Source organism: Crinia signifera, chromosome 1, assembly GCF_055691185.1.
Source record: "Crinia signifera chromosome 1, ASM5569118v1, whole genome shotgun sequence".
In the NCBI taxonomy this organism is placed as follows: Eukaryota; Metazoa; Chordata; class Amphibia; order Anura; family Myobatrachidae; genus Crinia; species Crinia signifera.
Window position 1 is genome coordinate 57,540,448 of NC_139217.1, and position 116,729 is coordinate 57,657,176.

At 43.2% G+C, this 116,729-nt stretch overlaps 1 protein-coding gene across 1 annotated transcript; it reads left to right on the forward strand.

Moving 5' to 3' along the window:
* The first annotated feature begins 5,798 nt into the window (after positions 1-5,798).
* On the forward strand, positions 5,799-111,380 carry STX18 (syntaxin 18). Its single transcript, XM_083156412.1, has 11 exons — positions 5,799-6,026; positions 61,921-61,988; positions 77,682-77,794; positions 82,461-82,538; positions 82,632-82,698; positions 88,747-88,865; positions 89,492-89,577; positions 97,771-97,829; positions 104,378-104,447; positions 107,929-108,009; positions 110,983-111,380. The coding sequence occupies exons 1-11, from the start codon at positions 5,877-5,879 to the stop codon at positions 111,076-111,078; spliced, it is 987 nt and encodes a 328-aa protein (XP_083012538.1). The 5' UTR covers positions 5,799-5,876; the 3' UTR covers positions 111,079-111,380.
* Positions 111,381-116,729: the final 5,349 nt, after the last annotated feature.

Genomic DNA, 116,729 nt, shown 5'->3' on the forward strand with positions numbered 1-116,729 from the left:
CCCCGGCCCCTCTGTCTCTCTGAATAGATGCTGTGCGCACAGCATCTAATCACTGCTGCTCTACTGTACAGGGCAGCGGGTGCCGTTGAAGGGTTCCCACTGGTTCCCAAACTTTTTTGCATCACTCTTATGCCAACATTTTCTTATTGAGAAATGAAAAAAAAAAAATTTAAGCAAATTGTGTTTTATAGGTCATTCTCGGGTTTAATTATGTGGTGAGGGGCAAAACTTGCTTATATTTGATGAGGGGCAAGACTTGCTTATATTTGTCAACATATTGTATGATTGGCAGCCACAAGCACTGGTTTTACCTATTACACCATAAATAATGGACAACCAATCCAAGACACCCCTGCATATGCTCCGAGGCACCCCAGGGTGCCACGATACACAGGCACCCCTGGCACCCCAGGGTGCCACGGCACACAGAGAACCACTGCTTGTGAGAGCATACATTCTAAAGGGGAGACTTAACTTATATAGCCATTTTAATTTTAAGCAGTCCTCCTGAATAATGATTGACATATCATGAGGTTTAGGGAAAATTGTCAGAGTTGCTTCCAATACACAGAGAAAACAAGATAATAATGTACAATGTATTTTGTTATTTTTGAAAAACAGGAATATTTTATCCTCTATCTAATTTCATAAGGGGCCCCCATTTTAGTTAAATATATAACATTACTTTTTAAAAAAATGTGTAAAAGATTGAAAGTTTTTTCATTGGTGTCATTATTTTGGCAATAGATTTTTTTTTTTCACGTGGAACCTTGGTATTGCGGCTGCATAAATAGGTGGTTGGTGAGAGGACTACAAACATGCTAATTTCTTGCTGCAAAAGGCTATAATCGCGGTAGATCAAATTATGACAAAGGTAATATTATACCTTTATGGCACGCATCACGCGAATACAGATGTGCCGGCTGATCTCTGCTGCCACCTCGGAAACCAGAATGGGCTGGCACGCCGCAGGGCGAAGGTTATTCAAGGTCACGCCGATCCGCTCTAGATTTATTTTTCCACTTTAAATCCTATGCTCCTAACCACACGGAGTCCTAATCTATTTAGATATTTACTTCTCATCAAGCATTATACTTGGCATTGCCACAAGCCGTAGGATGGACCAGAGGGCTTTCATTTAGTTTACTCTCGGAAAATATAAAACACATGTCGCCATGCAAATATGTAATTGTATGTTTTGGAATAGTTTATTAGGCATAAAATAAATGTCACAATGGGTTTTATGACGGTGCTTTGAAACTAATAACACCACCTCTTATTCATCACAGTCATAATAGGGTGTGACCTTCTGAAAGGAGTTTCTCAATTAATTAACCTCTAAGCCCAATTTCCTTTTGTCTGGTGCCATTTGACATATGGAACCTCTAAAGAGGGCATTTACATCTGAAATGTGCTCTGTTCAAGACGAAATGTTATTGGGTACGGGATGCAATATCCAGTGTGTTGTTTTATCTTGGCCGTTATTAGCAAAAGGACTCCTGACCTTAAGTCCTTTCAGGTCAGTAAAAGCAACCCAATAATTAACTGAGGCAAACGTTCCTCTCATGTACCACCCCAGTTCATTCAAAATAAGTAAGCAGGGCCACATGGTAATTTCCTCTCCCGTCATTTAATACTTATTATTCAATTACAACATAACTTTATCAGTGTGTCCATTTCATACAGGCTTTCGTAAGCCTGTAAGTTCCCGTGCGAGATGTCAGAGGTCTGGCATGCTACACAACGCAGGAGACACAGCCTTATATCCCCCCCCCCCCCCCCCGTGTGTGTACAAAATCACAAATCCACGAATCACAGATCCACAAAAAAAGAGTGGCCTGTAATTGCCCCAATATAACTGATACTTGGGTAGAAAGATTGTTAAATGCTAAATTTATTGCTACTATAATAATGGGCAGAACGCAAACCTGACGTTAATCTGAGAATTTGCAGTTGACTGCGGCCCTGTGCGTGGGAACACACGATGCGAGGGGGGGTGTCCCGGCATTTGGAGGCGGAGCCTTGTGAATCAATCAGAATAACCCCCAAAGTCCATTCACATTGCGTTTGCGATCCACAGGCATTTTCTAGCGGTATACATCCACGCACATGCGTGATGCATATGGTACACATGCGCAGTCAGTCGATAATCGCTCTATTCGCACATTCTCTGATTAGACATCAACTTTTTATTAGGCCCCATGTGTGGGAAGGAGCGCCAGCCCATTAGAATATATTTATGTATATTTATAAATATTACTATCTTGGTACTTGTTTCCCAGCACGGCGCCCATCGTGGGTCATCGCATACCTTAAGTTAAGGAATGCGATGGACGCGACAGACGCGATTTTTGGCTATGTTTAGCCTTTTCCCCGACAATTAAAAAATCGGGTCCATCGCATGCCATTATAATGGCATGCGATGCGACCGACGCAATTTAACATTGAATGCATTGTACTCAATGTTAAATTCCTATGTAAAATCGGGTCTATTGTATGCCATTATAATGGCATACAATGCGACCAATGCGATGGACCCGATTTTACATAGGGAACAATGTTAAATGTGCCAATGGACCCGATTTTTGATTGTATACCCACCCTGATCGGTAATTTCTATGTCAAATGCCCCCCATTGTTAGCGCCACCCCACAATAAACGCCAACCCGAAGCATGGCGAGTGCAGCGAGCCCACGAGGGGCGGCGGTACGAGTCCTCCGACCTTTTCATACCCCCACTATCCACGTCGTCGTGGAGTTGATTTCATATAGTGTGGCGAGCGCAGCGAGCCAGCGAGACAGAAGCGTGGCGAGTGCACGCGTAATACCTGTGAAGTAATGCGCGTCCCCTCGCCAAGCTGCGCTCGCCATACTATATAAAATCAACTCCACACTGACGTGGATAGTGGGGGTATAAAAAGGTCGGAGGACACGTACCGCCGCCCCTCACTGCGCTCGCCACGCTTCGAGTTGGCGTTCATCGTGGGGTGGCATTAACAATGGGGGGGGGGGCATTTGACCCATCAGGGTGGGTATACAATGCAAATTGGGGTCTGGGGGCATTTAACATTGGGCCCAATGTAAAATCGGGTCTCAGTGACCATTTTACATTGGTTCCAATGTAAAGATCGCGTCGATTGCATCGCATGCGATTTGGTTGCATGCGATGCGATAGACGCGATTTTTTTGGACCTGATGGATACAATTAAAATTGCTGGCGCCGTGCTAGGAAACAAGTACCACTATATTTCTATACAAAGTATCCTGATGCTAAAGTATATCTCTGTCCATTTTATTGCCCCTCCAGTCCGGGCCGGGGCTTGGTGTAAAAGGGCAAAAAAAAAATATCCCGGGTCCTGTTACCCAGTGTCCGACCCAGCAAATGTTCAGGGAGTCAGGGGCCCGGGGAGTCATCCGACCCAGGGACCCATTTCCTCCAATCAAGGAGCCCCAACCTCCGGACCGCAGCGCCCTGAGTCAGTCCGGAGGTTGGACAGTGGCGGCGTACAGCCTCCGCTGCTGTCTCGGTACTATGCAGACAGCAGCAGTGGTGATTGGATGCCTGTGTGCGACATCCATTCACCTCATGGACGGAGGCTGGGGGCAGCACAGCAGCTTACCTGGGTGCTGGGCTTGCCCCCAGCATGTCGGTCATCGTTGTGGGGGTGTCAGGCGGCGTTGCGGGGGTGACGGTCGTCGGGTTTCCCGGCGCTTGGAGATGATGCCATCTCCGAGCATCGGCTCAGGGCCCGAATTCACCGGCGTCCCCTACCCAGCATAATGCCAGGGGATGCCGGTGTAAAAGGGAACAACTGCCGGGTCGCATCCGGGTCCAAAAACCCGGGTGCGACCCGGCACTTTTGGTATAAGACACCTCTATGGTGTCTTAGATCTGCGGGCTGCTTGTATGGGAGAGGGCTAGCAGCTGACATCTGCTGACATCAGCTGCCCGCCACCTGCACCCACATCATCACCGAATGTCCATGGGAATGCCCATCAAACACAGGGCGTTCCAATGCGTGCAGCCCCTCACCACCACCCCATGCCCACCGCCCGCACTGCTAGGTACAAACGGGCCTGCGAATAAGCAATTTGTCGTGCCTTCTTGCACCAAGCAGTTGCACATGCGTAGAAAAGTTTATGCGCATGCGCAGTCGCGAAACAACGCTCCTTGTGCGAATGCGCAAGGGAGCGAATGGACGTGAATAAGGTCCATAGTGCAGTGCGGGGGGCACTTCATCTGGCTGCCACTACCCATGTCATGTATGACCAGCTTTAGAGTAAAAGGGGCCCATTTATCATTGTATATTTGTGGCTATTTCCAGCATCCCCCGAATGTGTGGAGGGACCAAAGCAAATTGCAGTAGTCCATTGTAACCTATGGGCTTTACATCAAGTAGCAGGTCAGACGATAGGTTCCCCAGAATTGGCCATCTTGTTTACCACGCATGCACTCATTCCCGGGCAGCCATCACAGCACATCGCAGGGAAGGGCTGTTTTTGGAGCCTTTGTGGGTGCTCATTAATACACTCAGGTTGTAGGATTGCATATTGCAATGCGATCATGGGTGCTAAAATCGCATTAAATATGCAATAATTAATAAATGGGCCCCTAAGTCCTCACACAACAGCATTTGCTCTCCTGTCTCTTTGTTTCCAACCAGTATTTCTGATGATCTGATCCTGTCTGTCTGCCCACAGTAGGTACAGGCTCATGAATGCTCCCTAACACCTCCTGGGGGGCAGGACGCAAACCCACCAGTGCATGCTTTTACAGTGAGTGTCTGTAACTTACCATCTATCCCTTGACCAACACATCTTCTGTTATTTGCTATGTTTATGTACTTTTGTTATATAAGTCACCCTATTAATAAGATGAATAACAAGTATTATTATTATTATCATTATTATTATAAATGTAAAGCAGTCCAGCATAGAACGGAAAAGGCACAAAGAGATGCCCAGACCACATATGTAAAGGAGAAAAAAATCAAGGATGTCCCAAAAAGTTCAATAGCAAAGATGAAAAGAAAAAAGCGATGTTAAGGCCAATCTAATCTTATAAAATCAAGGGAGAGAGAGAGAGAGAGAGAGAGAGAGAGAGAGAGAGAGAGAGAGAGAGAGAGAGAGAGAGAGAGAGAGAGAGACCAATAAAGGAGAAGACAGTGATGGGTAATAGGGTATACACACTGTGAGATTTTGGCAGGAGATTTTGTCTAGATAGTCAAATCTCCTAGAAGGTTAGCCAAAATCTCCCTATTTTTTTCCTGCTGCCAATATTGTCTAGCATAGATTGCTTAGCATAGATTGACTGTGCAGGCAAGGCAGAGGCAGAGAAATAGCATTGGAGAGCAGTTGGGAAAAAATCTCCCAGGCAGCACTGGGAACAACATATAGTAGTTTATATGTAAGGTAGAACATTTAATAAATTATTATTATTATTATTGTTGTTGCAGATGTTGATGATAACAATAATAATAGGGACATTATTGTAGTTGTTTTTGTTGTTCATAATGATGATGTCAATAGTGGTAGTAGTAATAATTATAAAAAGGAGAAGAAGAATATGGACATTATATTAATATTTATTGTTGATGATGATAACAATAATGATGATAATGATCACCATCCAATTCATCTGGAATACAATGAAAAGCGTGAATCAGCCCAGCAATCATAGCAATCCTTAATTATTGCTCCTGACATGCCAGAAGTAACGCATTGCACCTGTTCTACTTGCTGTTGCTACTTTCAGTTTCTGCTCATGATGACCCGTGAACAGGCGAGAGGCGGAACCCGGATGCCGACTGCCGTTCCCAGTGGGAAGCATTTCGGCGCTGTACACGGGTTGATGATGACGCGGCGCCCGGTGTAAAGATGGCGGCTGACATCACTCTGCTCTTCAGAGCCAGCGTGAAAACCGTTAAGACTCGGAACAAGGCGCTCGGGGTGTCCCTGCCGGAGACTGACGTGCTGAGGAGGAGCCGGCCAGCTCGGGGGGAGTTCAGCGGGAAAGCCCGAGATGTGGTGAGTGACAGCTGCTGCCAGGACCTGAGTGTCACAGCTAGGCATCCCATGTATCTCCAGCTGGGGTGGCACTACATGTAGCAGCGTTGCATGCCAGCTGGTGGTGGTGCATACTGTGGAGTCCTTGAAAGGGCTGCTCTGCCCCCATCCTTCTGTCCTTGGTCATGTGTGCCAGTCCATGGGCATCACTGAGGCTATGCATGTGGCAGTGTGGGTACTTGGTGTAAGGTAGTTGCTAGATCAGTGATTTTCAACCTTTTTACCTTGCGGCACACTAAATAAGATTTTAAAATTGGCAAAGCACACCATGAGATCCCCATAGGGCAAAACACATTGGCCCCCACAGGAAAAAAAAAAAAAAACATATTGCCCCCCATATAAAAAACAATCACACTGGTCCCCACAGGTAACACAAATAAAATACATTGGCCCTTTACATGAAAAGAAGAGACCAGTAAATAACATTTGAACTGGTGGTGGCTGTAAACTAGTTTGGGCATCTCTAGATCTGGGGGCACACTTGAGAACAGCTCAAGGCACACTAGTGTGCCACGGCACAGTGGTTGAAAAACACTGTGCTAGATCCTAGTGGATTAAAGGACCTCTGTAACAATCATGTGACATTCGGGGTGCGATTTAATAGGATGAGATATTCAGAAAGTGAGAGATTTTGGAAGAAATCTCCAGTTTTTTTAAAGAGGCAATCATTTACACTGCAAAACCAGTTTGATTTTGAAGTGTAGATGATTGCCGCTTTAAAAAAAACAGGAGATTTCTTCCAAAATCTCTCACTTTCTGAATATCTCATCCTATTAAATCTCACCCTCGGTGTCAGGGAAGAGCAAGACCGTTGAGCTTTGAGTGTCACTATTTGCTTTAGAGTCCAGGTAGCCCAGAAATATGCCTTTGTGCCGAAGCATGACAAGCGTACATTTGGGGTCCCATGATCTGACATTGCTCCACCTCCTGTTGTCAGTTGTGACATGCTTGTGATGTCGGGGTCTTTCAGCCTGGTAGAATTTAGTCTCAAACATTGGTATAATAGCCCAAAACTGTGATGACTTTATTTTTACGGTTATGGATGATAGGATAGTCATACACAACACTTATAATACAGGTTGTTGCGGGGTCGTTCCGGAGTGTGAAAGTACCAAACTTAATAATCTTAGTCGACCAACTAGGCAATTCAACCCAAGCTATAAGAAGTGTTAAACCACTTTTGTATAATGGGTGACCTGTGTTCAGTGTGAAAGGGTTGGATCCGCATCAACCCCTGAGACTAGGGACCCCCCAACTGATTTAGTGAGTACCCTTTCTTGGCTCGGCCCAGTTGCCTCGCTCCTCTACTGCTGCACTCAGCACTTTACCGTTCCCTTTCAGAGTCCCTTTGGATGTTAAAGTATGAATAAGTCCAAAAAGTGAAAAGTTTAAATCACAAAAAACTCAAATTTACTTTTTGGCAATGTCAAATCTTTTGGTATCAACCTTCTTTTTTTTTTTTTTTTTTTTTTTTATATAACCTATTCTCTCGTTTTCTGCCAGGAGGCTTACATTCAATATGTTATGTATTGAAGTGAATACACCTGTAGCTTGTCACTGACTTTTTAAACTCTTTATGGGGAAATTTACTAAGATTTACGAATCGGCCTACAGACAAGAAGTGGACCGATTGGCCCGGTGGTGCAGCAGCAACCATCTAGAGCTCAACCGACTCAAAACCGTTGAGATGGTAGTGGACTTTAGGAAGAAGGCTGTTGGTGTTCCTCCGCTGACAGTGTGGTGTTGCTAGTGGACTCCTTCTAGTTCCTAGGAACCACAATCTCCCGGGACCTTAAATGGGGGCCCAACATTGATACTATTGTTGGAAAAGCGTAGCAGAGGCTATTCTTCCTTAGGTGACTGAGGAAGTTCAACATCCCACAGAAGCTTCTGCTCTGCAATTGTGGAGTCTGTACTGTGCTTCTCAATGCTGGTCTGGTACGGCTCCGCCAGTGAGAGGGACAAATGTAGACTCCAAAAGGTAGTCAGAACTGCGGAGAAGATAAGCGGGACAGACCTTCCCTCTGTCCAGGACCTGTACCTGTCCAGAGCAAAAAAGTGGGCAACGAAGATAGTCAAGGACCAACTACATCCTGGCCATGGCTTGTTTAACCTGCTGCCATCAGGCAGATGCTACAGGGCTATTCCCACCAGGTCCACCAGAAACCTAAAAAGTTTCTTCCCTCAAGCGGTTCACCTGCTGACACATGAACTCACGAACACCTCACTGTCTAGTCGCACCATAACCCTTTGCACATAATCTAACACGGTGTCCCCTTGGAATAACTTTCTATATGACTGTACATGTTCCCCCACCTGTTTGTATTGTTTATACTGTATGCTGTTTACTTGTTACCCACCTGGCTGCTGCACAGCAAACCGAAAACAAATTCCTAGTATACGCAAGTATACCTGGCCAATAAAGCTGATTCTCATGGGAGTTTTTTCACATGGAATGTTGCTATGATACTTAGTTATAAATCTTATTTACTTTCTCTTAAGTTTTCGTACATCCCCTAAATAAGCAAAAGGTTATGGAGGATTGATATAGGATGAGATGTGTCAATAGTTGCTTAAAAACTGCCATTCCCTCTGTCTTTGCAGACTCACCAGCAATCGGTCTTCCGCAATGTATCCTTAAGGGATGCTGCTCCTGTAAATGGCTGTCCTTTTGTAGTCACTATTTTCCAAAAGAAGTAATGCACATGTGCGGCCACTGTTAAAATTTTAACAGTATCAAATTGGGATCCGATATAAACGGCTGGAGCTGGTGGACAATTTATAAAAAAAAATATATATATATAATTTTTATTTATTTTTTATTTATGGTTCTGACCCCATGGAGAGATTTGTCAGCTCTGTGTTAGTAGAAGTATTAATGTTACATTTTGTAACCTACCTATAACTAGAGATGTGCGGGTTCTGTTTTACCCTTTCTCAAAGCGGGATCTTATTGGCTATACAAAACATGTGACAGCCAATCGTAAAAATCAGAATTTGTGCTAATTTTGGCGATAAGCATAGAGTAATACCGAACTGCTGATCTTTTCAATGTAAGATCAATGATGGTCAGAGTGTGAAGCTCCATACACAAATGTGATAATGGTAGACCGTATAGCACAATAACGATATATGCATATCATTCATTGTCTACTAAAGATACACTACCTGCTCCCATGTGTCTTTTTTTTTTTTTTTTTAATTCCTTTTTTCTCTATAGCTGCAGTCCACTTTGCCTATGTTGTTTATGACACGGTGCATATCTTCAGAGTGTAAAAATTAAGATAATTTTTTTTTTAAATGATTAAAAAATATCTTGGTAAGTAAATTGGTGCCCAAAAAATTACCCTAGAATGTCTTTGTTTGCGTGTACATGTGGTAGGGAATATAGATTGTAAGCTCTACTGGGGCAGTGACTCAAGTGTTCAAATATTCTCTGTAAAGTGCTGCAGAATATGTGTGCGCTATATTAGAAACTGTTAATAAATAAATACACACTGTACGACATGCAGCAACGCTTATATTGTTGCCAATATCGGTGGTGCATAGAAAACATACTACCTGCGTGTAAACTCTGAACAATATCATTAACTAAAACTGTTCAGATCAGGAGAGCACATCGTTAACAATATTTTGGGTACACATTGAATGATAATATTGTTAACATTTTTGTTACTGTGCATAGATTAAAGACATTGGGAAAGTGTTTGGCATTGGAAGCTGTAGATGAAATTATGAATGTGTTATGTGAGATCTGGCAGATCTGCTAGAAGATAATTGTATAATGTATACCCAGCTTTATTCTTCTACGTACCTTTATCTCTGCACAATGGGGGTGATTCTGGTTCATTCGCCCTGTTGCAAATTTGCAATGAGGACCAATGGTTACGGCCTGCGCATGCGAATAATCTCTTATACGCTTTGCGAGCCAACCAGAATGAGGGCCAATGTGGGTAATATAAAGTGGTAGGTCTGTGTGGTGGTATGATTCCTCGTGTGAAGTTTGGAGAGCACTGAAGCAGCATGTAAAGTGGGCTAAGGAACATATGGAGTGGTCTGATGTCATGTGGGGAGGTTAAGAGGCAGAGAATGTGCATGTGTGTGGTTGAATGTGAAAGTCTTATATATTACATATAATAATAATAAGGGTACTTGTTTCCTAGCACGGTGCCCGTCAGGGTTGATCGCATGCCTTAAGTTAAGGTACTTAAGGCATGCGATGGATCCGATTTTCTGACTTTAACAAGCTCAATTGCCGGTAAAAGTGAAAATCGCGTTGATCGCGGCCCCTAATAAGGGGCCGCGATGCGATCAACGCGATTTTCCCATAGGGAACAATGTTAAATTAATTTTAAAGTGAAAATCGGGTTGATCCGCGATCAACCCGATTCTACATAGGTGACTGTGAAATGGGCCAATATGGCCCATTTCACATTGAATATGTGTAAAAAGTATGGTTAATGCCCCACCTCCCCCCCCCCCCCCCCAATTTTAACGCCACCCCGGTATTGACGCCAACCCGAAGCGTGGCGAGCGCAGCGGTACGTGTCCTCCGACCTTTTCATACCCCTACTATCCACGTCAGCGTGGAGTTGAGAATAGAAAGTGTGGCGAGCCCGAAGCGTGGAGAGGGGACGCGGATACCTGTGAAGCCCGCGAGGGGACGCGGATACCTTCACAGGTATCCGCGGGGCTCGCTGTGCTTGCCACGCTTCGGGCTCGCCACACTTTCTATTCTCGACTCCACGCCGACGTGGATAGTAGGGGTATGAAAAGGTCGAAGGACGCGTACCGCCGCCCCTCGCGGGCTTGCTGCGCTCGCTACACTTCGGGTTGGCGTCAATACCGGGGTGGCGTTAACAATGGGGGGCATTTGAAACATCAGGGGGGTTTTCTATGAAAATGGGGTGTTTTGGGGCATTTTACATTAAAATTAATGCAAAATATGGTCTCAGGGACCATTTCACATTGATTCCAATGTAAAAATCGGGTCCATCGCATGCGATTTGGTTGACGCGATTTTTCCGACCCGATGCTTACAATCAAAATCGGTGGCGCCGTGCTAGGAAACACGTACCATAATAAGCCACATCAGTGCCCACCATTCATAATATGCCATACAGCTGCTGTAACAGCATTTTGGCCACAATTTTGCTCTTTGAAATTAAAATGTGCCCTTTCTGTAACATTACACAGTAGGTAACAGATGCCTTGAAGACAGCAGAAATATAGAATACATGATCATTACAAATCGGCAGAATTTAAATGAATGGATACAATTTCAACCTAATCGCATGGCCGACAAGACACTTAAGTATAAAACTTAGCTCGGCCTATTTTGATTGTAGAGTAAAAGCCCATACACGTTACACAATCCCCGCTGAGGATGATTTTGGCTCCAGCAAATGCATACACACTTGTTGATGCCAGTGGGGAGGGAGTGATGATGCTGCAGCTTGGCCATAGTTATCAAGGACCTCAATCATCTGTACTGTTCAGACTAGGGAGGTGGAGTCGTTAATGCTGCATGCTTCACGCCCTCCTCCAATACAGTATACACACTAGTGGAGATAGGGCTCCTCTGAGCGATATCTTTCACTACCTTGTCTAGTGCGTATGGGGCTTTAGATGAAATCCTGCAGCTTGACCGACATGCATACAGGCCCAATGTATATTACAGGGATATAAAAGGAAGAGAGGGTGGACAGATGTGAGAAATAAGGCAGAGGACCCTGCGGCAGTGGAGCGTGGTCTATCCAGGCCTTAATAGTAAGTGTGTTGTCGGTGTATAGCAGGAATGGGGAACCTTCGGCCCTCCAGCTGTTGTTGAACTACACAGCATGCCCTGGTACAGTTTTGCTATTTGGCCATGCTAAAACTGTTCCAGGGCATGCTGGGATGTGTAGTTTAACAACATCTGGAGGGCCAAAGGTTCCCCATCCCTGGTGTATAGAGTCCAATAGAGAGTGCATTGTTTAGCCTCTTTGTTTATTTTTTATATCTAGTAAATACTACAAGTTCATTCTTTATAATGTACCAGCCTCTGAACAGCAATGCACAGAATAGTCCTGTGCAGTATAATGTACCAGACTCTGAACGGCAATGCACACCATAGTCCTGTGCAGTATAATGTACCAGCCTCTGAACAGCAATGCACCCCATAGTCCTGTGCAGTATAATGTACCAGCCTCTGAACGGCAATGCACACCATAGTCCTGTGCAGTATAATGTACCAGACTCTGAACGGCAATGCACACCATAGTCCTGTGCAGTATAAGGATACGGTTCGTTTTATCGAATGACATTAGGTCGAATGTCATTTGGTCGACCCCACTAGGTCGAATGTGTAAAAAGGTCGACATGGGTTTATGTCGAACTTCCGACTATGTCGACTGCCATTAGGTCGACTGGGGTTAGGTCGAATTGCTCTTTTTGGGTTTTTTTTGGACGAAATGTCAACAGTGTCGACATGGACACTGTTGACATAGTGAATCGGACCCTCGCTTCGCTCGCGATGCTTCGGGCACGGTTTCTCGCTTCGCTCGCCACAGCTTTAATAACCTCCTCCACGCCCTAGTGGATGGTAGGGCATGAACCACCGCCTGTCGGCACATGTCGGCACCAAAAAACCCCCAAAAAGAGCAATTCGACCTAACCCCAGTCGACCTAATGGCAGTCGACATAGTCGGAAGTTCGACATAAACCCATGTCGACCTTTTTACACATTCGACCTAGTGGGGTCGACCAAATGACATTCGACCTAATGTCATTCGATAAAACGACCGTATCCCCAGTATAATGTACCAGACTCTGAACGGCAATGCACACCATAGTCCTGTGCAGTATAATATACCAGCCTCTGAACGGCAATGCACACCATAGCCCTGTGCAGTATAATGTACCAGACTCTGAACGGCAATGCACACCATAGCCCTGTTCAGTATAATGTACCAGCCTCTGAACGGCAATGCACACCATAGTCCTGTGCAGTATAATGTACCAGACTCTGAACGGCAATGCACACCATAGTCCTGTGCAGTATAATGTACCAGACTCTGAACGGCAATGCACACCATAGTCCTGTGCAGTATAATATACCAGCCTCTGAACGGCAATGCACACCATAGCCCTGTGCAGTATAATGTACCAGACTCTGAACGGCAATGCACACCATAGCCCTGTTCAGTATAATGTACCAGCCTCTGAACGGCAATGCACACCATAGTCCTGTGCAGTATAATGTACCAGACTCTGAACGGCAATGCACACCATAGTCCTGTGCAGTATAATGTACCAGACTCTGAACGGCAATGCACACCATAGTCCTGTGCAGTATAATGTACCAGACTCTGAACGGCAATGCACACCATAGTCCTGTGCAGTATAATGTACCAGACTCTGAACGGCAATGCACACCATAGTCCTGTGCAGTATAATATACCAGCCTCTGAACGGCAATGCACACCATAGCCCTGTGCAGTATAATGTACCAGACTCTGAACGGCAATGCACACCATAGCCCTGTGCAGTATAATGTACCAGCCTCTGAACGGCAATGCACACCATAGTCCTGTGCAGTATAATGTACCAGACTCTGAACGGCAATGCACACCATAGTCCTGTGCAGTATAATGTACCAGACTCTGAACGGCAATGCACACCATAGTCCTGTGCAGTATAATGTACCAGACTCTGAACGGCAATGCACACCATAGTCCTGTGCAGTATAATGTACCAGACTCTGAACGGCAATGCACACCATAGTCCTGTGCAGTATAATGTACCAGACTCTGAACGGCAATGCACACCATAGTCCTGTGCAGTATAATGTACCAGACTCTGAACGGCAATGCACACCATAGTCCTGTGCAGTATAATGTACCAGACTCTGAACGGCAATGCACACCATAGTCCTGTGCAGTATAATGTACCAGACTCTGAACGGCAATGCACACCATAGTCCTGTGCAGTATAATGTACCAGACTCTGAACGGCAATGCACACCATAGTCCTGTGCAGTATAATGTACCAGACTCTGAACGGCAATGCACACCATAGTCCTGTGCAGTATAATGTACCAGACTCTGAACGGCAATGCACACCATAGTCCTGTGCAGTATAATGTACCAGACTCTGAACGGCAATGCACACCATAGCCCTGTTCAGTATAATGTACCAGCCTCTGAACGGCAATGCACACCATAGTCCTGTGCAGTATAATGTACCAGCCTCTGAACGGCAATGCACACCATAGTCCTGATCCCTAAAGAAGGGGATGGATCTCGAAGCAGTGCTGCCTTCTCAGGGCACCACATGTACCAGTGTTGGTCAGTCCAATCCTGAGGGGTAAATTTACAGAGAGGAGTTCTATTAAAGATGGTATGTTGCCCATAGCAACCAATCGGATTCTATCTATTATCTTCTAGAAGGTGCAAGATAAGTAGGATCTGATTGGTTGCTGTGGGCAACATCGCTTTAATAGAACTTCCATCTTAGTAAATTTACTCCTGAGTGTCATCCCCCGCCACTTGGGACTGCTGTGCTGAACATTTCCCCCCTTCACTGCTCTCTCTCTTACTGCATTCCCAGCTGTGGAACCACCTCTTCTAGTTTTATTCCATTTCCCTTGCAGTGGGGGCCGCTGGGTCCCAGGCTTCCATAATGCACATATTGGGATGAGACAGGCATTCTGTAATTTGGCTATATATAGATATAGAGAAATATATAGATAGATCGATTAGATACTAGGGGAAATCAATGCTGAATCAATGTCATTCTCTGCGTACCCCCCCCCACCCCCACAGATAAGTTTTAGAGTTGGCTAAATAGCCAATGCAATGGGCGCTTTCAATGGCCTTGTGTAACCAATCATATTAAACAGCCTGTGAACAGGAGCATGTGTGCCTTATGGTTCACATTAAATCTCAAGTGGGACCTGATTAAGTTTGGGATTCGGTTGGGCTTTGATGTCCCCCCGGAAGAGCTACATCTTTCCTTTTTTGAGACATCCTGTCTGCATGCCCGGTCTTGCTTTATCTTGAAGAATATCCGCTGATTTTGCCATTTCAGACCCTCTGGGATTTATTGTTTTTGAGATGTAATTTAATTAGAACACTAGATCCATATATGAACTGAAGCAATAGAGCGCAAACTTGTACACGAATATGCGTGTCTCTGTACAGGTATCAATTCAATGTAAAAGAAAAAAAATGACAGAGTGCAAATCTATTTTATCTATAGTCTGGATCTGTCGCTGTCCTTATAAAAGGTATACACCACCCCTTTAAAAGAGAAAACGGCAAAAGCATAAAGACAGCGCTGATTCAGACTCACTCTTAGTAAAATTTATTTATCAATAAACGTTCAATATAATTCACATAAATCACCGGCCGGTAAAAATAATAAAACATACAATTATAAATGCATAGAAAAACTCAAATGCTTAAAATCTTGGTTTAATAAGGCATAGCAATTTATATTTATTTTCCCTACTGAGATGCAATGGATCCAAAGTATTAATTTTATTATAATTCCTTTTTTGGGGGTATGAAGATAGTAAACAGTCAAACAGAGGTTTTTATCTCTCAGATCTCACAGCTTATTGGTTAGTAGCATTCGGTTAGTTTCTAGCAGGGTAGTTTAGTTTGTTAGTCAATGCTCAGAAGAATAATAATAGTTAGTGCTTGAGCCCATATGAGCTCCAACTTGCCAGTCTTCCCGTATCACTGCTTGTCTACACTATGTGGTCCCGGCTTCTGGTCCGTTCTCCAAATTTTATGCAGCCCTTCGGGGCAGCAAGGTGGCCGGCGGGGTGATCGGCAGTGTACACAATGGTCCTTATGTGTTTCTCCGCCTGTGACTCGGCGGCTTCCTCAGAAGGTATGTGAGGAACCCGCCGAGATCACCCCGCCGACCACCTTGCTGCCCCGGACTGTCCCGTGGAGAGAACCCCGAAGGGCTGCGTAAAATTTGGAGAACGGATCAGCAGCCGGGACCACACAGTGTAGAAAAGCAGAGATAGGGGAACACTGGCAAGTTGGAGCTCATATGGGCTCAGGCACCAACTATTATTCTTTATTCTTTGGCAGGTATCAATTAATTAAGGTCCAGCAGGAAAGTGATTGGTTAATCTACGTTTCTTATCTGGTGGGGAAAATATTTCAAAACTCTGATGCGGCCTACACGTGGGGAGATGTTGCTGAGCGTTCTGAGCAATGCTAGAACACTCGCATCGCGGTGATGTGCTGCTGAGCGATCTGTCCGGGCCAGTGTTCTCCATGAGAACACCGGCCCCTGACCCCGGCAATTAACTTGATTTATCATACTGGATATTAATCGATGGGACGATAGCGATGTGCGGGGCCACGCATAGCTATCACTATGGCCCCTACACGGAGCGATATAAGGGCATTTTTGTAGTCAACTTTAGTGCATCTAGCCCCCTATGTGTTGGCATATGATATCTGGTTCACCATGTGGGAAAATTAACAGTTAATTGAATAGCTCTGGGTTTTAAACCAATGGATAATTGGATGTGCCCCTTCCAGAAGTAAATCCTGATGAATGCCTAACTTACATAATGCCGCCCATACACGCTGCAATTCCCGGCGGTGCGATGTGTGCTTTGAGGTGCGCGCTCCCGCGGCACCTCATCGCACAGTACAAAAAGTATGTGCTGCACATACTTTTCGTACTTGCTTTTCCTCGCATCGCATTGCATGCACAACGCATGCAATGCGATGTGATGGATGCTATTTAAGCCCGGAACGCACGCCGGGATCGCAGCGTGTATGGGCAGCTTACGTTTCACTATATACTGGCTTCCATGCATCCTCTTACGACTTAACAAAAAAACAGTTCTTCCTTTGCCTACGCTGTATCTCTGACCGTCCAATGTATAGAATATAAGGGGTATAGTTCCAGAAATGCAGGTCTTTAAAAGCAAATATGTTGCCCATAATAAGCAATCATATTCTACTTATCGTTTATCTACAACTTTCTAGAAGAGAATAGCTAGAATCTGGTTGCTATTGACAACATTTCCACTTAAAAAAACTTGCATATAAAGCTATTAACCATACTGCACCAGCATATATCTCTCTACTTATCACAAAATATCTCCCATCTCGACCACTCCGCTCTGCACAAGATCTGTGCCTCTCTTCTGCACGGATCACTAGCTCCCATTCACTATTACAGGACTTTCATCGGGCTGCTCCCACCCTATGGAATGCCCTTCCACGCACAATAAGACTCTCCACTAGCCTCCAAACTTTCAAGATTTCCCTGAAAACTCACCTCTTCAGGCAAGCCTATCATGTTTAGGTTCTACAGGCATAACCCTCTGAGGCACTTATGTATTATATAGCTTCCCTTCTGGACCTGCAACTTGGTGGGACTGCTATGCTGTTACTGGTGCCTGTCCTTGTGTTTCCCTCCTATGTCCCTATAGATTGTAAGCTTGCAGCAGGGTCCTCTTACCTCCCAGTCTATCAGTGATAGAACAAACTGGGTAATAACAGTCTACAATTGTAAAGCGCAACGGAATCTGCTGCCCTATATAAGAAACTGTAAATAATAATAATACCAAAGGGCTTGCTATTAAATGTTAATACAGAACAATTAATGACTGCTGTTTTAACAACTTTTTGATCCTTTCCATGATTAGTTCTTGGGAAGTAGGAAAAAAATTATGTCTAAACAGTTTGACTCAATAATGGCACCAGATTCCTTAAATTACCAGCACTCCAAAGAAAAGTTTAAGTGTCATCATTCTTTCCACCTCCAGAAATATAATCGCATCGGGTCCTACACTACAGAACGTTTTTTTAATGTATGTTCTACTTTACAGTGGAATTTAGCAATTTTGTACCCTGCAAGCACTTTCCACTTAGGTACCCATAGACAGTATCCAGTTTTGGAGTCATTATTTCCCATGGGAGGACGGAATAGTCAGAACTAATTGTGTTACTTTACTGCTAGAGAAAATGCTTTTTGTCTTCTGTTACCAAAGCATTGCATCTACACTTAATTGCCAGATGTTTAGTTCTGCTTGTTGATTTGTGCAACTTTAGATTATGTTGGAGGTAGAATCATCTAGTGAAGTGGTGTATGTGTGTGTGTGTGTGTGTGTGTGTGTGTGTGTGTTTGTGTATTTATTCTGTGTCATTATGAGTTCTCCTAATCAAATCATTTAAACAGATAGTTTTCAGGGATTATTAATGCAAGCTGCCAGCTACTTTGTGCTGTATACATCGCACCACATACTGTATAGCCACGGCCTTAATTGGCCTTTCAAACGATATTTAAAATAAATACAATTTTCATAAATTTTTGTACCATTTTAAGAATCTCATTGCTTATAGCAGGGGTTCCCAATCTTTTTTTTGAATCACGGCACCCCTAGGCCAAAAAAAATTTAGAAAAAAAAAATACAATTAAGTGAATTGTGTTTATATGTGATCCTTATACGGCCTACACACATGCCGATATTAAGGCATTTTCTAAGCGGTTTTGCTTAGTTTGGCAAAGTCGCTTAGCAAATGCCCTCACATCGGTGTGTGTGTGTGTGTGGGGGCTATATCCGCAGCAGTGCGAGTCCCCGCGCGTCTTTTTCGCTGGCCGAGATTGATGGACAGTGTCCATCAATCTCAGCATCGGCAGGGTTCTCCCACCGGAGGACACTGGCGCTGTCTGCTCGCTTAGCACACAGAGCTGACAGCTCGCTCTGTGTGTGGGCTGTCAGCTCTGTGTGCTATGCGATAGTGGCGCAGCACAGCCCGACCTAGCATAGCTAGGTAGCCCTGCACACATCGCTATGTGTGTAGGACCCATTAGATTCAGTTATATTGTAAAGGGTTCTGTTTGTACGCATATTTTATGATTGGCAGTCACCAAAACTGGTTTTGTCCATAAATCATTTTAGTTGGTCTTGTATCACCAACCCGAGGCACCCCTGCAAGTGTCCTGAGGCACCCCAGAGAGCCACGGCACACAGTTTGGGAACCACTGGCTTATAGGAAGCCCGAATGAGGTGACGGGAAGTAAGTTGTCCTTTAACGCATTGACGGGAGCTTTCTGGTTTACCGTGTACAAAACCTGCTGCATAATAAGGTGCAGTCTGTTTATTAAGGTCTCCTAACTGCCATTTTACTGGCTGTTTGAAAAATAAATGACAGTAGGAGCTGGTTGGTACTTTGTGGTCTATTTACTAAGCTTAAGAGAGTGAATGTGGAGAGAGTTAAAGGTTGAGGGCCAGATCTCTAAGCTTCAAAAGTGATAAAATGGAGAGTGATACACAGCCAGCCAATCAGCTCCTACCTGCCATGTCACAGACTGTGTTTGAAAAATGTCAGACAGGAGCTGATTGGCTGGCTGTTTATCACTCTCCATTTTATCACTTTTGAAGCTTAGAGAATCTGGCCCTCAGTAAAATTATTAAGTTATGTATATAGCACACACCTATTCCGCAGCATTTTACAGAGAATATTTTGAACATTCACACCCGTCCCTGCCCCAATGGAGCTTACAGTCTATATTCCCTACCACATGTATACACATTCATTCTAGAGTTAATTTTGTTGGGAGCTAATTAAACTACCAGAATATTTTTGGATTGTGGGGTGAAACCGGAATACCCAGAGGAAACCCACGCAAGCATGGGGAGAATATACAAACACCGCACAGTTAGAGCCATGAAGCAGTGGTTAGAGTGGAGAAATAAGCCAGTGGAAGGGTTCCGCATGACAGCCAGTCAGCTGTAAAGTAACCTTTATAATTTGCATAAAATTATGCAGAGCAGCTGACTGGTTGCCACTGGCAATTTCTCCATTGGCATTCAAAGCGATTAAACCATTTAAATGGCTGACCTTATTAAGTGGTAACCATAATCCGTTTTATTTCCAGGCGGCTGTCGCACTTTAACTTTGTGGCGCCATGCCTCGTTGGCACTGCCAGTTATTGAGGAGAATAGCTTGTATAAGCACGCAATTCTTCTGCATGCCTCTAGCCTCATGTTTTCGCAACTTCTATGCAATCCGACATCTTTCTTTAATGAGTCAGCATTGATGATTTTTGATTGTTGTTTTTTTATTAAGTTAGTGTTTGTTTTATTTAAGTGTTTTATGTCATCAGAACAATGAGTTCTGTGTCCACGCTGGTCGCTTTACTGCCTCCTAATTGCACAGAACAAGACGAAGTTTGGGTTCTCTCGACTCCTCCGGAGGAGTTTATGGCTGATCTTTGGTGTAGATCTGGTAATGTACAGATATGCCCTTTATCCATGTTATTAGACTAGCAGGGACATCATATGACTTCAGGATGTAAATGGAGTTATTCATTTCATGATCTTATCTGTGACAGAAAAAAAAAATGTCTGGCTTTTTACACAGATAATCCTGGACACACATGAATGCAGTGAATCCGTTCATGATTCCTTGTCAGCAGCTTTTTGTCTTTGGCTTCAAAACAATCATCTGTTTGTCTAACAACAAACCAATACACAACCGCTCGTGTTTACTCACAAGCAAATTACATTAACCCTTTGAGTGCCAAGTTAAATTGTCAAAAATAGGTGTGAAAATTGCCAAGAAAAAACCTTTTTATTCATCATGATGACCTGTAATGTTTACCTTTTTTATATAGGAAATATATAATTTTTTTGTAACGCAAAATTTTGTTATTTGAATTTTATATAACAAATGTGAGCGACGCTGGAATTTGTAGCCAATATTTATTTATTTATTACCAGTTTCTTATATAGCGCATACATTTTCCGCAGCGCTTTACAGAGTATAGTTGAACATTCACATCAGTCCCTGCCCCAGTGGAGCTTACAATCTATATCCCCTACCACATGTACACGCACACACAGACATTCTAGGGTTAATTTTTGTTGGAAGCCAATTAGCCTACCAGTATATTTTTGGATTGTGGGAGGAAACCGGAGTAAACCCACGCAAGCACGGGGAGAATATACAAACTCTGCACAGTTGGGCCATGGTGGGGATCGAACCCATGATCTCAGTGCTGTGAGGCAGTAATGCTAACCACTACACCGTCCGTGCTGCCCATATTTGCACATCTCACAGATGTTGGCACTCAAAGGGTTAATAACATTTTAAAGCTGTATCTTTTTAAGTAATATGGCTTTTCTAGTAGCTTCATAACTCCAAAATACCTATTTTTATTTTTTTAAATCATTTAAAAATTCTAAATTCTAAATAAAAGTTTAAAATCATGCAGCCAGTTATGTGCGTGAAACCCGTGCTTTGAATGAAGATACTTGTGCAGCCCGTAGTAGGAGGGTCACTCATTTTGACCCTTTACAATTGGAGGCACACAGCCATCTCATCATAGTTCTTTTCCTCTAGTCCCCTCTATTAACCAAAACTGGTTCATTCCAAGCTTGCAGTGTAAAGCTGGATACACACTTGGCGATCCCCGACACTAATACTGTTGGCTGCACCAGAGAACAATATAGTTCATACACCCTGACCAATATTGTTCACGATATCATTGTGACGTCACCCGCCCAGTACATGCAGTGTTTGCTGATCATGTCAGATTGAGCTGCATGTACACACGATGTGGGGTCGTTAACGATAGAGAGAGTATACACTGAGTGATTTGCGCTATATATAATTGCCCAGTATGTACCCAGCTTTAAGCCCCAAACACACTTGGCGATCTTTGCTGATGCCGATATTGGCAGGGCGGGCACCTGGCATCAGCAAGTGCGTACACACTGTTGATGCTGGCGGGGGAAGGGAGCGACGGGGGCGGGTGAGCGTTAACAAGTAACTCCTGTCAAAACATGCAGTGTAGACCAGGGGTAGCCAACTTCAGTCCTCCAGAACTACCAACAGTTCACGTTTTCCAGCTCCCCTCACAGGTACAAACGGTGCACTCATTACTGACTGACACATTTTAAAAGATCCACAGGTGGAGCTAAATACTACACTTGTGATTCTATGAGGAGACCTGGAAAACGTTAATTGTTGGTAGCTGTCGAGGACTGGAGTTGGCTATCCCTGGTGTAGACTCTAAAAGATATAGTAAAAAAAAAAAAAAAGGTATAGCTCATAAGCCCTTTCTGAGCAATATATTTTACTGTATCCTCTAGTGTGTATGGTGCTTTACAGTTGTTGTGTGTGGTTTTTTTTTTTTTTTTATAAAGAAGTCCTCTATTCCACACACAGTATTTTATCTACCATGACCAATGGAGACTGTAAAGGAAGCAATTTGCAGATTGTACCAATGGTGCCATGTAGGATCATGCCATATTGCCCGAGACTCGAGTGGTTGGATATCAGATTGGGAGTGATTGAGTTGTTGGCTTGGCCATGATGTGCTGTAACCAGCAACATCCTCCTCGTACCATTATCAGGAAAAGCATTTACTTAGCATCACAGAATATGCGGTTCATGTAAGAAAGGTTGCATAGCTTCTGTGGGGGTTATGACATCACATATAGCATTGTGTATTGTCCCTGCTCTCTATATTTATCTGTGATAATTTCAATTTCCTTTATTGATATTTTATTATACAGTTTTTATATGTAATTTTTCCAGAAATAAATGTTTTAACTACACCTGTTGCATGCCTTTTTTAGCGAGCGCGGTCTCAAATCCCCTTTCTTTCTATTAAGCATTGTGTATACAGTCTACAATCCAAGTTCTGCCGACTTTTGTACTATTGCACTTGTTTTGTTTGCTCTGTCGCTGCTTATGGGCTTGTAAGGAACTGCGCACTCCTTGTGGAACCTTATCCATAAAGGGGAATACTGTGTGCTGTGGTTTTGGGATTAACAAAAAGTGGTCAGTGCAACCAAAATCAGTTCTCGTTACCCTATTAGGACATAAATATCGTAATTAACGCCGTTAAAGATATAGTATGGAAGTTTAAATTGGGCTATACCGACTTGTTATGGAAACTACTTCACATTCAAGCCATTAACCTCCATTCAAAAACCTTGCTTAATTAAAATTAACCCAGCTGCCTAACGTTTCTGAATTTCCCCATTATGGCGTATACGCCGTAACCAGGGTCTAGTACAGGAGGTACAGTATTTGTCTGAAAATTGCATGGGAATGGAGCTAGCAATTGCAATCTTGAAATGTCCCGTACTTAATTAAGTTGTGGTCGAACTTTGGGGGAAAAAAAAAAAGCAAAAAAAACAATGAAACGATGATTTTTCTAAATATGCTAGAATAACATTTCTTTATATTTAACAGTTTCTTACGGAAAGCTGATCCTCTCACGAGGCATTGATTAAAGGTAGAACAACAAGTAAGAAAAAAAGATTGAATTAAAACCTTCGCTTTCACTTTGCCTTAATATTAAACAGATGTTCGCAGTGATCAGATAATCTACTTTTTCCGAGACAACTTGCAAAGTTTTTTTTTTTTTTTTTTAAGTGACGGCTACAAATTTTTGATTACAGTTAATAATTTGAAAATGTAAATTGCTCAGTCGTCCTCCATCCCCTAAATTTTAATTTGGTGCGATCATACATTTAAAATGTTCCTACGCTACCGCCATTATGGCTGTTAGTGTGTTTTTCCATACACAGGCGACATTAATCACCCGTTCTTTAAAACATCTGAAAAAAATAGTTTTGGCAGCAGAGCTCACACATTGTACAAGGTTGTCTTCCTAGAAATAATAGATTTAACACACTGTTCTTAACCGTTTGAGTGCCACCGCCTGTGAGTGCTATGCAGGATATCTGCTTAAAATACCAGCGCCGCTCACATTTGTTATGATATTCAAATAAAAAATGTTGTGTAAAAAGAGTATAAAAATGTTTGCTTGGCAATTTTCGCTCCAATTTTGACAAATTTACTTGGCACTCAAAGGATAAACGTAACCTAACAGTCCAGGTTTTAGAAACATCATTGCTTGTTCAGACAGTATAGTCAAACTGACGGAGGTACTACTTGTCACTTGTGCCTAAGCATGGATATTACGAAAACCTTGGCTAATGGGGTGCCTTGGGGACTGCGTTTGAGAACCACTGCGATAACGTAATTGCCTGTAATAAGCAATTTTACCTACTGTAGAACAAATCAAAGTATAATAAGAATTTTAAGAATAAAATAATATACATTCACCTAGATTTTATGGATTTCACAGCTCGTTTATAGTCTGTATCCTTGAGTTGAATGCGTCAAGTTTTACAGATGGATCTTGTGAGTTCTCGCTGGGCATACAAAGCAGAGTGCACACATTAACGGGCAATGCAGAGTTGTGTATATGGAATACGCCAGCTTTTAAATGGATCTCTTGCACATTGGATCTGGTTATAATGCGCTGCCATGAAGCCATCGTGCATCGATAGGGATGGTGCACTCGCAAAGATTTATGCGTTTCTTCAAACAACCATATATCAGCATTTTGTATCGTATGCCCAGTTGCATCTTCTGAAATCCCACTTTTAGAAAGAACTGCTTATCTAAGCTGCCGGTATGATTGGCCTATCCAGAAAAGGCGACATGGGCCACAATGTACCATGTCTCTCCTATTTCCATGCCACTTCTTAAAAAGCGTTCTTGGTAAAGTATGCATTAATCGGGTGTGGATTATTAGATAGACATTCAATAGGTTGACCTGAGGGTTTTTTTTTTTTGTGTCTACATGGACCCCCATTGGAGTAACACGTGCCCTTGCATGGCTACATTTTCTTCGGGCCTGGTGGTGTCTCGCTTAACTTTGCACACTTTACTGCTCTCTATTGTAGTCCATGTGGATGGTGAAGTATTAAAGTCCCAAAAAATGTAAAAAAAAAAAAAATTGGGAAAAACTCATGTCATTTTCACGCGTTGACCATGTCGACTGATTGGTGGTTTATCTGTACACTGTAGATCTATCAACCAGAACCAGATTCAATTCTGTGTGCTGTGATGTCTGACTGGTGGATTTCTGCTCAATGGGGTGCAAGCAGAATTCCGACTAGGTCCGCGATGTTTTGTGCACTAGCGCGGCACAAACAGAATCGCAGCAGGGCAATTAGTTGGAGAATGCCGGTACTTGCGACTAAACACCAGCAAGATCTGGCATAACAGTGGCTGATTAGAGTAGCTTCTGGGGCTCTCTACCCACACTTTTTAATCAACCCCAGAGATACCTGATTTCTTCTGGCCTTTCGCTATACAACGCTATACAAGATGGTCTCCCTGGGAAGTGTTTGCTACAGATAAGGCAAAGAGGTTTTTTTTTTTTCTTCTGCTCTAAAAATGATTTTAAGATAAATATAAATTGTACGTCTTTTTTTTTTTTTTTTTATAGAAATTGCTTTTTATTTTTAATTGTATTGTTTTAATTTGATTTCACGTAATCAAATCATTGTCCAATACATTGCAGGCTGCTGCTATTACGCCATGTAATTGTATAATAATGTTGGAGACGTGCAGTTTGATAAATCTGTTTTGAGCCATGACGTACATTCAAATGTTTTACTCATGACTCAGGTCATGTCGCTGGAAAAGACTACAATGAGGTATTTACTTCTTGTTTAGGTATTTCACGGTTTAAATCATTCCTAGAACAATTCTTGCGTTCCTTGTATGCTTGTAGATGTCAATAAAGACGTTTATGCCTAGCTTAGTGATTGGGTAACATATTCTATGTATGTTTTTCATTGTGTCTGACAATGTTATGCTGTTGGATGATGCAAATGTACGTGTCCGAGTAATGAACGAGCATCCGCTCTGTCTGTCCACATGTGTGCTCTATACGGAGGTCCGGTGTTGTATCGCTCAGTTATTAGGTCGACATGACATTTTTGTGAACACCTGAGCACGTGCTTATTGGCTGCCAACCTGGACATTCTGTCAGGCATACAGATACCAAGGCGCACAAACCCATAGGTGTTACGTGATTTATTTTACACTTGGTTACCAATGAAATGTATTTTAAAATCACAGCACACTTATCACTTATACTGTAGTGCCCATATACATTTATGCAATGTCACATCGCATCCGATCGTATCTTATGGTGCCCAAGTGTTTTTTTCCAGCACCCAATGTCGCATGCCACATTGGGTGCTGGAAGAGGGCGGACGTCAGTGTAGCGGAGCACTGGCACGCAGAGGTGGTCAGAGGTGGCTGGCAGAATTTGAAAATGTTCAAAACACTGGGCGGCCCTCTGATTGGCTGAGAGCTTACTCTCATTCGTTCTCCCACCACTCCCTAGTTGATGGTAGGGCATGGAATACTGCCTGTCGGCTCAAAATACAGTGAAAAATCCCATGTCAACTCTTTGACTGTTGACCTAGCCCATGTCGACCTTCCCATGTGTTGACCTTGGCTCATGTTGACCTTCAGTATAGTACTAATTATTCATTCATTTATTGTATAGGAAAGTAGGATTATCAATTGAGAGAACTTAAAATGCCTGAACTAAGACAAAGGGGAGATTCAAATGTTTTTGGGGTGTCAATATTTGCATATTGCCAGTAACTGTAAAATATTCCAGAGCCAAGTGCAACAGGTTTACCTACCCAAATTGGCCAAACCCAACTAAAGCCCTGAGCGCAAACGTGAAAAGTGCCATTTGGCCGCCCAAGTGCCACTTTTTGCACATTTCTGCTCGCCAACTCGGGAGGCTGCCAGCAGAAATGTGCCTCCCACAGCTAATGGACATCCGACTGGTGCTACAATATAATTACTGACGAGCACCCATATTAGTCAGTTCCGCTGTAGGAAACAATGGAGTCGCCCCCAGAGTGGTTCTTATCCTCTAAACTTGGGGGCTATCTATCCATCTTTTTGTTTCCGGCCCAGCTTTCCTCACTTTGGGGCAGCGTACATACCTGATTTGTCAGGCATAATGGAACATTAACATATTGGGGCTAATGCGGAGATGCGCACTTCTATGCCACCAATCTCCATGATAGAAGTGTCAAGTGTGCACTCATGATGATGTGGAAGCTAGTGTTCCCGCTAGGCTGTTTTTAGCGGGGCGCTGCGCCCTGCCGGATTTTTTTTATCTTTAAAGGGCAAAATGCGCCCTGCCCCTCTAAAACATCCTGGTGTCTGCCCCGACTGCTTGCACGGGGAAGCCCAGCACCGCCTTAGACGGCGATGCCCGCCGCTTCCCCGGCATCATGGCACCTTTTGCGGGGCCAAGCCCGCCCCTTTTAGTGATGGCGGCTGCCCAGGAACCCCCCCCAGCGCCCTGCCCGTCCAAAAACCTAGAGTGAACACTAGAAGCATCATCATCATGAGAGCACACTTGCACCAACCTTTTACCTAATGATGCAAGAGATCATGCAAAATCAGACGGATCTCCGTGTATGCACGGGTCTGGGTGCCAGGCAGTTCCAACAACGCACCCACTACACTGTCTTCCGCAATTTTGTCTGTATGCAAAATACAGACAATATATCAAATTGTAAAGTTTTAAAAATGGGCGCTGGAGAACACGCACATCGATGCTATAGCAGCATAATTTATATCCCTTGCTTTGCTATTTAAACTTTTTGTCTGGTGTTATGGATGCTGCTTTATGAGTCTCCGTATTGGAGTGAAACAACATCCGGGTGAGGCTGACTGGTAAATTTTTGCCGCCAAACATTGTTTGCTTTTGGACTGAGCTACTTATTTATGTAATCACCTGCAAGATGGAGGCTGTGCGTGTATTTCAGCAAGTATGCCTGTATTTTAAAGCGGCAAGGTTGACTTTTGCCATGGAAATGGATTAGGCTTTAAAGATACAGGCATACTTTCTGTAATTCCCGCACAGCATCCATCTTGTAGGCCAGGCATGTCCAACGTTGGCCCTCCAGATGTTGTGAAACTACACATCCCAGCATGCTTTACAATAGTTTTAGCATTCTCTAATAGCAAAACTGTGGCAAAGCATTTTGGGATGTTGTAGTTTCACAACATCTGGGGGGCCAACGTTGGACATGCCTGTTGTAGGCTGTTCTGTAAGCCACCATAGTGTCTTGGTTGCTTGTGTGATTGGGTATTTGGGAATGACTGCAGCACCGTTACTGCGTTCACATTATTATTTATTACTAGTGTTGTATAGAGAAATGATCTAGTTAATAGTGCTAATATATCTACTTCCCAGGCATTGCTTCTGCTGCCTCCACGGTGTAGCCTGCATAAGGATATCCTAATACATTATATCCTAATCGCCTAACGTGATATGATACCAGTTTCTCCATTTCTTGTGGGTGTTTTTTTTTCTTTTTCACTTTTTTTACCTATAGTAGATTTGCATTGTCACCACACAAAGCCAATAAAAGTGCCAGAGCATTGTGTTGAATTGACTTTTTGCCGAATGACTTTTTGTCCGTGTAATATAGACAGTGAATGTCGAAACAACAGTACATGAAAGTGGTATGCAGCAGTATTTATTATTTATTATCCGTTATTTATATAGCGCGCACATATTCCGCAGCTAGGGTGACCAACTCATCCATTTAATCCAGGACACATATTAATTACACAGGTTCTGTGGCTGGCTTTCACCTGGTTTTAAACTGCCACACCTCAAGGCTCCATTTCACCTGGTTTTAAACTGCCACAGAACCTGTGAAATTAATGTCCCCCGGATTAAAGGGATGAGTTAGTCACCCTATCCGCAGCACTACAGAGAATATTTGAACATTCACATCAGTCCCTGCCCCAGTGGAGCTTACAATCTATATTCCCTACCACATGTACATGCGCACACACACAGATGTTCTAGGGTTAATTTTTGTTGGAAGCCAATTAACCTACCAGTATATTTTTGGAATACCAGTAGTGGTATCTAGCCTTTGCCGTGTAAGTGGGCGGCTGCTGTCAGTGCGATCCCTTAATTGAAAGCATGTGTGCCAGAGCACCTATTGCAAACCATTATCGCCCTGTTTTGGCCTGTCAGTCATTTACAAAAGGCAATTTTTCAAGATGCGCAGCTCAAGATTTCCAACTCTGTTGTTTTTTTTTACACGTAAATGTTCTGGGATCACAGACTCTGGGTGGGTGGTATCATTCGGACAGTCCTTTTTAATTCTTGTCAAAAGTGGTGTTTTGACTCCTGTGTGTGATTTCACATCTGTTGGACATGTAGGCCTTCTAAATGAGGCTTTTAGCGTAAACTAATATCCTTTATAAAACGTTTTGATTTTATTTTTCTTTGTTTTTTTCTTTATTTGTTTTATTTATTATTGTTCTTCTTTATCACCGGTTGTTTGAGTTTATCTCCGTGCAGTTCCGGTGGGAGAACGTTGGTCTGCAGTGGTATCTCTGCATGTGCAGTGATTAGATTGTGCGGTGTACTTAGTCATACACTGCCGCAAACATGCATCCAGTAGCCAGCCTACGCACGGGCTGCCTGCTGTCGCCAGGCCGTAGTATGACATGTTTCAAGGGTGGTCCGACAGGCCAAGGATAGTGTTGTTGCCCAAAGTAACCAAACTATGTAACTCGGCAGGGATGTCATGGTTTAGGATTAGTTTTTTCTTTAGTAATTTAGGTCGGTACTTATGTATTATCTGGGCTCCCATGTTAAATGCACCCCATTTCTTCATACCCCTACTATCCAACTACGCATGGAGTTGATTTTATATAGTGTGGCGAGCGTAGCGAGCCACTCTGCCCAAAGCGTGGCGAGCGGACGCGGTCTCATAAGAAAAACAGGAGCCCAGATATTACATAAGTACCTTTAGGTCTTTTATTGCAGACAACTTTTTGTTACACAGCCGCCCCTGTCACTGTTATCCCTACACCTGATAATTGGACAGCTTCATTGACTTGTTGATGTTCCTAAAGGGGCCTCCTTGAGGGGGGTGGGGGGAGATTTACTGAGCATTCTGAGATATGCTACATCGCTCAGAACGTTCAGCAAGATGGCTCAGCACACAGCAATGAGAACACTGACCCTAACCAACGATTAACTAGATTGATCCAGCATGCCTGGCGTTAGCAACGCCTATCGCTATGGCCCCTACACACGGAGCGATGTAGGGGCATTTCCTAAGCAATCTAGTTAAATCGCTTAGAAAATGCCCTGAAATCTTCCCGTAACCAGCGGCAATTCTACAAAGATCTACAAACCATTCAACCCACATAAAGGCTTCAATACTTATGTCCAGTAGATTGTAAGCCTGTTGACAAGTCTCTTTCATCTTGTACAGTTCCTCAGCCTGTATTGTAATGGTATTGGTCCTGCAGGCTAGTGCAAATAGAGCATGTGTACCATTAATAATTGAAAGAGCATAAATCGCGTTACCTTTTGCTGTGCATGCTCTTGTGTCCAGCACTGAATGAGTCCATTTGTCAGTAATTTGAGCTCTGTTTTAGCAATTAGATTATTTTTCTTGGCCCCGTGGAGCCTTTGAAATGCCAGGACTCCTCTGTTTTTATCTGGGAGTCGGTCGTGTTTTTGCTACTGAAGTAATGGCATCCAGCTTGTATTTTTACCCCTCTAATTCTCACAGGTCACAAGGCTCATTAAATTGATCTTTGCAGGGATTATAGCATTTGCATGGTCAAGAAATGTGTATTAAGTCCCTGGAAACCAAAGCCGAGTTTGTGGTTAATCAGCTGTGTGATTTCCAGTTTTGTGCAAATCTGCCTCAATAAAGGGTCAATTTTGAGCTCTTTAGTAGAAATAAAATGGCCCATTAATGCGCTCTGTATCCCTGACTAGTGCTAATGGGCAGAGAGAGTGCTGTATAGATCTAATCCATCAGGTGGACCTTATTGCTATTAAGGGTAAATTCTTACAAAATCCTTTCTGCAGACTACTTGTCCTACTAAAGTAGCTCTAGCCAATCAGAATTAGGGTGCCCTTACACAGCTGATTTTTACCCAATCCCAACAGATCGGGCTGAGAAATCGGCCCAAATAGTATTTGTATGATGCCATGCGCATCGGACCTGACCCGGAGGTCGGACCTGCTACCCGTCCAAACTTAGTGTTTCCTCTAATCCTCTTTTGCAGGGTGCCGCACCCTGCCCTTTAAAAAAAAAAAAAAACAACTCAAAATGCAACCTCCCCTTTTTGTGTGTGGCACTGTGCGCCCTTACGCTGCCCCCCCCCCCCCCCCCCCCCCACCACGCTGACATTCCGCTGAGAACTTTCGGTGTGTTTCATCATGTGTAATGGCCATTATAGTGTGTGGTATAATGTGTAAGAGGCATTACAGTGTATGCCATAATGTGTAATTGTCATTATGACAGAATATGCAATGGGCATAGCAGAGTATGACCATGTTTAATGGGCGTAATCCTAGTGCAATGTTTTATGTTTTTTTTTTTTTTTTCTGATGTATATTTCTAATATAAAATGCACCCTCCCAATTGAAAAAAGTGCCCTGTCCGGTGGTCATCGCCCTTCCCTAAAAAATTCTATAGTGAACACCAAACCTATGACTCTGTCCCCCTCCCGGCAGTGTGAAGCGGGGTCGCATGTGAAAGGAGCCCATGGGGTGGGGTGTGGATGGTCCATACAATGCTGCAATACATTGCAGTAGTGTATGGGCACCTGTATTTCTCTCGCTGAATGGAGTTTTATTTTATTTTTACAATCAGTTTTAACTTCTTTTCTATTATTAACATTAGCAAATAAACACAAACATCTGTGTGGTTGCCACGAGCGACTCCATCTTTTTCCTGTGCACCACATATGCCCTAATGAATAGTTTACCTTGATAACTGTAGATAACACAACACCTATCAATGGTATCTAACACAATAGCTCTCTTTTGTGTTGGTTTTGTGTTTGATCCCAAGTGAGACTAATCTATGGAGAATAGAAGTAAAACCTTATTGGTTATGAAAGTGCAATCTCGCTAATTAGTGTGTACGCCGGCAGGGGCTGCCTTTTTGATTTATTTTATTTCATCCACCAAGGTGTGTCTCTTCAAAGCTGTGTGTGGGAAATGTCAGGGAGACCATTAACAGAGAGTTGCAATAGAATAAACAATACAATAAATAAAATCAAACAATGCAATCATTTATACAACAAAATCACATGTGGTTATTAGCAGAAGTAATCAAAGCTCCCTTTGTCATGGTGAGCACATTGGAGATATGGGGGTGTATTGAATACGGCCGGCAAGGTGGTTAAACTGCGGGGATCGACAAAAACAAGTGATCCTCGCCATTTAACCCCCGCGCCAGCCGCTCACCCTAATCAACTCGGCAGGGATTGCCCCAAACAGCGAGGCTTACGGCTAATACAGGGAGCTTGCTGCATTTGACCGCGAGCCTCGCTCTTTTAGCGGCTGCATACGCCAATTCCCCCTTGTTTCAAAAAACAAGTGGAAGTGGCGTGTGCGGGGGGTCAGTTGAATACCGACCCTGCGAGCTGTGACAGCGAGCATGCAGCACTGCTCGCTTTCACAGCTTGCACAAATCATTGAATACTGCCCATGGTTCAGGGCAGCGGTGGGGAACCTCCGGGCCGCATATGGCCCCCGGAGCCGGTCTGTGCGGCCCGCCCACCACGAAATCTCGCGAGAGCTACCGACTTCTCGCAAGATTTTGCCTGTATGAGATTCCCTACACAGCCGCCGACCACACAGACCAGCGACTCGTAACCTGCGGCAGCCGCCGGAGCATGGGACGGCTGCCGCAGGATGATTTGTACTTTTTTTTTTTTTGTTTGTTTTATAAATGGCCCCCTAGGCATGATGCCTCATTGAAAATGGCCCTCGGACATCAGAAGGCTCCCCACCCCTGGTTTAGGGTGAGAGGAGGGCCCTGCTCGTGACTTGTTCTGTACTAGTAATCTCATGGTGACCTCTTTCCTGATGATCTGTAGCCCCATCCTGCTCTCACTGTACATGGTGGAGGCTGGTTAGGTCACTGTTCATTAGAATAGAGATTTTTGTACAGTAGTTGAATAAGTAATAAAAAAAAAAAAAATTATGTATTCTAAAGGCCCCCATACACTACGCAATTTGGCCCCGATTTCACCCGATTCTGGAGGATTGGGCTGAGAAATCGGGTGAAACTGGGCAAATTGCGTAGTGTATGACATCCGATCTGATCCGATGCGCGGTCCTGTGTACATCGGATCAGATCCGGATGTCGGACGGTCTGCACATAAGATTAATCATGTGCAGCCGTCCGGGGGAGTGACAGGAGCAGGCTGGGGGCGGGGTCCGGTCCTGGGTACCTGTAGGTGCAGGCTGTAATCTGTATTGTGCACTGGGAGAGCCTCAGCCTCTTCAGATGTAGCGGCGCTGCGGCAGGCAGGGTCCGGAGCGGGGACTGCAGATGCAGAAAGACCGGGTGCGCGGCACGAGCGTAGAAAGAAATCCCATTCAAAGGACTTGGCGGCCGCTGATTGGCTGAGAACTCAGCCAATCAGCGGCTGCCCAGTCTTTTGAATAGGATGGTTTCTATTCTCCCGCTCGCGGTGGGGACCGCAGAGCAGCGGGAGAATAGAAACCATCCTATTCAAAAGACTGGGCGGCCGCTGATTGGCTGAGTTCTCAGCCAATCAGCGGCCGCCCAGTCCTTTGAATGGGATTTCTTTCTATTCTCGCGCCGCGCACCCGGTCTCTCTGCATCTGCGGTCCCCGCTCCTGACCCTGCCTGCCGCAGCGCCGCTACATCTGAAGAGGCTAAGGCTCTCCCAGTGCACAATACAGATTACAGCCTGCACCTACAGGTACCCAGGACCGGACCCCGCCCCCAGCCTGCTCCTGTCACTCCCCCGGCCGGTCCCCACTCCCATCCTGCCGCTTAAACCCCCCCCCCCCCCCCCCCCCCCCGCCTGCAGCTCCCCGGATTTTTCATGTGATAAATCGCAACCGATTTATCACATGTAAAATATGGCACATCAAGTGCCAAATGTTATCAAGCTCCCTCGGGGAGCTGCCGGGGAAGCTCAGGGTAAATCGGGGCTGACTTGTCCTTAGGACAAATTGCCCTAGTGTATGGGGGCCTTAAGGTTTTCAAATTGGGAAACTTTGGTTTATTCACCAAACACGGATTGAAAAAAGTTGTAAATACGTTATCAACTATTCCACACAAAGCTATATAACCTTAATACATGGTGATATTGTCAAAGGTGCACATCTTTCTAGTGTGTGAGCACCCTAACATAGTAATTAAGGCTGAGAAGTCATGAGTCCATCGAGTTCAACTTATTTGACTTGTAAATACTGACTTGAATAAAAGTCTTTATGTATCCAGTTTTGATTTAAATATTTAAATTCACACAATGAGATTTCCACAATTTTTCTATTAGATTTTGGTTACAGAAGCAAAACCGAAATCTAATGGGCATCAAATGGTTTACCCACATTCGATCCGGATGTGCGTTCACATTTAGTAGAAATTGAAAAGAAAGTCTTTCCAGGCAAGACTACATAGTAGAAATTGAATCAAATGCCACATTGAATCAAGCTGCGTATCGAAATCGAATTCCATATCCCACTATTAATCTTCCTCGGTGCTGTTATATCTTGGCCCGACGTGTCCGGTTACAGTAGTAAAAAGAGGACTTTTTGGAATAACTACAAGGTGAATCTCTGTATTCTCTTCACAGGAAGTATATGGTTTTAAAACAATTCTTCCATAGCTTGCAAATAAGATGCAGTTACATATAAGCCATCAAAAAATGGCTTTGACAAGGTCAGTTTGGCTGAATCATCACTGATTATATGTCGTCTGTGAGTATATTCTATGGGGAGATCCCGTAACTTTCCTGTAACTAAAAAATGAGGACAGATTGAGATATTATTTATATTATTTAAGTATGTATATATTTGTATGAATATCTTTGATAATAGTGTCCATTTTGCATAATGTGTGTGTGGATTTTTTGGGGTGATTGAGCAAATGCCCCTCATTTATCCCTCATTAACATATACAGCCATTAGTTGGGAAAGCATTCCAGTACAGATTGTATTACATTTACTTTAGCATGGTTGGTGACTTTCCTTTTTTATTTATTACAGTAACTATTCACAGCAAGGCAGAACTACATAGAACTTTAAGATATCAAATTATTCCATTGCATTTTTCTTGGAAATCATTCCCACCTTGTTTAGCTACATACGCCCTCTAGTGGTCTCAGCAGATCATTTTGTTTTATTTAGTTTGAACTTCTTTCAGCAGTGGTTCCCAAACTTTCTTTAATAATGGCGTTCTAGAGTATCAGCATTTCTTTCAGGGCACCCCAGGCTAAAGGTTTGTTGTTTTTTGGAGAAATTCTGCAATAATGAATAAATTAAGCAAAATGTATTTACATGTAATCCTTAGGTTCCAGTAAATGTGGAAGGGGTGGTGGACAGGGTTGTGCTTCTGTTTGAACATATACTGTACTATGATGAATTTTAGGTGGGATATATTGCTACAGCTACTGTAGCTGTACTCATACATCATGTCTAATGGTGCTCCCACTTGGGCCGATCCGGCTCGCACCAGGGAGGGGCTGCACGGAAGGGGAAGTGGGGGCCAGGCTACATTATAAATGATATATTATAAATACTTATTTTATAAAAACTGGGTCATTTATCATTTATTAGAATTAATACAATAAACGGAGAAAAACGTAACGACCCAAGTAATGCTCGTACAACAAAAATCTATTAAGAATTGTTACTGTCCGTAACTATGGTGCCGTGAGTAGGTACTACCAATACGTTTCCTCCATTAGTTCATAAATAGGATGAATTTCCTTATGGGGCATCCTTATATATTTATGCCAAAAACCGAAGTCTAATTGACAAAAATCAATTTCTGCTTCTGACTACACCTCCTGTGATGGCACCTTCCATTTTAAGAACGTATTTGGGTACTTGTGTATTATCACGGCGCCCGCGAAATTGGCCAAAAATCGCATGTGATTTGCGGCCGATTTGCATGCTATTCCATCCTTGCCCACCCCCACTATCCAAGTCAGCCCAAAGCGTGGCGAGCGGATGCGGTACGTGTCTTCCCGACCTGTTCATACCCCCATTATCCACGTCTGTGCGGAATTGATCTTCTAAATTGTGGCGAGCGCAGCATGGCGTGTGGATGCGGAAAACTATCCCTGCCAGGGGATGCGGAATACATGTCAAGTAATCGGTTTCCCCTCGCAGGGCTCCCTGCGCTCGCCACACTTGATAAAATCAACTCCACGCCGACGTGGATAGTGGGGGTATGAACAGGTCGGGAGGACGCGTACCATGTCCGCACTCCACGCTTCGGGCTGACTTGGATAGTGGGGGTGTGCTGCATCGCGGATTGAATCAGCCGCTAAATTGCATGCGATTTAGATGAAATCGGGCCCCGTGATAATACACAAGTACCCGTATTTTTAAAGTTGATTTTTTTTTTTTTTATACTTGTCATTGAGCTAATATAAGGGATTCAGTATTGAATCCCGGCGGTTGGGATCCCGGCGTTCAGAATCCCGACGCCGGAATCCCGACAGCCGAAATGCCGACAAGGGGGGGACGTGGATCGCCCCCCCTGGGCCCGGTGCCTCGCTACGCTCGGCACACTAATTTATTCTCCCTCCAGGGGTGTCGTGGACACCCCAGGAGGGAGAATGTGTCGGCATTTCGGCGGTCGGGATTCTGAACGCCGGGATCCCGACCGCCGGGATTTTAACTGCATCCCAATATAAGTAACCTTAAAGAAATAGCTTTACAAACCGTTATGTATAAATCCGGCAGAAAGCAACTTCCTGTTTCTGGTACTTGCAACATTCAGTTGGTTCTGATTGTGTAAAGCGGTCTGCACATATGTGCAATGTCTGTACGTTCCACGTCACTTTTCTGTGATATATATTCTAACTAAATCCAAAACTGCAGTGCTACACAGCCCCGGAAGTGGTGATGACATCCAGTTGATTGCTGCTTATGGGTTGCTAGGCAACCTGGGGAGGATAATAACAACAGATGTAATGATAACAAGTATAACACAGAAGTTAAGACTGCAATTGATTATGTTCTATAAAAATCCATAAATATGTTTGTATTTATCATACGAACCACACCATATGAGAATATTCTAGGGTTGATATGTTGGGAGCCAGTTAGTTTGATTCCCACCATGGCCCTAACTGTACGGAGTTTGTATATTCTCCCCTTGCTTGCGTGGGTTTCCTCCCACAATCCAAAAATATACTGGTAGGCTAATTGTCTCCGAACAAATTAACCCTAGAATGTCTGTGTGCGTGTACATGTGGTAGGAAATATAGATGGTAAGCTCCACCGGGGCAGGGATTGCTGCGAATATGTATGCGCTATATAAGAAACAGTTAATAAATATATAATATTATTGTGTGTGTTTTTAGTAGACTACAAACATATGCCGGTTTTATTGCGAGCTGGATAGACGTTACTTTGATTTTCGTGGCGGTTCAATGTTTACCAAAATCTCAACCTAAAACAAGGTATTTCTAGAAAATATAATAAGTACAACTGTAGCATATCGATGTGACAATCTGTTAATTGATAATGACCTCATGCATTATTTTGTTAAATGCATTTGTAAATTAACATATTGCCAAGCCCCAAAAAAAAAAAGTTTACAAATAAACTGGACTTTGGAAAGATGTAACAATTAACCTACGTGCCCATTTATAATACCAGAAAATCGGCACGCATATTACATTCAAAGACAGGATCTGATAGACCCAAATTGCTTAAAACATCACTGTTTTTACAGAGATACCCCAGGGAGCTTGGGAAACCATTTAACAGATGAAAGTGCATTTTGAAAAGTCTGACCTTACATGCAATCATAAAATGAATCAAAACAGTTCTCTCCCCCCTTGAAATGTACAGAGCCCATCTGTGTCTAATCCAGTAATTATAGACTGACTTCAATTACCTTTTCAAACTTGGAGCAGCCTGGAGACTCCTCCATGAACAAACACAGGGTTTTGTCTAGACCTCAATTGACCACAGTCTAAAGCTTGAATTTGTATCTAATTTTATTTATTTATTTTTATTTATTTTATTTTTTTTCACTGCAGTTTGATCTCCGAGGCCTGTTTCCGCACCAATGTATTCCCCCTCCCCCCTCTTAATTTTCTTACCTTTTTTTGGCATTATCCCCACAATAGCTTTGTATTTTTTTATTTTACCTTTTTCTTTATTTTATGCCAATCGTTCCAGTATCAGATGTACTACTGCTCTTTTTCATAACCATCACAAATCTAAAACAAACACGCCACAGACTTTATTTGTTTGTTTCAACTTATTTTCTTATTTGTTATGTGCAACAATTAACTTTTTACATTTTTTTTTTTTTCATATTTTTTAAATTCAAGTTTCAAATGAACGCTAACTAGAGACATTCATAGATGTGTGTGCAAAATTGTCAAGAAGCCGTCTGTACTAATAGAACAACTGCCACTTCTCCTTTATCTAGAGCTATCGCTTGCCGGAGTTCCACGTTTTCCTCATGATTTAATGACTCTGGTCTAAATGATTGTAATCCTTACAATTGGCAACATAGGGTCAATTTTGTCAAAAACAACCAAATTGCGCTGATCAGGATGAATCCGGTATTGGAAAGTATAAACATAGAATTGTGTCTGCGTGGGTATTTTTCATTTCTTAAACTGGGTACACCCTTTCCTAAACCTTTGGGGATTCCACTCCAGATCAGACTGTTTTATACAATTCAACTGGAGGCCTGGTTGCAGATTTTACATTCATTCTATGTGTACTCAATTGGCCAAATTGGCTGCAGAACTCCAGTCTGTATCTGTGGTTAGGATCCTTTCACCATACACAGTCTTCTAGGCTCTGGCCCATCGGCTGACGCTCATAGAGATGAATTGGGAGTGGAACTGGATAAAGAAGTTGACGGCGCGTACACACTTCTAAATCGCTGTGGGAATCTGGTCTTCTGTTTTTTTTGTGTTCTTTTTTTTTAACAGGGTTTAAAATTTTTTGAAAAGACCAGACGACCGAGATTGGAAGAAATTGAGTGAGAATACACACTCTATCAATGTCTTAACCGACTGGCAGGTCGGAGATTGGATAATAATTTGACCGCTATATTCTACGCTTAATTGATGCATGTGTGTAGCCAAGAAAAGGCCATTTCAAATCAAAAACACACTACTAATATGTGTTTGTGTGTATGTAGTTAGATATATGTGGACACACACTATAAAATTATCTGTCCAATCTGGAAATATAAGGGAACAAATTACAATTAATAATTTAATTTGGTCATTTGAACAAACTCGTTAAATCATATTGACATAACCAATTTGTATGACTGTCCTTTTTTTTTTTTTTTGTGTGTGGTCTGGTTTCTAGTGTTTGGGAGCAAATTGTTAATTGTCATTTGCTCTCATATATTACCAAATTTACATTCCAAACAGAAAGCTTGGACAAATAATCTAAAACTGGATGCACACTATAAAATTAATTTTCCAATCTGGCTGATTGGAACGAAAATCTGATTATATCTGGGAATAAATTACAATCAACCATTTGCTCCCAAAAAGCTGAAAAATGCAGAAAAACATTTGCATAAACTTTCAAAGCAGAGCATTGAAGAGGCAGATCAACACAACGGGCTCGACTTTAAAGCTGTCGGGCCAGTTATATCATTAACGGCTGTGAGTTGTCGTGATCATGGCCGAATCTTGACAATCCACGGCCGTTCACGTGGACACGCCTGCTTTTTGTTGATTGCCAAGCGGGAATCCAGCCTGTCGACATGCTGTCGAGCAAAACGAAAATGGGCCAGGGTCACGGCTGTCTGGATGGATCGACAGTCATGGTTAAAGTGCAGAGTTTGTTATACTTATTCTGATAAGCAGTACTATAGAGTTTTTATTTTCTGCGTGGAACTACAAGTGTCAGCAATATATCACATCTCATTATGTTTGAAAATAGGATATGCAATCCAAGATGTTACTCCCCTATTCCCATGATATGGACTATTTATTTATTTTATTTATTAACAGTTTCTTATATAGCACACACATATTCCACATCGCTTTACAGAGACTATGCGGCAGATTTATTAAGATCGGTGAAGTGATAATGTGTCTGGTTTTTATCACCGGCCAATCAGCTCCTAACTGTGAAGTTACAGACTTGGTTTGAAAAATGATAGGTAGGAGCTGATTGTCCGGTGATAAAAACCAGACACTTTATCACTTCACCGAGCTTAATAAATCTACCCCTATGTAAGATGTACAGATGTCATCACTGATGTCTTAAGTGAGCAACCTCATAACGAAATCATTGTACCTTGTACCAATTTAGTGTCTCGTTGGATAAACCAATTGATGGCTCATGTCTGACTCTTAAAATAATCCTGCAATTATCCTGACTATTAATAGGGCATCTTGCGTACAAGTGAATAGAGTAAAAAGGTAGTAATCTCTGTAAATGAGGGGAAGTTCCGCTGTATTGCAGCAGAGGATTGTTTTCCTACGTGGCCGATGTTCCTAGAGAACGTTGGTAAATGTGGAAATATTACCTATTATGTCTGGACAATTGAATTCCATTATGATGTCTTCCAAAGTCTCCAGTTACATATTATCCTTAAACCCAAATTATCACAATCCCAGTTCTCATCAAAGAGGAAAATGAAACCGATTGGGCATGTAATGACTGCGCTGACATTTGCGTAATAAACCTAAATAAAAAGGCTCCTGGCTATGAATTTTGTCAATTTGATCATCTTAAATGAAAGGGCTCTCTGCTGTAGACTCTCTCATTATAATGATGCATGAGTCATTCTCGCTTCCTGCTCTTCTCTTTTTTATTTATCACAATTATTCATTAAAATAACTTTCCTGTTCCCTTACAATCTGTGCTTTTTTTTTATTTCTGCCCAAACTTTCTGGGCTTTTGTAAGAGCGAAAAAAAAAAAAAAAAAAGATGGCGTTTGTGATATCTTCATATTCCGAAGGTGGAACTTTATTTAACCTTTTGAGATGTGCCAAAGAAAGAAATATTTAAGTGGTTTTAATAACCCTTAATTTAGTTTTATTTGACAGTAAATATTCTGCCTTTTCATTACCCAAAATTAAATGAATCAAAGCCATATATCCAAAGGAATACATGTTTAATTGCTGCTGTAAAGATACTTTATATTTTATTATTATTCCAATAAAAAGGAAAGACTGGGTGTTTTCTAAAGACCCAGCCAAAGCCTGTAGGCCTTTTTTTCGTTGTTCGTTCAAAGGTTGTATCTATGTATGTGTGGATTCTCACCATACCGTATATATTCCCAAACAGAATTCCTGGTAAGAGATACCTGGGTTTTTTCTCTCTCACCGTGTTGTCTGTACTGTACAACATGTTTGTATGTATATTGGTGTGGAGTTTGATTTTCATTTGATATATATCTAGATTTTTTTTAAGTGACAAGAAATAAAACTTTTTCGATGTCCGTGATGATCCTGTCGATTTAATTTCCAGATTGGAGGAATATTAAGATACCTTTATGGGATTTGAAAAGTCTATATATAGAAGTAAGCAGACGTGGGCGCACCTATTCACTCTTTACCCACATGAGTACTTAATTTAAAGTAAAGATACCTCGATATGAATAATGCCACTAACATATGTGGAAGCAAAAAATGAGATACCATCCTTATCTTCCTCACGAAGGGTGTTTTACCGAATAGAGACCAACACACTACCCTGGGCTTTATTGAATTTCATGCTTACCAAGAGACCATCTTATATGAAACGTATTATTTGTGGAAATACTAAACTATGAATGTTTTTTTCTGATTGTTTTACATATGAATTTTCTGCATGATGATCTCTGAGAAAGACCAAATACCCCACCTACCCACCTTGTTTTTATTTGATTTATACTTATTATACAGAAAAGAGAACATGGTTGTATACCTTGCTGCTACTCCTCCACCGCCATTTCCGTAGTAATTTCTTGTCTTTTGCATTTTTTTTTTCCCTCCTTTAATGAGCTGATAAAGACAGTTTAAAAATAAACAAACAAAACTGTCCGAAACAATTATGGAAATTGTGGGAAATAGCGGCGGCTCCCTATTCAATGCTGTCATTAACTACAGCATTGATGCGGGATCACGGCAGAACGGGCCCGACTTCAGAAGTTGTTGGGCCCGTTCTGCTGATAATGGGCGTGGATTGTCGTTATCCGGGCCGCAGTTCGACAATCCATGGCCGTTTTTGTGGCCACGCCCCCTTTGTGCCCATCGGCAGGCGGGACATTTAATCCTGTCTGATATTATGCGGTCGATCTGACCACAAACGGGCCAGGATCTCGGCTGTCGGCGGGGATCGACGGCCGTGATCCCAGATTGCATACCCCCCTAAGGTGGTTAAAAGGCTGAGGTTTTTTTTTTGTTTGTTTTTTTAAGGAGGCATGGTTTTTTTTTTCCTCCTTTAAGACAAAAAACTTCAGAGTTCGGCTGGCATCCCGCCACAATACATCCGACCCTCTGTCTGTACCCTTATTGCATAGAACTGCTGGTCACAGATAAAAACAGTTTATTTGGCTGGTAATTAATGCTTAAAAAATTAGAACACGTTTTTTACCTTAATAGCAAATGACCACCAAAACATTAACAACATTTATTGCATTATTTAGAATGCTAGAGCAGAGCCTTCTCCATTTCTCACACGTTACTGCGCACCACTATTACCATGGACTTCATCAGTAAATGATCACTGCTGAGGGGTTACATTTAGATGTACTTAAAGCACCCATTTGTTTTCATTCGTTACTTGCCGTTTTCCAAGAGCTAGATGTGTTAACGAGACTGAAATCATTTGCATCCTGTTTATACAGTGCAAAATATTTATATAGTAAAAAAAATAATAATAATAATTAGATTTTAACGTGTCATGGTCAGTGTTGCTGAGTTGCTAGCCTTTCTGTTCTTTTAGGGAATTAGAAGGAAAATGACACAATTTCCTGCACTTTCTCCTGGAATTTCTCTTTCCTTTTTATCTTGCGTATTCATCTGAGAAATAAAGTACAGTGGGAGGCTCTGTGATTAGAGTGAAGCGGGAGTTGTGGCACAGGTCCGCGAGGTGTGGTAATGCTGACGTTATGATTGTGCAATGTCACCGGCTCTACGTGAAGCTCTCACTTTCATTGAGAACTGTGATTTGTTGTATGTTTAGCGGAGATGTATTGTTCTAACTATGGTAGATCTTAAAACCGTGTAATAAAATGATTTTTTAAAATTCTTTTTAGATGAGCTACACACAAGAATGTACATGGATTATCATTCATTATTTGTTGTGCTTAGTAGTAAGGACCTAAGGTCGTATTGGAACTGGCCCTACTGGCGGACATGTCATGCCCTACTGGCGGACATGTCATGCCCTACTGGCGGACATGTCATGCCCTACTGGCGGACATGTCATGCCCTACTGGCGGACATGTCATGCCCTACTGGCCCTAAATATGTGCAAGGACATGATTGTTTAGCTGTCAAATTCAGTACCTGAGATAGTACACAAACTTTGTTTAATGTTTTAAAACCTTGTTTAATGCACAAATAAATTGTTTGATATATTTATAAAATTTAAATGCATTGTGTTTACAAATGGTTCTCTCCCTCAAGATACCTCCATTAAAATATTCCAAAATACAGTATAATCCGATATCCAACATGTTTCTGGTCCCGAGCATTTTGAATGAGGGATACTCAACCTGTAATACATTGTCTTTTAGGATATTGGCAATATATGTAAAAACAAAACAAAAAAAAACAGGTCAGTCTGAGGAGTCTACAAATGAGTGACTGCATAGTATCCACCTACGTCATAGGAAGTGTTAAAATGAATCTATCTGAAAACCTAATTCAATTTATTTTGATCACTTTGAATTTTATTCGCTTATCTTGAGACTATCTAAATAAAATAAAAAAAATCCTATTTTCGTGTGGTGCAGACAAGCTAAGGCAATACAAAGACATTACTCTTTTATGTTCAAACATACATATATAAAGCCATGTAAAAATCCATTCTTATCTTGACATGCACTGTCATTGTTAATAAGAGGATCGCACATATATATACAATTTTAAAGGTTACAATTTCTAACTGACCCATGACCCCAAAGGCTACAGTCAATAAGTGCTGTAAGCAGTAACCTGTAACCTACGCTCTGCAGGGCCCTTTGTCACTTTCACCGAGAAGGTACAATGCGGTCTCACCACTGAGACACAGCGGGCAGATATTTTTTTTTCATCTCTGGTTTGGTAGAACTGCTTTTAGAAAGTAAATTTGTTTTGTCTCTTTCGTTTGCTATTTTTAGCCGTTTTTAGTCAATATCCGATTATTTTTAATTGAAATATTAAGAGAATACTTATGGAGTTGCTGTTGCTTTTTGCTAATGCCCGTTTCATGTTACAGTTGGCCAGCACTGTTAATGCTATCCAATATTTTTTTAACGATATACACATTTAGGATATTGTTATATGTTGTGCACACACACAAGACATGTTTGACATGGATGATTGTTCCTTTCCGAGTGAATCCGAATAACCCCCTTGGTTTGTCCTCAACCACATGTTTGTGGTGCAGGGCATTGAGGACACTTTTTTCGGATGTCTTTGTACATCCTGGGTATCGCCTGCCTAGTGAAGTGATTTGGCACCGGGGACACAATACCTCCATCAATTGTCTAAGTCCCACTCCACTGATGGCGGTCCCCGGATGCATGTCTAACACCAGTATAGCTGTCAAGGCCGCAGTTATCCTCCTTGCCATAGGATGACCACTGTCGTACTTTGTCCTCATCGCAAACTACTGTTGGACAGTCAATTGCTTAGTGGAATACGTAGTCGTGTTCCGACTTCCCCTCTGGGATGAGAGCCATTATAGTAGCCGGATTGAGAGACTATGATCCACCAGAGTACTTTTCAGTGAGGTTGGTAACCAAGGGAGCTCTAAGTTGGTATTTTAAGGACGTTCGTTGCAGTGGGTGGAGACACTCTCAGGTCTGGCATGAGGAAGCTCCATGGGCTTAGATAGATAGATCTATCAAGATACAATAAACAGACACGGCGGTCTTTAGTTTAAGCAACGTTTCGTGCTTTATTGCACGTCCTCAGGCTTCGCGATAAAGCACGAAACGTTGCTTAAACTAAAGACCGCCGTGTCTGTTTATTGTATCTACTGTATATGAAAGACCTGTGAGTGCTGACAACCTGCCGCATTGCTCTACACTGGAGATTTCTCCCTATTCATCACCCGGGCAAGCTGCTCAACACGAGCCTGGTTGAGTGCCATTATCAATATGTGTGTGTGTGTGTGTGTGTGTGTATCTATCTATCTAGTCCAGAGTGGAGCAGCACTTCCTTGACAAATTTCAATCAGTGGGGTGCCATCCAAAACCCAGCAGGGTTAACACAAATGTCCAGACGGCGGCACTTGCCCAAAAAAAACACATTCACAGGCAGTGTTTCAATGTTTCGAACCTTTTAATCACGGTTCTTCATCAGGATCCTGATGAAGAACCGTGATTAAAAGGTTCGAAACCTTGAAACACTGCCTGTGAATGTTTTTATTTTGGGTGAGTGCCGCCGTCTGGACATTTGTGTTAATATATAATTGACAGGACTGAGGCATATAGACAGACCTAAATTAATGATCTGTGTCCTTTTACCAGTTGGGGCATTAGTGTGGCATGTTACCAGTTGGGGCATTGCAATGTGGTATATTACCAATTGGGGCATTACAGTGTGGCATATCAGTTGGGGAATTACTGTGTGGAATTTTATCAAATGAGGGCACTGCTATAAGGCATATATCAATACCGATATTTATATGACCAAAGAACAATAAGTGAAAAGCGTAGGTTACGTACTTTTTCCGTAACTTGCGTACCCTTTATTCCTAGCTACATGCGAACAAAGTGTAGCGCAGCGTAGCGTACCTTTACCGTGTATTGTACACGCTTGAATCAATGCAGTAATAGGAGATCCCTTCGTAGTACTTTGTCTCTAATCTGCGAATACACTTTAAGGACAATGTCCGTAATACACCTTATCGCTAGATGCAAATAATTTAGACGAGACCACGATATAACAAGTGAGGAGATAGATTCTCCGTAAATAGTGTATTTAGTCCCTAATGGACAACAGGGGATTACAGAAATAAGAAAATACAGGGTAACACGTGATACAATTATCTAACAATAATGAATACTTTAAAACACTTACAAAGGAACAGAAACAGATACAATTATAATCAGCCACATTACATAAAACGGGAATACAAATGTTACCGTTAAGGAATAGCGCAGCGCAGTCCGGTCGGAGCTCACTATATTCAGATTGAACTATAGCCCGGGTTGGTGAGGGGATATCAGCAGTGCCAAAGTGACCGAGGCAGCCCAGGGTTAGCTATCTTATAGGGTCAGAAGGGGGAGGTCAAAGGCCATTCCTATTGGTCAGGGGTTTGAATGTCCAGTCCTCAGTGATTCGGATAAAGTATTACACCTGGTTTGGATTGGTGCAGGGGGAGTGTACTTTGGAGTCCTTTGTGTGTTGGCATCGTCGTCGGGGGTCGTAAATAGCAACAAGAACCGGTTATATCTAGATTCTTTTGTCACACACATTTTAACAGAAATAGTCCTTGAAATATAGATTTTGTCCGTAATTATCGGACCATGTGAGTTGCGAAGTTTTCGCAACGACCGGAGAACTGCGCATGAGAAACGGAACATAACAGTACCAAACATTATACAGACAAAAGTATGTAATGCTGATTAAACTATGTGTAGTGCTCTAAACCTTTAATTAACTATATTTTATTTTGTGTAAGTATGGTATTATGAATTTATGTGTAATAGTATGGCTGCGCTTCTGGTCCACTTTGTCACACAGACTCGGGTATGTATACTTTATTTGCGCAACTCTGCGAACCAAAATGGCGGCCATACTATCCTAAAATGGCGTGTGTGTAACTCGACTTTAACACATATCCATTTGCACTGTGGTGTGGCATGTTATGCATCTTATCTCAGTGAGCAAAATTCTGAAATCATTTAAAATCTATTTGTAGATTTTTTTTTTTTTTTTTTTAGAATGTTTTGCAGCCCTCAGTCCAAAGTTGTTTCCTTAACACGCAGTCCATGAATCAAAGTGTGGGTGGCGCTGCCCTAAAGGGTGCGCACACATTTGCTATGCAGTGCTGACTGAGAGCAAACCCCTTAATATACAAATATCAGATGCAGAATCACTTTTTCCTCATTTCCTCTATATCCTATCAGTGGTGGAATACTTTGTGTTTCCCGTGTGGCAGCTCGCATGTGATGACCCAGTTTACACCAAGCAATTAAAGCAGAGATTAGGCGCCCATCCTGTACACATAACCTTTCCCCTGCATCCCCTCCCACATTAGTTCTTAAAGAAATGAAATAATTCACTCCCCAATGTAATGCAAGATAAGTGATCGCAATCAGCTGGTATGTGCTTAATTAGCTACGGTATGTATTAGATACTGTATGATGTTCTCCTATTTCAGACACAAATTAAAAAGGAAATATACCTCCCCCACGGATGTCTAAATTATGATTTTTCTTTTTCTTTGCGAGTTGTATCTGATGTCTTTTGGGTGTATTTATGCGTGAAGAGGACTTTCCTATTACAACTATTTCCCAGATAACTTTCTCAGAGTTCTTTATCTGATGTAAAGTCCTCAGTATGATGTGTTTTTAGAAATGGTTTAGCCGAGTTTCTCGTGGCATCACTATGGGGTATGTTAAATGCTGATTAGGCAAGCTATGATGGTGAGCAGTACCTATTGCTCGCCGTCATAGCCCATCCTCTGTATTCAACCCACCCACCCTGCACTCGCCATTTCCACCTTGCTTTTTCTAAAAAGCAAGGTGGAAACAGCGAGTGTGGCCATCAAAACGGCAAGGCACGCGGCTTTATGCCTCGAGCTTGCTGCATTTGCGGGGAACCTCGCCGTTTGGGGGAATCAGGACGGCAAGGATTTCCCCATAACACAGAATATAGCGAGGGAGTTAGATGGGGAGATGGCCTGTTTTCAGCAATCCTTGCTGAAAACAAGCCATCCTTGCCATACAAAATTGGTGGTTTCTGATTTCTTTCCTTATGAACATTGACCTTGTTTTCAGAGAAGGCACATACAGTACATTGTTGCTTCCTTCAGCCTGCACACTTCCTAGTGGTGGCAAAAACTAGGTTCTGTTTTTACAGCTTTAGTGGGCTCAGGGGTTAGGTTCTCACCTCACTGTTTCTACTGGTGGCTGAAGCTGGTTCTCTTGTTCTAGTTCTTCGTGGTGGCTTAGGCTTTGTTCTCGCCTTACAGCTCTAGTGGTGACTGAGGATCAGGTTCTTGCTTCACAGTTCCTAGTGGTTTCTAAAGATTTTGTTCTCGTACATATTTAGTGGTGGCTGAAGATTGATTTTCATGTCATAGTACTTAGTTGTGGCTTAAGCTTGGTTCTCGCGTTACTGTTCCTAGTGGTGGCTGAAGCTTTTGTTCTCGCGTTACTGTTCCTAGTGGTGGCTGAAGCTTTTGTTCTCACGTTACTGTTCCTAGTGGTGGCTGAAGCTTTTGTTCTCGCGTTACAGTTCCTAGTGGTGGCTGAAGCTTTTGTTCTCGCGTTACTGTTCCTAGTGGTGGCTGAAGCTTTTGTTCTCGCGTTACAGTTCCTAGTGGTGGCTGAAGCTTTTGTTCTCGCATTACAGTTCCTAGTGGTGACGGAAGCTTTTGTTCTCCCGTTACAGTTCCTAGTGGTGGCTGAAGCTTGATTCTCATGGCATAGTTCTTCGTTGTGGCTGAAGCTTGGTTCTCACCTTATAGGATTAGTGGTGGCAGAGGATAGGTTCTCATATCACAGTTCCTAGTGGCGGCTGAAGCTTGGTTTTCACATCTTAGTTCTTAGTTGGTTCTCCTTAAGCTTCACACACACTGTGATTTGATCTTCAATTTTTGACTATATAGTCAAAATCGGAAGAAAAGCTAGATCAAGTTACACAGAATGTATACAGCTTGCGATGCCGATGCGCAACCCCTGTGGAATTAGCATTGCAAAAAAAAAATAGATTCTGCTGGCAAGCCAATCATGACTATATTGTATAGCAGGTGTTCCCAAACTTTTTAGAATCACGGCGCCCTAGAGCATCAAAATATTTTCAAGGCACCCCTAGGCCAAATGCTTCTTATCAAGAAATTCAGGAAAAAAATTATTAAATTAAGTTTATATGTCACCGTTATCTGCTGAGGGACAGAATTTGCTTCGGTTTGTCCACATATATTATGATTGGCAGCCACAAGCACTGGTTTTGCCTGGTACATTGACCATAAATAATATGAATTGATCCTGGTCCACCAACCCAAGGCACCCCTTCAAGTGTCCTGAGGCACCCAGTTTGGGAACCACTGCAGTATAGTGTTCTATTATAGTCAAGATCTCAAATAAATATAGCCAATATTGTATTGTCCTGGGCTCTAGGGAAATTGCATTGTCCATATTGTACGTAGCTAAAATCTCTCCGTGTATGTACCTTAAGCCATGTAGACACGGTGCGACTCTGCCAGGTGAGTTTGACTATATAGTCAAAATCGCCTTGGAAGTATGTAAGCCAGAGTCATCTTGTGTGTACAATGTGGGCATGGCGCCATAATATAGTGGGCCCCAAATTTTATATGATAGCCTTTAAATGTCAATAGGACATATCTGTCATACTGCGCCCACATCTGTCCTGGCATTACCTAAATCTCATGGGCTTTATACTTGGATAGTAACACCGTTATTAATAAAGTATTCTAAATAATAGAGGATTCATTTTCCACAGCCGCACTTGTCACTAAACAAACAAATGAATTAACCGCTTGTTGCTAATTGTAGTTTTTGTTTTCTCCCACACGACAGGTCTGTGCTGCTCTGTTAATAACCATATGTATTCCTCCAGTGCCCACCCCCCTCCCCCTCCAATCCTTTGACAGCATACCATGAACAATTTGTTCTTCTAATGACCCCATCGCCACTCGCTGCCTCCCTTACCTGCTAACTATTACCGAGCAGACGTTGGGACTCGCACATGAGCGCTGACACAACACAAGCTGAAAGTGTAAATAATCGCTGGTGTATTTTGTCTTCACCTTTTTAACAGAATGTTAGAAGCTTGTTATTAGCACTTCCCCGCCGCATACTGTATGACCTTTATGGACCTTCACTGTATTCTAACATAAGCAACTGTGTGTCACAGAATCCATTAACTCTCTATTTTTATTTGGACTATAAACATCAAAGTGCGTTTAATAGGCTTTAAGGACTTGTGTTACCAACTAAGCTAACAATGTTCTGTTATTGACATTCACAAATGAGTGTCGTAATACGTTGTGAGTGACGTTTTACATGTGAAGCGGTGGGCTTATCCCATCACCAGTCGAAGGTAAGCAGTCGGCACACATTCATGGGGTGGTAGTTTGCGCAGCAGACAATGTTGTGTAAAGGGGTGTACACACGGTGAGATTTTGGCAGGAGATTTTGACTAGACAGTCAAAATCTCCGAGAAAGGTAGCCAAAATCTCAGTAGTTTTTTTTTTTTTTTTTTCTGCTTAATCTATGTACGCACAGGATTTCGGCTGAGCCCCGTGTGTATTAAGATTTAGGGGGTTATTCTGGTTCATTCCTTCTGGCAAATTCCTCCTTAGATGGACAAAACCATGTGCACTGCAGGTGGGGCAGATGTAAAATGTGAATACCAGAATACCCCACCCTAGTTAAGTCCTCAGAGAGACCGCTAAGTGCATCCTGCCAGCCCCGGGAGCCGCGGTCAAATATACAGTGTAGCAAGAATATTCTTGCCTGCAATGACTATTTGCCCAGGCGATAAAAATGTTTGCGGGTCACGCATTGCTATAACCCGCTTTGTACACATGGGGCGATTTCAGGCAAACCTACTAAGCGATTTTTGACAATGTAGTCAAAATCACTAAGAAGAATCGACCCGTGTGTACACCCCTTTAGTCAATGTTGCCTAACTTAGATTTACTGTGCAGACATGGCAATTTTGACTAGATCATAGAATATTATTACTAAGACCAAATCACTTAGTCAAAGTCTCCAGTGCATCTTGGCAATATTGCTTCATCAAAATTGGCCATTAGCCAATATCTCATAGTGTGTACGGGGCTTAAGTAGCACAGACATGCGTTGTGTCCGTGACATTGCTGCACGCAGAGCTGACATCCAGCTTGGACACAGATCCACAGTTCTTTAGTGGTCATCCTGGACTGCTATACACTAAGCCAGTGGTGACCAACTCCAGTCCTTGAGAGCTACCAACAGTTCACGTTATTTATATCACCTGGCTGGGGCACAGGTGCACTGATTACTGACTGACACATTATAAATGATCCACAGGTGGAGCTAATTACTTCACTTGCGATTCTGTGAGGAGACCTGGAAAATATTAACTGTTGGTAGCTCTCGAGGACTGGAGTTGGCTACCTCTGCACTAAGCCTTGGAGAGAGGTAAAGTGGATGTAGATAAAGTACCAGACAACCAGATCCTAACCGGACAGATTTATTAAGCTCAGTGATATAATAAAGTGGCTGGTTCTTTATCACCGACTGCTGGTTCTTTATCACCGACCTGTTAGCTCATAACTGTCATTTTGCTAATCTGGTCAGTAACTTGATCGTGAGGCGCTGATTGGCTGGTGGTAATGTACCAAGCTTCATAAAGGTATCACTTCACCAAGCTTAATAAATCCGCCCTTCATCTCTCACACACAGCCTGTAACATGGCAGTTGGGAACTGATTGGCTGATACTTTATCTCTCTATAAAGGTGGCCATACACATGACCATTTATCTGCAGATCTGTCTGGTTGGAACAAAAACATGGTTATGGATGAGAGCAAATGACAGTTGACCATTTGCTTGGAAATGCTGGAAAATTGACAAACTGTCACTCATCCATAACCATGTTTTTGTCCCAACCAGCCAGATCTGCAGATAAATTTTACTAGTGTATGGGCACCTTAAGGCTTATGAACTCTGAAAATAGATTCTGACACCGCTTCCAGGTTTGTCCTGTGTGTGATCAGTAGCGGAACAGGAATAAAAGCAGGTACATATGGCCCAGCCTATATATGCTACAGTCACATGAAGATACATCCAATACATGAAGAGTGTAAGACGTAATTTTTGGCAGTGGTCTAAAATGTCCATGGACGGTGGTTTCCAAGCTTCCCTAAATCACAGCGCTCCTGACTATCAGCATTTTTTTTTAAGGGGAGTTTCCAATCACGGCCGAATTTTGCGCCAAGCAAAAAAAAAAAGATAACAATTCACCTATCAGTATTCAATCACGGGTGTTTTCACCTAGTTTGAGGACATTTTTTCGCCCATACCATTTCACAGTTTTTTTGTTAATTCGACATGGGCGAAAACGGACACACAAAAAAAACAGGCAAAATCGGAAGCAAATTTAACAAAGCAATGTGAATTTGAGGCAATTTCACAGATTTACACCGTTTTTTGCCCTGGCGAAAAATCAGCAAGGGGGATTGAATAGGGCGAGTTGAATTCACTCTAAAAATGGGTGAAAGTGCAGTTTTTTTCAACTGGTGAAAAATTTGGCAGGGATTGAATACTTAATAAATACTTGAACATATTAAATGAAGTGACTTGTGTCATGTCTAGTGGCAGTTATGTGGTGTACAGTTGTGGTTCAGTTTGTCCACATTGTCTGGTGTATGTTTTAAAAGAAAACATTATTGGTATCTATAGAAGAGGGGTAAATGCAAAGATTTGTCTGATGCCATGGAATACTGTACCTAGCACATGGCTGCACCCTTTACTGACCACCTTGTTTGTCCCTGTTGTGTTTCTCTATATGATTTGTTACACGGACCTGTCCCTGTTGTGTTTCTCTATATGACTTGTTACACGGACCATACGCCAAGTTGTATGACCACCTATACCTTGCTGGTGATGACATCCATGTTACGAGGCACCATAAATGATCATTCGTGTAGGAAAGGATTCTTTACGATCAGTGTAGTCCTTTTTTTTTACGTTATGAAAATAAAAAGGTTTCCTTTTCTCAGCTTCTGCTGGAATGCATTCCAAATAAACACTCTTGTTTTAGTCTTTATGTATCCATATCTGTTTTTGTTATAGGTTTGGCAATTCACATGTTATATTCCCCTGGCAATGCATACTTATGTCTTGTTCAATGATGATAAAGTTTGAGCAGAATTGAAATGAACTCCATATAAGAGTGGGCGGGATGCATTGTTACTGCTCTGATTTATTAGGATGCATTACTAATGTGGTTGATGCAAGGAATTAATCAGATTTGCCATTTATGAGGTCAGGAAAGAAATGTTCTATTCCCACAGTAAGGATCATTGGGTATTTTGTTTTGCATTGCCCTTTATCAACATTGCTGTACAGTCATTCTTATGCAGTGCATGCGATTTATATTGTAAAACTAGCGTTAGTACGTGGCTTCGCTCGCGTGGGTGTCTGTTCTTGCAAAGCAAAAGAATTTTACCGTAGTGCCATCTATTATTGTGCTGTAGATTTATATTGTACACATGGATCAGCAAATTTAGCAGTTTTACCTTCAGGGCTTAACACAAAAAGTTGCTTTTAATGCTACCAACCCATGAGGAAGCCCATAGGAGAAGCCGCTGTTTGCCCATGTGACTTGTTGTGCGCCGTGGCGAAGCAGGTGCTTACCCCAAGCTGCAGGTGCTTGCATTGAAAAGGAACATAGTTAGGGATAAACATTCTCATCTTCACCAGGGGGAGCATATGGATGACAGACGGTGAGGATGCCGGAGATCGATATACCGACCCTGGTATCCCGAAAGAGGAAATTCCGACGGATCAAGTCAGTATACTTGCCCTCACCGCTAGTGCCTAACCCCGGCACCCTCCTCCCCGCCCCAGTCTAACCCAAACCCCACTACTAAGTACCTAACCTTCCCCTCTCTGCAGCATAACCCTGCGTTCCCCCAGTAGTGCCTAAACCTAACCCCCGCCACGTTCCACCCCCATCCCTGGCCTGCCCCTAATGTACCCTTCATACTTGCCAGTAGGAATGACAGTTGTCTGTTTTCTGGCATCGGCATGCTCATCCTTTTGGGATTCCGCATTTGATTTTCTGGAGGCAGTTGGGATACTGACCTCTGTATACTGAATTCTGGAATTCTGACTGCATCCCGTACCATGTCCTGGTAGATTCTCTACTTCCATTAAATTCCTCTGCAGATCAGTCATTTAAGTAGGGTTCCATTGCATAACTATGGCGGAGTCAAGTTCCGCAGAAGTATGACCGGAACGCCATCTTTCAGCACAATGCTGTGCGTGTTCTGCATGTGCAATGTAGGTATACAGCGTGCGTGCGTGTGTATTATGCACACACATATAGGGCGGTATTCAATAATCCTGATTCGCCATGTTTTTATGGCGAATTTGTGCTGTTTGGCGAATTTTTGACTAAAACAGTGAATCACCCTATTCAATGACCAGATTGCGAATACATTTGAAGGTTTTTTTCGCCATGATTCACCGAGTAGCAATCGCTATCTTTTTATGGAGAAGTGGAATGTGAACTTTTAAAATAAAGTGTTTTGTTTTTTACATTTGGTGTCAAAAAATCAGGAATTTTATTCTGAGGAGGGGCATGCTATTTTTATTCATGTGCTGTAAGCACATGAATATATATTTAATTTTAATTATTTTTTTTTTTACACAGCAGCCAGCAGGGGGCGCCCGAGCCGCTCATTAGATATTCATATATTCACTGCACCCGATCGTTACATATGCACGATCGGGTGTAGTGAATATACCCGGTCCCCTGCTGGCACCCCCGGGGGGGCAGCCTGTGCTGCCTAGCACCCGGGGAGCCCACCTCCCCCCCACATACGCTCTGGGGCAGAGAGACTTCCATCTCCCTGCCTGCCACTGTCCTCAGGCTCCCTGCGGCGTTCGCCGCAGGAGCTCCTATTCGCCGGTCAGGGGCAGCGAGCCCCTGACTCGTTGAATACCGGAGCCGGCGAGGCTCCGGAACGTGGCGAATGTGCAGCGAATCCTAAACGGTATTCGCTGCACCTCGCCGGTATTCACATTGAATACCGCCCATAGTCAATCTAGGTATACAGCATGTGCCCTCTGAGGGCTTTATTCAATGCTCCCGATTCACCGTTTTTTTCAGCGAATAGGGCTGTTTTCACTCCTTGCAGTGAATCTTTTTCACTGAAAATGTGATTCACCCTATTCAATGTTCACTGTTCACCGAAAGCGAACCGTGAATGCCGGACAGTTCTCCGTTTCATGCTCGCTGCAAGTCGCTGGTGTATTTCAATGGGGTTTTCACTGTGATTCCCCGAGAGTGTATTCAATGCTAGGATGGAGAACTGCTTTCAGTATGATTTTTGCCATGATTCACCGTTTTGCATTAGGCATCTTTTTAAAGTGAACTGGAAAGTGAACTTTTAAAATAAAGGGGGTTTTTTTGGTGTAAAAAAATCTGTAATTTTTATTCTGTGACGGGGCATGCTATTTGGATTCATGTGCTTGCTACACATGACTATATATTTAATAAAAAAAAAAAAAAAATTTTTTACACATGAAGTCAGCAGGGGCAGCCGCTCATTACATATGCATTTGCCGGGGGGGTTAAAAATCGCCATCAGAGGCAGCGACCCTGCGGCGTTGAAAGGGTGAGAGGGAGGGCTGGCAGCGAATGGTCAAGCTGCACGTAGCGATTACTGTCATTGAATACCTGCCCTAAATGTCAAATGTTTTTTTTTTCTTTCCTTTATTGCTTCTCTCCCTGATGTCACATTGTAATACTACATACCTCAGTTTCTTTCTAGGATGCTAAGCTACACACCAGTGAAATGACATCTAAATTCATCCAGTAGTTTTGGCCTGATGCCGGAACAAAAATAAAAATAAAATTATGAATTCTGAATTTTTCTTTTCAAAGTCTCCTCCATAGCTCATAAGAAGTCCCTATGTACAGACACAACCCTTACGGTATTATTCTAATACAGGTTGAGTATCCCTTATCCAAATTATTCTGAAAAACATTGTTTCCAGAATGTACTTCTATTTTTATTTTATTTTTTTGCTAATAACCTACTGGGGAAATAACATGTAGCGGACACTAAATATGTGTAAGGACACGATTGCTTGGCATTCAAATTCAGTGTCTGAGCTTTTACACAAACCTTGTTTCATGCACAAATAAAATGTGTTTGATGTGCATACAACATAAATGCAAAATACCTCAAGATACATCATTCAAAGATAAAAATATTCCAAAATATGGAATAGTCCGTTATCCAAAATTCTTCTGGTCCCGAGCATTTTGGATAAGGGATACTGTATATGGATTTTTTTTTACGTCATTTCAGGTTTTATTTCCTCACTTGATAAAGAAGACCGCAGTCTGCGGTGACTTATCCACTCTCTCCAGTCAAAGCTTTGCTCCTTAATAGCTTTTGGCTGTGTTCTGAGATCTTTATGATGTGCAGCTACGCATGTTGTCTCCATTCCTATTCACGTCGTGTTTTTCTCCTTCCCTGGTCTTTTGGTGACACAAAACAGAAACCGAACAAGGTAGCAGTTTTGATGATGAGATTACGGCTAGCCCGGCTGGCTGTCTCCTGACTCTAAACTACACCTCTCCAAGCACATGGCCACCCTTATCCCATTGTTTAGATGTTGCTCAACCCGGACAGTTTTAGGTTACGGGATCAATTGCTCTGTGCAGCCCTGGTTTAAGAACCAAACTTTTGTCTGGGAAATATGAGCCCTCTTGCCAGGGCCCCAAGAGACAAATCATTTGGAAATGAGACAGTTGTCATTGTGATACAGTGGATTTTTCTTTTGTGAATTAGCAGGGAGAGACTACAGTCTAATTGCCCAAGAAAACACATTGCAATTTCCACTTCCGCGCTTTTAATTGGAGGCTCTTCCGCGGCTCCTGAATTTCACTTAGAGCTTAAGAGAAAAATGTGATTTATTTGCTATACGTTAAACTGTTAACTGGTACGTGAATTATTAACCCTGTCTGTGCTGCCTCTGCAGGCTCATGGTCTTGAAGGAGTTTGTGCATTCAAATAAATGTGATTTATGCCCGTGAATGGTTTCGGTGACCATGTAATGAGGAAATATTCCATGTCTGGGAGAAGTCATTTGAATTTCTAAGTTCTCCCTCTCATTGCCCCATCCTATCATTCCATTTAATGGAAGGGTTCTAGATTACTTGGCACAACCCCATAGTGTACATAAAGACACTGTTATAATTATTTATATGGAGCCACAAGGGTTCCGCAGCCCCTTACAATACATAAATGAGCAAAAACAAGAAAGCAGTGATAGTACAAGGCAATTTTGGAGAAGTAAATTTAAAAAAAAAGGGGACACAACACTGAAGTTAATTATTAGGGTGGCAGGGACCAAGGGTTTGGTGCCGTTGAATGGATTAAAGAAAAAGCACATGTGAAGAGGGCCCTGCTCATAACAGCTTACATTCTGCAGTGTTCATAGGACATCGCTGATTTATTATATATTACCAGTTATTTATATATATATAATCACACCTATTCAACAGAGCTGTACAGAGGCTATTTGAACATTCACATCAGTTCCTGCCCCAGTGGAGCTTACAATCTATATTCCCTACCACATGTACACGCACACATAGACATTCTAGGGTTAATTTGTTGGGAGCCAATTGTCCTACCAGTATATTCTTGGATTGTGGAAGGTATCCAGAGGAAACCCACGCAAGTACGGGGAGATCATACAAACTCCACACAGTTAGGGCCATGGTGGGAACCGAACCCATGACCTCAGTGCTGTGAGGCAGTAATGCTAATCATTACACCGTCCGTGCTGATGTCACACGGTAATTAGGACACGGCCATGCCCTATCCAAAATAAGGAGTTATCATATCACAGTGCGGAGAGGTGTGTGCGCCACAAGCTTCTGGTGTGACTAGTCTGACGATTATTCCCAAATACCACCTGCGATCATGCACAACTCTTTCAAAGCTGCTCTATTATTCTAAATATCCCATTTGCCATTCCCACCTAAATTGAGACACCTATGACTGGGACATGCAGCCAATCTGATCATTAGGAACTGTTGCCAGTTATTTTGTACTGAAGTGCCTCGATAACTAGTTGTTTGGTTACCGGAAGTTATAGATGGCAGCTTGCATTGGGTCTTCTAATGCATTTTGGAAGTTTGGGAGTGTTACGCCTTCATGTGTTCTGATAGTACTACTTAGCTTTCTCTTCCATTTCATGTGCAGTGGTAGGAAGGCTGGATAGTTGCACAATACTCCATCCACGCTTTGAGCATTGCGATTGGATGATGCTGTTAAAAAAGGACCTCTCCCAGTATCTTCGGAATTAATTTTTTGTTATTTTTCTGGTGAGAGATGAACATGGCGGAATTGTGTCTGGACTGACTGAAGTACCCTTTGGAAATATTTGCTGGTTTCATTATTTTTCAATTTCCATTGTCTTGAGCAGCAGTTTTATAGTTGTTATACTATGAAATAACCATTTTAAATAGCGTTTTATACCTGATTTATTAAGTTTGTATACAGCAGTTTTCTGTTTTTACAGATTTATTTTATACTCCTGTTTTTACTAGGCTGGGTTCATGCTAAGGACTCCTTCTCTCTTGTGTCTATTAAGCGAGTTCACAAGACATACCGTGTGGTTTACTCTGAAGTGTGTGTGTGGGGGGGGGGTGTATTAATCTTTACAAGTTTCTGTCGCCTAATCGCTTAGGAAATGCCCCTACGTTGTTCCTTGTGTAGGGGCATAGCGATAATGATGCGGAGCCCTGTGCGTCACTATCGTTAATCAGTGATTAATATCCAGCATGTTGGATAAATCTAGTAAAATTGCCCGGCCTTGACCGATCGCTCAGCAAACAGTGCTGACACTTCGCTGTGTAATACTGAGTGATCCAGCATCGCTCAGAACGCTCAGCAAATCACTACGTGTGTTGGCCCCTTTTAGGATATGTATGGCAAACTCACTTCAAAATGCTGATTAAATGCCCAGCAGTGGTTCTGGAACAGATTTGTATTTGGCCATGGAGCTCCAAATGAACTTCTGATATCATGACAATACAAAGTAGAACGTGTGTTATATCAATTGTCGTCATTTATTTTTGCCTCCATATTCAGCAGCGTTTCCAATATGGTTTTACACTGGGGGAATTAATTAATGCAAACAGAGAGAACATACAAACCACACCGGTTTGTACATCGATACACCCTGAAATATTACTAAGTAATCCGTTTAGGAAATGTGTACAGTCTGTGCATTACAGTGCTTTGCCGGACGCCTGATACATACTCTGGTGCCATCATGTGGTGAGATTTATATTTGCATTGCTTATACAACTGCTCATTACAGTTGATGATTTAACAATATTGTCACCTCAATATCCGGTTATATTTGCTGCAGAATGTCATGTTTCTGTGGAGGAATTTTGCCTTTATTTTACGCAACGCAGGATTTCTTCCCAACATTTTGGTTCTACCCAAACTTTTTCCTCATCCCCAGCAGAGGCCATTGTTGTCCTCCCAGCTCTATTTATAGACTTTTTAGAATCCTCAATTTGTTTGCTATGCGGCACGGTGCTAACAAAGGTGCGATGTGTTGGTTTAGTCACCACAACTACACCCTTTACGAAAAAAATGTCCGGTTCCGCTACAAATTCTTTTGATCCTGAAGTTCTGAAATAAAAATGTTGTGTAATCCTTATAGTAGCATATCTGATGCCTTTTACATTCTCTTCACTATATGTTCTGTATGAGCCCCTGTCTATATCTACACTGCTATCTACAAGATGGCACACCTATATGCAGGGCAGTCCTATAAACGGTCAGTAGCACTGGCCCTTCTGACACCTGCAGCTATCAACTCCCAACGGCTGCAGTACCCCATCACCACCACCACTGCATAGACCTCTCTCTCTGGCTTTGGCTGTTGCATGTCCTGGGCTGCATGTGGGATCTTGTGCGTGCCCGGAGGGCTAGCCAGGAGGAGAGACAGAGCACATTGGCACTAGGCTGATGCACTGTGGGGGGTTGGGCAGAGATTGCCATCAGGGGGCAGTTCCTCTCACTGCCCTTCTCCCTCTCCAGCACTAGTGCTGCCTGCTACACCGATATAGGGGCGAAGCAGGAAGGGCTGTAGTATCACAATTCATGGTGCTATAGCAATAATGGGGAACCTTCGGCCCTCCAGATGTTGTGGAACTACAAATCCCAGCATGCCTTGTTAGAGTTTTGCTATGTGGCCATGCTACAACAGTTGCATGGCATGCTGGGATGTGTAGTTCCACAACAGCTGGAGGGTTGAAGGTTCCCCATCCCTGTGCTTCGGTACCTCTACCCCTAAATTTGTCCAATATGCCTTTCCTGTATGCCACCAACAACTGGTTGTTTGTGTCCCGTGTCTCTTCCCCCCCCCCCCCCCCTCCACCACCACCGTTGTCTAAAGTGCAAATCCCCCCAAAAAGTTTTTTTCTTTTAAATTTGGAAAGTTCTACAATCCATGATTATTATTACAAGGAATAATTCGGCATATACATGTAATATAAACTACCAATATGGACTATATAATCCATATCTGCATAAAACATTGTACATATCGCACCTGTGTATACAGCTTGCGATGCTTATAAAAAGAACATAATGGTTGCATGGATATTAGACCGCAGATGAGGCATCACATAGAGATGAGGGACTTCCGTGCCTGCTTTATGTTACTTCTGGTTTTACTATGGTCTGGATGAGCCATTGATGAGTACCCCATCACCGACTCGTAATGGAAGCCGGCTGAACCAATATTCCTGAGCATACAAAATAATTAGACCTTGCTATATCGGTATCTTGCACGGTACCCCTAGGCCAAAAAGAAATTATGTAAAATGATTACATTTAGTAAATTGTATTTATATGCCATCTTCGGGATCAGTTATGTCAGGTAGCGGGCAGAGTTGTAATCCTTTTTGCCCATATAGCTAATGATGGGCAAAAGCAGAGTTGCTGGCTGCCAATCACATCAACCATAAATGCTTTGTTTGGTCCTGCACCACTGTAAGATCCCTGTGGCACTATCGGGAGTTATGGCTACCTCATTGGGTGCCACTGCAATAGTGACATCACTTAGGGATGTGTTTATTACCAGTTCTTTATATCGAGCAGACCTATTCTGCAGCACTTTACATCAGTCTGAGAGGAGCTTCATGGGGGTATTCAATCTGTGCCACTATTTCCACCGGTGGAGATAACGCTACTCGCCTAATTCAATTCTGACTTTTCCGACAGCATTGAAGGCTTTTAGATTCAGCTTTTTTTTTTTTTAAGTCCTAGAACATAGCAACATAGAATTTGACAGCAGATCAGAACCACTTGGCCCATCAAGTCTGCCCCTTAAAGTCCAATCTGAATTGTTGGAAACGGCCACTAATTGTCAAATTCGCGGGCGATTCTGACTATGTAGCATCCGTTTTTGACAAAATGCGGCTGTTCCGACACTTGGAACATTGAATACCGACTGTCGAGTTAGTGTGAACTCGTCGAAAAAAGGACGGACAATTCATTTACCAGTATATTTTTTTAGTGTGATAGGAAACAAGAATACCGGGAGGAGACCCGCACAAGCACGGGGAGAATATACAAACTCCATACAGTTAGGAATTGAACCCACAATGGCGCAGTAATACTACACACCAGCCGCGCTGCCACTGTTGTGCCTAATGCTTTCAACTTTTTGGTTATGGGTCCAGGTGAAGATTACAGCATATTTTTTGTTTTAATTATTTGTAGCTGGTGGGGTTGAATTTTTAGTGTCATCGTAGGTCAATTGTCACATTGTTCGCAGTTTTTATTTTGTACTAAATTATGTCTTTTTCGTCCTTCTTTAGATCAGCAACATTGGAAAACTGAAGGATTTTCTACTGGAACACAGAAAGGATTATATAAATGCCTGCAGGTGAGAGCAACTCCCTACTTGGACATTATTTGAAGTATATTAAGTTCACAGTATACTGTTATTTTTTTACAGCATACCTAAGGTGTATAACAAGATAGCTGATTCTCCATGTGGAAGTAAAATGTGGATTTTTGTACAGTGTCACAGCACATGTTGAAGTTCATTGCACAAAACTGTCTGCCTTGCCTAAAAATGATGACTTTCTCCAAAATGCCATCTCACACACTATTTGTACACAAGGCTGCCATCTTGAAGATTTTCTTTTCAAGAGCTTATTATTACCTGAAGTCTTTTGGTTACTTCCTTATATCCCACTACAGCAATACATTAATTAACCTTATTATTATTATAATTTTATTTATAAGGCGCCACAAGTGTTTCGCAGCGCCGTACAAAGGAACAATACAGGGAGACAAAACTTGGCATAACATTGAATAAATAACAAAAATACAGTACAAATAAAGAGCGCCACAGTTCAATACACATTACAGCTTAAATATAAGTAGTGAGGACTCAATCAACATACAACTAGAGGCTTGAGGCCAATGATGGAGATGAGTATGCAGATGGTCACTGAGTGTTGGAGTAAAGGAGAGCTGTGAGTGACATGTGAAGAGAAGTGGGCTTTGACAACAGGAGGGAAGAGGGCCCTACTCGGAGGAGCTTACAATCTAGTAGGAAGGGGAGACAGACAGATTACAAGAGGTGCAAGCAAGGGGGTGGTGGTTAGATAGCAGGATGTAAAAAGGCAAGGGGTCGGAGAACCAGCTGGTTTATGCAGTGGAAGGGTACGCTTTGATGAATAGGTGAGTTTTCAGTGCCCGTTTGAAGCTTTGCAAGGTCGGGGAGAGTCTAATGGAGCGAGGGAGTGCGTTCCACTGAAGGGGTGCAGCACGGGCAAAGTCCTGTACTCTAGCATGGGAAGCAGTGATCAGGGTGGAGGAGAGACGACAGTCGTCAGCTGACCGTAGAGGGCGGGAGGGTGTATGAATGGAGATGAGGTTAGAGATATATGGAGCAATGGAATTAAAGATGGCCCTGTATGTAACCTTAGTAATTATTTACCACATAATGTAGGTGTATCCGTTATGTAGTGTTTATGATCAGTCCTTTAGCAGGTTAGTCTGTTTAGGCCACAAAATGAGAACTTTGTTAAATTGAATTTAACCCACAGTTCCTTCTTGTTAACATTAACCCCTTGAGTGGTGGGTTTTGCTGGGCCTAAACTCTCCCGAGCCGCCCCGAACATCCCAGAGCCTGCCGCCTGCGTCACTACAGTATGGTGATTGGCGGTGGCGTATGATCGCCAGGTATGCTGGGGGACCAACAGGAGGGGTGACGATGGAGGCACCACTGGCACGCACCTACTAAATAGTGGTATGCCCGGAAATTTTCCGGGACAGCCCGCTGCAGCAGCGCAGCTGAGCCCGGAAAATTTCAGGACATACCACTCAAGTGGTTAAGCTGGGTACACACTGTACAATATTCGGAATGATTTTTCTGATTTCATCAAGTCAGAACAACAATAATTAAAATATCACCCAGTGTGTATGTATGTCACTGACGATGCGCACTTATCCGTGACCTTCTCAGTCACCTGTACATGCAGGGCGACCGAGGGTATAGTTAACTAGAGCAGTCATTCCCAAACCAGGGTACATGTTCCCTTGGGGTACACTGCAGACTCGTTGAAGATAATATTGGTAAGGGAGAAAGAAGTCTCCCGTTGGGTCTTATTTTACGGTTCCTTCTGCAGCATCATGAGCCTCTCCTTGTAGCTCCACTGGGAGCTACCCTCACTGCCCTCAGATATCCGCATTCTTCTGCCCCACTGACGAGGGTGGAGGAAGCAGCAGCTTTAATCCCTCAGGCGTTAGCAGAAACCCTGGAGACAGTACACAGCCAGAGGCCGGACACAGAAGGGCCCAATTCCTGAACGCACACTACTCCGCCAATACACCTTAATATAAGGATGCTTATTCCGCTCACTTCCTATCAACTCATAAGTACAGTAGGAGCAAGTTTCATCTTTGCTCCTTTGGGCAGGGCTAGCCATGGCTAGCCATGGCTAATCTATTGTTCTCAACTGCAATACAATACGTATTGCAGCTGAGAACAATAGAATAGCCATGGCTAGCCATGGCCAAAGGAGCAAAGATGAAACTTGCTCCTACTGTACATGGATATTTCAAATCGAGAGAAGAAGGTACTCCTAAATTAAACGCCTAATCAAGTACAGGAGAGGAAATGGTTGGGCACCGCTGAGCTTGAGCCAAGTTGCGGAAAGTAGTGGAGTCAAACTAGGAGTTAACCAGTGTAATTATTTGCCAAATAATAACCTGTAATATAGTTATGTAATGCTTGTATGAGCCAATGCGTTTATTAATGCAGAAACAGAACTTCATTAAATGAGGCTTAATATGATAAAGTACCCACAATGCTGGATGTACTCTACATGGCAAATAGTATGTGGATACCCGAGTATCCTAAGTAATGGCTGTGAGTGTCTCATGCCAAAGTTATGTGGATGAATATGAAGTTATTTCCCTCTTTGCTGCTAGAACAGCCTCCACCCTGGGAAGGGTTCCATTAGATTTTGGAACATGTGCACCCATTCAGCCAGAGGATTAGAGAGGCTCTGCTCAGGCCAATCAAGTTTTTCCACTCTAAACTCAGAAACCATTTCTTATGATGTACCGCGCCTTTTTGTTTCCTGCTGCAAAGGTTGCAGCAATCTTCTAAATGCCATTGTATGCTGTAGTTTTACACTTCATCTTGGCTAGAGCTAAAGGGCTCAGGCCATGGAAACACCACTCTTCTATTATTCCTCCTCTACGGAACATGACTGTTGGCTGCTTTCCTTTGGAATGGGTTTTCCTGGCATCTGCCAAACCCAGATTCAGCTGTCAGACTGCCAAATGGTGAGGTGTGATTCATCACTCAAGAGAACTTGCTTCCTCTGCTCCAGAACCCTGTGGTGTTGTGCTTTACGCCACTCCTGGTGACATTTAGCATTGGCCATGACGATCTGAGGCTGGAGTATGCATAATGTTCCCTTCAAACATCTCTTGGCCCATTCTCGGCCTGCTCAACTGATATTCGGCAGGTGGGATTCAATGTCCCGGCTGCCAAGCGTCAAAAATGGGGCGTGGCCGTGAGAAACGGCTGTGGAACGTCTAGATACAGCTGTGATCTTGTGAAATCCACAGCTGTTCTCAGCAAAACGGGCCTGACTGCTTTTAAAGACGGGTCTGTTCTGCTGAGTCTGTTCATTGTTCTGTTCAATGCTGTCGGGAAAGACACCCGCCGCAATTTCCACCGCCGGTGGATTGAATACCGCCCTAAAACGTTTTGTGACAGATGACCCTATTTTATCAAGGTGATAAAGCTGACAGGGGTCAGCGAAACGCGTAGGTGCCCAGTGGATTCTCACCTATTACCTGCCTGCTAAACTTTCTGGACCAGAGTTCGTACTGCCAGGAAGAACGTACCACCACCATTCGGGATTTACAAATTTCAACCGCATCCATCGTTGAGGTCTTACCTTCCGTGGGTAACATCTGCCCTAATTCAAAGAAGGACTTCATCCAAAAAACCTCCAGCGGCCATTCCCATCATTGTGGTTCACACATGGACTTCTCTACACGGGACTCTGAATCGTCCAGTGCAGGTTATATGATATACCAAAAATCCACTCTTATCAAGTTTTGCATTTTAGACTATTTTTTATGATATATTTTCATATCCGGATAAATTGTGTTTTATGTGTCATTAAATTTGTTATAATTTTTTATTAATTGATTCACATGCTAATGAATGTCTTTAAAATAAAAATTGTCAGGCAGAAATGTGTTGCTCTCATTGTCCCCATTATTGTATTTTTTTTTTATTCATTTTATTATGGCTTTTTAAATAGTGCCAATACAATATCAAAATCTAAAGGTGCAGGCAATAGAAATTGGATCCCACAACAGTGTTCACTTCTGTTTACGCAATATAGAAAATATAGACCGAATCTTATTATGGAATGTCGATTTTTGTTTATTTTTTTCTAATGTAGGAGGGAGGAAAAAAAAAGTAAAATAAATACAAAAACTAATAGAAGTGAAATGCAAATTGCAAACACACCATAGGAGCTCACAAACTCCCAATATTACATTGAAACCTAATAAAACAGCGGCCAGTAGACCAGAGCTGGGGGAGGTCTGTTAAGATTTCAAACATTGGGAGCGTTTGTACGCAGTAAGGGCAGTATTCAATGAGAAAAATGACGAAGTGCAGCGAATCCTGTTTAGGATTCGCTGCACATTCGCCACTGCCCGCCGCGTTCCGGAGCCTCGCCGGCTCCAGTATTCAACAAGTCAGGGGCTCGCTGCCCCAGACCGGCGAATTTTAACTCCTGCGGCGGATGCCGCAGGGAGCCTGAGGACAGCGGCAGGCAGGGAGATGGAAGTCTCCCTGCCTGCCCCAGAAGTTTGTGGGGGGGGGAGGTGGGCTCCCCGGGTGCCAGGCAGCACAGGCTGCCCCCCGGGAGAGCCAGCAGGGAAGCAGATATTCACTGCACCCGATCGTGCATATGGTAATGATCGGGTGCAGTGAATATATGAATATCTAATGAGCGGCTCGGCTCCGGCCTCCTGCTGGCTGCTCGTGTAAAAAAAAAAATATATATATTTTTTTAATTAAATATATATTCATGTGCTTACAGCACATGAATAAAAATAGCATGCCCCCTCCTCAGAATAAAATTCCTGATTTTTTGACACCAAATGTAAAAAACAAAAACACTTTATTTTAAAAGTTCACATTCCACTTCACCATAAAAAGATAGCGATTGCTACTCGGTGAATCATGGGGAAAAAAACCTTGAAATGTATTCGCCATCTGGTCATTGAATAGGGTGATTCACCGTTTTAGTCAAAAATTTGCTGTACAGCACGAAAATAGCACAAAATCGCCAGAAAACATGGCGAATTAGGCTCATTGAATACGGCCCTAAGAGTTTGGGAAAGACTACGCACTCAGATCTTTCATTAGAAAACAGCGTTAACTGTAATCAGTTCTTCATGGACAATAGAGTCTGGCGCATTTTGTGGCGATCCTCATTATTTTAATGGCCGCACTTGCCATTTTCACCTCGCCTCAGGCGATAGGTGAGGAGGCAAATGGCGAGTGAACCTCCGCCTCAGGGGTAGTGTTGAATACACTGACAGCAAGTTATCGGCACTTCTCGCCGTCAGAGCAATGAATTCAACTCACTATAACTGCCATAGACCAGTGATACCTCCATATCCAATTACCCAACACCGAAGCAACCAATAAAGGGACTAGACCAGTGGTTCCCAAACTGTGTGCCGTGGCTCCCTGGGGTGCCTCGAGACACTTGCAGGGGTGCCTCGGGTTGGTCGTCCAGGACCAATTCAAATTATTTAGGATCAATTATTTCTGGACAATACCAATGCTGGTGGCTGCCAATCATAAAATGTGTACAATCAGAACCAAATCCTGCCCTTTACCACATAACTGACCCTAAGAAGCACATATAAACACAAACTACTTTATATGATATATATTTTTGGGGGCCTAGGGGTGCCTTGGAAAAATTCTGGTACTCTAGGGTGCCGTGACTAGAAAAAGATTGGGAACCCCTGGACTAGACAAAGGATGCCCTCAGAATAAAAATTAAGAGGAGGACAAAAAAACATTAGCCAAAAGAGCTGACGAGATGGATGTAAAGTCTGAATTAAATAAATTGAGGAGGGAAACGAGTTTCCAGAAGTCTTAAGGCCACATACACTAACAGTAGTGGATTTTACCTATGGGCTGCGGGGCTGCAGCCCCCACCAGGTAAAATCCACCACTGTCTCTGCCTAAAGTGAAGCCAGATGCAGTCTGTGAGATTTCTCTGGCTTCAATGTGACTGGCAGTGAGTTCCTATTGGATTTCCATTCTGTCAGTCACTCAAGGCAGTCCCATTGGGAGGTGTTCCCTCCCTCCGGGATACCTCTCTGTGCGCAAATGCGTGGCAGCCCCCAAAACATTTATCTTTTCTTAGTTTACATTTTAAATCCAAACCACTGTATACTGCTCGACATGTGGCCGCATAACCCGTATAATACTATAATAAAGGTTAATCAAAGTGAAGCATTTGAGAGTCTCCTGCAAAGTAGGAATTAAGTAAATTACATATCCAGCAGTACTGTACCTAGTCACGCATATGCAGGCCTGTAGGAAAGTATTATGTTAGTATGCATTGTGCAGTGTATTTGTTTTTTCCTTTTTGGGAACCACATAGCTACAAGTAAAAAAAACAAAACAATAATGTGTCTCAAACTCCGATCTTTATACTGCTGTAATTAAATGTCTACCTTGTTATTATAGATGAGACGTTTCGTCATATGAGAAACCCTTATTAAGCGTGTTATTGTAAACTGATGTCTCCTATTGTGCTCGAAATAAGAACATTCTGTAAACCGGTCTACTACTGTGATGTACTGTTACAATGTTTTATGGCGTACCTGGTGAAACTGCTGTTTTCTCCCTCCGTGAACATTTATGAACATACTGTTTACATACATAGCACATTAGATTTCTGTTTTCCTGGTTAGTGAAGACTTAAAGTTCTTGCCTGTTGGTACATATGCTGTCTGGGGCTTGCCAAAATGTTCCTAGGGTTTCCTGCCACTTGTTGTAGATGTTTTTGATCAGTAGGCTCCCACTTTATATGGGACTGTGTAGCGCTACGCCCCCTTTGTAATTTAGGGAAAATGTATTAGGCCAGGTAAAGCGTTGATATAGTGGAAGGTGCGAACGCACCAGCCAATCAGCTGTGTTTAAAAAATGACATGAGTTTATTGGCTGATGTGTTATCACCGTTTTATCACTGTACCAGACTTAATACATCTGCCCCTTTAGTAGTAAAGTAGTGATGTAGGAAGATGTAAGGTCAGAAAGTTAGTTCAGAACCTGTATTATGGCTTCTTAACCCTTTGAGTGCCGACATCTGTGAGATGCAAAATACCAGCTAAAAATACCAGCGTCTATTTCTTATATAAATTTAAATAAAAAAATTTGTGTATAAAAAAGAACGGCGCCAAACGTAGGGAAATCGCATCACATGGGCCATTTTAGTGCCGTGCAATCCGATTTTTTTCATGTAATTTATTCACTGCTCTGTATGCCCCAGGGGATTGCATCGCACCTACCGCAAAATCGCATGCGATTGCATGCGATTTTTATAGGGTGTGCGATGCCATTACATTAGCTATACAATAATATGATTGTATGTCATACGAAGAGGTTTTACGTACCCCCCCACTATCCACGCCACCCCAAAGCGTGGTGAGCGCAGCGGAACGCGTCCTCCGACTTTTTCATCCACGTCGGTGTGGATTTGATTATATATAGTGTGGCGAGCCCCGCGAGGGGACGCGGATTACTTTACATGTATTCCGCGTCCCCTCGCGGGGCTCGCAGCGCTCACCGCCCTTCCGGCTTGCCACACTATATAAAATCAACTCCACGCCGACGTGGATAGTGGGGGTATGAAAAAGTTGGAGGACGCGTTCCGCCACCGCTTGCAACGCTTCGGGGTGGCGTGGATAGTGGGGGGGTGCATAAAACCTCTTTGTATGACATACAATCATATTGTATAGCTAATGTAGTGGCATTGTACAACCTATAAAATTGCATGCGATTTTGCAGGAGGTGCTATGCAATGCGATGCGATCCCCTGGGGCACACAGAGCAGTGAATAAATTACATTAAAAAAATCGCATCGCACGGCACTAAAATGGCTCATGCGATGCGATTTCCCTACTTGGAATAGCCCACTAAGCAAATAGCTTAGTGGGTGCCATTTTAGGAAACAAGTACCAACATTTTTTTATATTTCCAATAAATGGTAACCATTACAGGTCATTATGATGAATAAAAATGTTTGTTTGCCAATTTTCACACCTATTTTGACAAACTCACTTGGCATTCCAAGAGTTAAGAAGATCACTGGCCCGGTGTCATCTTATACAAAATCACTTCTGAAACATTTACATAGTGCAGCCAAAGTTGTAACATGGTGATTCCAGGTCACTAGAGGTTTATGCCCCTAATTTAAGCCCTCCCTACTACCCCACCCAATGGGATCGTATTAGCATCCTGGCACCCTCTATCCCGATCGTAAGTATGCCGGGGAGGGTTACGATTAGACTGCGTTGTGGGGAGAGTCTGGTTTAGGCACTAGAGCAGGCATGTCCAAACTATGGCCGTCCAGCTGTTGTTAAATGACACATCCCAGCATGCCTTGCCAGTTTTGCCATTAGGGAATGCTAAAACTATGGCGAGGCATGCTGGGATATGTAGTTTCACAGCAGATGGAGGGCCATAAATTGGACATGCCTGCACTAGAGGGAGGATTAAGATTAGACTGGGTGGGCGAAGTTTGAGGTATGGGTAGTTCTAGGCTACTGTTTCCTTCTTTTCTCAAGAATGTTGAGGGTATGCGTTAATTCACTCGGTGGTATTACTTTTTCAAACTTCTTTATTCTAATTTTTTCTTTATTTTTTTTTCTTTGCTATGATCATTAATTGCTTTGTCCAGTGATATTGGTGCCTATTGTGTATTTTATTTTACTCTTTATAAATGTATTATTGTATACTCTACTGATATTGATGATACTATGTTTTAAGAGGGCTTTTTGCAGCCCGTGTCAACGATTTTGGTGATTTTCACAAATAAATAAATAAATAAAAGTCTCCAGCACTTTCTCACAATGTCCACTGGAGGGTGCTGTGGTACAATAAAATGTAATTTCTATGCGAAAACTGGCTTTTGCGCCTCTAGCAATATATTTAGAGTATTTGTATATTATGAAACACTGAAGGATCTCGCCGAGCAACATGATCTCTTCTCCCAATCACAGCTATAGAATCTCTCACAACTTATTATACCACTTTTATGGATAAAGTATGCACTAACTTACGGCACTTATGATGCACCTATTAACTAAAATAAGTATAAAGGGAGACCATGGGAGCAATTTTCTTAAATTATGCGGTACTCTTTACTTAGAAGGGCGCCCATCATGGCCATCTCGGGCATTGAATGCACTAAAAAATCGGGTGCGATGCGACCGACGCGATGCCCGCGATTTCCCATAGGGAACAATGTTAAATGTCTCAATTGACCCGATTTTCCTGTTCAATGCCTCAATTGACCCGATTTTTCCATAGGAAACAATGTTAAATGGGCCACAGAGGCCAAATAGGCACCCTGAAGTGTATAATGGCCACCCGAATTGTTAACGCCACCCCACGATCAACGTCAACCCGAAGCGTGGCGAGCGCAGCGAGCCCGCGTCCTACGACCTTTTCATACCCCCACTATCCACGTCGGCGTGGAGTTGAGAATAGAAAGTGTGGCGAGCGCAGCGTGGCGAGCCCCGCGAGGGGACGCGGATACCTTCACAGCTGTCCGCGTCCCCTCGCGGGCTTCACAGCTGTCCGCGTCCCCTCGCGGGCTTCACAGCTGTCCGCGTCCCCTCGCGGGCTTCACAGCTGTCCGCGTCCCCTCGCGGGCTTCACAGCTGTCCGCGTCCCCTCGCGGGCTTCACAGGTATCCGCGTCCCCTCGCGGGCTTCACAGCTGTCCGCGTCCCCTCGCGGGGCTCGCTGCGCTCGCTGCGCTCGCCACGCTTCGGGCTCGGTGGCTCGCTGCGCTCGCCACACTTTCTATTCTCAACTCCACGCCGACGTGGATAGTGGGGGTATGAAAAGGTCGTAGGACGCGTACCGCTGCGCTCGCCACGCTTCGGGTTGATCGTGGGGTGGCGTTAACAATTCGGGTGGCCATTATACACTTCAGGGTGCCTATTTGGCCTCTGTGGCCCATTTAACATTGTTTCCTATGGAAAAATCGGGTCAATTGAGGCATTGAACAGGAAAATTGGGTCAATTGAGACATTTAACATTGTTCCCTATGGGAAATCGCGGGCATCTCGTCGGTCGCTTCGCACCCGATTTTTTAGTGCATTCAATGTCCGAGATGGCCGAGATTTTTTACTAACGATGCCCACGATCAAAATCGTGGGCGCCGTTCTAAGTAAAGAGTACCAATTATGCATCTTCGTGGGCAAATAGGAGCAGATTAATGCCCCTTTCAGACCGCACTTTTTACTCGTTATTTTGCCATTTTTTTTTACTGTTTCAAAACGGTAATTTGTGCAGAGTGAATTTACCAGTTCTATTGAACTGGTATTTCTAAACTGTAATAAAGCAGGGTCCTACCCATTTCAGACCCGTTTTTTTTTTTTTTTTTTTTCATCCACTGTTTTCTTTGGGTAAAAACGGGTTCATTGTTGTGAAGGAACAAAAACTGCATTGAAATACAGTTTAAAGACATGCAGTGTGAAAGGGGTTTTAGCTGGCAGACCCGCTTTTAAAAACTTAAAATACCTGGTCAAAGCCAGTTTTGCGGTCTGAAAGCAGCGACTTTATTCTACAGACGTGTCCTACTGTGTTGTTGCTGTGGCGCTTCATAGCGTTATGCATGGCAGCATTCATTCCCTCTGGTCCCAATTTAAGTGTGATTAGCAGGTGTGTGCACATGCCCACAGACGTGCATGCCAACACCGGCAGATACCCCTGTGCATGCCCTCCCCTCATGTCCAAGTTTGTGTCTGATTGCAAGGACTGTGTCTGATTGCAACCTCACTATCTAAACCAGGCATGTCCAAACTGTGGCCCTCCAGCTGTTGTGAAACTACACATCCCAGCATGCTTTGCCACAGTTTTAGCATTCCCTAATAGCAAAACCGTGGCAAGGCATGCTGGGACTTGTAGTTTCACAACAGCTGGGGGCCATAGTTTGGAAAATCCTTCTTTGTCTGTAGTTAGACGCTTTGTGAAGTCTTGCAGCGTCCGAGTGACCTCTCATCTGCCGCTGCTACCAGGGACATCGACGTTTCCACTAGAACTCATTTCCGTCTGTGTGTTCTCATTCTTCATGTTCCTGTTTCCGTCACTGTGTGCTGCCATAAACCCTTCTTACATCACATTCAATTTTCCAGCTGACTGATACAGCTGCTTCAGGAGCGGTCGCGTCCGGTGAAAATAAGGCTCCCGCTATCTGCGAGTAAATGATATTCCGGATCAATGTTCTGTATCTGTGAATCAATTGAGCTGGATTTCATCTTTTGGCAGCCATTCAGATCTATTGTCTCATTGAGCGGGTGTTATACCCTCCTTTTATAGGGATGTTTTTCATAGTGATAACCTGGATGCTGCTGCTTATATAGCTATGAAGAGGCTTGCGGTTCTCGTAGTCATGTGTTAGTGCTGTATAATTCCCTGCCCGGAATGTTAGACAAAGTATTATAACCCCAGGTAGCACATGAAGTCTGTATCGGAGAACATTATGTTCTAAACTGCCATTATTCAGCTTTTGGCTCCAGTAAATGGGGAATGTGTGTGGTATATTAGGTCGACATGCGGTTTTCATGGAACTTTTGTTGTCAGTGTTGACCGTGACCCCTCCCATGGCTTTTTCGCTCACCATGCTTCAGCCAAGGTGCTCCACTGCCGCTTTGCTTGTAAACTTTTCCAATCCCACTTGTAGTGGATGTGGATGGTAACGGGAGGATTTTTTTTTTTGTTTTGTTTTGGCCATGTTGACCTATTGACTTTTAATCTAGGCTTAATCGATCCTTGATCTGGATCCTATGTGGGCATAGGTGTTGCTCTAGGTGGCAAACTCTTAAGGCCCTCATACACTATGCAATTTGCGATTTCAGCGAGTTCAGGCCGAGAAACTGCCCCAAATTGTTAAATTCCATCCGTAGGTGTGAGCCTACTGGCATGTAGAATGGGTGGCTGCTGAGCCAATCAGCGTCCGCCCATTCTTTTGAATGTTGTTTTTGTTTTATTCTCCTGCCCCCGCCGTCGCTGCAGCTCCCAGAGACTTTTTACATGCGATAAATTGCATGTTAAAAATGGCACATCAAGTGCAAAATCGCATTTGAGCCTCCTGGGTGGCTCACGGGAGGATGTGATTCTCCCCTCAGAGAAGTCACATATTTTATGGGGGGTCTCCTGGAGTTTGTTACAATGAGTGCACCATTAACATTTCACTACTACTTCTTTTATACTTAAATCCTGGGTCGGACCTGGCTTCTGACTCCATTTATATTGCACTGCGTCCTGGGTTATTTCCAGTGGTGACTTCAGAGCTGGGGCTTACTTCAAAATTCAAATAAAGGAGACACACCAACTGCCAGTGAGTCAGTTTGGAATGGCAGTTGCTGTTCCTCCCCTGTTTGGCTGCCACTGGTTAGGTCTGTCAACTGTTGTTTTTACATTGAACCTGGATCAACCCTGCAAAACCCTATAGATGTGGGTCAAGCTGTCTGCGCTCTGTCATCATAACTTGTTACTATGTGCTGTCTCTGCGGGAATGACCTAATCAGCCAGTGCCTCAAACCCAACCATTTTTTGTCAGTTACCAGTTTCAACTAGTCTGATGCAAATAGCTCCAAAGTCTGTTTCCCCTGCCCCATTACCTTGGTTCTATGTATATTGAACCTTGCTTGCTTCCTCATACCCCTTTCACATCGCACTTTTAAAACGGTATATTGCCGTTTTTTTCCCTTTTTAAAACGTTTAAGGCTGCAGTGTGAATGCACCACAGCCGATTTACCGTTTTAAGTTAACTGGCATTTCGAACCGTGTAAAAAGCAGAGTCCTACACGGTTCCTTGCCGTTTTTTGTGCAATGTGAATGTGTACAATGTGTCTGAAACGGTATTTCAGGCAAACAACACAAGCACAAGCACTGATATCCTGTGTGAGAACACTCACTCACTCGGCACTTACTTCCTAGTGATGAACTGACTCCTGGAGGGGGAGCAGATCGGCTGCACATAGTAGTTCTCCAGCTTTACTCCCTGCGCAGCTAATCTATCCAGTGTCGGGGTCCTGATCTCAGATCCGTGGTACCCAATGTCACGGTATCCCTGATCTTCAGCCAGTATGAATATAATGTGAGGCTGGTGCCCCACTCCCCGGACTTCATCCACATCTTCCATCAGATCTCCATACAAGGACTGCTGGTGTCCCAGACGCGGCTCACCTTTGTCCCAGCACAGGTATCCGTAGGTCACATAATGACAGGCAATGGTCACACTCTGCCTTGAAATGTGTTCAGAATGAAACGTTTCAACTGCAATGTGAATGACACTTAACCTGCATTTAAAACAGTAATCTGGCCACTATTAAGGCTCTGACCCGTTTTAATTACCGTTTTAAAATACCGGTTTTTAAAACGGGTCTGCGATGTGAAAGTGGTATTAGTTGCAGTGCCAGATCACTGGACCAAGATTATCAATTCTACTGAGGCTTCACACTGGTCGACCGGACAATAATAGAGTATATTAATCAGTGTAAATAGGGTATAACATTGGCGTCTGACATCCTAGCTCAGCAGTGACAGTCACCTGTTCTAAAAACCTGAAATAATTTGAAAGCGCAAAACCTTAATTTGGCCATGTTGGAATTTTAGCCAAATATAGGCTCAACAGTCTCCTAAATGAGGTTTTCAGTACAAATTCAGAAGTGGGTTGTGGTCCCGTCCCCCTTTCCTATACTTTCAGTGGACAGTTGGAGACCCAGGAACCCAGTACAATGCCCTTTTTGGCCGGTACAGGCATAAGAAAAACTTTACCGGACCGGCCAAAAATGGTACAGTATGCTTACCTAATCATGAAAGGACCCCAATTGTGCGGAAAGAGGCTTCCTACTCACATAGGGCAACATACTACTCTCTGATCAGGCTGCCAGGGGGCGAGCATTGGCAGCATTCCCACGCCGTTTAGCAGCAATTTGCCCTCCACACACTTTTTTGAATTAACCCCAAAGACGGTGAAGATCTTAATAATACTCAATGGTGCACTTGTATATCCCATAGATCATATATTGTGTATATCCTACATCTTGCACTGATATTATAGAGGATATACTAATTATTTACAGATCTGTCCTGGACCTCCACTCACTAAATCATTACATGTAAAAGGCTGCGTGTTTATGGCTGCAGCGGAGACTCTTTAATTTTAACGTCTGTAATGTCCCTTTCAGACCGCACTTAAAAACCGGTATTTTGCCGATTTTTAACCGTTTTAAAATGGTAATCTGTGCGGTCTGAAAGGTGCAGAACCACTTTACCATTTTACAAAAGCTGTTTTTGTAAAACTGTTCAAATGGAGGGTCCTACCCGTTTCAGACATGGTATTTTGACCCGGTATTTTGGCCTCCTGCTGCTTATAAGAAAAGTGACTTTAGGAAAATTGCAGCCCCCATACGAAAGACAGTTTTTTTTTACACAGGTTTTCCTATGGGGCAGCCATTTTCCGAAAGTCACTTTTTTTTTTTTTTTTTTATAAGCGCATCCGTCCATACTGCCGGGATCAGCAATTAAGGAGGTACCGGCTGCACAGGGGTGGTTTCTTAAACACATTGGGGGGGTGTTAGCCCGTGGGGGGGGTGATGTTAACCTGCGCGCGGGGGGGGTGGGGGTCCTGACGACTGCACTGGCTTTGACCCAGTATTTGGAAAGCTTACAAAAACAGGTCTGCCAGTGTCCAAAAACGGCACTTAAACGGTAATATACCGTTTAAGAGATGTGGTGTGAAAGGGGTTTTACCTGGCAGACCCGTTTTTGGAAATGTTTTCAAATACAGGGTCAAAGCCAGTTATGCGGTCTGAAAGCAGCATAAAATGACCCCCTTGGCTGCAATGCTATACTGTATGTAGACGCTGCTATGGAGGTCTGCTGAGAGGTAATAGATGAAATTACAGTTAATAAAGATGGAACATTTGACATGTGTTGGGGTAAATTGTCACGTGAGCTCCGCTCCATCTGATTAGCATTGAATAAAGCCAACCGTGAGAGTCAGATGGCTCAAATGGTTGGTGTTGCGATAGAACTTCAAAACCAGTCTCTGTAGCTTCCAGTGATTGGCTGGTTTGCCTGACCTGCTCCTTTCTGTATTCCAGGAGTTGTTCATGTTGGGGTAATAGAAAGGTAATGTGCTTAATGTAACAGAAGCCGCAATGATGTGTCCTGGTGCAGCGGGTACATTCTTTGCTTGTTCAACCGCTCTTGATGTCTTAACTCTTTCAGATTCAAAGTCCTAGTCTTGCTCAACAGCCCTAGCGCTAGTAGCAGATCGAATGGTGTGCCACTTTAAAATAAGAACATTAACATCGTTCAACATTCAATGTAGACCATTTTTGAATTATAAAAAAAAAAAAAAGACAATTAATATAAACATTTAAACCAGACCAATGAAGGAAATTACCACCAGACCTTTTGAATTGCAAAAAAAAAAAATCTGGACTTCAAAGGATTAATGGGGAGCAGTGGTCCCTTTTTGAATTACAGTCTCCTCTATTATATAGCTCAGGCATTGCAGCAACCCTGGGTGTAACTTGCACTGGCTTGGTTTTATTTTGCATTTATACAACCCACAAATCTTTGTATCCCGCCAAATTAACAACCTTTACTAAAGGTAAATATTGTCTTCACTATACGGCGATCACCTGAGAGATCACTACAGTACAAAGATAAACTGTATTCCTCTATGTTTGTCCTTTTCTATAAAGAATATACTGTGCTTTGTTTGATTTGTGGCCTTTTCTCTTTTCAGTCAATTGTCAAAATACTCCCGTATGACGGATACAGAGCGGGATCAAATTGATCAGGATGCACAGACCTTCATGAGGGCATGCGCTGAGGCTATCCAGCAGCTCAGGACAGAAGGTGAGAGCAGAGCGGGATTATAAAGGTTCTGTGTGGTGGTACTGCTGACAGCTGGGATAGAAGACGCAGCTGAGAGGGAGATGCCAGTGCGGACTGAGAGAGGTCGTCTGTGAGTAGGCTTCAGGCCACCATGCAGGCGACCGCAGCGCAGTAGACTCCCTGCATCCGTTATAGCTACTCCGTTGGGGAGATATATCAAGCCAGGTACCAACAATCCGCTTCTGTCATGTTGCAGGCCGTGTTTGAAAAAAAAAATTGACAGGAGCTGATTGGTACTTTATCTCTCTCCACGCTTTAATAAGTGCCCCTTCCCTTCCAAAGCCTTGGGAGCACTGTGATACGGAATGTTTTTTTTTACCATTGCTTTGATTGCAACAATAATTTAGTATACAAAAATAGTAATTTGTCCAGAAGAGGGCAGCACACGCAGTCTTCTGCTTTTTCCCCTCTCCCTTTCTGCAGTCGGCGTCTCCACAGACCTTATTATGAATTTCAGAAAGACTCTGGGAGCTGACACTCTGACCTTTATTTGCAAATGAATGCAGGCTGGGATGAGACCTTTACATACACTACATGGCCAAATGTATGTGGACGCCACTTGTGATAAGCGTGTTTGGCCAAAGCTTTTTCAGGAGAGTGGAGGCTGCCAAAGCGGTAAAGAGGGACCGGCTCCATCCATTGTTTTATAATGTGATGTTTAACGAGCATTTATCGGTGTCCTGTTTGGCTGTAAAGGCACAATACATCATTGTTAGGGGACCAGACCACTCCGGTTCCTGAGGTTCTTATACATTATACAGTAAGTCAATGATTGGTTCATTACAGTGATTACAACACACTCTATCCCTGGTAGCTGCCACCACGTAGTGTAAGAGGCCCCTTCTACCCTTCTTACAGAACTAGTAAGCCGGCTCAAAGCAAAAGCTTCGAAAGCTGGTCAGCTACCTTCTATTTGTGCATGTGTGAGAAAGATGTAGTTTCACTCCCTGCCAGCAGATGGCAGTGTTTCAGAGATTCACGGACACTAGACATATATATATAGATGATTGTGTAACGTTCATATCTCAGCCTTTCAAAAAGGCTAACGCTGCTTACACCCCATACGATCTATCGTACAGATCATAACGATATATATCGTACACTTATTATTGTGTTTCCCCAATCTGTTATTCATCAGATTGTTCTACTGGCTGTGCTGCAATGTGATGATTATACAGCTGATGCTGGGTTACATACAGCATATATTGATACCTTGCAGCTTCGTATTACATTGCATTGCCAGGTTTCACCATCAGATGATGTGTACACAGATTCAGGTAGGCAAACGGGCTACAAGAGGGACATACACACATTACATTGCAGTTCAATAACATACAGTACGCTGGCAGCATATAGACCAGCGAGATGTTATTGGAGTCGGTACTATAGGTTCATCACTATATACTGTAGTCTTACCTGTCTATTTAATCTAGACTGAACGGGAGCGCGCATCGGCATCGACTGCAGCTGAAAACTGTTTGATTTGAATTTGACTCTATAGACAAAATGTAACTGAATGTGACCGTGAATCGCACCGTGTGTACAGGGCACACTGCTCGTCCCATTTTATTTGCTTTGCGTCCTTGTTTTCTTAAGAGGGTTAAGACATTAGATACTGAAGCAGATTGTTGCCTTTATTTTCTCTGCATTTGTTGTCTTATATCAGGGACAATATTACACTGAGCAGTGCAGGGGCTTCTGGACACACAGCCATGTAAAACCGCTTTGCTCTGGATGGTTTTCCGTAACGCTAAGTAAAGTTGCGCATTTGTCCATGCCTGAAATGCACCATTATCCAGTCCTCTCGTCTGTGTTCAGCTAACGCTGCTGCGTGGTAATGAGTGATTGTGCATCGATAAGTCCCAGCGTCGTCCTCATTCACATGCTTTTATCGTCTATTTCAGTCTTGCCGATGCATTTGAATAGAATTGTGGCATATGTTAGCGCAACATTGTATTATGAAAAGGAAGCTGAAAAGGTATAATGTTTTCCCACCGCAGTTTGTGTGCCAGGCCTGTGCGCAGCATATTAATGCCCCCTCCTTTTATTGGAATGGAAATAATTTGAATATTTTGTTATCTTGTCAAATTGATGGATGTTCCGTGGTTTCCTTGCATTCAGTCCTGAAGAATTTAGAATAATGATAATGTGTTTTTTCTAGAGACTTAGTGTTAGGAAGGTAATGTTGCATTGTGTTAGGCTGTTGTGTGACAGAGAAAGCTTTACCGGTTGTGGAATAGGGGATTGATGGCGAGGAAGTCAATCGAACAGGAAAATGTTTATATCCGTAAATGTAACTGAGGAATCCGGAATCAGAAAATCTATATGTAATTCCAGCAGATCTATGGGGTGTGCTAACACGGGAGAAGAAGTCAACAGAATACTAAAGACCACAAGCAATGGGTGGTATTTAGTCCCAGATGCTATTTCCGTTGGCGGAAATAGAGGCCGTCGTCTATTCAATGCTAACGTTTCCAACAGCATTGAATGCAGTTTCCGACAAACCAGATCCGGCTTAATTTTTCGACAATGCAAGGCTATTTTCGACAATACTCTGACTTTCTGACACTCGACTGTGGGTATTTTGACCATACCAACAGTTGAGTTGCAGTCGAAAGAAGCGAAAACAGCCTGGGATTCCAACTGCCGGAACATTCCGACAGTCGAATTCCCGGGCTAAATACCCCACCAATATCTTTATGTGGAGAACTTAGAAGGCTAACAAGCAAACAACAAACAAAAATCAAATTACAAGGTAACGTACAGGGTGTGGTGATAAAATACAGCATAAATAGGGGTATAGCTGGTAGAACTAAAATCAGCATCAGTTCTGAAGTAGGTGTCGAAATGGTCGAGGAGACTGAAGTTGAAGTAGAGGAAGGGAAGAACAGGGCAGGAGCGCTGGTGAGGTAATGAGGTAGGGTGAGTAGGTGAGGAAGGAGGGCCCTACTCATAAGAGTTAACAGACTAAAAGGAGGTGGGTGGATGAACGAAAAACAATAGGATAAGTAGGAACGGATGGAGGGGTAGGGTAGGCAGGATAGGAGGAGTGAAAGAGGTTAGGAGGAGGAGGGATAGGCTAGTCGGAAGAAGTGGGTTTTGAGGAAGCGCTTGAAGGAGGTAAGGGAATCAGAAAGCCTGATGGGTGTTGGGAGGTTGTTCCAGTGCAGGGGGGCAGCTTGAGAGAAGTCTTGGACACAGGAGTGGGAGGAGGTGATTAGGTGAGAGGTCGGTCGGCGGCGGAGCAAAGAGGATGGGAGGGAGTGTGGATAGAGATCAGCTGAGGAGGAGAGAGCCTTGTAGGTGGTGGTGAGGAGTTTAAAGAGAACTCTGAAAGGAAAGTTACATTTTATTCTTATAGGTGCACCACATAAAGATCTTGCTTGTTGCCTTTAGTATTCGGTTCAGGGGGCTGTTTCTCTAAAGCAGGGCGGCTGATCAGGGCTGTGACTGAGGAGGTGATGTATGACGCCGTGGAGAAGTGAGCTAGTACACAAATTGCCTATGTAGTAACATTTATCATGTCCGTTCTATAAAAATTCCAAGTAACGGCTGATTGGTTGCCATGGGCCACCTCTACACTGCCTCAATCGTCCACTCTTTATTGCTTCATACATGTCCCCCTGAAAGATTGTTGTACTTACTAGGGGGTCATTCCCCATCCGATCACAACACCCCCAAAAAGAAAATAACTAAATGTCCACCATCCATCTCCGATTATTAAAGATTTCTTACAGATCTTTATAGAAACATAACTTTTTATTTTCATTTTTTACCAGTTATTTATATAGCGCACACATATTCCGCAGCGCTTTACAGAGAATATTTGACCATTCACATCAGTCCCTGCCCCGGTGGAGCTTACAATCTATATTCCCTACCACATGCACACACACATTCCAGGGTTAATTTTGTTCGGAGCCAAATAACCTACCAGTATATTTTTGGATTGTGGGAGGAAACGGGAGCACCTGGAGGAAACCCACGCAAGTACGGGGAGAATATACAAACCCCACACAGTGAGGGCCATGGTGGGAACCGAACCCATGACCTCAGTGATGTGAGGCAGTAAAGCTAACCATTACACCGTCCATGCTGCCCAACGTTTCAACTATTCAAGCGCAGTGGCTACACTTTTTTTATTTTATTTTTTCTCCTTTCCTAAATAGCTTATTAAGTTTGTTTTTTGAGTGTGCGTAGACCCCCAGATATCACACAGGGAATCCAAACCCAATAATCTGAGGCAACAATGCTAACCACTATGCTACGGTACCGCATCAGTATTTATTTTTATTTTCTTATTCAAGAAAATGAAAGGTAAACTACCCCAGTCACACAACTCACGGTATAAGCATCTTATATATTCCTGCCAGAGCACTAGGAGACAGAGACCTCATTAAGACCCTTCTTGACTTTATATTTACAGTGCCCTAGTGACTTCACAGGCTGTGTGCTCTTTATTATTGATAGCCTATTGATTTCTTCCCGCTGCGAGCAGGTGATAGGTGAGCTGCAAATGATAAATATTCCATTATGCGTTTGATGTTGTGTGTGATCAGTAGAGGGAGACCCCTAGAATAGTCCAATTTAGTAAATACTATTTATTTATTTTTATCTTTTGGCACAGCGTGTAAGGAGAACATTTCCTCTCAAGTCAAAGAACACAGACTCACCGTCTTGGATTTCATTGAAGAATATTTAAAAAGTAGGTTTCAATAATATCTGCTTTGCAGTCATTTCACCAATCGTTATTAGCTGCTAATCTGACCGCGTGACTCTGTTTCCTATTTCCGCGCAGGAGTGTGCAAGCTCTACTCCGAGCAGCGCGCCATTAGGGTGAAACGCGTCGTGGACAAGAAAAGATTGTGAGTATGGAACATGAAGCCATTTATAGTTGGACTGTGGGGGTTATTCTGATTCACATACTGAATACAGGCATGCCACATCATTTTAATCAGCAGAAGCTACTTGTGCATCCTATTCATTCTGTTGCAAGTAAGACGTGATCCAATGGAGAAAGTTCCAAAAAAATGCCCTCCACTACAGTCACACAGATTTTTGTATCGCGTGGAGGATAGATGTATGTGGACACATCTGTAGTAAGCCTCGGAGAGAGAAAGTGGCTGGAGATAAATGACCAACCAACTGGCTCCTAACTTCCATTTTACAAACAGAATGTCAGATGGCAGCTAGGAGCTGACTGGCTGGTACTTTATCTCCATCTACTTTAACTCGCTCCAAATCTTCGTAGAGAGACTTCCGTTTGATATGGATAAGCACCGGGTCACGCATATGCGCACCCCCCCCCCCCAGTTAATTATGTACAATGACCCACAGCATACCTCTAAACATGCCTCAACTGGACCAATCATCTCCACACACCTACAGTATAAAACATACATGCTACATAGACTTTAATATTTGGGAGAGTACCGAACAAAACCTGGCATTCCTTCCCAGTATGCTTCAGAGATCTGGGCAGACCGTTTCCTTTTCTCACTACCAATGCTTCGCTTACACTCCCACCACTCACACTGCTACTAAAAACCTGTCCAGAGACTAATGTTCACCAACTCATCCATTGACCACCTCTTTCAATAAGGTTCTCTAGACCAGGCATGTCCAACGTTGGCCCTCCAGATGTTGTGAAACTACACATCCCAGTATGCTTTGCCACAGTTTTGCTATTAGAGAATGCTAAAACTATTGCAAAGCATGCTGGGATGTGTAGTTTCAAAACATCTGGAGGGCCAACGTTGGACATGCCTGCTCTAGACACTGATCCACCACAGTCTCCTCTGTATAGTTACCTAACTGCCAAGCTGTCCACATCCCACAGGTTCTCAAACTCAGTTCTCAAAACCTTGGAGATGCAACCTGCTAATGAGACCATTCAATTAGTCGCTCTTCAGCTAAATCCCTAGCTCTTTTCCGCATGACATGCAGGTAGGAAGAACAATTAGCGATGTTGAGCCCACTGTAATAGGTGAGTGAGGTCACACTGGTACAATATGGGATGTGCAGAGTTAGATTTGGATGGGGTGTGTTCAAACTGAAATCTAAAGGCAGCCATTATTTACCCTACACAGAAACAAAATAACTCGACCAAATCTAACTCTCTGCACATGTTACATCTGCCCCACCTGCAGTGCAGCATGGTTTTGCCCATGGTGAGAACAAATTTGTCCTGCGATCAGGTCTGAATTAGGCCCAATGAAACATTGCTGATAATTGAGTCGGCCTGTATAATGACACGTTGCTGATATCTGGAATACATTTACAGTAATTGCTGTTCGCACACCCGTACTAGCAGTAAACACGGCCTCTGTGTAACTGAATGCTTGCTGGTGCATTGGGGTTTTTAAAAGGAAATCTGAAACATGAAAAGATCTTTTACACAAGGACCATATTCCGGATAAAACACGAGCACTGAAATGTGTTTTCTGCCATTTCCCATACGGTATTAATGGAGACTTAATGTGATAATAACAAACGCTTTTATCATGTTAATAGATTTTCTTTGTGCCAGTGCATCAAAGGCATTTTGTTCCTATTCAATTTAAAACGATTATGATCCATAATTGAGATAATAACAATAAAAAAAATAGGCTGTGTTGGTGCTTTAATGGGAGACGCAGTTATTTCCGTTGCTAAATAAATGTGTTATTTGCAGTGAATGTAAATCTTTCATTACGAGGCATGGCTAAGCTAGGCTTCTGTTTTTGTTTGTTTTGGTGACCCAGTTGGTCCTGCAGGCGTGGTTAAGTGCAGCCGACAGCGTATCCCACATATCTCCACATGCGCTATGTTTTTGTCCAAACCAGCCAACCTTCGGGTAATCCCAGAGGGTCTGTGGCTTTTGCACATGTCCAGTGTTGGAAAACAGGAATTAAATTAAGCATTTTGTCCATATACAGATATACAGGTTGAGCATTCCTTATCTAAAATGCTCGGGACCAGAAGCATTTTGGATAACGGATTATTCCGTATTTCTGAATATTTTTATGATTCAATGCGGTATCTTGAGGACGGCACCCATGTGTGAACACAAATGTATTTATGTTGTATAAACACATGAAATACACACATATATTTTATTTGTGCATGAAACAAGGTTACAAAACCTGTAGCAAAGTTTGTGTATCTCAGGCTCTGACTTTTAATGCTAAACAAGCATTTTCTTGCACATATTTAGTGCCAGTTACACATCATGTTCCTTAGTAGTGCCAGGTACATATCATGTTCCCCAGTAGTGCCAGGTACATATTATGTTCCCCAGTAGTGCCAGGTACATATCATGTTCCCATATCATGTTCCCCAGTAGTGCCAGTTACATATCATGTTCCCCAGTAGTGCCAGTTACATATCATGTTCCCCAGTAGTGCCAGTTACATATCATGTTCCCCAGTAGTGCCAGTTGCATATCATGTTCCCCAGTAGTGCCAGTTACATATCATGTTCCCCAGTAGTGCCAGTTACATATCATGTTCCCCAGTAGTGCCAGTTACATATCATGTCCCCAGTAGTGGCAGTTACATATCATGTTCCCCAGTAGTGCCAGTTACATATCATGTTCCCCAGTAGTGCCAGTTACATATCATGTTCCCCAGTAGTGCCAGTTACATATCATGTCCCCAGCAGTGCCAGTTACATATCATGTTCCCCAGCAGTGCCAGTTACATATCATGTTCCCCAGCAGTGCCAGTTACATATCATGTTCCCCAGCAGTGCCAGTTACATATCATGTTCCCCAGTAGTGCCAGTTACATATCATGTTCCCCAGTAGTGCCAGTTACATATCATGTTCCCCAGTAGTGCCAGTTACATATCATGTTCCCCAGTAGTGCCAGTTACATATCATGTTCCCCAGCAGTGCCAGTTGCATATCATGTTCCCCAGCAGTGCCAGTTGCATATCATGTTCCCCAGCAGTGCCAGTTGCATATCATGTTCCCCAGCAGTGCCAGTTGCATATCCTGTTCCCCAGCAGTGCCAGTTGCATATCCTGTTCCCCAGCAGTGCCAGTTGCATATCCTGTTCCCCAGCAGTGCCAGTTGCATATCCTGTTCCCCAGCAGTGCCAGTTGCATATCATGTTCCCCAGCAGTGCCAGTTGCATATCATGTTCCCCAGCAGTGCCAGTTGCATATCATGTTCCCCAGCAGTGCCAGTTGCATATCATGTTCCCCAGCAGTGCCAGTTGCATATCATGTTCCCCAGCAGTGCCAGTTGCATATCATGTTCCCCAGCAGTGCCAGTTGCATATCATGTTCCCCAGCAGTGCCAGTTGCATATCATGTTCCCCAGCAGTGCCAGTTGCATATCATGTTCCCCAGCAGTGCCAGTTGCATAGCCTGTCCCCAGCAGGGCCGGTAACAGGTGGTGTCCCCAGCAGTACTTTTAGCAGGAAAAAAAAGAAAATCATCATTCTGGAAATTAAATAATTCGGATAACCGGTATCTGCATAAGGGATACTTAACCTGTTATATAATAATATAGAACAGTTCATAAATAAATTAACGGTTATATTTTGTTGGAACCTGTGACTTCTGGAATTCTTCTGTTTTCTTAATGATTTAGCCATAATGGACTCCTTGCTTCATTGTAGTAAGATAAAACAGATACATCCACCCTGTAATAAACTGTGAAGGTTATTGACCAGTTACCATGCAGCGTTGTCACACAGGTCAAGCGCAAGACCTATTACTACCTTATATGCATCAGACATCCTCTGTCATCTTTGGTGCAATACAATGTGACTTGGACTCACAAGGAGACTGAGCTGATTATTCGGATAGGACACTTTTATATCTGTGTGTGAGGCTGAGTCTCTGAAATGCTACAAGTCTTCAAATAAAAGTTTGGCTCTGTATTCAGACTCGGTCACACACAATATACAGGTGTCATAGATCTCATTACTCAGCACTGTCTCCTCATGCGTTCCAGTCATGACTGTATTTGGCTAAAAAAGATGCCCGATGTTGTCAGAGCTGAACAGAACCTGGTGGAAGGCTGTAGAGAGGATAACTGGAGTGTGCAGGTATGTGGTGTGTCTCATGTGCATTGTTGGACACCACTATATCGGGAGACTAGCAATTGGGCGTTATCTGCCAACGTTTTAAACATTTTGGCCTATAGTTTTCATTATTGCAAAGTATTACACTGCCGCCACCTGGCTACTTCTTCATGCCACCAGGCAAGCAACATTTTATTTATTTAGTCACAGTTTCTTATATAGCGCATACATATTCCACAGCGAGTATAGTTGAACATTCACATCAGTCCCTGCCCCAGTGGAGTTTACAATCTATATTCCCGGTACTTGTTTCCTAGCACGGCCACACCGATTAAGATCGGGGTGGTCGTGCTGAAAAAAATCGGTCGGTCGCATCGCATGCGATTTGGTCGCATGCGATGCGACCGACCGATCCGACCGATTTTTGACCCGATTTTTTCATTAAATCCAATGTAAATTGGGTCCCTGGGACCCAATTTTACATTGGATTTAATGAAAAAAATTCCAAACCCCCCCAAATTGAAGCATGTACACAGCGCCCCACGATAGACGGCAACCCGAAGCGTGGCGAGCGCAGCGAGCCCGCGAGGGGCGGCGGTACGCGTCCTCCGACCTTTTCATGCCCTACTATCCACTAGGGCGTGGAGTGAGAATAGAATAGTGTGGCGAGCGCAGCGAGCCACCGAGCCCGAAGCGTGGCGAGCGCAGCGAGCCCCGCGAGGGGACGCGGATACCTTCACAGGTAATCGCGTCCCTTCGCGGGCTTCACAGTTGTCGGCGTCGCCACGGACACCTGTGAAGCCCGCGAAGGGACGCGTTTACCTGTGAAGGTATCCGCGTCCCCTCGCGGGGCTCGCTGCGCTCGCCACGCTTCGGGCTCGGTGGCTCGCTGCGCTCGCCACACTATTCTATTCTCACTCCACGCCCTAGTGGATAGTAGGGCATGAAAAGGTCGGAGGACGCGTACCGCCGCCCCTCGCGGGCTCGCTGCGCTCGCCACGCTTCGGGTTGACGTCTATCGTGGGGCGACGACGGGGACATTTTTAATGTGAAATGGGTCATATTGACCCATTTCACATTTTTTAACATTTTTACACCATTTCAATGTTAAAAATTTTTTTAACATTGAATCCTATGTAAAAATCGGGTGCATCGCGTCGCATCGCGTCGGGACCAATGTTAATGGTCCCGACCGACGCGATGCCCCCGATATTTTACAGTTCCCGACAAGATTTCAATGTTAAAATTTTTTTTAACATTGAAGTCAATGCAAATATCGGGGGCATCGCGTCGGTCGCGTCGGGACCAATGTTAATGGTCCCGACCGACGCGATGCCCCCGATTTTTGTTTCCTAGCCGGCAAAATGGACCTGATTTCAAAGGAAATCGGGTCCATCGGGCTAATCGTGTCCCTTAATTAAGGGACACGATTAGTTACGATTGTGGCCGTGCTAGGAAACAAGTACCATATTCCCTACCACATGTACACGCACACACAGACATTCTAGGGTTAATTTTTGTAGGGAGCCAGTTAGCCTACCAGTATATTTTTGAATTGTGGGAGGAAACTGGAGTACCCGGAGGAAACCCACGCAAGTACGGGGAGAATATACAAACTCCCCACAGTTACTGCCATGGTGGGAATAGAACCCACGACCTCAGTGCTGTGAGGCAGTAATGCTAACCATTACACCATCCGTACATTTTACAGGGAGATCACTTAAGAAGTTATTCAGTTAGTTGTAATTGCCCTCAAGACACTTCTGAATGGGCATTTTCATGTATAGTATAATGAAGGTCTCGATGAGGTGTGATACAGTTATGATGACTAGTAGGAGAGACTTAATAGACATCCAGCATACACGTGTACTATTGTAAATGTGCCTCTTGTACGTGTAGATCTAGACTGGAACCAGAACAAGTTCACAAGACAAAGACGTGGCACACTGCAGAGACCATCACCCTGGGCAGTCAGGAGGGGAATGTGGAAGGGAAGTCTGCTGGGGAAGAAAACAAGGGTAAGGCTCTTGGTTTATGTTAGAATCCTGTTATTCCAGTAATCCTAATCCCAATGTTGTGTGACATTATCCTGGTTTGGACTTTTGTTTTTCTTTTTAACGCTAAATAAAACAAACCGTAGTGCGATATATTAAACATTCCTTTGTGTATGAAAAGTTTTTAAGTAATTCTAAAGTTACCCTATACATTGCCATTAAGATAACTCTGGAGTGATTTTGTGTAACTAGAACGAGGGTGCGGTACACGGGAATACTGTAGCTGCTGATACTCCGTGTAGGACTCCTGCCTGAAATTACATGCTGACATTTGAGAAACAAGGTTTCTGCCATTTGACCGCTAAATTATTCTATAACAAAGTAGCAATCGGCACAGATGTACTTTCCACACAGCAGTCCTTTAAGTATCCAATATTATCATTGTGAAATACTATAAGCAACAGATACTTTAATTTGGCAACATTGTTTAAACTAACCTAGTGGATTTTGCTTCATTAAATGCTGATGTTGACAAGATACTACATAGCCCCCCTAATATGACATCATTTGTATTGAAAGTAGTCTGTTTATGAGCTTTATAGAATATGTAACGGGTATACTTACTACCTTTTGTCTTCCTCCTTGGATAGACCGGACAGTGTCTGATACACAGGACCCACCTAGTCTTTGGGATGAAGGCCGAGGGGAGGAATTGTCTCCAGAGGAGATCCAGATGGTAATTATTTTTGGTCATGTGACTGTGAATCTGTTATATCTGTTATAATCATGTGACTTTACTCACTGTTTTGCCCATTTGGGTATGTGGAAGAATAATTGCTCTGCAATTTACTGTCATTGTGATTTAAATTCTGGATGTGCCCCGGGCACTTTTATTTTGTTTCTTGTTTCCGGTCTGTATCTCCGGCCCTGTTTTGGATCTGGATCTGTTCCAAAACATCACCCTTCCATGTTTTACGTTTTTTTTTTTTTGCTCCTACACTATTAACCTCAATAATATAAATGTCCACTCATTTTCAGTCTATCCTGATTACCTCACAATGTTGTGGTTTTTAGGCCAAAAGGTCGCACCAAGGTAGCTAGATGACTATGCTAAGCAACACAAGTGGGCGGCACAAACACGTGGCAGACAGGATGCAAGTTTGAAAAACTAGGCCCCAAAGATCACATAATGCCAAAAAAAGAGGTGCAATATGGAAATGTCCTTGGGCCCTCCCACCCACATGTTGCGTAAATCGGACGTGCACACTGTCCTTAACAAACCAATCATTTCAGCGTTGGGGTCTGCCACATGACTGTGGCTGAAATGATTGGGTTGTTTCAGCCCCCACAAAAGAGAAGCAAATCATCTGTCTCTGTACAAGCTGGCTCTACACCCCCTTCAGTACGTAGTGCGCACAGTGCCAGTGGCACTGGACTGTGCGCGCAGTGGCACTGGACTGTGCGCGCAGTGGCACTGGACTGTGCGCGCAGTGGCACTGGACTGTGCGCACAGTGGCATATGTGAAGGATCAGACCTCTCTAGAGCTGCTGGTCTTGCTGTGAAATGCAGAAACTGGCTCATGTGGCTGGGAAACACGGGATTAGGGCTCATGTGGCTGAGAAATGCGGGAGCGGGCACCTCTTGCTGGGAAAAATGTGGGAGAGGGGCCCGTGTTGCTGGGAAAAATGTGGGCGAGGGGCTTGTCTGGCTGGGAAAAATGTGGGAGAGGGGCTCGCGTTGCTGGGAAAAATGCGGGAGAGGGGCTTGTCTGGCTGGGAAAGTGGTTGACCTGCTGCGCCAAAGTCCTTCCATCAGTCATGTTCTCTCCCGGGTACCATAACAATGCTCTCCTTCTAATGACACTACTTATCACACACAAGTTAGACCAAACCAATGCTGATTTTGTGGGAGGTCTGTCTGCCCTTAAGTTCAAAAAGACAGAACCTCTCCCAATATTAACACTTGGTGAACACCTAGACAATTGGCTTACATAGCGTTGAATTGACATTTGAGTAAATGTGACTTTCTTATCAACAGTAGGCTGTAATCCACAGCACACTTCATCTGTTTGTTAATAGACCTGTGCAGTATACTATAGATGTGCGCTCCTGGCTTCCCAACGTATGGCGGGACAGCTATACAGAATTGTACGTATAATCCCCACTCTTCTCTTTCCACATTACGGTTGCCGGCTAAAAGCTATGCGCAATATGCACCATTTATGATAGTGGACACTTGAATCCAACCCCTTCATTACCACGTCACATGTTGCAGCAACTCCATGTTTTACAGTGTAATAAGTTTGATAAAACCATTTTAATATTTCTCAATACTAAACGATGAGCCGTATTGTTCGCAGCGTATATATTTCGGTGAGAGGAATGGGGACGATTCATAATGACATCATGAATGAAGAACTTTTGGCCTGGGAGGAGATGCGTGGGCAGGAAGGGCATACCATGCTGCCTGCACTTGGCAAGTGTTGATATCCCTGTTCTAAAACCTATTGGCCATTTCAAACTGATTCCCCCCCCCCCGCCCTTGTTTATTAACTAAAGATTACGGTGTAAAATAATGCATCTCCTCGTTCCATTGTTCCCTCCGCTCCCTTCCTATTGTTAGAATAAGACAAAGCAACGACAGCAGCCAGCGTTTTGCTGGCAAAAAGATGAAGTCTTTTGTCATCCGCATAGCTGAGAGCAGACAATGCAGCGGAGAAGATGGTTATCGATGTTCTACAATCCCTCTGTCACTTCGCTAAATCTGCGCAATGACTTACGATGTCTTAATGTTTATTTCAGACATTCGGAAAGATGGGAAGCGTAGATTAGAATCAATTAACAAAATGAATAACTTATTATCTTAATAGACATCCTTTGTTTGCTTGTTACCTGTTCTCGGTAAATTCTCAGTACATTATCTTTCTACGAGTGCTCAGTACAGTCTACATGTTATCGTTTATACACTTTCGGGAATTTATCCGCTGCACAGATAGATTCCTGTGGCTGATGTGATCTTGTCAGTAGGGGGATCCAAAATGACAATGATAGTGTTTCTCCCGCTCTGTGGTCAAAGCTAGACCCGCCCACCTGTGCTCCATAGGTGTAACCGTCCACCTGTGCTCCATAGGTGCAGCCGTTCACTCGAAAACATTGACATCACTGGGGTTGGTCCAGCTGCCCCAGTGTGGTCTTTACTGCTGCACATGCTAAACAATGTTTTTGTCCATTGTATGTGTAGATGTAATGCTAGCTGCAGGGATGTTTTCAAGCATTCCCAAAATTGCACCTGCTTTGTAACGGATTACATTCTCTTTCATCGACATCCCAGATGACCATGCTTTAGCTGTGTGCGCCAACATTGTGTCGCTTTATGAACCCTATTGATTCCTACTGCGGAAGTTCCTACGAGACCGATGTACTTGTAGACGATTGTGTAAGAAAACAATGTCAGCTTCATCCAGAAGATTTATACAAATTGAATCATTTCAGTGCTTGGGTTGAGGTCAATATTGGTATTGTTGCTATGACAGTCATGACTGGTTCCTGTGTAATGCCAGAAGCTTTGTGATGTTAAACATTGCTCCCCGACAGATGAACTCTTCCACTGTCATCCGTGCTGCACATTAGCTGGCTGATACAGAAAGCGTTAAATCGCCTTTATGCCATGGGTGAATATGATGCCAATTTATTGCTATAAAAATAAGATTGCTGTAAGAATCGCTTTCATATGGAATGATGGATTATCCATAATTACTAAAACCTTATCTTAAACAAATGAGTTGACAGAATCTGTCGTTTTCAGAACCCCCTGTCCATTGCTACTCAGGTTGAGAGTTCTGGATCTGTTGTAGTTATACGGATGTGTCCTCTTACATCTAGCCTAAATGCCCCATGCAGTGGGAGGTGCATGGTATGAGTGAGCGGACAGGTCATGTGCAACTCTGCTAGTGCTAGACATAGTTTTCCTGAAAACCTGGCACTCGCAGAGTCCCATGGACCTGGCTTGCCAAAAAGGGGCGTTTGGCATGACTACCATGGACATGTGTCCTCACATGTTCTCTGCAATTATGATTGATAACCCTTTTATCAAAGTGAACTGTGGGTTAGTCATTTGCTTTTGCTAAAGTAAAGGTCTTCCATGATGTATTGGGTAACTAAGTTCGGTATTGTACGTATTACCAGATCCAGACAGACCAAAACAATTTCGATGTACCGCTTATACACACTGCTCAATCGTTTTGTGGAATGTTCTATTCCATTCCAAATTGTCTCTTCGACTGTCTCCTTACACAAAGCATTGACCGAGGTCGGTACATTCTACGTGTATGATTCTCTCTATATTGGAAGCTGATTGCTGGTTATTTGGACTGACCGCCAGGCACTGGTATAGTGTACACACTACACAATGATCAAGCCCAAGACCCGTACATTGTATAGTGCGTACCTTGCATTACCATCAGCAAGTGGTGGGACAGCTTATCCTGGCCAATTCTCATATGGCAGAGGTTTCCAAACTGTGTCCCGTGGCACCCTGGGGTACCGCAAGTAAATTGCTGGGGTTCCCTGAGTTGGTGGTTGAGAATTCAAATTATTTATGGTTGATGGAAAAGGTAAAACAAGTGCTGGTGGCTTCCAGTCATAAAATATGTGGGCAAACAGAAGCGAATCCTGTTCCTAACCTCATAACTGACCATAATGATGCCATATAGACACCGTTTGAACAGGCAATTGCCTATTCAGTGGCAGCAGCATTGAAGGCTTTCAGATTTGGCTTGCTTAGATAAGGATGCTTAATGTCGAATTTGTGTCCGTTTCCTCCAAAACACGGCCGTTCGGACAGTCGGAACATTGAATACCATCTGTCTAGTTACAGTTGGAACGTGTCGAAAACAGCTGTGAATCTGACTGTCAGGAACGTCCCCCATTGACTCCTGCCATGTTATTAGGTACTGTAAGATAATACTTATTGTACTGTATATAATCAAACTCACACACGCGCTTTGTATTGTCTGAGTGTACAGTTGGTGACTGAAGCCAGATTGGCTGTTACCTAATCTCCCTTTGCTCAGTGTCAGTGTAGGGTAATGCAGTGTGTCAGTGAGGGTTTCAGATATGTCTTGCAATCCTTCTTATCCTGCCAAGCAGGCAACGCATGGAGAATAAAAAGACGTACTGCCGCTATAAAAGACCAACCTAGAACAATATTGTGTTAATAATTTAATTCAGTTATTGCCATCTTTCAGCCGAGTCTGTTATTGGGAAACCCATTTTCTTGTAATGAGAGGCCATTACTGTGACACGGCTGATGCAGCTGGCTATTCATTTTGCTGTAAAAATGGAGGTGGCACAATTACTAACCCAATCCCTGATCCGTTAATCACCTGTATGAATCCCTGGCTGGCTCATTTACCCTCTATATGTCTTTGAGTATTTCTGTATTGTAAAACTGGGCAGTTCAGGCAACCAGGGGAAAACGCATTAGTCTCCGAGTCTGAGAGAGAGCGGACTAAGCTTATACAGTGTACGATATAGAAAGCTTTTCTATAAATATATAGAGATGTTTCAGAGCCTTTCCCTTGTTTGCTGGAAGCACTAACCTTTCCTGATGGGAACGTACTTGACTCAGTGAGGAATGGCTATTGTAGCACACTGAGGGTTCTCCCTGGGGGGAGTTGTGCGATAAAAAGTCTGTGTACACTGCTATCTTATGCTGCGTTCTCATTGCCGCCCCTGCAAAATCCTGGGTTTTTGTTCCCGTGTTTTTGACTGGGCACAGAGCATCTCAGCTCTACAGACCCCATTCATACTGCACCTTAGACCTGGGAAATTCACGTATCTGCCCCGTTTACACTGCTTCTCCTGGTATGCCTGCAATCAAGTGTGTGGCATCTAAGAGCAGCTTTGATTGGTTGTTTAAAAAGCAGCTTTGAGCAATGCAATGAACTTGCTTTTTTGCATTTTTTGAGAAAAACCCAGGTCTAGCCTGTTCAAACTGCCGTACACCCGTGTATTAGGATTCAGTATTGAATCCCGGCGGTCGGGATTCCGGCGTTCAGAATCCCGACGCCGGAATCCCGACAGCCGAAATGCCGACAAGGGGGGGACGTGGATCGCCCCCCCTTGCGGGCTCGCTGCGCTCGCCACGCAGCGGGCCCGGTGCCTCGCTACACTCGGCACACTAATTTATTCTCCCTCCAGGGGTGTCGTGGACACCCACGGAGGGAGAATGTGTCGGCATTTCGGCGGTCGGGATTACGGCGCCGGGATTCTGAACGCCGGGATCCCGACCGCCGGGATTGTAACTGCATTCCGTGTATTACCCAGGAAAAACCCTGCAAAAAACCTGTGTGTAATTCCCAGGGCATAACACCTGGGAATTTCACAAAGACCCTTTCACACTGAGACAGGACACAGGAAATTACTGCTCACCCTGGCAAAATCCCGTGTTTTTGCGGCAGTGAGAACGGGGTATAAGATAAAGATGTGGTTTCAAATGATGTGATGAAAGATCCTTGTGTCCAGCTATTATTGGTATGCTGAGATTACAGTATATATTCTCCCTTGTGCAAGAAAGATGCATTACAGAAACTGGTGGACCTGGGTCCCCACCACTCAGAAAAATACGAGACCATATGCGTAAGCAGAGCCTGAGAAATGATTATATCTCGGGATACAACCTCCTTTGTGATCTTATAATGGGTCTGTTCCAAAAACAGGGTAGCACCTTCATCAAATGTTAAACATACTCTTGAAGTATAGAGGACTCCATTGGCCCCTTGCTGGAACAATAAGAATCCCCAGGTGTTTCTTGCTTCATTTTGACTTGGATAATGTAGAAATCCTGTAGATAAACGCGTGAAATAAACTCACAGGACTGTTGCCGTTTAAAAGTGATTTTTGAAAGACTGATGTCTGCGCAGCGTATTGATGGTGAGAAGCTGGCTGACTACGTAACGTTACCCTGTGATTCACTGAACGACCGATTGAGGGAATGCACTATGGTATACCGTTCCAATCTGGTTTATGACCTCATGCAGCCTAACAAGGGATTTGTTAATTTATTAATGACCAAGTCTACTTCCAGGCTTGAATGCATAGGAAACCCAAGGAGGTTAAAAAGTTGTTGGCCAAGATAGCTGTCAATGTGGCCAGATCTCTCGTCAACTGGTGGCGCACATTTTCTGCTTTGTCAAAATAATAATAATGTCTCCTAACATCAATATCCTACATTACATCTATGTACATCCTATTGTGCTTTAAAAGGTAGAAAAATAAGACTGAATGACTCTTCTAGTGATCTAGCACAGTACAACTCCCTGGTCCATTTCCGGAATCTCCTTTGTATTTATAGATATGTGGAGTTGTATATATTTCAGCTGCCGTTTATGATCACAGGTATTTCACGCCTGTATACATGAAATAGAAATGCCGGTGTAGCAAGAGGAGTTTTTCAATTGATGATGAAGTACATTTGGCCTTGCATGGCTATTACCAGACCCAGTGACTGGTCGCACCAGGCAGGAGGGGGTAGGTGGCTATGTAAAGAGGATATGACTTTTCTGAAATGCGGACAGATCTTCCTCCTGTCCCTGGTAATCCTTCCACATGAAGAGTCCGCAGTTTTTGGATAATTCCTCTCTCTAGAGCGATCTTGCGTGCAAAATTGATTTCCAGGATTAATACTCACTGCTTTCACAAGTGCTGTCTGCTGCACGAACGTCCGGATCTGACCTCTCTGTCTAATCGCGGCTACTCTATATACACACACCGTTGCACAGCATTTGCTTCATTAGAAACGCACACAGAAATAGATGGTTTGTAATATACAATTTATTCACCCTTTCATCAAACCTAAGTGGTAGTGATTAATGTTTGTGGGGTGGTTTTCGTCGCTTTTTCTGTGTCAAGATACATTGAGCATACCTGGGATTTTCTTTGATTGCTGCCGACCTTATACTGTATCTCTAGATTCGTGGAGAACCGGAAAATAAACCCATCAGCTTAATCCTGCTGCCTGGGCGTTTTCCTGCACATTGAGCCGTCCTGTATATTGGAAGCATTTCCAGAATACTTGTTTGTATCACTGAATAATCTTTCGTCCACGCCCTATTTATTATCCCCACATATTGAGTTTTGCTTTTCCTTTCCTTGTGCCGTGACCGGGGCGCACAAATAGACTGTGCGGATCAATTTGATATGACACTGTAGACGGAGCAAGACAGAACTTGTATTTTTTTTTTCAAAATGCGGCTGTTACATTGCAACACTCAGTGTATCATACCTCCCAACTTTTGTCCTTCGCGCCGGAGGTAATTTTCGTGCCGCTATGGGGGCATGACCCAGAGGCTCTGAGCCTCTAGCTATGCCCCCAGCCCCCTGGCTGCGGGAATAGACGCTGTGCGCATGCGCACAGCGTTTATTCCCCGCTGCTTAGCAGCTGACAGGGGGGACTCCCAACAGCACCCCCACACCGCGGACACTGCCGCCCGCGGGTGGGACATCGGGACAGGCCCTGACAATCGGGACTGTCCCGATAAAATCGGGACTGTTGGGAGGTATGGTGTATGGTTTCAGAGACTCAGTCGCACACAAATATACAAGTGTCATGTATTAATCAGCACAGTCTCATTGTGCATCTTAGTTGAATTTGGTTGTGAGTAAGACGCATTTTTGGCAAAAAAGACGCCGAACGCCAGGAGATTGCCAAGTGATCTGGCGTGCCAAGTGGGGCTGTTTGGTGTGACTGCAGGAAAAATTTGAGGACCGTTTTTTACACGAACAACAATCTAAATGGATCCAAGTGCTAGCGATTATCGACCTCACATGCACTCTCTATAAACATTTCTTTAGCCTGACACAATAATAGGTCATCACCCGCCATTTTATTTTAGTCCTGTATATTAACATGTTTTATATTTTCCAACAGTTTGAACAGGAAAACCAAAGACTTGTCAGCGAGATGAACAGTCTGTTCGATGAAGTAAGGTAATCCTGTGCTGTGACCTTTACGTTTACTGTGCACATTGGTGACTCTGTTTATATTCATGATTGCACTTGTTGAGCGATTAAAATGAACCCTGATTATTCCTGACTGTGAAAGCAGAAAAAGGTTGGCTATCTCTCCCCCCCCCCCCTAATTCCGTCCCTCACAATTCATTTTTGGGTGTGTTCGCCCATTTTTGTGATGCAAATCCACATGGGCGAAAATGGACCCAAAAGCGGTTGAAACCGCCCGCAATTTCAACAAAACGTTGAAAAGCACGTGGCTCGGTGGCGAGTTCCCTGGTCTACGTAGTTTTTAAATGTGCCGTATTTTCGACCAGTCAAAAAATCAGCATGGGCGTTAAATAGGGCAAATCCCATTCACCCTAAAAGTGGTTGATAATTGATGATTTTTCAACTTGTTCCAAAAATCTGGCAATAGTTAAATTCCCCCCAAAATGTGCGTATAATAGTGATCAGTCACTGCTCTGTACACTAGAAGTTTAGCGGTTCACCTCATTTCTGTGTTTGAGGCATGGTAATGTAAATTTTCTGGCCAAGAACCATTAGCACAAAGCTGAGGGAGGGAAGGGGTGTTTGGGAGACAATATTTCTTACATGACTCATTACTACAGTAATTCATGGTAATATCACCACTAGATGCGCTAAAATAAAAACACTTATCGGTCCTGGTGGCTCATATGCAGTGTATAGAGATGCACAGTTTTCTACTTAGAGCAGCGGTTCCTTTTCTCTCCCGTACCTTGATTAGGCTTTTTATTTGAGTACCCCCTCCTCTAAATTTGAAATATCCACAGTATTTATGAGTGGAGTGGAAGTGAGCGGTGTGAGTGTCCTTATATTAAGAAGTAGTAGTGTGCAGTCAGTCAGGAATCTGGGTCCCTCTGTGTCTTGCCGCTGGCTGTGTACAGGAGGCTTCCTCTTCTTCCGCCATTACCAATATTATTTTCAATTATCCCCAACCGGTCTGCAGCGTACTCCATAGGGGTACACGCACCCCAGGTTGGGAACCACTGACACTTTGGCCCTTACTATTGCTTTCTAATGAAAAAATGCAATATAGAAATAGTTGTAATGTTTAATGTCGAGTTTTGGATTTTTTTACATGCCTTGCTAAAAGTTCCATACACACTGGGCAACTATGCCCAGTGTGTATGGACAGCGATGATTGCTTTAATCGCTGCAAAAAAAGCCGCTCAGTGCATACACACAAAGCAGCTTTCCCCCTGCCCGGCGCCGACGGGGGGGGGGGGGGGGGTGCGTAGCGGTATAACCAGCAGATGAACGGCTTTCCCGGCGATGATGCAGTAGCGCTCACCGCTCATCGCTGGGCCATACACACTGGGCGGCTTTGAGCTGAAAGCCGCTCAAACCTCCTGTTTTGAGCGACTTTCAGCTCAGTCGCCCAGTGTGTATGGGCTTTAAGTGTTAAGTACATATTTGCATATGTGATTTATTTATAAAGCTTCTAATAACATTTATAAACACAAATATAATGTTTACATGTGATTATGTAAAGATATTTAAAATAAAGGCTTTATTATTTTCCAGCCATCAGCTGCTCTGTTAATGGACCATAGAGGGTAAAAAGATGATAATGGTTTGCAGTGTAGTAGGTAACAAGGTGATATGTAGTGGTTTATATAAAGATGTTGCTGGGTAACACAAAGTGGCTTATTATTAGAATTATTGTATATTTATATGGCAGTACATTGGTTCCGCAGACCCTTACAAACTACATATAGTTTCAGATTGAATAAGAAAACAGACCAACCTTACAGGACAATGTAGGACAAGCACATGGTATACAAATATTGCCGGAAAGCAGAATAAAGGCATTTAATAACCAGAATAGTATGAAGGCAGCTCAAATCCACATAAAGAACTCAGTAATGAAGTACACTGAAGGCTAGGATGCAGCAATCTCTCTGCAGGAAAACATAATGCACAAAATACTGGGTTATAGATTACTGTTCAGGCTATTCCAGTTTAATTGTAGAAGGAAGAATAGAACTACAATAGGGGCAATGTGGCTAGCTTATAGACTACTACTGATTTGATATGAACATAAATAGCTATCCCAAGACTGACCTAAGCTCGGATCTGTAAGTGGATCCACATGCAGTAAAGGACGAGGTGTAATTAGCATCCATAAGAATATCACATGCAGTGTTTTTAAAAAAAGGCGGTTTCCATGGCAGCAGGACGTGTGAGTAAGTGGATGGGCTGTACCGGTCCTTGGTCTAGATCATGCTGTTTGCTATCCTTTTTAATTAAGGTGTAGTGCAAGCGATGTTTGCCATTCAAGTCTGCTCTGCAGCCCTGGAGAAGCCTGTGGATGATGGCTCTTTGTGTTAATAACAGCTGTATGCACCAACAGCCGTGTTTTTAGCCTTTTGTAAGTGCACATAATTTACATTGCACTACACATGCTCTAAAGGTATTATCTAGAGCAGGGGTGGCCAAACCTGTCCTCAAGATCTACCAACAGTGCATGTATATCAGGCAACCTGTAGATCTATAGTAGGAATGAATGCAGCAGGTTTGAAATGTGACAGTTAGTAATAACTACAGCTGTGCACCAACTAGGTGATTTGGGTCATGTGACAGTTAGTAATGACTACAGCTGTGCACCAACTAGGTGATTTGGGTCATGTGACAGTTAGTAATGACTACAGCTGTGCACCAGCTAGGTGATTTGGGTCATGTGACAGTTAGTAATGACTACAGCTGTGCACCAGCTAGGTGATTTGGGTCATGTGACAGTTACTAATGACTACAGCTGTGCACCAGCTAGGTGATTTGGGTCATGTGACAGTTAGTAATGACTACAGCTGTGCACCAGCTAGGGGATTTGGGTCATGTGACAGTTAGTAATGACTACAGCTGTGCACCAGCTAGGGGATTTGGGTCATGTGACAGTTAGTAATGACTACAACTGTGCACCAGCTAGGGGATTTGGGTCATGTGACAGTTAGTAATGACTACAGCTGTGCACCAGCTAGGTGATTTGGGTCATGTGACAGTTAGTAATGACTACAGCTGTGCACCAGCTAGGGGATTTGGGTCATGTGACAGTTAGAAATGACTACAGCTGTGTACCAGCTAGGTGATTTGGGTCATGTGACAGTTAGTAATGACTACAGCTGTGCACCAGCTAGGTGATTTGGGTCATGTGACAGTTAGTAATGACTACAGCTGTGCACCAGCTAGGTGATTTGGGTCATGTGACAGTTAGTAATGACTACAGCTGTGCACCAGCTAGGTGATTTGGGTCATGTGACAGTTAGTAATGACTACAGCTGTGCACCAGCAGGGTGATTTTGGCCAGCCCTGATCTAGAGAATATTTGTGATTAGTATAAGGCAGAAAGTCCTGTATGCTGTGCCAACACCATTGCCATAGATCAGGGCTGGGCAATAAGCAGCCCTCCAGTTGTTGATGAACTACACATCCCAGCAAGCTTTGCATCAGTTTTGCTATTTGGCCATGCTGAAACTGATACAAGGCATGCTGGAATGTGTGGTTCAGCAACAGCTGGAGGGCAGCTTATTGCCCACAGCTGCTATAGAGGGTCGCATCACTAGTCCGCACCCGGTGGAAGGTGTGCAGATAAGTGCGGTATGATTGATCCACGCATTTTGTGCAAACCCGCAATGTGCACTATGAAGCTCCTGTGCCCTGTCCTTTAGAACTGTACCATTGAAACCATACACAGTCCTGTGCCTCTCTCATTCCAATGTCTGGGCTTATGCCTACCGCACACCTCTCCTGTGCCCCGCTACATACCATGCCAGTCCCATGCATACCATACATGCCTACCTAACTCTTCTTTTCATAACTTCAGCACATCCAAATGCGTTCTGCCAGTCTGTTTCCTTTCCCACCCCAGTAATGTCTAATGTTGTGGCCAAAGTATCTGATATGAGAACACCTTGCCTCTGTGAGGAACCAATGACCAGGAATATGTGACTACCAGTAGAAATCTTAGGAGGTTTTAGCCAGTTAAAACAGCTGCATCTTCCGTCTTCAACCCATCCTCTATTTCACCCATTGAAATGATTTGTTTTGAAACTGAAGCTAAAGAGGCCATTCGCCCCCACACTTGAGTGCACTGTGCACTGTGCAATGCTGCAATAGGCTGGATGCTGGGCTGCCAGTTGGACAGGTCACTTCTAAATCGTTTGTAGAGATGAAACCAGTCCACTTGCAGTCCCTGAATTGGGCCTGGACCTCACCTGATCACTTGGCTTTATTTGTGAACGCCACAGTGTCGCTTACTGCTCCTGCCCTCTGAGGTAAAGTACCGCCACTAACTACCAGAGGCCACTCAACAGACCAAATTACTCCTTTGTGTGCTAAAAGATGTCATAACTGAAAGTAATTTGTGCAGGGACACTGATCGGTTTCAAACTAGCTGGATACGGAGAGAGGGAGGTGTGAAGATAGAGATTGGAGGTAGGAACAGATAGGGGCTGAGGGTGGGGCGGAGAGTTTGTGGGATAAAAACTGTCACAGCTCAAAGTGAAAGTACATTGCACAAGCCTTTAATTAGTGTCATTATAATGTATATCCAGCCCAAAGTTTTCTTTAGAAAGGAAGATTTGTTTATTTGCCACCAAATTGTGATTTTTAGAAAGCAGGTCATTTCTTCTTTGCATCCTAGAACATAACAGTCTAGACCAGGGGTGGCCAAACCGGTCCTCGATCTAACAACGGTCCACATTTTCCACATCACATAGCTGGTGCACAGCTGCAGTCATTACTAACTGTCACATTTTCAAACATGCTGCATTCATTCCTACTATAGATCCACAGGTTGCCTATAAAACATGCACCGTTGGTAGATCTTGAGGACAGGTTTGGCCACCCCTGGTCTAGACTCTGTTCCTTTCCACCCATTACCAGTCGCCTTATGTCCCTATGTAGACTACGTAATGGGACCTGCACTCTGCCTGTTCCACTCCCCATCACTGTAGTATTTTATATAACCTGCTAATGGAAGGATATAAATCATATCACCTCCCAATTCATCTTCATGAACACAGATTACTAGACTCCGATGAAAGTATTGCACTTGTACTGTCTGCTCCAGTAAGAAGGTAATTTATGGCTCCCATTAAGGGAAACGTAACTGAACATGTAAATGGCTACACATGACTAGGTGCTAATAATAGACCGGTGTGGGTGGTATCTCTGAGCCGCATGGAGTGCGGAACATTGAGAGCTTGAGTCATGGAACACTCTTTTTTTTTCCAATTTTGGTTGTTCTTCCAACATCACGCCCCAATGCATTTTAAATAGAGACAATATATTCCATTATTTTTATTTCCTACTTACAGACTTCTTTTACTGATGTTATTTGTACATGCACCAAAGGATCTGGAAACGGTCACCAGTGGGAGGGTGACCATTGCGAGGAACTGGGAGCCTTTGCTTTTTGTTTGTTGTATTGGGATGAGACAGCCAGCGGGAGTTAGCTGCCGCACTGGTGTCTGTGAGCGTTGTGCGCTGTGAAATGTTGCTGCTTATTCATTTTTCTTTATCAGCAAACCCGGTCAACCTACAGTATAATAGAAATAATAATAAAACGAACTACAATAGCATTTCTCTGGATACGAAAGTTGTGCCAGGTGAATGCCCTGAGCGAAGGGTAGATGGCATCATAAATGGAATTATATCTACACACACACTCATGCAGTTCTTACTAAACACATTGCTTGCTGTTTCTCTATGGTGCCCTTTGTCATTATCTTTATCAGGCTGATAATACAGCGCAGTGCTTCTTTCCAGACGCCGTTGCAGCCAGCAAAATACGTGAGTCTTTACTCACATTGCTGCAAAGGAAGGTAAAGCAATGTCTTTAGTGAAGGAAAGGCTGTGAATACTTATATACATGTGATATCAGGGGGGGCGGCGGATGTCGGCGAGGGGACCAGGGGGCGGGGGATGTCCGCAATCAGAATGCCAGGCGAAGGGAGCAGGCGGGGCAGTGGAGGGAACCAGGGAGCCGGCAGCGACAGTTGCGCAGTAAAAAAAAAGAAATCCCATACAAATGAAGCCATTCATTTGTATGTGCCTTTTTAGTTCCCCAAAAACTTCCTTCACATTGTCATTATGGGTTATTGTGTTTTTGAGGGTGAAAATTAATTAATTCCGTTAAGGAATAAGGCTGTAACGTAACATAACGTGGAAAAAGTGAAGCGCCGTGAATACTTTCCAGATACATTTCATTATTGCAAGCTCTATTGGTCCATTGTAGTTCTTAGGGCCTGAGGTTTCCCTTTCTTCCAGTTCATGTGCTTACTATTTAAAGAGCATAGGTGTACTTACAATAGCTGCGAGACCTGTGTAGCATTTCTATGCCTATGTAGAAACATTTTTGCATTGTACAGTTACCTTTTTACCTTAAATACTTTGTGATGCTGTGAGAGGAAAGGTGTACTTGTAGTACTGTATGCTGGTCTTTGTTATTTCTCTTTATACCGAGAACGCATTCCGTGCCTGATTTTATTATTCTGTCTTTGCAGGCAAATAGAAGGGAAGGTGGTTGAGATATCCAGACTGCAGGAGATCTTCACAGAGAAAGTGCTGCAGCAGGTAAAGTAACACCTCACCTGTACGGTCTGTGCTGCTGCTGGCTTCAGTTAAGCCACGGGACCAGAGTACAGCTGCTATATTTATATATATATTGTCTGGCGTGATTGTCGCCAACACGTCTGTTAATAATTCCTTTTGTTGTGATCTGATGCTCGAGCGTGTTGTCCTCATGCTTGTGACCATTACTGTTAATTTTAATTCACAATATTGTGTTCATCTGGCCCAAGGATAATTTTGCAGGTTCAGCTAGATTACAGATCCACATAGATTTGTATCGATATAACTAGGCTGAAACTTGGATTACCCAAGCATGACGCACCCACCAAAATGTTCCTGATCTTTAGCCGCCTCTGAGTCACCACCCAGAGACTCCCCATTCTCAAAAGAGACTGTAATCCACCGACAGACAACTCCATCCATTCACAGTAGTTGGTGATGAAATGGGGCAATCTTTGATATGGATGTGGAAGTGTGCAGAGAGCAATCTTATTTGGATAGTACTCTTAAAAATTACTTTTCTTATAGTTATGGAGCATTTGTTATAGTACAGTTATAGCCAACACAGCTGATGTCTAGACTGACTGCTGGTATTTCTTGACATTTACAACAATTCAGTTATCCCCTTATTTTCAGCCATTAGACCATAAAGTTGATGTTCCACCTGCAGCGTGCTTCAGGCACTCATTATCCTGTAGCAGCACATATGATTACACCGTGTAGCGCGCAGGAAGATCCTTGTAGGTAACGCGTTCTCCTATTGTGTAGGAAACTCTGTGAAGGCAATAGTTAAAACTGAGCGGAGTTGGACATCTGGCATCCTAACTGTTGTGCTAATTACTGCATCACGCCGTTTCCTTTCTCTGCTGGCGGTATCTATCTATGTGCTTTTTAATGCTTAAAGTGTTTCTTTTTTCCTTCTGTATTACTACTAAATGAATCCCTTACTGGTAGTAAGTGTGCCACAAACAGATTGCGCATGTAAAAGTAATGTTCAGCCCTGCAGGTAATGAAGCTGCCACATTAGCGCAGACCGTCCTTCCCTGTCCTACAGCTTCTGGTGCGTCATGGACAGAGACGTTCGCTGATCTGTTGCCCGTATTAAGTCTTTTATGATAAAATCTTGATGATCTTGTAGGAAGTATTTATCAAAGTAGTACATGTAGATTTGTACTGCTGTGACCGTTATGCTAATTTCATTTGCTTCATTATTTTAAGTAAAGAAAAGGCTCCATGTAGTTAAAATTTTATTCTGTGTACTCTCACATCAAGTCTTATACAAAACACTTTGTGGTTCGAAAGTGCAAAAGTTTTAGCCCCCAAATTGTATGACTTAAACCCCTTTCACATTGCAAATAATAACCCGGGTCAACCTGGCTCACTGTGCGATGTGAAAGGGCCTTATGAAAATCGTGGTTCCAGCGACCCAACAATCCGATCCGATTTAAAAGAATGCTTAATCCCGGGTCACTTTGCAGTGTGAATAGGTAACCCGGGTCCCGTTAACACTTTAGGGAGGAGGCAGCGTCGGCTCCAAGTTCTACCTCCTCCTTTGCCCCCCAATGACCCAGCTCCGCCCACCCCCTTTCTGATTTCAGCGACCCGGCTTATTGCTGGGTTGCTGTGGGGTGCTCACCTAGCAAATGGCATGTCCAAAATCCCGGGTGCGACACTGGCATTTGCAATGTGAAAGGGGCGTTAGAGAAAAGATTGCCACGTGTCATGTTGGCATCACATCATATGGATATATTTACCAGGGGAGACTATAATATAAGCTCTACAGTTTCTGTACGGGGGGGGTGGAGGGGGGTGGACTTGGACCCACCAGTTGAGGTCACCTGGATGCTGGTTGGTGGACCCATATTATTTGGCTAAAACATAAGCCCAAGATCTTTGATTTATGCTCTGCTAAATTGCAGGGTTCATTACGATTACTCTGGTTGGCTGTGCTTGCTACTATGGAGGCTGCATCTGCTTCTTTCTGTTGCTTCTAAACACAGCACAATGACCGACTTCCTAACTGCTGAATACTGACATAACGATAACAGCAGCAGATTTGTGTTATGTAGAAGATTCATCTCCGCAGAGACTGTGGTTTTATATCAGGACATAACCATCATTCTCCAGAAATATAAGGGGAGAACTTGGCTTCTTTAATAGCCCAAATCCATCTCGCTGCAGACTGCCTATTTTTGATACTAATCTTTTTATTTTAAGTTGATTGCAACATCGCTTCATACTTTTCATGTATATTCTATTTGTTACCTTTTAAATAGTTATATTTTGAGTTTTAGATTGAGAGAATGTGTTTATAGCACTAGTTTGCTCTTTAGATCCTCTAGCTGTAGCAGGAAATTTGGGGGGTGGGGGGGGGGGTATGAGTATGGGAGTCGCCCCTATAAATAAACAATCTTCTAGCTCAAATTTACTCTGGGTAAGATCTCCATTAATATACCGGTTGAGTATCCCTTATGCAAAATACTTGTGACCAGAAGCATTTTGGATAATGTATTAATCTCTATTTCTGGATATTTTTATGATTCAATGAGGTATCCTGGGGTCGGGACCTATGTGTGGACACAAAATGCATTTATTGTATAAACACATATAATATATATATATATATATATATATATATATATATATATATATATATATATATATATATATATATATATATATATATATATATATATATATATATATATATATATATATATATACACACACACACACACACATTTTCTTATTTGTGCATGAAACAAGATTTGTGTACAATGACAGGCACTGAATTTGAAAGCTAAGCAATCCTTTTCTTACCCATATTTAGTGGCGGTTGCGTGGCATGTCCCCCGGTAGTGGCGGTTGCGTGGCATGTCCCCCGGTAGTGGCGGTTGCGTGGCATGTCCCCCGGTAGTGGCGGTTGCGTGGCATGTCCCCCGGTAGTGGCGGTTGCGTGGCATGTCCCCCGGTAGTGGCGGTTGCGTGGCATGTCCCCCGGTAGTGGCGGTTGCGTGGCATGTCCCCCGGTAGTGGCGGTTGCGTGGCATGTCCCCCGGTAGTGGCGGTTGCGTGGCATGTCCCCCCGGTAGTGGCGGTTGCGTGGCATGTCCCCCGGTAGTGGCGGTTGCGTGGCATGTCCCCAGTAGTGTTTATAGCAGGTGCTAGATGTGATACTCATACGTGCATGCAGGAGGGGGGGGGGTGGCTGGGGCGACTGAGTCAAGCCACATTATTACTTTGCCCCGGGTGATGAAAATATTAGCTTCAGCCCTTGCTTTCTCCATAAAAGCCTTTTAAAGAATGAAATGTCTTTATTGTCTATTGCGCTTAGTATAACCATAACTATATTGCATACTGTTCCTACTTATTGTTAGGCCTGTGTTGGCAGTGGCGGTGGCCGTCCCTGTTCAGCATGATCAGAGATGTTTTACATTTATCAAAGCATGGGTTAATGTTTGCCTCCATACTTCCCTTCTGCCAGGAAACGGATATCGACAACATCCATGGGCTAGTTGTGAGCGCCACAGAAAATATCCGCGAAGGAAATGAAGATATACGAGAGGTGACATTTGTCTGTCTGTGCTGTAATTGTGCGTACATGGGGAGGAGGAGGAGGAGGGTGGCGCTGGTTCAGGTTATAGGTCTGTTTCTGTTGTTTTGGTTCCCACTTGTTGCACAATAGCTCTGTGTTCCACGCTGGGGAAACAGAAGCAGCAATGTTCTCTATTCAGTCACATTTCAAACCAATTCGCTTGACACACGTATCCTTCAGAAACACAGAATATTGTACTCTAAGCAAAGTTGCGATTTATGGAAGATACATACATTAATGGTTGGACACGGTATACCAGCAGTTACAATGCTGGCGGTAACCATACTGAAACCGGCGTCCCGACTGCCCTAGTACCAACAGAAAGGAGCAATATTTGAATTTTAAACTGTGCTGCCGGCCGTTTGGACCCCTCCCTGTTTAACGCAATTACTGCCGCCCCCCACCCATTTGAATGGTCTATTTATTTCCCGTACACTGAAAAACCCTGAGGTTATCCTCTGCCCTACAGTATGTCACCTAAGCTAAACACTGCTGTGTACATCAGAGCAGGTCCAGATTAACAATGGGGTGCATGGAGCTTCAGCTCCACCTAAAAAACATCGGCCCATCATGACTCCTTCATGATCGCAATTAAATTGTGTTTCTATTATCCACACAAAATGATGCCATTTTTGTACTTGTACATATTTAGGGAGACATTGGGGCTGCTAGTATCTACAGGTGTACATGACACTGGCCACACCCACACAGCACTGCCTCCTCTGCTTTTCATGATAAGCCCTTGAACATTTTCAGTCCCAGCCACATGATACCCCTAATCTAGCCCTGGAGTACTTCATTGTCCATCCTATCTTGTGCAAAATCCCCCAGTGGCAAAAATATTTCCTGTTTTCATTTGCGGCCAGCTATATCCATTGCACACGGATACCTGCTAGATGTTCTATACAATGTATACAGACACATCGTTGCTGTTTGGGATGCAGTTAGTTAATCCAGTCGAAATCCCGGCACTTTGTCCCTCAATGGGTGTCCACTACACCCATAGAGGGAGAATAAATTAGTGTCCCGAGCGCAGCGAGCCCGCAATGGGGGGTGATCCACGTGTCTGTCCCGCCCCCCCCCCCCCCCCCCCTTCCTCCCCCCCTTGTCGGGATTCCGGCGTCGGGTATTCCGACCGCCGGGATTTCATACCAATCCCTGCTGTTTATATCGTTTCATCAACATTGACGTCTGTCGCGTCCCCCCCCCCCCCCCCCAATGGAGACATTACTCCCCGATCTATTTGATCTCGCCCTGTATGCGTTGTATGTCAGCCGCTCTCTGTCTAATGGGAGTCCAGTTATTACAGCTGCTTCTCGTATTATCCCTTTAGGTTACACCAAAGCTTTTCAGCCTTGGATAGCTGACATATCATTCGCCTGCAGAGACTTGAAACTGGGATAAAAAACATATTTTTTTTCATGTTAGATAACAAATAGTATTTCAGATAATGCATACCATTTAAATAACAATATGTTTCCTGAAAGCTCCTTGAATTTTTTAAACTAATTGTAAAGGAAGGATGCCGTTCTGATGGATGAGTAGACGGTAAACCTGACAGCTGTCCCAGGCAGAAGAACTGTGACTATAAAGCAATATCATTCTGATCCCTGGTGTGATAAACTAACTCAATCACTGTCAGAGGCTTTCAGTTCCCCGTCACTCTGTTCCATCTCTGTCTGTGCTGGCGCGAGACGCTTAGTACTTCCGAAGTCATTTTGTGTTACTATAGTAATTCCTCTTTTTAATGTGAAACTTCCCATAATACCCCATTTGTTTGTTTGGTTAAATGTTTCTTTGTTACTATGTTTTTTACATTTATTGTTATCGTGCTCCTCCCAGTATTTTTATGGTGATATGTACAGTCGTTACTATAGAGCAGCTGTTCTCAAACTGTGGGTCCCGAACTTCTCAGCATGGGGTCGCGACTCCATGTTGGTGACCATCAGGCTGATGACTTTTCGAATCTCAGTCAATGATTCAAGGAAAAATCTGTTGCATTGTCTGTTATTTTAGACTCCTCCCATCATTTTGTGCCTCCACAATGCTGCCATGTATGTACTGCCTGCTGACTACACATGTGATGTGATGACCTTCTGCAGTAACTTGCCGGGGTCCTGTAATTATTTTTATTGTCTGATGGGGTCCCAGAGCAAAATAGTTTGAGGACTCCTGCTATAGATCAAGTAGAGAGACCGTGATGGCACTATACTTATTGCCCTCACTTTCTAAAGGCTGCCATTTTGTTTTCACACCAGTATTCCGTTAGTTTACATCCTGTGCATTCCCCAAACTTCCTTCGTGAGCCGCGCAAAGTCCCGATGTCTACCCTCAGTTCACCATAGACCTGTAATAGTATTGATCCCAGCGGAAGTATTTAGATGCTTCAGTTCTACAATACTGAGATGTGGTTGAAGGTGTGGAATGAGACACAGTACTTGTCACCGCACCCTTACTACGCATATGTAGTGTTCATTCTAGCACCCGCCATCTTTAAAAAAAACCATGCAGTTCTTCTTCCCTGCCTGGTGTGGCGCTGTCTGCTGTAGTGCTTCTAGCACAGTGTGGTCTGTATATCAGCATTGATATGCAAACCAGACCTGTGCTAGAAACACCACCGAAGACAGCAACACCCCAGGCAGGGAAGAGGAACTGCATGGGCTTACAAAGATGGCGGGTGCTAGAATGAACACTAATATGCAGTATGACTCTGTCATGTTAGATGCAGACTGACGCAGACTATCTACACATAGCATTTCACCTGGATCTGGTGAAATGTTATTTGTAGATATTAAGTCTCAGAGACCGTTTAGCAACCACGATAACAGATCATGTAAGAAGAATAAAAGACCTGTCCCCTATTTATATAGCGAGAGCGATTTTATGTCTAATATCTCTATCCAAACACTTCTCAATCCTGACTGCATGTCTTTCTGTTTGCAGGCCATCAAGAATAACGCCGGCTTCCGAGTATGGATACTTTTCTTCCTAGTAATGTGCTCCTTCTCTTTACTGTTCCTGGACTGGTATGACAGCTAATAACTGAATCACGCCTTATAGTCATAACTTAATAATTTCACTATCTTGGACTCCTGTGTAAATGCCACCTCTCTGTTGTACATCTGCATTCGCTTGAACATGTTAATTTAACGTCGTTACTAATAATGAGGGTCACGGAAGGTATCTGTAACATGATTTTTGGGAACATATTCATCCGTTTGTGTCATCTGGCGAAAGGTCGGACATTACAACTTAGTCTAGTTAAACAGCGGGTTTTAATTGTAGTGAGGAAAAAAATAAAACATTTTTTATAAATAATAATAAAATATGGTGATCCATGAGTTTGTTCTGATTTCTTAAAATCCACCAATCTGACAATTATTAAACTATAAGATTTTCCACTGGGTAAGTCTAGGTGCAACATCCTGAGATTTACTGCTCATTTTCAGCAACACCCTGTCATTCTTAAACGCCTTTCACACCACACCTTTAACCCTGGTTGTTGCCGGGTCAACCCGGATCAAGGTGCAATGTAAAAGCATGAAACTGAATAACCTGGGTCAACCAATGCGGGATATAAGTAGGGATAAGCCTGAGCCACCCTCTGTATAATGAGCGAGCAGGGTACAGTGTGAAAGGGTCAGACCTGGGATCAAAATCCAGGACCCAACCCACCTTTAGCAATGTATGAATGAGTTATGAAGTATCCAAGTACTATGGATGATAATTTAATATTGCAAAATAATTTTGAAGGCAAACAATTTAAACATAAGGGATAACTAGATGTGCATTGTGTTTAGGCCAAACCCTTGGAACATTGATTGTCTTTTCTTTTTTGAGACTTAAAATTATACCTTTAACTGATATATTAAAAGGTAGCAAACATCCGTTTATGAAGGTTGGGAACTGCCTGTTCCTTAACGCTTCTGCGCATTTATTTCTGGACTTTGAACCACGGAAACAGTCCTTGTCAAAGGTTTTTGCAGAAACCACAGCAGAAAATTCCCCATACTACAACAGGTCACGTCTCTGCCTGTTCCGAGGTGTGAGCCATCCCTCATTCATCTGATGGTGTGACATTCCCAGCCCGCTTTCAGTTGCGTTGTGAAGTGTTAGCTCTTCGTCTGTGGTACTCAACTAGAAGACTCTTCTTTTGGAATTCAATACGCACTATTAACTTTCACACCTTACCCACCAAAGGGGAAAGATCCTTATGAATGGCAATCTGTGGTTGCCCAGCAGAGCTTCTCACTGAAGCCTGAAGACCTATGTCATTATCTCTTACCATGCTGCTACATGTTATATGTAATCTTTCCGAGACAGAAATAATGGAAGCCAGTATGAAATCAGAACATCTAGAATGTTTAGGGTACATGGATACTTTGTATATAAGATTAGAGGTTTAGGATTGGACACCTTCATCAAAGTGACTTTTTTAAATGGCACCTGGAATCCAGCATCAAATGCAGAAAGTGTGGCGAAAGGTGGACCTAAGCCATTGGGCATACCATATCCTCAGTGTGCAGTTCTTAGAATACCAGATTCTTCTCCCAGCTGTTCTCATTGTATGCTAAGCTTGGTACCGAGTGGATTTGCCCAATGGTAGTGGAGAGTACTAGTATACTATGGCAGCCCTAGTATACTATAACAGCATATATTAACTTTATTATTCCAACTGCAGGTTGAGTCTACCATATACAAAATGCTTGTGATCAGAGGTATGTTTGATATCCGATATTTCCGTATTTTGGAATACTTGCAAACCATAATGAGATCTTGGAGATATGACCCAAGTCTAAACCTGAAATGCATTAGTTTCATTTATACCTAATACACATAGGACGGTATTCTATTAACTGCAGTAATTTACCGATGGGAATAGGTTCGCTGGGGCCTAGCCAATTACCTAATAACAGAAATTTATCAGGGATTATGCTTCGGGTGCCTCAGGCAAGTGAAGCATAATCCGTGAAAAGCCGGCCCCCTGAGCCCCCATAACACGATATTGAAAGCTATTGTGTCCCATGTGTTATCATCTGAGTACTGGTAATTTTTCGGCCCAAAAAAGGCCTATAATTGGATAGCCCAATAATGACAATTGTGCTGAAATCAAAAGTTTTTTCAACCGAAAAGTTATCGCACCTAATTGGATAGCCCCCCACAGCATGAAGATCATTTTCTACAATATTTTAAATAGTGTTCTGCTTGAAGCACATTTTCTGTATAATTAACCAATAGAAAGCAATGGTATCGCTTTCTCAGTCATTCTCCAAAAATGTGGAATATCGGATTTTCGAATATGGAAAAATTCAGCCTGTGCAAAATTTGGTTTTCTAAAACTGTGATTTTGTTTTTACTCAGACAATTACAGTTCTGTTTACATTTTATTTAAACTGTAATAATGTGCAAATAATACTTTACTTGAGTATGTGTTATCAAATATAATAAAGTTGCACTATTTCTATAAAACCATGTGTTTTTGTGCATTAATTCACAATAGATACAAGATTGGTCTCCCCAGCCTAGTCTGTCTCTCTCGTCTTTATTTACATGATTATTTTTGCAAAAATAATTATTAAAGATATTCGCTATACTAGTTACTAGTCTTGTACAGTTCATTATTTTGTCCTATTAATTAGCCAATACCAGCCGAACTGGAGTGTTCTATTTATCACTGACCACCAGAAGTTTGAACCGTACTGTTAAAAGATATTTTTATATAAAAAGTCATTTTTACCTAACGCACCCGTGTATCAGCTGGCAGACCGGTCCCAGTTCTGTGCCAGGGACTCCTGTCCTTCAAAGGATTTGGGTAGACCAAATTAAAAAGTAAACCAAAAGAAATGTGCCATTTGAAGTAACCTGGTCTGCCCTGTTGGCATCTGCTGTAAAGCATTGACCATAACAGTTCATAGTAGGATGCACAGAAAGCCACAATGAGCAGGAGGTAATGACGCCCAATTTCAGAAGCCGTGCGGGTTGCTGGCTAAACCTGATTTTTTTTATTTTTTTTTTAAAGGAGCAATCCATTACAAGGCGTGGTTTTGCCTGGTTAGTGATTGCCCCTTTAAAAAAAATGTCAGTTTATCTGGCATCCAATCGAGCATCATTACCTCTCGCCCAATATGCCACTGTTTAGGTCAAGTAAAATGACTTGTCCTTATACTTGGCTAATGTTTGCCAAGCATGATGTAATTGGTAACAGGCCTACAGACCATCAGATCCTAGACCTACGGAAATTAAAGAGAACGATTGGTTTATTTTTCACATTTTATTTAATAACAAAGAATAGAACAACAAAAGTGTTCACTGGCAAATTAACCAAATAAGACATTCAATCAGCATGAGCGAACATACATTTATATTCCCTAAAGTACTATTTTTCAACAAAGAGTGAGATTTGTGTTAAGACTATATATATGATCAGCGATGGTGGTGGCATGTTTAGAAATGGCTGCTCGGCAAATGTAGACTGCAGTGTAACCACGGCAGCGTTGTTGAGTTTCTACCCAGATCTGCTATGCAAGTGCTCATCCTGCATGCACATGTTGTTTCCTCCTGTAATTGGTTGCAGTGCATATGGTTTATTACATATAAACCCTGGTTCTCACCCCTGCTATTCCCAAACAGGTAACACTAGCGCAGGCATGTCCAACGTTGGCCCTCCAGATGTTGTGAAACTACACATCCCAGCATGCTTTGCCACAGTTTTGCTAGTAGAGAATGCTAAAACTATTGCAAAGCATGCTGGGATGTGTAGTTTCAAAATATCTGGAGGGCCAACGTTGGACATGCCTGCGCTAGGGTGAGCCATTGCTCTGGCCTCACTCTCACAACCACAGGTTTCAAGCTGCAGAGGCAGCACTGACAAATACAAATACAGCTAGTTAGACAACCCATGCCATTTAATTTTGCCGCATTACCAACAAAGCAGACATGATTGTGCAGTGCCAAACTCCAGCGGACATCAGGAGGGCTTGAATAGCAGTTGCCTCGAAGATGTACAAGAAACAGGACCCGTGTATAGTACTACTACATGTGGGATGATATCTTGAAACAATGAGTCCGATGTATTAAGCCTGGAGATGTGATAAAGTGGAAGGTGATCACTAAAGCTGGCCATACATCTACAGATCGATTGTCAGATTGGGCTGGTTGGAACAAAAACCTGGTAATATCTGAATGACAGTTTGGCAGTTTTCCAGCATTTTAAAGCAAATGGTCAACTGTCATTTGTTCTCATCCATTACCAGGATTTTGTTCCAACCAGTCCAATCTGACGATCAATCTGTAGATGTATGTCCAGCTTTAGCAGCCAATCAGCACGTAACTGTTCTTTTTCAAACCCAATCTGTAACACGGCAGTTAGGAGCTGACTGGCTACTGCGTTACCGCCTTCGACTTTATCACTTCTCCAGGTTTAACACACCTGCCCCAATATTTCATTTGCCAGGAGTTATTCCATAATGGACTGCTATATGATCTTGTGTCGGTGAACACAGCCAATTTATGGAATGAATGAATGCAGAAGAAAGCATTCTATACATTTGCTCTAAGCTAGCGACCTCATTAATAGATTAGATTGCATTAGCATGGTTTATTTCACAAACTCGCACCCCATTTCTCCATATATTTACACTTGTTTGAAGCGCCACACTGCTTCACAATGAAAGGATATATCTGCCATAGTCTCATGAAGCTGCACCACAATTGGCCGTGTTGTTGGTGATGTCACACACCGCTTATATAGACCGCCTGTGACATGTGTAATCAAATTTTAATAAGTAATATATCGGTGTAGTGTCCCTAACTATGTGTGATACAAGGGTGTTACATCAAAATGACCTATAATATTGTATAAAGTGAGAACGTTTTACTCTAGTGGACCACAGGTAATGTTTACGGATCGACACCTACAGTATGAATGCTTTGTTTCCTTTATAGTATATTGCAGATTATAAATACAAAACCTGTTGCAATCAGATGGTCAATCATAAATGTTCTACCCACTGATTCATCTGTTTCTTTGAAGAAGACTTCCCACACTTGTTCTGATTAACTGAGCTTCATACTGTATGTTTAAGGTTTCCAGGATCATGAAGTGGGCAACCCAAGTGACTGCTCACTGCAGTGTTTCCTAAAATCATCATTAAACTTACTGTTTTGTACATAATCCTGAAACTGTGTTTCCACCAAATGTCCATTCTATATGGAGGTTTTTTTTTTCTGTAGTCTTTTAATTAAAACAATTTATCTCCATGGCCTACAACAATTTAAAACATTATTTTAATGTAATGTGATTCATTGAGTTCAATGCAGTTATGAGAGCTGCATGCATCAACGCCTGTTCCGGTAGCCCGACACTGCTGTTTTTTCTTGTGGTGTGCAAACAATGGTTTGGCCCAGTGCTATGCTGGAGAAATGGTCCTAGCACCAGCAGCATGCACCCATTGCTGTTCATTGAATTACTCCCATTGGCTTGGTACAACAAGGTAGTTTTGTTGCGTTGATATTCAACAGGAAGTTGTTCTAGAGCAGTAGTTCTCAAACTCGGTCCTCGGGACCCTACACAGTTCACAATTTCCAGGTCACCCTACAGGCGCACTCATTACTGACTGACACATTTTAAGATCCACAGGCGGAGCTAATTATTTCACTTGATTCTGTGAGGAGACCTGCAAAACATGCAC

Excerpts from the sequence above, each read along its gene's own strand:
- STX18 (XM_083156412.1), top strand. The coding sequence starts at position 5,877 with ATGGCGGCTGACATCACTCTGCTCTTCAGAGCCAGCGTGAAAACCGTT. Across the intron at positions 82,539-82,631 it reads CATTGAAGAATATTTAAAAA|GAGTGTGCAAGCTCTACTCC; the intron begins GTAGGTTTCAAT and ends ATTTCCGCGCAG. Across the intron at positions 82,699-88,746 it reads GTCGTGGACAAGAAAAGATT|ATCTAGACTGGAACCAGAAC; the intron begins GTGAGTATGGAA and ends TTGTACGTGTAG.